Here is a 102,509-nt window from a genome sequence, read left to right on the forward strand (position 1 = left end):
CGTAAAAGACTAGATATCCAGTTTGTGATGTGACCTGCTAATAAACGGAAACACGCTACATCAGGGATTATAAAACAATGTAAAGTGCATTAAGCTATGGCAGGTGCAAGGACATCTATAAAAAGGTTTTCCGCAAAATGACCTATCTATAAAAATAAACAAAATACATGAACAGTGGTACACTATACAGATGGGAAAAAAACTTCTTGTTGCCAGCATTTAAATGTTTAACACCTTCACAAAGGTGAAGTGTTTTCTTCCCTAATAAAAATCAACAAAATAAGGAGAGTTACACACATCTAGCCATTTCAAGAACAGCTCTTCCAAACACAAACATTGTTTAAAGATCATTTAATAAAATTCTTTTTCTAACAAATAACAAACATATCAAATAAAAATTCAAAACTTTAATATACAGAGGCAAACAATTTCAAATGACTATCAATCCTTTTGACGAATGGTCACATTTAAATGGTCACCGACCTGTCTGTCATTGTGAACAGTACCTGGCTAGCCGAACATCGAAATTAAACATTAACTTAAGTGATTCGTCTGCCATTCTGGTCAAAAATATTTTGTCCAAGAAAAGGGAGACGGCGTACATCATTCCAGTCATTTTGATGAAGCACACTGGCAAGTAAAGTATTTTTTGAACATGTGGTATCCAAATTGTACATATAGGTTGAGTTCATACTTTTAAATTACTTTTATACACATCATACAATATATACATATTATTTTTTTAAGACCTATGCATCAAGGTGTTTGGTAAGTCTGCGCACTTTCTCCTTTTTATTTTTGTTCCCATGCTTTTTCCAGGGCTTTCCTGTTGCAGGTTCAGCAATAGCTCCAGTGGATGGTACCGGACCAGAACCCGGTTTGTATCCCATCACACTCTGAACACCTTTAGTCAGGGCACGAACATTTTCCTGCAGAAAAATATACATTTTTTAGGTACAAATAGATTTCCTGAAAATATTTCTAGCAGTGTTAATACAAGGTAAATAATTATGTACTTTGTTCCCCCCACCCACACAAATATTGCTTTCATTTAAAAGTAAATTACTGTAAGTAAGAAACTGTGGTTGGGGGCGGTGGTGGGTGGGTGGGTTAGAAAACATCTACTTTGGCAAAACTTGAAACAAAGAAACTACAAAATACAATTGCTAAGAGAGACTTCAAAGGAATTCAAAACCTGATTACATACAGCAGCAGTGTTCATGGATTTCAGAAGGTGCCGTAGGAGAACATGCTATATTACATTTATTCATGGATGCCGGATACATTATGAGGGGAGTAATATTTACAGGGTGCATGCCCAATTTTGGTTCAAAACAAAATAGAACTTGCTTGTTACCATTTGGGCTGGATTAACTTGCAGGGCTTCACTTTTGAAGACTTAAGATATATGAGAAACTTTGTGAAGTTGACGACTTTGTGCCACAGTAAAAGGGTTGTAGGGATTAGAGCCACCCCAGAAAATCATAATTTGCAGACTTATTTTTCAATAAAATAGATAAAACATCCTTAGATTTCTTTCCGTTGATTTTTACGAAAATAAAACAAAAAAAAGCATTTAGCAGGACAATAGTGCTGGGCAACAGGATTTTGTGGGAAAAGGTACCTGGAGGAGGTATTGGAAAAGAGTCTAACTTCTATTCATGTAGCAAACTTCCACTTTGCCCAATTCAGATAAAAATAAAATCTCCCGACCCTAAAATCACAAGCAATCCATAACCCTGTTCACCTTCAAACGAATCATGCTGCAAAACATCAAGGTATTCTCTCAATGGCTGGATTATTCGGGGTGCCTTATATCTCCCAAATGTATTCCAGGAGAATTAGTGCTGCATTTGGCATCGGTTGACTCTTTTTAGAATGGCCTACATTTATCAAAATGAGGTAATGTGGCCAAATGGGGCAAAATGCCTATCCCTCTTCACCACCAAATTCATACAACAGTGTTTGGTGAAGGTGTGAACAAAATGACCAAGTGGCTGCTATGCAGAGGTCACCTACAAGGACTCCCCTGGCGATGGCAGATGTTGAGGACGACTTTTAAGAGTGTGCCCGGATGCCATCTGGTGTTTTTTTAGGGCCATGGCATTGCAGATATAAACTGCAATCTATTCTATTTAGGTGAGATCTTTTTCTGCATTGCTTGCTACATAGCCTACGAAAAGCTGGCAACATGCATAGAAGTCCTTTGTTTGGTCGATATAAAAGTTCACAGTTTTTAGTCCAGCCTGTGCAGCCTCTCCTGTTTTGTAGGGTGAGATGGGGGAATGAAGGATGGAAGGATGATCTATTGACCCCCTATGGGGTCAACACCTTTCGGAGCAAAGTAAGGAGTAGTTTCTTACCCGTAACTCCAGTTCTGTAGTAGGGGTATCTCTGTTATAGTCCTAATCTAGTGAATAGTCCCGCCCATGTGCGTGGACCCCGGAGCAATCAAGAATAATCTCTTAAGCTGTCTTCATTGCAGTCCTGCATAGACACTTAAGAGAAAATTAAAAGACAATAATGCAGCCTATACCTACAAGGCTACACTGTCCAGTACTTCAACCAGAAATGCCAAGGATATAACACCAATAACACATTTAACACAATCTGTCAAGTTTCACCCATAGAGAAACTTTCCTCCCCTCACCAAATCCTTGGAATGATAGAGAGGAAGGTAAGGACAGACAAGCCTCCATAGGCTGCCATTATGTGTCTGGAAAAGGGATACCGTGCCTTTAAGGAACTCTCTAGAGACCCTCGGTATCCCAGCATGCACAGCCCCTTCCTTTTACTTTCAGTTCTTTTTGAAGGTGCATAAAGCAAGGCCTGTAGCATACATCACAGTACCATTTTCTCCACCGGGGAAGAGGGCGGGCGCTTATGACTATAACAGAGATACCCCTACTACAGAACTGGAGTTACAGGTAAGAAACTACTCCTTCTGTAGTAGGGGATCTCTGTGTATAGTCATAATCTAGTGAATAGACTGGCAAGCCCATCCAAAAACAACCCGGCGGTGGAGAAAAATAGACAACACCACTATTGTGCGAACAAATTCCGCAGCGAAGCCTGCCCAACCTGAGCATCTGCTCTGGCATCAGAGTCCAGACAGTAATGCTTAGCAAAGGTGTGGACCGACTTCCAAGTGGCCGCCCTGCAGATCTCTGCAATGGGAACATTTTGAAGCAAAGCTGTTGTAGCTGCTTTGCCCCTGGTAGAATGACCCTTAGGCTTACCCCCTAAGGTCTTATTCGCTTTCTGATAACAGAGCTGGATACATGACACAATCCACCTAGAGATGGACTGTTTCGAAGTAGTCAGACCAGTTCTAACCGACCCATAGTTGACAAACAATTGGTCGGATCTACGAATACCCTTGGTCTTATCCAGATAGAATTTCAACACCCTTCTGACATCCAGGGAATGAAGAGACCGTTCCGCTGGAGTGGAAGGATTCTGGAAAAATGTTAGTAAAGTTATAGTCTGATTAACATGAAAATCATAAATCACCTTGGGAAGGAACTTAGGGTGAGTACGCATAACAACCTTAGCAGCATGAGATACAGTATAAGGTTCCTGGCAACACAATGCGTGAATTTCACTCACCCTGCGGGCCGATGTAATGGCCAAGAAGAACGCCGCCTTCCAAGACAGGTGCTTCAGTGAAGCCTTATGAATAGGCTTGAAAGGTTCCTTCATCAGCCCGGACAGCACCACATTCAGTTCCCATGAAGGCGAAGGAAGCCGAACAGGAGGGAACACCTTCTTCAACCCTTCCAAAAAATCCTTAATCACAGGAATCTGGAAGAAGGATGTCTGCGAAGGACATTTTCTGTAAGCAGTCAATGCAGCCAGATGAACCTTAATGGAATGGAAATTAAGGCCAGACTGAGCTAGATGCAGAAGGTATGGAAGGATAACATCCTCCTTGCAGGTCATCGGATCATAGTTCTTAGACATGCACCAGATGCAGAATCTCTTCCACTTGTAAGCATAAGAGGTCCTAGTAGATGGCCTCTTAGCCTCCTTCAATATGTACATGCAATCTTCAGGAAGATTCAAGTGGACATATTGCACTATCTCAGGAGCCATGCCACCAAACTCAACGATGAGAGGTTGGGGTGCACCATCTGCCCCCGAACTTCGTGAGAAGGTCCGGCTGACACGGCAGCCGCCGATGAGGCAGGATCGACCGGTGAAGCAGGTCCGTGAACCACCATTGCCTGGGCCATTCCGGCGCAATGAGGATCATCCGCGCCCGGGATCGGGCCGGCTTGATGAGCACCGCCGGAATCAGGGTAATGGGTGGAAAAGCGTACAGAAAGCTGTTCGACCAGCTGATCCATAACGCGTTCCCCAGAGTCCCCGGCTGGTAATACCTCGAGGCGAAGTCGCGGCATTTGCTGTTTTCGGCGGTGGCGAACAGATCCACATCTGGAGTGCCCCACATGGCGAAGATGTCGTCTAGCACCTCGTAGTTTATGACCCACTCGTGGTTTTCGTGAAGCAACCTGCTGAGGGCGTCCGCCTGAACATTCTGCACACCTGGCAGATGAGTTGCCGTTATCGTCAGTCCTCTGGCTAACAGCCAGTGCCAGATCGCCTGCGCTTCCTGTGACAGTGTGTGCAATCTCGAGCCCCCCTGCTTGTTGAGGTAATACATTGTGGTCGTATTGTCTGTCTGCACAAGCAAGGAGTTGGTCTGGAAGGACGGATGAAAGGCCTTCAGTGCCAAGTGAACAGCTCTGAGTTCTGTAGATGGTCTGAATGCGCTCCCCAGCCCAGGAGAGACGCATCCGTAACGATAGTCTGAGTCGGGATGTCCTTGTGGAAAGGAACCCCTCTGAGGAGATTCTCTGATGAGCACCACCATCTCAGGGACTGTTGGGCGTGAAGAGACAACTGAATCCGGTTGTCCCAACACCCTTTCCTCTGGTCCCACTGGTCCTCCAAACATTCCTGTAGCGGCCTCATGTCTAGGCGCGCGTGCGGAGTAAGGAAGACACAAGAGGTCATCGATCCCAGTAGAAGACACCGTCCTCACTGTTGTAGATGGAGCAGCTATGAGAGCCTGAGCCTTCCGAAGGATGGATAAACATCTCTCCTCCGAAGGAGACACGCTTGCCGACAGCGTATTAATGGAGGCTCCTAAGTACTGCAGGCACTGCACAGGAATCGGGAGAGACTTGGACAGATTTATGTGCAGCCCCTGACGTTTCAGCAGCACGGCCGTCCTGTTGAAGTGCAATTGCGCGTCCTGGAAGGTGGAGGCTTTGATCAACCAATCGTCCAGGTACGGGTAGACCAACACCTTGTTCTTTCTCAGGTGCGCTGCTACCACAGCCATGCATTTAGAAAAAGTCCTGGGTGCAGACTTCAGTCCAAACAGTAGTACGGTGTACTGATAGTGATTGGTGCCGACGAGGAAGTGCAGGAACTTCCGATGTTTCCGTGCAATGGGCACATGGAATTATGCATCTTGCAGATCTATCGCGCACAGCCAGTCTCCTTTCTGCAGCCGAGGATAAATCTGGTGCAAAGACAGCATGCTAAATTTTTCCCTGCGAATCCACTTGTTTGCTTGTCGCAAATCAAGAATGGGCCTGAACTCGTTCTTGTCCTTCTTCTGTACTAGGAAGAACCTTTCCCCTTTGAGACAGAGGGACGTCTTCTATCGCCCTTTTTCTTAACAGGGTATCGGCCTCCGCCTGGAGCTCGCGCAGTTGGAACTGCGAGCCAACCGGTGGAATTGCTAGAGGCGGGCTGGTGAAACGAAGACTGTATCCATTGCAAACAATATTCAGCACCCACTTGTCCTGAGTAATGTTCCTCCACTCTGCCAGGTAATGTTGAATGCTTCCCCCCACCGGAGCGGGTAACGGATGAAGGGGAAGTAGCACCTCAGGGCCTAGACCCGGCCCGGCATTTGGTCGCGGAGGAAGACTGTTGACCACCTCGGCCCCTCTGGTGCTTTTGGAACGGTTTCCGCTGGAACTGCTGCTGTTGTCCAGCCTTTCGACCTTACCCTCTGCCTTGCGCCCCGTATCGCCTCTGGAACGGGCAGAAGGTCTTTTTCTGTTCCTTAGGCTTTTCCAACCCGACAGCCGTCAGGGTTTCCGCCTCCGCCTTCATGCGGGCCATCTCGTTGTCCGCATGTTTCCTGTAGAGGGTTTCGCCTGAAAAGGGTAGGTTGGCCACTCTCTGCTACGCCTCGGGCTTCAAGGATGTAAGACGCAACCAGGCGTGGCGCCTCAGGTTGACCCCATGGCAGTACCCGTGGGCTGCCAAGAGGAAGGAGTCCGCAGCCGAACTTATCACCTGCTTGGAAACCAGTAGACCTTCAGCAAGGATCTCTTGGAAATCTTCCCTTTTTTCCTGGGGAAGGTGTTCCGAAAACTGTTGGAGGGACTTCCACAGAGCCCGATCGTAACGTCCCAACAGTGCTGAGGCACTCGCAGCCTTCATCAATGTGGAGGCCGTCCCGCAAACCTTCCTGCCTGCCGAATCCATCCAGCGGCTCTCCTTGTCAGGAGGCACTGTCGATGATGGGGTGGTGGCGTGCTGTTTTCTTGCTGCCATCACGATTACAGAGTCAGGCGTGGGATCCAACCGAAGAAACGCTGGGTCCGAGTCAGGAGCCTTATATTTCTTCTGCAGCCTTGAAGGTGCCGACCTCGTAGCTGCAGGAGTGAGGAACAGCTCCATGGCAGGTTCCACCAACCCAGGCACCAAGGGCAGCAAAGGGCGAGATAACTGCTTCTTGTGCAGTCTTTCGAAAATGACGGAAGTCAATGGCGCGGGCACAGTGAGCGTGATGCCCAGCTTAGACGCCCCTCGCAGCAACACGTCCTGGAAGGAGACTAAGTCGTCTACTGGAGACACCCTCGTCCGAGGGGAGTTCGACAGGGTAGGGGAGTAGTCCCTGGCACTGGATAAACCCGTGTAGCGGGACCTTGACCGGTCCCTCCTGTGGCGCCGTCTGGATCTCGTAGCAGAGCGACGGCGACTCCTGGATCCATCCCTCCGTCTGGAGCGAGATCTCGACCTCCGCGGCCTCGGACGGTCCACGGGCCGTAGCGGAGGGAGCTGTGGAGGCCAAAACGGAAGCCTAGGTTGCGGTGGCCCCGTAGGCGGCGTCGGGAGATGTGGTAACGAGGCCGACCTGGGAGGAGGTGGTGGTGTAGGAGGCGGCGGACGATGAGGAGGAACAGGTGGCAGAGGCGGCGGAGGGTTACGTGGAGGAGGATCTTTGGGTAACGGAGGAGGTGTAGGTGACCTCAGCTTGGAGAGCGAATAGACTTGTGAGTGCTCCGAGCCCGGAGCCTCTTCCCCTCTCTTCTGTTTCTTCGCCTGACCTGAAGGGGGGGGGGACCAAGAGGCCGTACCGCTGGCAGCCGAGCGATGGCGCCGCCGCGACCGTGGACTTGTGGTGACCGAGGACAGTCCTGGCTTTGGAACGCCTCCTGGAAGACGATGCTTTCCTCCTCGACGCTGAGCGCCTTCTCGACGTCGATGATGATCTCCTTCACGACGTCGCCTTCTCGACGTCGATGATCGCCTTCTCGACATCGATGATCGCCTTCGACGGCGAACATCGAGTCGACGTCGATGGTGAAGGACGGTGACGCCTCGACGTCGAACGCCTGCGCCTCCTTGAACCCTCTCGACGTCGATGATGGCTCGACGACGAAGCAGTCCTCGATGTCGACCTCGTCAAGAGGTCTTGACGTCAATCCTCTCGATGTCGAACGTAGACGTCGCTTCGACCCAGAGCCCTGGGGTGACGGGGAGCAGACCGTGGTCATTCCTCTCGACGCCGACGTCGAGGCTATCGACGCAGACGGAGACCAGTGGCGTTTTCTGGCCTTCTCCCTACCGGGGAGCCCTCCAGAGGCCGCAGCACGGGCAGAGGAAGAAGCCCCTTCCTGCCCAGACCCACCTTGACCTTGCTGTCTTCTTTGCTCCAGTCCTTGGAGCCTGATCGTCTCTCGGTCCTTCAGGGTCCTACTGGAAAACTGCAAGCAGATTTCACAAGTCCCAGGAACATGAGAAGAAGGGAGACACAGGATACACACCCTGTGTGGATCAGATCTTGCCTTCTTCCTGGCACACTCTGGGCATTTCTCAAATAAGGCAGGAATTATTTGACAAAAGAGTGGCCAAAATCACCAGAAAAGTGAAGAAGAAGCAAAAATACGTCGAGTTAACACACTCTTAACACTTTAAAAGTGCCAAAAATTATACAAAACACCCAAAAAGGGAGAGCTCAATGCTCCAGGGTCCTGCTAGCAGGAGCCGGAAAAAAGAACTGAAAGTAAAAGGAAGGGGCTGTGCATGCTGGGATACAGAGGGTCTCTAGAGAGTTCCTTAAAGGCACGGTATCCCTTTTCCAGACACATAATGGCAGCCTATGGAGGCTGGTCTGTCCTTACCTTCCTCTCTATCATTCCAAGGATTTGGTGAGGGGAGGAAAGTTTCTCTATGGGTGAAACTTGACAGATTGTGTTAAATGTGTTATTGGTGTTAGATCCTTGGCATTTCTAGTTGAAGTACTGGACAGTGTAGCCTTGTAGGTACAGGCTGCATTATTGTCTTTAATTTTCTCTTAAGTGTCTATGCAAGACTGCAATGAAGACAGCTTAAGAGCTTATTTTTGATTGCTCCGGGGTCCACGTACATGGGCGGGACTATTCACTAGATTATGACTATACACAGAGATCCCCTACTACAGAACTCTGGTTCGCAGGACCAACATGTTGGGATAAAATGTGTGAAGAGTGGCTTAAAGTTCAGGGCTTGCAACTCACTGACACGCTTGGCCAAAGTAATGGCAACTAGAATAAACCTTTTAATGGTTACAAGTCTAAAGGAACAACTGTCAAAGGGCTCGAATGGAGCTCTTATCAAAGTAAGAACCTGGTTCAATCCCTCTGTGGTATAACAAAAGCAGGAGGAGGAGGAGGAAGAAACCTATTAGTCAGACCTTTTAAGGACTGTAAGACAATTGGGGACTTGTACAGTCGCGATTGACCCGGGAGGCAAAAGAAGGAGATAGGGCCACTAGATTCTCTTTCACTGTACCCACAACACATCCTTCTTGGGTCAAAGGAATGCAAGCAGTGGATTGTCCAACAGAAGCACTATCAAGGGGTCAATCTGGTGATCTATGCATTAAGTGACAAACCGGTGTCACCTCCTGAAGTCAACAGATTTGGTGTAGGAATGAGAAGCATATATGATCACATCCAACAAGCCATCAGGCAGCTGGAAGGCAGTCATGTGCCCCTGCTCAATATCCATACATGAAGGAGTAGTCTCTAGAGATTAGGGTGGAGAATCAGGTCCTCAGACTGGGAGTGAAGGACCATCCCAGGAGCAAGATTGAGCAGGGGACACAGGAAGAGGTGAAGAAAGTCTGCTTACCACATCCTTTTTGGCCAATCTGGAGCCACTAAGATGACTTGGGCCAGATCTTGAAGAATCTCTCTCAGAACCCAAGGAATCAAGGGTATGGAAAGAAATACGGACTGAAGAGGAAAGTTCCATTCAGCCGAAAAGAGTCACCCCCAAAGCTCCTTGCACCAGAACATCGGTGTAAACCGGCCTTACTGCATTATCCTTTCGCTCAACTCAGGATCTTACAATTGGGCAATGTGAACTGGAAAGAATGGCATTCTCCATTTATTAGATACGCCACTTGTGGACGGCAGGATAACTTAAGTAATGCAGGATGGCTAGGGCATACCCTTTCCCCACAAACTTTAAGACCCATGGGCCGAGGTTATAGCCCTTCAGGGGTGTTGAAAGAGGGACACTTGCTTTCCCAGAGGCCACAAATATCCTACCATGGGAGAATTAAGAGCTGCGTCCCTGCATTGGCAGGGGAAGAGGAGGAAGTAGACACTGCCTGAAGGGTTGTACGGCCTCTACCCTTTCCATGGTCCCTCAATGGCGCACAATGTGGTTCTGAACTTGCTATTGGGCAAAGTCTGCCTTGCATTGATGGAAGCAGAGGCATCTCCCTAATCTACAAAACTTCAGAAACACCTGAAATTCCACAATTTGGAGCCGGAGAACAAGAGAGCGGACTGTGGCAGAACTCATTTTAAAAGATCAGGTGATACCCCAGGGCCCATGGGTGGTCAGAAGCACTCTAGAGAGAATCATGGTATGCATGAATATCCCAAATATTGCGCTGTTAAGGTGCCAGATCACGTTCAGGTGCCAGAAAGTCCAGTAACAGTTGGGGTGCAACGGAATCCATCCCAAGGTCTGCAGGGGGTGGTGATATTGGTGCCGGGGGCTCCAGCTTCCTCGGCTCCTGTGGCAGGGGTACTCCGACTAATTAAGACTCCAATGAGTTGTTCGAGAGAAGCTTGAGCAACTTAACCATGCTTGTGTTTGCTCCCATGTCTCCTACTCTTGTGTGTTTGGCAGGAGGACTACAACTCATGAGACCTGAAGGGGGACCTGGACCTGTGCCTTCATCTTCTGTTCTTAGCCCTGGTCATAGACAGCTTAGTCTCTTGCTTTGGTAGCCTGTGGATGCATGCTCTGGCACGAGGAGACATGGTTGTTGCACTTGTAAAATTTCACAAACTGAAGAGAATAGAATGTTGGAAAGGGCAGTCGTTAATGGTATTACCACCAGAGTCCTTCCGCTGTGTATAAGCCAACATCATAATCATAGTCTACATCAATTTGGAAAGGGGTCTCCTCTAGATGGCTGAGGAATGGAGTTTCCATATTTTCTACAGTTGCAGTTTGGATTTTAAAATTAAATGTCTACCAATACGTTAAAATATCCCAATAAAAAGATTTTTTGGGACATGGGTTGCTAGGATAGTGTCAGATTAAGCATCTCATCCAGGAATGAGCTACCACTTCCCTGTGCACAACTGAACACTGCTGTAAAGATGGATGCACAGGCTGCAGTGTACATTCAAACATTACAGGGCATAGCCACTTATCCAGCCATCTCTTGACCCTTCTTTTCTAATCATGGTAGGAGAACAATATGCAGCTAAATGATCAAATTCCTACGAATCCAGATTTAGTGTTTTCATTAAAAAGAAACAACATTTTTAAACATATAAAATGAAAACCACATTTTTTAAATATAGAGCACTTGAGGCCTTTTTGGATACATTCATTGTTCAGCTCAACAGTAACACTTTGACCACCACAGTGGGTATTGCGGATTCAGTAACAGCATCCGCATTAAATCTACAAAAGGTAAAGAAAAGAACAAAATACTAATACAACACACTTGAACAAGTTGAGTAAGACTTACCCAGGTTTGAACTCAATCAATATTTACAAGCAAGGCGAGAACACAGAATGGAAACATAACTGGCACGACCAGTGTGTTGGTGGTGTAATAGGAACTACTTTTCATTGTTCACTGATCACCTCTCTATTTAGGGAGGATTGTCATTATTCCTGCTAAGTACAGTGAGAGTTTTGGCATATAAACTACAGGTTTGTCTTTTCAAGATACTAAAGGTCACCACTTCCCAGGGGTATAGCGATCATTCTATATTAAAAGTGTCTTTAAATATCAGTACTTTTTAATCACAAGAGGTTACCCAACTGTCGGAATCTGTGGTGGAGGTCAGAAGGAACCACTAGTGTTCATTCATCCACAACTGGGAAGCTACGATAATCCCTGATTGGAAGTCTCTCTAAGCTGAGAGTTGTACTAGATAGACATTCACACAGCAAAATAATTACATCTCCCATAGGAAACTATTTGTCCTACTAGAAGGACTGGAACTGGAACCTGCAACTGATGCGGTTAACTAGTAAACATACATTTAGAAACTATATTTACAAAACTGCCCAGTACAGGTTTACCGAAAACTGAAACCAGAAGCTGCCCTTTCAACTTTCCAGTTCAGGATCATGCAATCAGAAAATACAACAGCCAAGACACACTAGAGGTAAGAAATTGAATTTAAAAAAACTCCCTTGAATGATCATCAGCATCAATCAGCTGCTAGAGTGCCACCGTTCACTTCGTCTTCTGTTCAAGCAATTCTGGTTCGCTTTGCTTATGGCACTCATCACCTTGGGTACATGCACAAATGCGTCCCGTACCATGTTGGTAATAGTCGCAGATGTCATGACAGAACACCCCACTACTCTCTTACGACTGCTGCAAGGGTGAAGTGCCAATGTAAGCCAGCAGAGGTACTACTGTGAAATACATCATTGATGGATCCCTTGGCCGCACCACAGTGATTTTAGGTGTGAAAGCACAATGGCCACGGCCCTTCAACTTTGATGTCTCACATTCTACCTTCAAAAGGCCCCAGGCATCACCAGGATGCCAGGCCCACAGTATAGCAATCCCGAGTACCCGAGTTCACAAAAAGAGAAGGGAGGAGCAACACTTCATAGTGGGTGGAGCCAGCCACTCGAAGGAAAATCCTCAGATCAACAGAAAGAAAACAAGTTACTTACCTGTAACTTTGGTTCCCCAGTATTGGTAACTTTCATAGATTCCCATGCTTTGTATCATTCCCCGTCGTCGGAATGGGAGCCTCGGTAGTATAAAAACCATAGAAACAAAAGAGAAACCTAGGCCTAGGCCTCATCTCATTTTGTATTCTATCCACCTCCTTTTGTAAAAAGAGACCAAACTTTTGCCAGGACCAATCAGAGCAGCCTCACCCTCTAGAACCTTCCTGAGAGAGCTCAGAGCCTCAGATTTTCGTAGCCGTTGTGCAAACCGCCACAAACTCTGTAAAAAAAAACTGAGCTTTCCCAGGGGAGGCGGGCGGGCGCATGGGAATCTATGAAAGTTACCAATACTGGGGAACCAAAGTTACAGGTAAGTAACTTGTTTTCTTGCCCCAGTATTGGAACTTTCATAGATTCCCATGCTTTGTATCAGAATAGCTAGCAGTACAGCACCATGAACACATTTTGTAAATACATGGCATCACATAACCATAGAAAAATACATAAAGTACAGTAAAAACAAACAAAATGTGCTCACCAGGATGGAGGGATCGTAGGGAAAGCTCACCTCTCAATGAAACAGATTACGCAGGACTGCCTGACCAACAGCCGCATCATCTCGTCCTGCAGATTCCAGGCAGTAGTGTTTCGTGAAGGTATGAGTACTGCTCCACGTTGCTGCCCTGCAGATGTCCTTAATGGCAACTCCCGAAAAGAAAGCCACAGATGAAGCCACCGACCTCGTGGAATGTGCACGGACTCTGCCGTCCAGCGGCTTGCCCGCTTCCTGATGACAATTGAATCGCACTGGAGATCCAGCGGGAAATGCCAGTCTTTGCCAAAGGCAACCCCTTACGAGGTGCACTGTAGGACACAAACAACTGAGTAGACTTCCGAAAGGGACGTGTGCGCTCCAAGTAAAACTTTAAAGCACCGTTGAATGTCCAAAGAATGGAGCGTACGCTCCGCAGGTGTAGAAGGATGTGGAAAGAAGGTTTTCAGAATCACCGGTTCATTCAAGTGGAACTCAGATGGCACTTTCGGGATGAATTTGGGATTAGTCCGAAGAACCAGACCTTGTTTTGTAAATTGCAGGAATGGATGCACTATGGAGAGTGCCTGAAGCTCACTCACTCGTCTAGCCGATGTTAGAGCTAAGAGGAGTGCTAGTTTCCAGGAGAGGAACTTTAAGTCTGCCTTGTGAACCGGCTCGAACGGAGCTTTCATGAGTTGAGCCAAGACAAGGTTGAGCTGCCACACTGGTGGAGGAGGACGAACTGGCGGATACATCCGGAATAGGCCCTTCAAGAATTGTTTAACCACCCTAGAGGACCATAAGGAAGGACCTGCCGAACTGCGTCGAAACCTTGATATGGCCGCTAGATGCACCTTTACTGATGAATGTGCCAAACCAGACTTAACCAGAGATAGCAAATACGGCAGCAACTGGTGAGGTTGGGAAGTGTAAGGATGGAGACCTTCCCGTTGACACCACAAGCAGAATCTCTTCCATTTTGCCGTGTACGTCTTGTTGGTACTTGGTGCTCTGGCATGAGCCAAGACCTCTCTGCATTCTTGAGACAAAGCTAGATGACTGAATTCTCTGTGTTCAGGAGCCACGCCGTCAAGTGGAGGGATCTCGGATCCGGGTGGAAAACCTGTCCCTGACTCCTGGACAAGAGGGACGGAATGGGCCTCAAGTGAATTGGAGGAGCTTGGGAGAGCCGCAGCAGTTCTGTGTACCAGAATTGTCTGGGCCACGCTGGAGCAATTAGAATCATCCTGCAGGGTTCCGCCTTCATTTTCTTGAGAACTCGAGGAATGAGGGGAATGGGAGGAAAAGCGTAAAAGAACGCGCTGTACCAGGCCATCGAAAGAGCGTTCCCTAGGGACCCCCGATGGTGAACCTTGCTTGCGTAGAACCGGCATTTGGCGTTCTCCGGCGAAGCAAAGAGGTCGATGGTCGGCGTCCCCCAAACTGAGAAATCTCCGTCGAGAATGGATTGATTCAACTCCCACTCGTGAGTCACTTCCGTCTGGCGACTCAAGGCGTCCGCCTTGACATTGAGAGTTCCCGCCAAGTGCTCGGCTCTCAGAGTGATGTTGTTGTGAATCGCGAAATCCCAAATCCGTTGAGCTTCTGCGGACAGAGTCTGCGATTTGGTGCCTCCTTGTTTGTTTACATAGTGCATGGCCGTCGTATTGTCCGTCCGGACCAGCACTGAGCGATTGCCCACTCTGGGTAGAAAAGCTTGCAAGGCCAACCGAATGGCTGTCAGCTCCAGGAAATTGATATGGCACTGCCGCTGTCCTGGACTCCAATGGCCACTGACTTGAAGCTCTCGGAGCACTGCACCCCAGCCTTCCAACGAGGCGTCCGTGGTCATCACCATGGGTGAAAGAGAAATCCTGAACGTTAGGCCTTGGGCGAGATTGCTTTTCTGAAGCCACCATTCGCTCGCTGTTCTCATTGCTGATGTTACGACAACCCTGTCGTTGAACGACCCCTCTGCTTGGCGCCATTGCTTGTCCAGCTCCTCCTGTAGAGGACGCATCTTTAGCCTGCAATGCGGTACTAATGGTATGCAGGAGGACATCGATCCGAGAAGGGATTTGTATTGGCGGACCGATAGGACCTTGCTGCGGCAGAGTAGTTGAGCCGAAACCATCAATTTTTGTTGTCGCTCTTCTGAGGGACGAGCCGTACAATGCGTGGTGTCCAGCACGGACCCCAGGAATCTGGCAGTTTTGGAAGGCAGGAGGACTGACTTGTGTTCGTTCAACTGAAGGCCCAGGCAGCGGAACAAATGGAGGCAAGTAGACACGGCTTGCGAAGCGTCCTGGAAAGATGGCGCCTTGACGAGCCAGTCGTCCAAGTAAGGGAAAACTTCGAGAGATTGTCGTCGAAGGAAAGCTGCCACCGGTGCCAATACTTTGGTGAACACTCTCGGTGCCGATCGAAGGCCGAATGGAAGCACTTTGAACTGGAAATGGCTCTTTCCCACTGTAAAGCGAAGGTATTGTCTGTGAGCTGGGTGTATTGGAATATGGAAATATGCGTCTTCTAAATCCAGCGACGCCAAGTAGTCGCCTGGATTTAAGAGAGGAAGAATTTCCTGGAGAGTGACCATCCTGAAGGAGAGCTTTACGAGATAGGTGTTGAGCTCCCGAAGATCGAGGATGGGACGCCAAGTGTCTTTCGTCTTCCGCACTAGGAAGAATCTTGAATAGAACCCCCGGCCCCTCTGAGAGAGCGGGACCGGTTCTATTGCTCCTTTGAGGAACAACTGGTGGGCTTCTAGATGTAGTAATCCTAGATGTCCTGAGCGGATGGCGCCCGGAGCTCGTGTTGGAGGAAAGTTGTGAAACTCCAACGTATGGCCACTCTTCACGATGTTGAGGACCCATTGGTCCGATGTTATTGACATCCAACTGTCCAGACAAAGGGATATCCTGCCCCCCACTGATGTGATCGGGAGGGGAGGAACAGCAGGTAGAGCCGGGAGGCCGCTATTGTCGTTTGGTGTTGTCACGGCCTTGTCGCTGTTGACGGCCTCGCGGAGGGTTGCGAGAGAAAGATGCTGATTGCCCTTGTCGCTGATTCGAGTAATGGGGTTTATATGACTGGGAAGACTGCGAGGAAAAACGTTGTTGGTTTCCTCTGTAAGATGTAAATCCTCTCCCTCGTGCGCCCCTAAAGGGGACCTTGCGATAGGTGAGAGAGCCCAAGGACTTTGCTGTGTCTGTGTCCTTCTTGATATTCTGTAGGGTATCGTCCACATGCTTCCCGAACAGCATCTCCCCATCAAAAGGGCGGTCTAGGACTCTGTTCTGGACCTCCTGACGAAACCAGGTGGCCTTCAGCCAACCCTGACGCCGTAAGACGGCGGAGCCGGCCAAGGCCCGGAAGGCCGTGGAAGCAATGTCCATTGCGCAGTCAATCACTTCTGCAGACGATTTCTCTCCTTCCGCCAGCACCTTCTTGGCGTCCTCCTTAGTGGGCTCAGGTAATAGGTCCACGAAGGGTTCCATGTCGCACCACATCTGGCGGTCGTAACGGCCTAAGATGGCAAGGGCATTCGCCGCTCGAACCAGTAAGCTGGCCATAGAGGAAAACCGTTTTCCAACATTATCCAGACGTCTGCCGTCCTTGTCCGGAGGAGTGGTCAACGGTGTGGACGGATTCTTTGACTTGCTTTGTGCCGCCTGAGAAATCACCGAGTCAGGCTTTGGCTGACCAATAAGGCAAGCTGGACTGCCTTCAGGAGCTTTATATTTCTTTTCCAGCCTGGGGAGGACTGGAATCACCGTGGCAGGACTCTGCATGATCTTCATGCCCTCCTCCCATACATGCTCTATAATGGGAATAGATTTGACAGAGCGTTGGTGTTGTTCCTTAAAGTCATAAAGGAAACATTCCGATTCCTCTCTTGAAATAGGTAGGCCAAACCTCTTAGCAGCCCGTTCCATCAGATGATGAAAACCCCCTATATCCACCGGAGGGGAGATGGAAGTGTCACGACCAGCAGCATTTGGGTCTTGCGGGTCATTGTCCCCCTGATCCGGGTCAGGGTCCTGTAAAGGATCCATCAAGGGATCCACTGGAACAACCTCCTCATCCGAAGAGGTATCCTGATGGGCATCGGGCAGTGGTACGGGATCTGGTGTGGGAACCCGGGCCAAAGGTGTCCCTGGCGGTGGTGTGGAGGGTACCACCGGAACACTAGTAGCCGGCTGCACTTGCGGCTGTGGTGGAAGTGGAAAAAACGTAGTCTGTCCAGAAGGGTCTGACGGAAACCTTTTACGATAATCCTGAAGCATGTCCTGAAGATCCGAAATGAGAGAGGAGGGCATGGCTACCATGCCTTGTCCCAAACTCGGCGGATGTCGCTCTTCCACAACATAAGGATGTAGTTGTTGGCCACCTGCCTGGTCGAAATACTCCTCTGTGTCCGTCTCCTGCAACTTTACGTTCAAGTCCGAGGGACTATAGGCAGGTCCATAATTGTCCTGAAACTCATCCTCGTCAGACTCATCATCTAACAGCATTGTCGGTAGATGGGAAGAGACTCGTCGCGGAGACGTCATCTCCGGCGTGATTTTCATTCTCCGAACTGGAAAATGCACTTTTTGGACCGTCGACGGTCTCGTCGACGACGCCGTCGTCGTCGGAGCATCAGTTAATGTAACCGTCGACGGCACCACAGCCTTCGTCGACACAATCTTCGTCGTAGATGGGACCACCGTCGACGGTCTCGTCGACGAACTCGTCGTCATTATCATCGTCGTCGACGTGGAAGCCGTCGTCGTCGACGTCGTCGACGTAGTCTTCGTCGTCGTTACGGCCGTCGACAGTGGCCTGCTAGTCGTCGTCGACGTGGAAGCCATCATCGTCGACGAGCTCGGAACCTTGAACGTCGACGAAGTCGCCGTCGTGGACACCGCTACCGTCGACGAGCCCGTCGACGGAGCCACAGAAACAGCGGGAACTTTAGCCAAAGTCACAGTCGTCGACGTACCTGGTGTTCTCGTCGTCGACGGACGCTGTTTTTTCTCCGGCCCAGATCCTGAAGTGCCAGTAGGGTGTTTATCACTGGGCTTGATCTTTTTGGACGGAGGAGAAAGGATTACCACCTCCTTTTTGTCCTTTAAGGCTGGCACCACTGCTGTAGCCTGTCCCTGCCTCTCCTTTACACTTTCGTGAGGAGATTGAAGGGGACCAGCCCTCTCAGACCTGTCAGAGATCTTGTGAGGGGCTTGAAGAGGGGGCTCAGATGTCGAAGAACCAGGGGGAGACCTACCCCTCTTCTTTGATCTTTGCGAGGAAGCAGCAGACACGGAATCCTCCTCATCCGAAGAGAGCACCTCCTTGCGTGTCTTCATCTTCTGAAGCCAGGTAAGTAGCCGGCCTTCTCTGTCCCGAAGAGTCTTCTTCGAGAAAGTCCTGCAGATCTTGCAGTCTGTGGCCTTGTGGTCAGGATATAAGCAATAAATGCAATTATCATGCTTATCCTCCACAAAAAGAAGTTTTTTGCCACAAGAGGCACAGGACCTGAATAAGGCCTTCTTCTCCTTGTCAGACATGACGATTTGAAGCAGAAACTTGAAGAAATAAGTAGAAAAACAGTGAAAACTGAGCAGAGCTCAGTGGAGACTCCCTAGCACAACGTGCGGTAGAAAAATCTGAGGCTCTGAGCTCTCTCAGGAAGGTTCTAGAGGGTGAGGCTGCTCTGATTGGTCCTAGCAAAAGTTTGGTCTCTTTTTACAAAAGGAGGTGGATAGAATACAAAATGAGATGAGGCCTAGGCTTCTCTTTTGTTTCTATGGTTTTTATACTACAGAGGCTCCCATTCCGACGACGGGGAATGATACAAAGCATGGGAATCTATGAAAGTTCCAATACTGGGGCAACCCTTGCAACATAGGAAAGGAGAAATGTCAAAGAAGGAAAAACTGAAAAGAGGTAAAATATGGGGATGTGGTGCATAAGAGTAAGGCCCCATGCTTTTGGTGTCTAGAGTGGTAATGCAGTTGGGGCAAGTCTAGGTTTGCCTGCTTGGATGAGCTCCAACACCCCACCTAACTGACCATTGGTCCACCCCTGCAAGGAATATCCCTGCGATTACCCTCTGGGCAAAAGGAATTATATGGATTACTGGGTTTGACCCATAAAAGGCTGCAACAATTTCTTTTTTTCCACCTGTTGTTTAATGAGGTCATCTAACTGTGGCCCCAAAGAGTTTAGGATGTACGACCAGCAAATGCAGTTTCTCTGTGCAGCATCTACCTTCCAAAGTGTACGTCAGATATGCCTCCATCTAACTAATGACTGAATGCAATTGCTGAAGCATATAAGTTACCGAAGGTTGGGTCCAGCAAGAACCACATCATTAATTCTGGAGTGGCCAATAAATCAGAGCAATCGTCTCTTCTCTGCACCCCATCAAACAGCACCTGTAAGTCTTTTAGTAGAGCCTGAGATTCATGGGATGCACATTTGTAGTGCAAAATGTTATGCTGCAAATGCTCTTGAGAAACCCATCAATCTTTCTAGGTACAGGGTCTAATGGAAAAGAAGACGTCCGGCTGGCCAACAAAGAAGTACCTTTCAATGATTTTGGTGAATTTTATATCACCATTTATAAGGGATTAACAACAACTCAGGAATGTGGGATACCTTATCACATTACACTGCTTTCCATTCTCTTAAGATGCTGTTTTTAACAGCAGTAAGAAGAGGTAAGACATTCAGACTACTAGGACGTTTAGACTTGAATACATTAGCCAGCCTCCTGATCAATGGTTTTTAAAGTCCTGTTTCTCTTTGGTGTAATGCTTAACCTCTGCAAGCAGATTACCCTGGGCCAATTTACTTCTGTATCACTAGACTGATCCAGTCAGGGCTGCGCTATCAGTTTTTGTCGCTACCCTGTCAATTATGTCCTGCAAACCTACTGAGGATAACAAAATAACTTCCTCCATACGTGGTGAAGTCTGGTTCCCTTCTGTGTGCTTCCTCTTCAACCCCAAATCCACTCTTGTAAATGCTTCCTTAGCCCGCCCGTTCACTTACCCACACAAATGCCCTAAAACAGAAGGGGAAAGACCAGCTCAGCTTGGTCCTTCTCAACCTGCTCCGCCACATAGTATGGCCATACCCAGATCTACTGCAAAATAGCGGTCTCTAAGTGATACTGGATGGAAGAACTGTAGCATCATTCGACAGAGTAGCTGAAGGACGGAAGTCCAAAGACTAGTATCAAAAAATTACCTTGGGGAGTACCTGCGAAAGGCAGAAAAAAAAAAAGAGACCAGATGGAGAACCCTAGAAGAGCTTATGGGTACAGGGGTAGGGGCTACGTAAGTTAATAAAGCATCAAGACTAGAATTGCCCTTCATAAACAGTGTTGTTCAAGGGATATTTTTTGTCTAGTGGTTGGCACATGATCAGCTAGTTAAGAATCCAACGAGAATGAAAGAACGGGGAGGTAATTTCCGCAAATCTTTCTGAAGATCTCAGAGAGAGTATTCCTCTTCTTGAATCTAGGCGGCTTCTAATACTTTGCGTGAATTATCCTAATTTGTTTATTCTTTTCCCCAGAGCCCACAAAACGTATCAGTCCATCCCCTGAACCCCGTAATGGTTTATCGTACTTTTTTTCAAGAGAAAATCCAGAACATCTATGTACCGTATTTTCTGGCATATAAGGCGACTGGGCGTATAAGACGACCCCCTACTTTTCCTTTAAAATATAGGGTTTGGGCTATATTCGCTTGCTCATAAAATGACCCCGGCGTATAAGACGACCCCCGACTTTTGAAAAGATTTTCAAGGGTTAAAAAGTCGTCTTATACGCCAGAAAATACGGTAACTGTTTCTACGGGAATTTTACCGGAAGTGCAGATCGACCTCGTGCCAAATCAGGATCATCTATTCTCTAACTTTCTCTCGATTCCAGAGGAAGTCTCTATGAAGGCACTGGAGAAATAAAAATCGGGATCCCCAAGGAAGCCTTGTCCGTCCTGAATTCTAAAAATTATCTCCTCTATTATTAATTCAGTGCTCAATAACATTTTGAACACCTCACTTGAAGAAGGACTATTTCCTTCAGATTGGAAACATGCCTTCCTTTTGCCCTTACTGAAGAAACACAATGCAGACCCGACTATATTGAATAATTTTAGACCCATCTCTCTCCTACCGGTGGCTGCACAGACTATGCTAAATAGTCAGCCATCTTCCTTTGTGGAATCCAACAGCCTGCAATCTGGCTTAAGTACCGAATCTGCCTTATCAAAGGTCACAGAATAAATTAAAGAGAATTTGGACTGTGGATGATCAGCAATGGTGGCTTTGCTTGACCCATCTGCTATGTTTGATACGGTCTGGCATGCCACCCTTTGAGGCAGATTTAGTTTGGCAAGTATCCAGGATAACGCTTTTTCAAGGCTAAAATCTTTTCTGGAGATCAGATCGCAGTTGGTTTATCTCCACCCTTTTACCTCTTTTAAACAAAGTTCCGCAGGGCTCAGCTCTGAGCACTACTCGCCTCAACTTGTATCTAGCACCACTGGCTCAGCAGACTGAACCTTGGGGTGTGCAGGTGTCATCCTATGCTGACAACACTCACCTCCTTCTGTCCTTTAACGAACATTCATATAATGCCTTGCCCAGGTTTAAAGAGTGTCTTAAGGGAGATGCTGGATGGGCGCTAACTTTGTTAAATTGAGACAAAATAGAATTTTTCAGTGGACCACTTGGCCTGCCTTCCCCTGGCATTTGGTGGACTGAGGAACTCAATCTCCCTCAGTTCCCGCCTCCTAAGACAGAAATCTGGGAATAATTTTCAATTCCAACCTTTCTTTTTCTGCACAAATTAAATAAGTATCGTCAGTTTGCTTTACTAAGTTCAAATCTTTGAATAAGCTGCTGCATTTGGTTTTGGAGGAACTGCGTACAAAGGGGATTAACACCATGGTATCCTCTAGGTTAGACTATGCTAATACGCTCTACTTGGGCCTTCCTGCTCTCTAAATTTGAAGACTCCAGATAGTGCAAAATGCAGCAGCATGACTGATCCTGAGAGCGCCTTATCGACAATCTACTTTGCCACATTCGAAGTACTTACATTGGTTGCCAGCATCAAAGTTAAAGCCCTTACTGTTGCTTTTAGGGCTTTCTCAGGTGAGGGTCCCAGCTACTTGACAAAAAGACTTTGCCCTTACAAGCAATGTAGATGGCTTAGGTCTAACAATCTCCAATTTCTGCAGGTTGCTAAAGTTTAAGGAGAGGCAAGGGGGCAGACCTTTTGCCTATTTGACAGCAAAATTGTGGAAATCACTTCCTGTTAGCCTGCATAAGGCTTCTGTGGTGGCTATCTTTAAAAGAGAAATTAAAACCTCTCTCTTTGATAAAGTTGAGATTCCTCTGTTTTTACTACTGTCTGGTTAGCCTCACTGGCTGCTAGTGTTGGGCCGCCTCCTATGAAGATGCTGTGTGCTGTGCAAATGCTATTTGACTGTAATCTATTTGTGGCACTTCTGTTTATCATCCTAGAACTAATTTTTAAAACATTGTTGACACAATAAACAATACAATTATAAATGTTTAATGCAGTCCAATGTTATATCATAGAATAGTAAAATCACTGCCAACATACAATTATGAACTAGCAAAAATGAAGGGAGTAGAAAGCCGTTATGCAAGGCCAAATCTGGGAACACACTTTTGCATCACAATTCCTTACCTGATGGAAAAAAGTTTTGTCAACAACATTTTCAATTTGTTTCGCCTTTTCATTTCCTTTTGGCTTCAATTTAGTGGTCTTCTGGGTGCTTTTACACTCAGAAATACTTTGATGTTGGGGCTGAAAATCCGATTCATCAATTCCAGGTGGAGGATGACAGTACAAGAGTTTACCCTAGAACAACAACAATGAAAACGATTTGCAATTGAAGATGTTCGCAGTACTTATAGCCAGAAATGTAAACCATGAATCTTGAAAAAGCATTAGAAACTAGCTTTAAAAGAAAACCTTGAAGCAGGAATAAAAACGAATTTCAGACAAGCAACCAACTTTCCCCATTTGAATTTATGTTTATTTTCAATGCGGTGCACATTTTCTTTGCCGTTTGCAAGGCTTGGTGTATTTCCTTCTTATAGGATCAACAAATTAAATGCCTTCTTGTAACGTAATGTCTTAACAATCTTGAGTAGCCCATTTATTACTCGTGCCCCTATTATGGCACTGGATCCACTTTATCTGTCACATTTGCCATCATACAGAAAAAATACATAAGCAAACCACGAACCATACTTAGGTTCACTGTTACGTGCCTGGTAGCAGATGTGAGCTAATAACAGAAAGATGCCTAAGTAATTTAATTACAGTTCAACAATATGCCTGTCTCGCTTCCTTCCATTTTGAACTAAATTGACACAGCCTTGCTTCGGTCTCTTTAAAATGTGGTAAATACTGCCCCCCCCCCCCCCCATTTCATCTAGCCAGTAGCCCTTACATTTTTTCTGGAGGTCTAGACCTTTCACACTGTTAGGAGATGTTTGACAGGCAGAAAACCTTTGCCGGTGGCTGCCCTTACTAGGGATGGGAAAGGCCTGGGCCCTGGATAACCATTTCCGCTCAGACTGACCAAGATGGAGAGAAATCCATTCTGACTGGAAAATGTATACATGGCACAGCAGACTGAAGATATACGCGGAGTATCACTTCAATAGAATGTACCACCCAAGAGCCATATGATCTTTGCAGCCTGCACTAGAGATCATGTAGCCTCAGGGATGCTTTCCCATCTGCTTCTTTGGCGAGTCTGTACTGGCAACATGTCTAGAGACACACAGCACTGGCTGCACCAACCAGGGTGAAAAACTTAAGCCTGTCACCAAAGTAAATGTTATCATGCACTGTATTTACTATGACCCATCGGGGCAAACTGAGTGCTGGGATGTGAGGTAGTGTGCGCCCATCCTCCTCTTGTTTGAAATGGCTCCCTTGAGCTGATGAACTCTGGTTGATGCACCTGCGCCCAGCGAGTGGTACAGAGAACTGAGAAGACTTTGGGAAGCATTTCCAGCACCCCCAAAAAAGAATGTGTTGCTCTCTGCTGAAGAAGGACAACTATCGTGAAGCATGTCTAGAGCTACACAGCACTGGCTAGGCCAACAAGGGTGAAAGCTTAAGCCTGTCACCGAAGTAAATGTTATCATGCACTGTATTTACTATGACCCATCGGGGCAAACTGAGTGCTGGGATGTGAGGTAGTGTGCGCCCATCCTCCTCTTGTTTGAAATGGCTCCCTTGAGCTGATGAACTCTGGTTGATGCACCTGCGCCCAGCGAGTGGTACAGAGAACTGAGAAGACTTTGGGAAGCATTTCCAGCACCCCCAAAAAAGAATGTGTTGCTCTCTGCTGAAGAAGGACAACTATCGTGAAGCATGTCTAGAGCTACACAGCACTGGCTAGGCCAACAAGGGTGAAAGCTTAAGCCTGTCACCAAAGTAAATGTTATCATGCACTGCATTTACTATGACGCATCGGGGCAAACTGAGTGCTGGGATGTGAGGCAGTGGGTGCCCACCCTTCTCCTGTACTGGTAACTACTTGCCCTATTTCTTCAGAAGATCCTTCATCCCTGCCATTGGGTGATACTCTGATGGCTGTGGCTGACTGTCCTGATTCAAGAACTATTTGTAGTCGCCTTCACGCAGTACGACTCCAGGAAAAATTGAAATCTGTGGTCAGCTGAAAACAGAGTCCTCTGTCATCCATCGGGCACTCTCCCCCAGTGAATGCTCCACTAACAGAAATTTGAATTGGGACAGCTCATTTTGGATATATGGAGCCCGAACTTTGCAAGGTTAGGAGTCTCAAAGCCAATTCACTGAAAACTATTTTAAGACCTGGAAACAGCCAGTTCCTTGACAGGTCTCATTTCGGACTGTGTCCCGATTGGACAGAGTTCCAAATTCCCAGTGACCCCAATAATCTGGGCACAGAGAATCTGGGAGCCCTATATTTACCTCTTTACTTGCTGAGACCTTTGTTTCTTTTTTTGAAACATATTTTATTGAGTACATACATCAAACAATAAATCAGAAGACATCAGTCAGTACGGTCATATAGCAACATGAAGGGTCCAAAAAGAAACAGCAGCGGAAACATACAGTAAAGTAGTGCTTCGAGGTTACAACTGTACAGCAGGCGATATATAGCAAATGGAGATAACCACATCTGTACATTACTACTCGAGCGTTGTTCGTCATGATCCCAGCTTAATTGACCATTTAATGTTATATACCTGCTCACGGTAACAGTCCTTGGTAACCGTGCCTCTTCCAGTAAAATAAAAATAAAAAAAATAAACCAATTTCCACGTCCACCCCCCAGACTCAACATAAATCCCAAACAGTTAGTTGACCCACCCTAATGCAACATAATAATGGAAATCTAATACTTCACACCGTAACAGCAACCATCATTGTATTATAAAGATGTACTTTAGCTGTAACTGTCCTCCGCTTCCTCCCAAAAACACACAATGGGAGAGGGGGTGTATAAGGAATCAGTCATCACGTTTGCAGGTCAACAGCAATAAACTCTTCCAACAACATATTGAATTCCATATCTAACCATTTCACTGTGCCATTCCTGTAGCGATGGTGGTCTTCCATTTCATGGTAACGTTACGTTTAGCTAATATTAAGGCAAGGTTAGCAAATTTGTTAACTGGGTTTCCCTTCTTCCCTTTTGGACCCAGCCCCAGCAGGCAGAACTCCAGCAAGACATTATTCCGCATCGGGTAAATTTCCTTCAGTATCGCACATACAGATACCCGATAGTGTTGTAGTCGTGGGCAGCTCCACAACATATGGCTCAGTCCTGCTTCAGAGGAATGACAAAGCGGGCAAACATCTATTGCGTCTGGAAACATAGAACTCAGCCTGTGTGGGGTCAGGTAGCCCAGCCTGTGTGGGGTCAGGTAGCCCTATGTAGGAGCATGAGCTGTATAAACTTAAATTTAGGGTTCCTTGATACTTTCCGAGGATTTTCCAAAATAGTGCCCCATTCTTTGTCAGTTAGTGCTCGGCCCACATCCGCATCCCATCTATTACGGAAGGGTTGGAGTGGCACTGTAGCTATCGTGCGGATCCCTCTGTAAAGCCACCTCGTTAAATGGCGCCCATTTCCCATCAAATATTGCATAGTGAGTAGTGTGTGCGTTGCTGGTTCTATCCCCTCTGGGGCCCAAGTGTTATGTATGTAGCGAGAAACACTAGCGTGTAGGAGAAATAGTGTGTTCGGTACTCCATGTTCTCGGAAAAAGTCATTGTGAGGCATCAGGGCACCGTCCAGAAAGAACATGCCAAGGGGACTCCTAAAAGGGGAATAGTGGGGGCATATGGAGCCACCGTTTTGGTGTACCTTAAAGCATTCATCCAATACAATAACGCGACCCTCAATAAATGAGGCGCCGTTGGGGGAATTTTGCTGTTGGGTAATAAGAGTGTATGTAGGTCTCCTCTTTGCCATGACTGTTAAGACATACCAATCTCCTTCAGTTACAGCCCACCACCCAATACACTAGCCATTGTAACTGGCTCACGTAGCAGTAAACTTTCAGGTCTAGGACCCCCAGTCCTCCTTGTTTAGTGTTTAATTGTAGATTCGCGATTCCAATGCGCCTTCAACCCTTTCCCCAGATGATTAAATCAATCAATAGGGAGGACAACAATTTAAATACCTGTCCCGGGACCATAATGGGCAGATTAGTGAAATAATATAACAATCTAGGGAGCATCACCATTTTGGCGATTGCCACCTTGCCCGCCACCAATATAGGCAGGGAAGTCCAGAACTTTATTTGGAACTTGAGGGCAGTTATAGCACAGCGTAACTTGCCATCTAGAAAATCTGTGGATTCCTTGTATACGTGGATTCCCAGGTATTTGAAGGTAGTAGGGGCTATTTGAAATGTCCATTTCCCGAAGCCTAGAGGCCCGCTACGTGTCGTGACAGTAAAGAATTAGATATAGGACTTGTTCTCATTTATCGAGAGCCCAGAAAGCCGCTGGAAAGTGTGAAAGGCGGAAGGTATAGGTCAAATTCCTCGTCTAGGTTCTTGAAATAGAAAACTAAATCATCTGCATATGCAGACACAATATGTGTGTTGGGGCCCCATTACAATCCCCTTAAGACCCGATATATTACGTAGTTTATGCAGGAGAGGCTCCAAAGCCAAGATGAATAGTAGGGGCAATAACGGGCCAACCTGCCTTGTACCCCGTGCAATACTGTACTGCTGCGAAATATGCTGTCCCGTACGTGCTCGCGCTGTGGGGTTCAGGTATAACAGACTCACCTATTTTATGTAGTCCTCTGGTATGTTAAATCTGGAAAGGGCATAGAACATATAGTGCCAATGTAGGGAATCAAAGGCCTGACGTAAATCAAGCGAAATGCAGCCCCTAGCACCAGCTGTTGTCGGCTTATGTGCCATTATTTGGTACAATCGCCTAATATTAAGTGCCGTGCTTCTGCCCGGGACAAAGCCGCATTGGTCAATGAGTATCAACTGTGGTATAAACTGGCAGAGTCTATTTGCCAATAATTTACTCAATATTTTATAGTCAGTATTTAATAGGGAGAGAGGCCTAAATCACGCCATGTCTGTACTATCCCGGCTCGGCTTCAGAAGCGAGACTACTGTTGCCTGTAGTGTGGTAAGGGGAAGGGTACCAGCCTCTAGGGATGTCTGATACAACCGCATTAAGTGGGGTACTAATAGGTCAGATTAAGTTGCGTAGAATTCTAATGGGTAGACCATCCCCTCCTGGTGCTTTATTACGAGGCAAACTGTTAATCGCCCGCTTAATTTTCATGCTAGTCACTGGCTGCCCCAGTTCCTCTTTATGGTATTGTAATAGGTGTGGGAGCTGCCGGCCGTCACAAAAGGATTCAAAAGGGGGTGGTGATGGACAGAGTATCTGAATTAAGCAGAACACTCCTACCCAGTCAAAAGATCAGGGCTTGATCCATCACCTTTTTTTTTTAGCTCACTGCACCATCCCAGTTCAGAACCTGGCTACATGCAAATTAGTCACAAAAGGGCTCAAAGTCTACGTCAGTAAAGTCAGCCGGCTTTTCATATAATGTCTCATAATAGTTTTTTAAAGCATTATTTATTTCAAGTTGTGTCCAGACTGTATCACACTCCATATTCCGGATCTCTAGAACAGGAGACACCAACACTGTGTCCGTAATAATTTTAGCGAGAAGTGGGCCCGCTCTATCCGCTGCGGCATGTTGCTTCGGAGTGTAAAGACGGTAGTCTAGAAGGCGCAGGTCTTCTAATAGTTCTGCGTGTTTGATATGTGCTTCTTGCTGCTGTGTTTGTTATGCATCTTTCAGTGCAGCTTCCTGCTCTAGTCTACCCAGGCTATTCTTGATCTCCGTGAGTTGTTCAATAAAAGCATGTTGTGTGCCTGCTTTCGTACTAATTGCTACCCCTCGTATTACAGTTTAAAAGGCATCCCACTCAATTTGACACGTGGTCGCCGTATTCGCGTTTTCAGTGAAATAATTGGCTGTGGCAAGCTCATTTTGAAAGACCGGTTCTTCTGAGAGCAGGGGCTGCAATTTCCCGGTCGGTACTAGGGTAGGAATCCTGCCCCACTGGAGTGTAAATTCTACGGGATTATGATCAGATAGTGTTTACACAAATGTGTGGAGTCGCTGACGGAGCCCAGTAAAGTTAAGGAGCAAAATATTCTGTCAATTTGGGTATGTAACTTGTGTGGTGGTGAGTAGGAGTATTTCCTGTCATTGGGATATTCCGCACGCCATCTATCTCCTATCCTCCACCCATCCGCCCATCCTTTCAGTGCTTCCGCCAACTTCCTACATCCCATGTTGTGTAAGGGGGGGTGAGACCTGTCCAGATCAACATCAAGCACCGCATTAAAATCTCCACCCAATATCCAGGGGTATTCTTCCCAACCCACCAATATTGTGCTAAGGACCTCCAGGAATTTGTACTGGTCAGTGTTTGGAGCATATAGGTGTGTAGCTTAACTGCTTTATCATGGCTTAGGTGAGTTTCCTATAGAAACACACAACATTGACTTTCCGTCTGTTTAGCTGTGCCAATAGTCTATGCCATTTATGAACAGAGCCAAGCTCCCTTACATTCCAAGAGCTGTACTTATATCTGCTAGGATGTGTCATCAGGTCCTATGGAAAGTGATCTATTGTGAACATAGAGGATACTAGGCCTATCTGGCGTCATGTAACCTGAAGCGGAGTCTGCAGAACTATAAAAACTCCCCAATCCTAGGTTCCCCCAGAAAACATCAGAGGACCAAACCATAAGAAAAAGTTCAACAGGAACTCTACATAAACAAAACCATAGTGCATCCGCCGATGGGGGGTGGCAACCACCACAGTCTTAACATACATTACCCCGTATTTAGTTACATTATTCTCATCACTCCACCACAATCCCCATAGTCACGAAATAAGCATAAAGAACGGGACTACCAAGTGTCATTGTGAACATTGAGTTATACTAAAGAGTACTTCATACTATACCAACTTCCGGAGGGCCCATCATATCACCTTAATAGTCATTCGCAGTCTGTGGAGTAATTAATGGAAATAATGTTAGATTGATTTCAGAGTCCGAACGAACTGTGGCCTCATCCGAGGAGCTAATAGACACAGCTCGGGACTGGGCATCATGTTCCGCCAGGGCTGCCGCTGTCAAAAGAGCGTCTTTCTGGCTGTCCGAGATCTGTTCCAGAGATGGGCTGACGCCAGGCCCTTCTCCATGGCACAAGTCTCCTCCATGCTTGCTGCATCCTCACGTTGTGACTAGGATCGTGCAGTCTGGCTCGGCAGGATCGAGTTTTGGGAGACAGGAGGTGTGAAGGTGATCTCCAGCCAGTCCGCCCCTTCCTCAGGATTATCAAAAAATATAGATTTTTGGCCAGAAATGACTTTCACACGGGCCGGAAAAAGTACGGCGTATTTCAGATTGTGTGCTCTCAGTTTCTTTTTAACATCCTGAAAAGTAGCTCTTGCTTTCTGAACTGCTAGTGTAAAATCCGGGTATAGGGAGATAGTTTTATTCTCGAAGCGGATAGGGGCATTGTCTCTTGCAGCACATAATATTGTGTCACAGTCCTTATAATTCAGGATGCATGCTAGTAGTTGTCTGGTTGCCGATCCCAGAAGGGGAGGCTTGGGCGGCACGCCTTTGTGTCCTCTTCACACTATAGAGATCCGTTAGACCCTCCTTCGCTCTATGTTCTTACAGCCATTTTTTCACAAACTGGGTGGGATTACGCCCCTCGCTCTTTTCCGGGATTCCCAGTATGCGGACATTTCAGCGGGATCTTCCTTTGGCATCATCCACCCTATCTTGTAGCCCCCGTAGTTGACGTAGTTGTTCCATTTGGGAAGTATGTATAGTTTGTTGCGGTATCAAATCATCTAGAACAAGTTTGACTTTACCTTGTCTGCCAGTTACTTGTGGTCCGCTTTTAAGAGGTTGAGGCTAGTAGAGAGCGACCCCATTTGCGTTTCAATCGCCATACGTGAATCTCTGATTTCCTTTAGTATCAAGTCCAGCTTATTCAGTGTGTTGTTCAGCTAACGTGGTCGGTACCACATCAGTATCAGAACCATGCGCCAGATCTTTGCACGTTGTAGTATGTGTGTCATCAGATGCAGGGGGGTCGGGTTGTCTAGCCTTGGTGCGACCCATGATGTAGAGGAGCGGTGACCCCACACAACAACTTCCTCCGGGATCATAAGCGGGGAGACCCACCTTCTAACCACCTACTGTAGATTAGAGTCGGGCTGTATAACTGATCATCCAAGCCCGACTTCACTTGGATTCATGCAGGCAGAGAGGTCACTATCCCAATTATTTTCTAGTACATTACACCAGGGAGGCGTCAGACAACCAATGGCTACGCACATAGGAGCCGCACCAGGTCCCTGTAGATGTACCTGTGTGTTGGGGATATTCTTGCTGCACAGTGGTGGTGTGCTGGCGTGCGCTCGCAGGGCAACAGCACAGTCAGACCCCCTCTGATACAAACTGGTGCACTCAGGCCCCGGTACCCTTCGCTGCCGGTCACCTCGTCATATCTTGAAGGGAATATTAGCAGCTAGTCATGGCGCAGTGGCGATGCAGGGACAAGTCCTCTTTTTATCGCTGTTGAAGGGGCCCGCAGTGTGTCTCTGTCAATCACCACACCAAGTTCCAAGGTTGCCAGTGATGCAGCCTTACTCTCGCTACAGTTGCAGCGCGACCAGCCAGTTACCATGTAGTGCACCAGCGCAGCGGCACCGCTTACATTTACCTCCACGCCGCGGTGTCAGTCAGCAGAGCAGTCCAGTGTTCTTCGTGTAGCGCGAGTATCCATTATCCAGGCAAGAAGTCCGCAAGGTAGCACCGCGGGTCCATGAGTTTCGTGTTTCCACGGCAGGAGCACAAGGCTGTGACGCAGTAGAAACAGTACAGTTGTGCGTCTTCCCGGCTCGACAGTGGTCGACGATATCCCCAGTAGTAGCCTACCCTGGGTCCACCTTGGGTGTGCTGGGTAGTCCTGTTAGCCTGGGCGAGGGTCTCTGCACAACACCAGTAGCTCCCCAGCGGCCTGCAGTGAATCGCCGTTCTCATCTGCTGCCATTTTGTCTCTTCCTCACCTAGCAGTCAGTTTTATCGCCATGCCGCATTCTGAATAGCGCGTATACAGGCATTGTGGGCAGCTCAATTCAGCCAGCGGTGATCTCCAACAGGTCCGGTGTCACTCCCTGCCCTCAAATTGTCCCGATATTTCTAGCACTACGCCCGATCTCACTCCGCCGGCTCGCGACTCTCGAGAGCAGTGGCGCGGGTATGCCGAAAATCGGTGTCTGGACCCTCCGTGTCAGAGCTACTGGTGCCTCAGGTGTTCCGCCGCACCATGCGTCGGTTTGTGACTTCAACGGCACTCGTTCTTACAGGATTCTTGACAAAGTGTAAGGGCTTGGCACAGAGCTCTTTCAGCTCACGTCCGCCATGCTCGGCAGTTGGCCACGCCCCCCTGCTGAGACCTTTGTTGTTTTGGATTTGGGTTACTAAATATTCAGACTATTTTACACGCAAACTAAGTCTAAAGTTCATGGAGATGTCAAATTTGCAAGTCTGCAACCAGAGACCGAGGCATTTGTATTGGAGGGCCAGATATATCTTAGTTATTGTGCTACAATGTATTTCTCTGTTAACACATTTGTCTCCCTGACTAAATTAGGACAAAAGTGGTTTAATGTCATTAAGAAAACTATCATAGAAATAAGTTATAAAATGTTTGGGTGATACCTCAGCACCGGAAGCTGTTCGCACTGTCAGCTGTTCATCATATTTTTAACTAATCTTTCATTTACGATGTCATTGAGTAGGTATGTCCCCAAGCAGTAAACCTTCACTACCCTTGGAGAGTCCAGCACCCACAGTATCTCAGTTATCCAAATACAATACAATAGTATTGGTGGTTCTGTGACTGGAGTCACAAAGTACATTGTACAGCCAGGATACTGGCCAGTAACTACCAACTGCACAAGGTTGGATATATCTACTGCATATAAAACATCTGGAAACGACAACTTGCAGAGGGAAATTCTGCAAACATTATGTCCACAGTAAAGCTTAGCTAAATGTAAACTTGCAAAGAAAAAAAGCTTAGAGTAAATAATAATTTAAGTATCCCGATAAAATTAAGTCACATTGATGAAAAAAATGTTTTGTAGAGCAACGTAAGCAGCAAACCCCAAAACTTCACAACCTGCGCGAAGCCCCAAAATGTACAACTTCGCCTTCGAAGGACCTAGAGCTCTTGGTTTATTTTAAACCAGAGTCACCGCTTCACAGTGCATTCCACTTATTGAGGAAAGCCCCTCACACTCCGTTCTAATTTATTTAGCAACCATCAATAGTCTGCATCTACGTAGGACAAGCTGGGGCATCTCTCATCATTTGGAGACCAACTTGGTGATGTAGGTACCTGATATCCTGTGTATGTTGGATGATTCATTTGTTAAATTGAATAAAATATATATTTAAAAAAATCAATAGTCCACACTCACTCCTTTGGATTTGTAGAACAGACCAGGTCAGGTTTTCGAAGATAAACATGTAAGAAAAATAAACCGATAAATGTCATGCAGAAGACAGCAGGCCCATCTCACCTTCTGGGTGATGTGAGATAAGGCACTGATTAGGTAGGAATGGGAGATGCTATGACGCATATTTTGTGTGGGGGTAGTGTTGGTGTGCAGGAGAGAATGATTTGGATGGGTGGGGTGTACAGTAAACACCACATACTAACCTGTAAAATGAGCTGCAGTACAGAAGAAAGCACAAGTTAACTCGGAGAAGGGAAAAGGAATGCAAAGGATAGTAGGTCTTAACTGCTTTGAGAGCAGGATCATGCATGAGTGTTTATACTTGTTGGGAAGGTGTGGAATCAATGGAGACATAGTACTTATTATTTGGGAAAGGGGTGGGTGTGGAGGTTAGATCAACTACTTTTGGTAGAATCCATATACTTTAGGAGATAAATAGACAGTTTTTACCCCAACATTAGAGAGTTTCTTGGTTATACTGACAACTATCCTTACAGGTCATTAAATATTGAGCTTCACCCAAAAAAGGGAAGCACTTATACAGGCATAATTTAGCATAGCCCAAACTATGCCTGTCAGTAGACATTAGAGGATAACAAGCTCAGCTGAGCTCCCCTATGCCTTGATTTGGCAGTCTCCTTTAAGCATGGTGTGGCTAACAACAACTATCTAAGCACCAAGATCACAGAGGGGAGGAGGAGACACATCAAAGGGACAAATGGCTACTTGTTACTTCAGCATTGGAATGCCATGGCTGGTTGTCTAGGAAGGTATTCCTTACCTGGGGCGCCATTAGATCTAGGGTTAAAGCAAAAGGTACTGAAGATCTACAGACACCTGAGCATCCTCTGTGAGAAAAATTATAAGAGCTGACTTTCCTACTGATATTAATTTCTCTGTATCAAAAACAGAAATTCCTTACACTACAATCACTAGATGTTCAAAGATATAGCTATGCACTAACTGCTTAAAGGAGTAGTTGCAAATTGACCCACTTTAGCATTTACTCAAGTATTTTAAACTAATGAAGCAGTTCTACGTACAATATTGATATTAGTTCAGACCGAAACAAATACAAGAAAACATATTAATATTTAATAAATAAGGACTACTTACAATGACATAGTCCTTCAATACATATCGCGCAGACCGTGGCTGATCTGGTTGGCCGTGAGCAGTCATATATCCTCTCATGTCTGTAAACAAAAGGCTGCCAAATTACTTTCCGAAGCACAAACGATAACTTAATCACTTTCAAGTTTGCACCTTAATTAAAGAATGTAGGGCCTTTTTAAGAGTTTGGCAGACAAAATGTCAAATTCTGGCCGAATACCCGCCCACCGTATTACAAGTGTTATATGCACTTGCAACATGGCGGATGGGATAACCGCCATGCTTATGACAGAATAGTCTCTCTGCCAAACTCTAAATAAGACCCTTGTTCAAATATGTGGCACTGAAACCCCATGCACGATGTTCAGTTTTAAAACTGGAATACATCGGTGGCAGAGCAAGACCAGTAAATAAATTGATTAATCTTGCTTTGTTTCTGCATCATATATTACTATGGTACTCCAGGAACAATGTGGTCACCTAGCTTACTAGGTCACCAGTTCACTCATCCATCCAGTACCAGAATATCAAGTTAATCTCCATTGTTACTGACATTCATTTTTGATACATAAAAGGTTATTAAAATAGTAAATTGTTATATTAAATGTTGTATGTTTTTTGCAAATTTATCTCACAATTATCAACTACAAGAAATAGTAAAATCTGAGCCATCTTTAAATATAGTCATCATCCATTTGCCTTTCCAATAAACAACAACTTCTTGCAAACGTTGTTATATGGTGTGCACCAGTTTATAATTTGAGAAAAATTGTACATCAGTCAGTCAAATACACTTTATTCGATTTGTTAAAAATCATAAAAGGCATAAAACATTTATATACATATAAAAAGATACATTTTCAACATGTGCAATACAATGGATCAGAAGAAATGAATTACATAAATAGTGTAATTAAAAACTCACTATGTTACAATCAATTACGCTTTATGTGATTTAATTCTAGATGCCGCCACTAAGAAATTAGCCACCGAGAATATGATGCGGGTGCTGCTCAATGACTGAAGATAGGCTAGTACATATTTTGTTAACTGTTGTTTCCTAATTAAACTGCAATTTTAGGTTGGATGGGCAGTTTGATTGATACAGTCCACACAACCAAGTTAAATGTAACTGGTTCATTGTCATCCATCGTTCTAAGTTAGAATTCCAAATCAAGCAATGACACCCTGAAATGTTAGCATAAAATGCAAAGATCAAAAAAAACCTAGACAACTTATTTTTTTTAATTTGTTAGACCCAAGCCTTCCTGTTTTTCAGGCCTGGAGCATGGGGGTGGGGAAGGAATCAAGAGATGGGAAGATGTCCCCTGTTGTCTAGCACTCCCAGGATATTTGTTAAACTGCTATGTCGTGCATCTACTGCCACTAGACTACTAGGGTTTCTTTCAAAAGGATGCAACTCCACCTCTCTTACATCTCTTCTCTGCCACCACAAAACAATACCTTTCAGCTCCAGACTGTGGGGAGCCGTACAGAAGAATTTACTGCAATGTGTACTGACGTGGAAGCAAAGTTCCAAATAGACGTGCAGGATATTTTTAGGACTTAAATAGCGTACAGTTACTTTGGATTGATCCCTGGCTGTAGGTATGAATTCACCCCCAAAGAGGGTGGGGGAAGAAGCTTGATACGGACTAGCTAAAAATCAATTAGTCCTCTGGGCACGATTACTGTAAGGATGTGCTGCTCTAGTTTGTGCCGGTGCACATTTTTACCAGGTACTGTTTATTTATTTTGAAGGTTTTACATAGAGCGAACAAGACCCTTACGGGTATCACAACGCTTTAAAAGGCAGATATAGGAAACAAATCAGTTCAGTGAGATCACAACAATCATATTACAAGTTATATACAAAGTATGTTAATTTAGATAAGAGAATATATTTCACTTCATTTTTGAAAGATACAAAGGAAGGATTCAGTCTGGTTTCAGTTGTAAAAGATTGTCATTGTTCAATGTATTACTTAAAAAAGAAAAACACTCTTTTAGAGCTTCCGCTCCAGACAGCAAAGCATGGAATCATGGTGCCAGGGCAGACACTAAGGAAAACATCAGTCTTCACAATGATGCGTGAAGTAAAATATGCACCCACCCTCGCGGTGGCCTCCAAGTCCCGGTTCCTAGTGAAGGAGTGCAGACTGTAATAACACAGATAGAGAAGCCCTTTCTGCACGGACCATATATCTGCAGTGGGGCCCGGCACACACCTTCCTTGGGACCCTTCGTGTTTTCTCCCAAAGTGTGCTGTGGAGCAGCCAATCAACTGCCTGCCCCCACTGCTTTGAACACTGACAGCCTTTCCAGTCCCAGAGTGAATAGGTGTGGGTGTACCAAACTATTCAGGACGATATTTGCAGTCTGAGGGAAATCAAGTCTACTTTGATAATTCTGGATCTTTTCAATCATTCTTTAAGTTTTTCAATTTTGGTACACATTAGTATCTTTGCATAACAGTTACATTTAGAACATCTGGCTTTCTAATGTGTGTGTGTATATATATATATATTTTTTTTTACCAAAAAGTGCCCCACTGTACATGACGCAATTGACATTCAAATTCAAGAAAATGGAAAAAAATAATATAGCCCTTAACTAGAAAACCTATGCACCTTGCAATAGTGTATATTTTGCTTGGGTGACTTGATTTTGAATGAGAAATTAATTTTCAAAATGAAGTACGGTGGAAACAGTAGATCGCATTGGCTCGTTTGAGGGATCTGGTTATTGCATACTCTTGAAAAACTATGAAAATTGAGTGTGCTCATGGAGGGAAACAAAGAAAGACATTGGTTTCATAGAGACTCTTAAGTAATATCTTTCAAGTAATCATTTTAAAGGATCAGGCATTTTTCAATAACTTTTCTGTTTCCTTTACAATTGTGAAATGAATCCGAAACGTAAATTTGGACATTTTACCCAAATTAAACCCTTTTTTATTTTTGACGTATTTTTAGAAATGCACACTTTCACTGGTTCTCCTACCATTTTTGTACACTTTCACCAAGTATTAGCAGCCATGTAGAAACTGTACACAATGCATAATTGAGAATTTTTAGAAAAATGATATAAAAGAGAAAATATTTTTTTAACTCAACTCTTACAAAACATCGGTTTTGTGGATATATACACATTTTGATAATGCTATGTATAGAACAAAGACATTTACCTTCATAAACATTGGCATTAAACATAATTGTACTTTATGGCTAATTCCTGATTAAAGCAAATCAACAATTCAGGGTATCGCTACAGTACCATCTTGAGGGAAAGAGAATGCAAGTTTGATACAGTTTAGGACAGATACTTTTTAAAGATCAAACTGCAAACGTAAAAACGGCCTTGACATTGGGGGTAAAAACATCTTAATTAAAAAGTTCAATCAAACTTACAATTGAGCTAAAGTTTTGTGGATTTTTTCTTCTTTTCCCATCTCTTGTATGAAGTTTTACTATCTATAAGTACTGAAATTGGAATGAAAGGGTGCACGTTTGCACTGTCAGCTACCTATTCTGCACTTTCTAAAGGACTTCAAAGTATTAATCAGTTTGAGGTAATAAGGGTACTCCTCCGAATGACAACTCATGACTACTCAAGTCCCATGTACTGTAAATTCGTTCTTAAATCACATTCTGCATCAGGCGGTTTTAATACATTCACAGAGCCCGCTCTAATCCACAAAAAAGGATCAGCTATCGCAACCCTCAAGACCTCCGAAAATCATGACTTATTTCATATTATTTAAAAAGTTGCATATCCGCTTACAGCCATAAGAGGTCAGAAACTCCTCAGAGGTCGGTGCACGGTCAGGGTCTTCATCCTCTCTGGGCCTTATGATATTAATGCCATATGTTGCTTCCAAAACCTGCCGTGGGATACGCTGACAAACGTTTAGTTAGTCAAGGAAAGCTAGTTCTGGTTTTGTCAGTATTAACACATTTTCCGATGGTTCCAAGTAATACATGAAAGATGTAGCAAAGAGCCAATATTATGCAGTACAGTTTATTCATGTACTTTCACACATCACCAATTAAACTACTAATGCGTGTTAAACCCAGCTATAGTTTTACTACAATGCAACAGGACAAAGATTGGCTTTGGGGAGTCACTGCAGGCTGAGAGTCCAAGCATGGCTCTTAGGGATAGCGTGGGCCTGGCATGTTTGGGTTCGACCATTCCCTTTTGTATTTTGCTCTACACATTAAAAATACTGTCCGATGAATAAAAACCAGAGATTAAAACTGCAGTCATCTCTAGGTCACCTGGGAGACACAGAGGACCTTTAACATGCAAAGCTTCTAGGGCGTAACTGGAGAACAAAGACAACTAACAAACAGTCTGTGGTAATGTATGTGATGGCTACTTCTGAGAACACACTCACAAACCAAAAACAACTACATTATACAGTTACCTGAGCTCTGCGGTATCATGCTATTTACCATAAAATGCTTCACCAACGGACCGTGGTGCGAAGCGCTAAATAAAATCAATTACAAAGCAAAACATTAAATAGTAACTGGCAACTTGTGCTCTCCCACACCTAGTGCTATTCTCTGATTTCTAGTTCATTCAGTGAATATTAACTAGGGACTTTCAGGAATTCAGTGATGGACAACAGCTATTACTTAAACACATACTATTTGTGGATTCTTAGAACATGTAACAACTGCATTTTGTGAGTAGTACAGAGTTGCAGTCACTTATTGGAGTGGACCAATGACAAAGGATATAAGTGAAATGGGTGGAATATGATCTCTCATTTGGTCAATCGGCAAAATCCCACTGCAAATCATTTCCGCTTTTGTGGCTACAAAAGATGGCATCACTAGACCAGGACAGTCACAGAGGCACAGACCAGGTTCCACATACAGCGTCTGAAAATTAAGATTAAAAAAGAAAACGCTTTGATATATATTTTATCCAGTTTTATGAAACATTTGTTTTCATGGAACACGGCCAGTCTAAAAAATAAAAGAAATAGGTTACCTCAACCAATAGATAATGTATTTCGGACATGCTCTTTGAAGACTGCATTTCCTATAGCAATAGCATGTTCTGCAGAGTCGACTGGCCAATTCCATCAACAGTCAGTAGCAACTATTATCCAAGACTAGGAGTTAGACTACTTTAACTTCCCAGAGGACAGCTACTAAAAACTTCTTGTAATTTCAAGCTTGTTGATGTTATTTTTCTAGTAGTCAAACGGAAATATTCTTGATAAAAGAAACCATGGTGACAGAATAATGCTGTGTCATAATGTGAGAGTCCACTTGGCATGTTGGTTATGCTGATTTAGGCAATGAGCATTATGTTATAATGCAAAGAGTTCCTACAGTGTTCAAATCTCTGTCCTCCTCAAAGTAAACAATTTCTTTGGTTTTGTCCATAGCAACAGTGTCAAACATTTAGTTCATGCAACGCGTCAACCATTTCGGGACTGCCTCCAAAAACACGACCACCCAGCTAGAACAGGTGGAGAAAAAGTAGCCCAGAAGGAACATGAGAACTTACCCTACAAACTTTTTATTTTGCACTCTTTTTCCATGGGCTTCAACATTGTTTGGAACATTTCTGAATATTAACAATTTAGCAAAACTGGATGTGGAAACACTTGCCATCTCTGAACCAGGCAGTAATTTATCCCAGCGGGACTCCGAATTGAAGCCTATGGCTAGGCATGAGAATTAAACACATTACAGTTTGATTTATGGAACAGCAAAGTTAGTGTGACTCACACAATAACAGACTGTTGAAGTCATTCAATCTCTTACAGCAGAAGCCTATGGAATGGAGGGCCTCTCCCTCGTTATAGGCCCTCGTCTGGGGTCTATAACTCTGGTTCAGAGCCTTTAACAATCGGTATTGCCCTCGGTAGCGGGCTATAATAAAAAACAATACATTTGTCAGGCTAACTCGTACATGGTTGCCAGCTTTTCAAGATTACACAGGTCCTTAGTTATTGCAGAACTGAAGCAGACTTTTAATTTTAGGGAGGAAGAATATTTGCATTTTAGAATTGTTTAAAAAGTAAGCAGAACAGGTGCATGCAAGCCATATTAAAGAAGAAAATACAGAGAAGCGGTAATCAGCTGTAATTCAGGGACTTTATCTGTATGGAAAGGTGAGTGAAATGTGGATGGGGTTAGGCAAGAAATAGGTTTTCAATCACCTCAGCAATTGGAGGGAAACGCAGATCCCTTTATTTGTGCCAGAGGTTTTTCTTAGATGTCTAATCAAGGGATATGGCGGAAGCATCCGCTGCGGAAACGAGGCACCAATCCACCATCTTTTCAAACCAGTTTCAATTACAACAGCGTGTGCTGCTGCTTTAGGAGTGGGAAATGACCCTTAACATCCTTTATTCACTTATAATTGTAAAATATTTTTTCTCTCGGATGTTTATTTTATTCAGCTCAGTGCTATTTCGTTTTTTTCTTTCAAAGTTCCAAACAAACCTAATTTAAGTGAAATTGTTCTGAAACCATTTTGTCATGTGACAGATGGCTTACGCTTCCAATGCATGTGCCCATATTTTTGTGAACATAGCTCAGGAGGACAGTGTTTTTAGATGTGGCAGCTCCGTGAAACTCGGTCTCCGAATACATACCTTCCTCACATTGTGTGCATGCGGCTGCTGTCATCTTTAGTCCAACCTCTAATATGTGCCACTCAATTGCCATCCCCTGCACCCCAAAAGAAGGCAGCACTAAATCTCAGAGCTCAATGGCAAAAGGGATCATAAGCCAATTTGCTTCCAATAATTCCACCAAGTACACAGTCTAGGCCTGATAACAGTTCTTCTTCCAATTGCAACCAAGTGAACGGTGCACATTAAATTTTTTCATGAATGTTATAAAAACAAAGCAATATTCTATCTGATTTGTTTTTGACTGTAGTGCATCAGAAACTGCGATCTTTCAAATTTAAAATCATTATTAAGTAACTGGAAGTTGCATAACAATATTTAAATAAGAACTGTTCTCCTTGACATCGGTGCACAGTTGAGAAATAAAAAGTAACAAAAATAAAAAAAAACTCAACACTATAACTTTTTGTAGAAATAATAATGAAAGTTCGCCTGAAAACCTCCACCACTTCATTCAGGAAGTCCCTGATCAACAATACTTGAACTGGTGTTGATTTGCACAGGAGAAAAGGAAAAGTTATGTACCTGGAAGTGCTTTGTGTGTCCTGGTGTGGCAGACACCGAGACCTTCTTGTTCCCAAGGATTGTGTTGATAGTTGAGCTTTTACCAACATTTGGGTAACCAACCTAGGGATAAGGATCAAAGAATCTCTCAAAAATAGCAGCCTTATTGAATGAACACCACAAAAGAAACCCCCCTTTACCAACTAGATTTTAATATAACAATGGAGTTACAGTAAGTGCTCGGAGGACAGGGTACGCATTTCCAAAATGAGCAGCACACTACACTAAGTTTGCCGCTTTATACCATTTTCTTAAGTTTTTTGGTAGGATTCAATTTTTTCATTCACACTTATAAGACAGTCTTGTTACAGTTGGTTGGAGCACAGCTTTCAACCTAGATGCAAAAAACCCATTTTATTTTACAAAGGAAAATGAATGGAGTATACTACAAAGTTATATTGAAACTTGTAACGGACTTTTTCCGTTTAAATTATTTAAAACAAGACCATAACTTACACAAAAACAACGGATCATTAAAACATAAATGGGAATTTAAGGTATTAAAACGACTCCATATTACTGCTCAAGATCACAGATGCAGAGAGTTCTCAAAATCACAGTGTCATTCAACTATTCTGAACTTGGCAAAAGGAATTCATGCTGTGCATCTACATTACAACAATAAATAATGTGGTACCATCCTTTGAAAGAGCCAATGGCTACCGAGCCCAACATCCCACCAATTTCAGATGAGTTGACATTAACCCCTTCCGTGCTGACGTCTGCACTACCGCCCTAGTGCTGCCGTCGGCCAATGGCCGACACGGCCCCGCCTGTTTTGCGGAAGTGCCGAACTGCCGCAAAATCACGGCAGCGGTAAACGGGTTCAAAAGAATAAAAACAAAATAAATGTATCACAAAACAACACAAACTCGACTGATTGCTTTTGTTGAATTTATTTGCTGACTGCTCAATAGACTTTCACTCAAATCACTGACAATCCCCTTGCTCTCAGCAACTCATGTGATCCTTCCCCACCGACTGCCCCCCTATCAAAACACTTCAACACGTTTGGCAGATAAAAACAGCAATATAGTATTTTCTTTGTTTTGCATTTGCACAAGTTATAATGCAATGGATGAAAGCACACGCAACACAGTTGTAACATGATTATCGATATGTAGGAAATCCTTAAGAATGTTAAAAGGTTATTTCATTAGGAACTTTGTCTACTTCCATAACCTTACTGGCCTGAAGCTATAGTAAAATGTCACACAGTCTTACACTGTAAAGGCAACGTAAGAAAATACTTATCACAATCCAACCAAGTTTCATGTGCTGTATCTTGCAGTGGGCATGAGACGTTCAGAAAAAAACATGCGTAGTCAAGGCTGTCAATTAACAAGACACAAAGCTTTAATGTAAAAAAGTGAAGAAATAATAGCAATGCTACTTGCCTTCGTCTTCTGGGTGTCCACTCTGACCAGCAGAACCAAGAACATTAAAGATATGGCTCCAAGCACTGATAGTAAATGATCATGGTTAATCTGCTGTGAAACGTGCTACACTCAATTTTCCAATGTAAAAGCACAACCTTTGACACTGCCATTCTCTACTGGAAAAGAGTAATAGGAGCGATCGAATAGTCTGTAAAATCAGTAGTACATAAAAAAGGAGCAGTTGCCAGCAAAGTCTTCTACAAATATGTATCTTTGTCAATGCTGAAGGAATAGGTTTTGGTAGACGATTGTTGATGTAGAAACATCTGGATCCTCCTGAGGTGTAAATCCAACACTGAGAAAAACTTGATACAGCACTCATGTGGTGAGGATGAGCCCAAGAAGAACATTGCAAACTGGCAGAATCTAACATTCACTGCAAAATGGAGGAACGTCATGATCAGGATCTAAAAGTACACATCCAGGATATCTAAGAACATCATTCATTCTAGGATGTCGATATCTCGAAGATGTACATAATAAATTCTTCCTTTTCAAGGAATACAAAGCTTGAATCCAAAATGGGAAGCAAATTTCCTCCCTTTTAGAGAATTTGCATGGACTCCATTTTAGTGTTTGAGATTAACGTGACCTATAAAACATTTTGAGGGAAAAGAAGAGTGCACTTCTTTTTGCACAACTTCTAAAGGTGGGAGAAGGATGGGGAAGCAGAGAGAGGCAGAGTGGTTAGAGTAAAGGGAGAAGCTCTCAGGAACAGCAGGTATTAATTCCTTCCACTGCCTTAACCCCTTCGATGCTGGTGACGGAACCGTTCCGTCATCAGTTACGGCTGAGCTGTGCTGATGACGGAACGGTTCCGTCACGACCGCGCCCTGTTCTGGAATGTCCAGCACAGGGCGCGGCTAACGCGCCGCACGGAAGCGGTTAAGAAACTCTCCACTGAGGCTTTTGAGGCTCATACCTCAAAAGATTACAGCAGCTGTGCCAATGTAGTTCAGGAGCCCCAGATGTTCAGGAGCCCCAGATTTTCAGGAAACCTATTCGCTACATAAACTTGTTGCATGTATGTTCATTGTACATAAATACACAAATATATCATAAAACGTTGCCAGTTTCAACAGGCTTGGACCCACCGCTGCTCCAGACCATTGGAAGTCAGTGTGCTAAATGCTTGCTACAAAGAGTCAGGCAGAAATGCTAAAGTCACGCTGGCTGATTTTCATAAATTGTGACAAGAAGACACATTGCACTTATAGCTATAAATGCCAGACTGCCAGAATCGGAAATCTGCCTCAATGAGTTGAATTACTTGGACTTAAAATCAAGTGGCAGGTTCAGCAGTATATTTTTCTTCGCTGACCAGATTTCATGGGGCAGAGTGCACACAAAGGAAAGTCTGGTCATAGGGCAAAGGGTAAACTTCTTTGCCTCTATTTTGCTTGCCACTGAGACTGGACAGGGCCTCTCTTAACCCACTAGCATAGAGTCCGAAATGGCAAACAGACACCTCCTTTTGGCAGGAGAGTTTCAGAATTTTTGTCCATCTATGATACTCCTGCTCTTCAGCTTGTATATTTAGGCCTTCTCTATCAAAGCTTCAGGAACATGGAACAACTTCCCTAAAACTTTCAGAACTGACACAACCTTCCTCTAATTTAAGAACTGAAGACACGTCTTTTCAAAGGGCACTACATAGAGACACCTACGAAAGAGGAATTTCCCGGTTGCTCCCTTACCTCCTCTCTAAACAATAATTTGGGGTCATGTTTTCTGCTGGCCTGTGAAATGCTCTACTACTCCTTGCTAAGTTTGTTCTATAAAAACAGCCACATGTATGCATCCAATCAATGTATTAGTAGATTTCCTAATGTGTTGGCAGAAAATAATTCCTAAGATGTGGTCATTCACCTGTGTTCACTAGAGAGGCACTGTCACCATGGAAACGAATAAATGATAACAGCCTATGCAGGCTATGTAAATCAGGACAAGAAGCCATCTTACACTTATTGTGTCTTTGTCCAGATTTGGAAGTTGAAAGAAAAATTATACTTAAACTATTTAACAAACGTGGTGTAAGGACTTGTAGGCAGGCATTAATGGCAAGTTTAAATCCAGAAGATCTACCAATTAATTCAGCACTCGTCAAATTCCTTTGTATTGAACAAAAAAAGTTGGAAGCTTGTGCTTGATTAACTTATGGACTGTGTGAATAAGAAGCTACAGAACCAACTTTAAAAAGAACTTTAAATGATTGACTACTATAGAATCTAATGTGTATCGTATATGCCTAAGTTTTATCGAAATTTATTGAACATACGGATTGTTTTAGTATTTTATATTTGTAAATGTTTTAGCTGCTTTTTGTAGGATTTTAATTAATCAAACAAATAAAATAAATTTGAAAATTTACAGAGGCACTGTTTCGTCTCGCCTCTTAAACCAGTGTTCCAAGGGCAGCAAATTCAGGTCCTTCCTGGTCTTATTCAGGAGAAAAGATTCTGGTGTTCGCACCAAAGCCTTTGCAGCTCTAACATTAGAAATCAACGGTACTTATTTATAAAAGCTATCAGAGCTGAAGGGCCAATGACTCAAAATCTAGGCATCAATAAACAAGCAAACGAGTGACAGACTCAGTTGTGAAGGTGATTCATCTTTGAAGCATTGCAAGATGGACGCCTTTAATTACTCAAACTCCGACTTACTGGCAGAGTTAGGATAGCAGCTATCGAGCATTTCCAGGAAAGGTTAGGATTTGGCTGAAGCAGATGTGTGTTGGATGATACATGATGCCAAGGATAAATCCCCATCTCAGTGCTTTTACTGAACTTCAATCCATATGGTATTTTAGAAAAGAGAACAACTTGGACCACCACCAGATCCTTTTCTTGTGGCGCTTCATCAATCTTAATTGCATCTCGAGTCCCCCCTCTGCATCCTACTGGGAGCAGATTTGTTATCCACCTTGAAGTAATGACAAATACATTTTATCTGGCAGTCCAAGCTCAGAAAAACTTCAGCATCCCTCCTTAATGGCCAAGGGATGCATGTTAATGCAGGACTCATGCCCAAGAATGATGGTCAGGACCCAAGCACCACCAACATTACTGGTGAGGATCTGCCAGAGACAGCTGACCACTGCAGTCTATGGTATAATGCCAAGGAAAAAAAACATGAAAATCTGAATAGCACATGCATGAAGACAATGGATATGTAGCTATGGCCAGAAGCTATGGTGGATGCTTTCTGCTCACTTCACCAGAGTGATAGAAAACTTGATTTTCCTGACTCACCTCACTCACATAGTGATCTGTGAGAAACAAGGAGCTGGACTGTCCTACAAGAAAAACTACTCCTATAAACAGTGAACTCTGTACAAAGCCCAACTGAGTAGAGATCCGAGTCTGAGAATCTAAGACCGCTGAGGCACAACACTACTCTGCAGGCCTGGAATGAAAGGCAAAGCATCACTATTAACTGCTTGGGTCAGTGGCAGTTTCCTTCTTTTTCCGGATAGAGGTCTTTCACCCTCACGACCCCAGTGTAGGTCAGGGATCCATGTGCTCGAACGGGTCATCCAGATTCCATAAGAGTTTGATGAATTTGTAAGAATATTTACAGTTTTGATGAGAACGTGGTCCGAAGCCTGCCCCAGTTACCCTCTTGGAATTAGACCTTAGCTGCACGGATACCATGTGTGAGAAAATTGGGTTTTGTTGCAGTACCCCCCTCCACTTTGTGCCTGGTTTTGATGCAACTTTGAATGTAGAGTACTGGGTCCCTGCTGTCTAGTGTTCTATCCCTAAAATTGATCCACATTTGGTCCTTCAGGCCCACTTTAAGTCCCTACTAAAAGGTACATGGGTACCCAGGGCATTGGGACTGAAGAGGGTCTCCTTAGGGCCCCTCACTTAGTCCATGCAGACTGCCACTGCAGCATGCATGGCCTGGTGCAAAAAAAACAACAAAGGCGATATGGCACACTGCCTGTGTGCCATGCCCACTAGCACTGCCCAAGATATAGGCAAGACCTCTCTAGCAGGCCTTACCAGCTCTACGGCTTTGTGCAGTATATTACAGGTGTGGGCATTTCTGCATGAGGAGGCACGCCCCTACATTATTAGGGTCTATTCCTTAATATTGTAAGTGCCAGGGAAGCCACAGAGAGCACACTGGCTGGGAACTTGACAACAAGTTCTACAGCACCATGATGCCTTTACTGAACCCAGGAGTGTTTGCTACCAAACTGCTCCTCTCAATAAACTCACACTGATACCAGTGCAGGATTTATTAAACCATGTACCCAGAGGGCACTTCAGAAGTGCTGTATTTATATTTATTTATTTTAAATTTGTATAGCGCGAACATGACCCAGGTGGGTATCAGAGCGCTTCACATAGGATTAGGTAGCGAGTGAGACAAGTAGGGCAATATACATCAAGAGCAAATCAGATAAAATTAAATAAAATAAAAATATATAAAAACAGTTATTTGTAGGCAGTCTGAGCATAGCATCAAGATCAGCGCATTGTCATTAGAGAAGTTTGTTCAGTAGTAGAGATTGGAATTCCTTTTTGAAGGCAAGGGTAGAAGGAAGAAAACAAATTACTTACCTGTAACTTTGGTTCCCCAGTATTGGTAACTTTTATAGATTCCCATGCTTTGTATCATTCCCCGTCGTCGGAATGGGAGCCTCGGTAGTATAAAAACCATAGAAACAAAAGAGAAACCTAGGCCTAGGCCTCATCTCATTTTGTATTCTATCCACCTCCTTTTGTAAAAAGAGACCAAACTTTTGCCAGGACCAATCAGAGCAGCCTCACCCTCTAGAACCTTCCTGAGAGAGCTCAGAGCCTCAGATTTTCGTAGCCGTTGTGCAAACCGCCACAAACTCTGTAAAAAGACTGAGCTTTCCCAGGGGAGGCGGGCGGGCGCATGGGAATCTATGAAAGTTACCAATACTGGGGAACCAAAGTTACAGGTAAGTAACTTGTTTTCTTGCCCCAGTATTGGAACTTTCATAGATTCCCATGCTTTGTATCAGAATAGCTAGCAGTACAGCACCATGAACACATTTTGTAATACATGGCATCACATAACCATAGAAAAATACATAAAGTACAGTAAAAACAAACAAAATGTGCTCACCAGGATGGAGGGATCGTAGGGAAAGCTCACCTCTCTATGAAACAGATTACGCAGGACTGCCTGACCAACAGCCGCATCATCTCGTCCTGCAGATTCCAGGCAGTAGTGTTTCGTGAAGGTATGAGTACTGCTCCACGTTGCTGCCCTGCAGATGTCCTTAATGGCAACTCCCGAAAAGAGAGCCACAGATGAAGCCACCGACCTCGTGGAATGTGCACGGACTCTGCCGTCCAGCGGCTTGCCCGCTTCCTGATGACAGAATTGAATCGCACTGGAGATCCAGCGGGAAATGCCAGTCTTTGCCAAAGGCAACCCCTTACGAGGTGCACTGTAGGACACAAACAACTGAGTAGACTTCCGAAAGGGACGTGTGCGCTCCAAGTAAAACTTTAAGCACCGTTGAATGTCCAAAGAATGGAGCGTACGCTCCGCAGGTGTAGAAGGATGTGGAAAGAAGGTTTTCAGAATCACCGGTTCATTCAAGTGGAACTCAGATGGCACTTTCGGGATGAATTTGGGATTAGTCCGAAGAACCAGACCTTGTTTTGTAAATTGCAGGAATGGATGCACTATGGAGAGTGCCTGAAGCTCACTCACTCGTCTAGCCGATGTTAGAGCTAAGAGGAGTGCTAGTTTCCAGGAGAGGAACTTTAAGTCTGCCTTGTGAACCGGCTCGAACGGAGCTTTCATGAGTTGAGCCAAGACAAGGTTGACCTGCCACACTGGTGGAGGAGGACAAACTGGCGGATACATCCGGAATAGGCCCTTCAAGAATTGTTTAACCACCCTAGAGGACCATAAGGAAGGACCTGCCGAACTGCGTCGAAACCTTGATATGGCCGCTAGATGCACCTTTACTGATGAATGTGCCAAACCAGACTTAGCCAGAGATAGCAAATACGGCAGCAACTGATGAGGTTGGGAAGTGTAAGGATGGAGGCCTTCCCGTTGACACCACAAGCAGAATCTCTTCCATTTTGCCGTGTACGTCTTGTTGGTACTTGGTGCTCTGGCATGAGCCAAGACCTCTCTGCATTCTTGAGACAAAGCTAGATGACTGAATTCTCTGTGTTCAGGAGCCACGCCGTCAAGTGGAAGGATCTCGGATCCGGGTGGAAAACCTGTCCCTGACTCCTGGACAAGAGGGACGGAATGGGCCTCAAGTGAATTGGAGGAGCTTGGGAGAGCCGCAGCAGTTCTGTGTACCAGAATTGTCTGGGCCACGCTGGAGCAATTAGAATCATCCTGCAGGGTTCCGCCTTCAGTTTCTTGAGAACTCGAGGAATGAGGGGAATGGGAGGAAAAGCGTAAAAGAACGCGCTGTACCAGGCCATCGAAAGAGCGTTCCCTAGGGACCCCCGATGGTGAACCTTGCTTGCGTAGAACCGGCATTTGGCGTTCTCCGGCGAAGCAAAGAGGTCGATGGTCGGCGTCCCCCAAACTGAGAACACTCCGTCGAGAATGGATTGATTCAACTCCCACTCGTGAGTCACTTCCGTCTGGCGACTCAAGGCGTCCGCCTTGACATTGAGAGTTCCCGCCAAGTGCTCGGCTCTCAGAGTGATGTTGTGAATCGCGAAATCCCAAATCCGTTGAGCTTCTGCGGACAGAGTCTGCGATTTGGTGCCTCCTTGTTTGTTTACATAGTGCATGGCCGTCGTATTGTCCGTCCGGACCAGCACTGAGCGATTGCCCACTCTGGGTAGAAAAGCTTGCAAGGCCAACCGAATGGCTGTCAGCTCCAGGAAATTGATATGGCACTGCCGCTGTCTTGGACTCCAATGGCCACTGACTTGAAGCTCTCGGAGCACTGCACCCCAGCCTTCCAACGAGGCGTCCGTGGTCATCACCATGGGTGAAGGAGAAATCCTGAACGTTAGGCCTTGGGCGAGATTGCTTTTCTGAAGCCACCATTCGCTCGCTGTTCTCATTGCTGATGTTACGACAACCCTGTCATTGAACGACCCCTCTGCTTGCTTGTCCAGCTCCTCCTGTAGAGGACGCATCCTTAGCCTGCAATGCGGTACTAATGGTATGCAGGAGGACATCGATCCGAGAAGGGATTTGTATTGGCGGACCGATAGGACCTTGCTGCGGCAGAGTAGTTGAGCCGAAACCATCAATTTTTGTTGTCGCTCTTCTGAGGGACGAGCCGTACAATGCGTGGTGTCCAGCACGGACCCCAGGAATCTGGCAGTTTTGGAAGGCAGGAGGACTGACTTGTGTTCGTTCAACTGAAGGCCCAGGCAGCGGAACAAATGGAGGCAAGTAGACACGGCTTGCGAAGCGTCCTGGAAAGATGGCGCCTTGACGAGCCAGTCGTCCAAGTAAGGGAAAACTTCGAGAGATTGTCGTCGAAGGAAAGCTGCCACCGGTGCCAATACTTTGGTGAACACTCTCGGTGCCGATCGAAGGCCGAATGGAAGCACTTTGAACTGGAAATGGCTCTTTCCCACTGTAAAGCGAAGGTATTGTCTGTGAGCTGGGTGTATTGGAATATGGAAATATGCGTCTTCTAAATCCAGCGACGCCAAGTAGTCGCCTGGATTTAAGAGAGGAAGAATTTCCTGGAGAGTGACCATCCTGAAGGAGAGCTTTACGAGATAGGTGTTGAGCTCCCGAAGATCGAGGATGGGACGCCAAGTGTCTTTCGTCTTCCGCACTAGGAAGAATCTTGAATAGAACCCCCGGCCCCTCTGAGAGAGCGGGACCGGTTCTATTGCTCCTTTGAGGAACAACTGGTGGGCTTCTAGATGTAGTAATCCTAGATGTCCTGAGCGGATGGCGCCCGGAGCTCGTGTTGGAGGAAAGTTGTGAAACTCCAACGTATGGCCACTCTTCACGATGTTGAGGACCCATTGGTCCGATGTTATTGACATCCAACTGTCCAGACAAAGGGATATCCTGCCCCCCACTGATGTGATCGGGAGGGGAGGAACAGCAGGTAGAGCCGGGAGGCCGCTATTGTCGTTTGGTGTTGTCACGGCCTTGTCGCTGTTGACGGCCTCGCGGAGGGTTGCGAGAGAAAGATGCTGATTGCCCTTGTCGCTGATTCGAGTAATGGGGTTTATATGACTGGGAAGACTGCGAGGAAAAACGTTGTTGGTTTCCTCTGTAAGATGTAAATCCTCTCCCTCGTGCGCCCCTAAAGGGGACCTTGCGATAGGTGAGAGAGCCCAAGGACTTTGCTGTGTCTGTGTCCTTCTTGATATTCTGTAGGGTATCATCCACATGCTTCCCGAACAGCATCTCCCCATCAAAAGGGAGGTCTAGGACTCTGTTCTGGACCTCCTGACGAAACCAGGTGGCCTTCAGCCAACCCTGACGCCGTAAGACGGCGGAGCCGGCCAAGGCCCGGAAGGCCGTGGAAGCAATGTCCATTGCGCAGTCAATCACTTCTGCAGACGATTTCTCTCCTTCCGCCAGCACCTTCTTGGCGTCCTCCCTAGTGGGCTCAGGTAATAGGTCCACGAAGGGTTCCATGTCGCACCACATCTGGCGGTCGTAACGGCCTAAGATGGCAAGGGCATTCGCCGCTCGAACCAGTAAGCTGGCCATAGAGGAAAACCGTTTTCCAACATTATCCAGACGTCTGCCGTCTTTGTCCGGAGGAGTGGTCAACGGTGTGGACGGATTCTTTGACTTGCTTTGTGCCGCCTGAGAAATCACCGAGTCAGGCTTTGGCTGACCAATAAGGCAAGCTGGACTGCCTTCAGGAGCTTTATATTTCTTCTCCAGCCTGGGGAGGACTGGAATCACCGTGGCAGGACTCTGCATGATCTTCATGCCCTCCTCCCATACATGCTCTATAATGGGAATAGATTTGACAGAGCGTTGGTGTTGTTCCTTAAAGTCATAAAGGAAACATTCCGATTCCTCTCTTGAAATAGGTAGGCCAAACCTCTTAGCAGCCCGTTCCATCAGATGATGAAAACCCCCTATATCCACCGGAGGGGAGATGGAAGTGTCACGACCAGCAGCATTTGGGTCTTGCGGGTCATTGTCCCCCTGATCCGGGTCAGGGTCCTGTAAAGGATCCATCAAGGGATCCACTGGAACAACCTCCTCATCCGAAGAGGTATCCTGATGGGCATCGGGCAGTGGTACGGGATCTGGTGTGGGAACCCGGGCCAAAGGTGTCACTGGCGGTGGTGTGGAGGGTACCACCGGAACACTAGTAGCCGGCTGCACTTGCGGCTGTGGTGGAAGTGGAAAAAACGTAGTCTGTCCAGAAGGGTCTGACAGAAACCTTTTACGATAATCCTGAAGCATGTCCTGAAGATCCGAAATGAGAGAGGAGGGCATGGCTACCATGCCTTGTCCCAAACTCGGCGGATGTCGCTCTTCCACAACATAAGGATGTAGTTGTTGGCCACCTGCCTGGTCGAAATACTCCTCCGTGTCCGTCTCCTGCAACTTTACGTTCAAGTCCGAGGGACTATAGGCAGGTCCATAATTGTCCTGAAACTCATCCTCGTCAGACTCATCATCTAACAGCATTGTCGGTAGATGGGAAGAGACTCGTCGCGGAGACGTCATCTCCGGCGTGATTTTCATTCTCTGAACTGGAAAATGCACTTTTTGGACCGTCGACGGTCTCGTCGACGACACCGTCGTCGTCGGAGCATCAGTTAATGTAACCGTCGACGGCACCACAGCCTTCGTCGACACAATCTTCGTCGTCGATGGGACCACCGCCGACGGTCTCGTCGACGAACTCGTCGTCATTATCATCGTCGTCGACGTGGAAGCCGTCGTCGTCGACGTAGTCTTCGTCGTCGTTGCGGCCGTCGACAGCGGCCTGCTAGTCGTCGTCGACGTGGAAGCCATCATCGTCGACGAGCTCGGAACCTTGAACGTCGACGAAGTCGCCGTCGTGGACACCGCTACCGTCGACGAGCCCGTCGACGGAGCCACAGAAACAGCGGGAACTTTAGCCAAAGTCACAGTCGTCGACGTACCTGGTGTTCTCGTCGTCGACGGACGCTGTTTTTTCTCCGGCCCAGATCCTGAAGTGCCAGTAGAGTGTTTATCACTGGGCTTGATCTTTTTGGACGGAGGAGAAAGGATCACCACCTCCTTTTTGTCCTTTAAGGCTGGCACCACTGCTGTAGCCTGTCCCTGCCTCTCCTTTACACTTTCGTGAGGAGATTGAAGGGGACCAGCCCTCTCAGACCTGTCAGAGATCTTGTGAGGGGCTGTAAGAGGGGGCTCAGATGTCGAAGAACCAGGGGGAGACCTACCCCTCTTCTTTGATCTTTGCGAGGAAGCAGCAGACACGGAATCCTCCTCATCCGAAGAGAGCACCTCCTTGCGTGTCTTCATCTTCTGAAGCCAGGTAAGTAGCCGGCCTTCTCTGTCCCGAAGAGTCTTGTTCGAGAAAGTCCTGCAGATCTTGCAGTCTGTGGCCTTGTGGTCAGGATATAAGCAATAAATGCAATTATCATGCTTATCCTCCACAAAAAGACGTTTTTTGCCACAAGAGGCACAGGACCTGAATAAGGCCTTCTTCTCCTTGTCAGACATGACGATTTGAAGCAGAAACTTGAAGAAATAAGTAGAAAAACAGTGAAAACTGAGCAGAGCTCAGTGGAGACTCCCTAGCACAACGTGCGGTAGAAAAATCTGAGGCTCTGAGCTCTCTCAGGAAGGTTCTAGAGGGTGAGGCTGCTCTGATTGGTCCTGGCAAAAGTTTGGTCTCTTTTTACAAAAGGAGGTGGATAGAATACAAAATGAGATGAGGCCTAGGCCTAGGTTTCTCTTTTGTTTCTATGGTTTTTATACTACCGAGGCTCCCATTCCGACGACGGGGAATGATACAAAGCATGGGAATCTATGAAAGTTCCAATACTGGGGCAATCAGTCTTGTTTCCACTGGAAGGGAGTTCCAGATTTTTCGGTGCAATGCCAGAGATCTTGCCAAGTCACAAGCGGGCATGTTTCCGAAAGGATCCACGTCTGGGCATACCCGTCACACCTAGGGTGACATATTAAAGTAAACAAAAAGTGATGGATGGAATGTTTGAATTAATCTCAGCCACTAGTAATTAATCGGGCTGCATCCCAGTCCGTCATTACTTTTCACACCACGCCACAGCGGGTTGTGCCTTCGTACAACCGCGTGTATCACTTTTTTACGAGTGTTTAAAAAAAATAATAATAAATACATCCTCCTTTACACGCCAATAAGACAGATGTGTTAAAGCTTCACTCATTTTCTAGTGTGACATATACGGAGGTGAAGGGTTGATTAACTTAAACAGAAGCATGTGAGGGCTAAGGTAAAAATGCTTCAATCTTTCTAGGAAATAAAAAAGGGGAGAAGACTTTACATCTCTTTTAAATTCCTGATCTTCATGTCCTCGCCATACAGGATATAGAAGACACTAGGATCCCTGAGGTAGGGTTCCAAATAAATCAGGAAAAGGAGTTGTGTGACGAACAACCAAGGAGGTTCTGCAGTGGGTATTTTGTAAAAATATTCTAAAGGAAAAGACCTAGCTTTATGTTTTAGAGGCACGATGAGCCTGATTTACAGATAGTTATTCCTATAGCAAAGCCATGCTCGAATGGTGGAATACTGCCTCAACACATTGCCAATGGTTTAGAGGCGCAGGGCCAAACATCTGAATCACATTGTTAACTATAGCTATAATTACAGAAACACTGCACTTAAAAAAAAATATATTAAAACCAGATGAAGCACTTACCAGCCCCACAGTGAGCTCTCCCTCTTTAATCTTCTGTCCATCATGTATACCTTTAAAGATCTGCAGTAACTCTTCGCTTGTCACAAGGTGGCTGTAGTTGCAGATGGTTCTGCATTTCCATGTATGGCTGCTCGCCTTTGGCGTATTCTCGGAGTGTTCACCTGAGGACTGAGCGTCTTCATTGCTCCGTTCATCCTCAGAGCAGGTCTGCCAGTCATCGCCGTCTAAGCAGTCCTCATATTCATCACTTTCGCCCTCTCCTGACGTGTCTTCCTGCCCGTCATTAGCACACAACGCTGAGTTTGGTAAACCAATTGCTAATCTGTGGTCCTCTTCACTACTTTCGCCTTCAGATTCGGTTTCACTTTGTTCTTCAATTGCATCCTCAAATTCTTCTCTCTGATAAGGGAAATAAGAGTGGAATTAATGTTCTAAAAAGCACAGTTATTTGATAAAGGGACTGGATACAATCATCTGATAAAACATTTACCATTGTGAACCGATAATCAAGTTTGCTTTAGTAAACATAAAAAGGTTGGCGCACACCTTTAAAGCTGAAAAGGGGCAATGTGTTATCCTTTGTTTTGTTTTCAAAGACTGGCTGCTTTTGCTTCCTCAGAACCCCTCTCCAGAGCAGACAGCTGGACCTGTTCAGTAGCCTTACCAATCTTAAGTAAGAAGATACTGTAAACCTTCTCTCCACCTCTACACTGTCTTCGTCTTGGTTGTAGACATCAAATATTATTTTAACTGGCCCCATCCTCCCCCTCCCCCCAACACATACACAAACCAGTTTTTCCATCTGATCCGGGAGTGGAAGCAATACGGCTAGTTCCTTTCTATTATCGCCCTGATTGGGAAAGTTGGTGGCGTATCAGGGCTACATCTACTATCCAGGCGAGTGACAGCTGAAATTTTGCTTGTCGACAAATATGACTTTCTGACTTTAATTTTCATGCTATTGTGCTCACTTCTGGACACATCTTCACTTGATTACCCAAAAAGGATTGGGGTATTGTACCTTTGAAGTGAACATATGGACTTCTGATTTGATGTTATTACTTATTGAGCCATATTGAGAACCTGAGCGTTGACTGGTCTGAATACTAAGCATAGACCATATGAACAGGAACTTGGCCCAAAATATCATTAGGAATTGGATTAGGCGCTCCTTATTATTTTTTGATTGCCCACTACTTGGAACCCTCGGAGGTCCACAGATCATACTCTCTGCCCTGGCGAAGTTCCTTCAAAGGGAACAAAACACATTGGCTGTTCAAATTTTTACTGAGAAGAATAAAAACATATTGGGAAAGTTTATCCCTGGCTCTGCCGCGACTGCTTATCTGGTGCTGCCACTACGCTTCTTGACACATACACAAACCAGTCCCACCCTCAGTCTTAGCTCAATACTCCTTCGCAAGGCTCGATATTTCAGACTGTACTCATGTATACTTAAGGTTTACTAGATGCCGATCCTCAATACGATTACAATCCTCAAGTCCTCGATATCGCCTGATTGGAACATATCAGTTGCCTTCTCTCCCCCCCCCTCCTTGGGCTCCATCCTCTACCTCAGCATACCAAGACCAAGGTGCTTTTCCATTCCCCCTCCGGAATTGGCCTCCACTATTCACGCAGCATTCATTAATTTGTAACCTGGTACTAAAGATTACCTGAATCGAATACAGGTCAAAATGCCAGAGACCTCTGCGTGTTATTTTGGGCGCAACTTTCGTGGTTCATCAAAATGATCTACCTTCTCTAATTCTTTACTAATGAATTGGAATCACAAAAAAGTTCTCTGTATATATTGACATATGTTCCCTTTGCGCCTTTTTGCGTTGTTTTTTCTTGTCACTTGCGCAGTTCACCCTGTTTTTTACAATCACAAATGTGCAAAAGTCTGTACAGGTTACACGCACATTCAATGTAATGGAGTGCTGGGATTGTTTTCTCTGAAACTTTGTTTAAATACAGACCACTCTTTGCATTTGTTGCTACAACCATTAATTCCTCCCTGGCCCCTTATTGGGATAAGTAATATGCATTGGTGACCACACAGTGTATGCATCAACTGGTGTAGTAAGAGAGGCTGTGCACAAAAGTATGCAGTTCCTTAGAAAAGGAAGGGAGAATGTGAGTCAGGTCAGTATCGGAGAAACTGGAAAGAGGGCGCAGTTTCTTTAGGAACTGGGGCCCTCACACACCCATGTCGGTATCATGCTTCATCATAGGGCATGCTCCTAGTCGGGCTGGTGCTGCAATGCCAGACAGGCACCCACAAGGAGGCTCTATCAGAAATCTGTTGTCCCAATGCTAAATGTGAAGTGTGGGTGTAGGGCCTCCACTCTCCACTGTCTGACGGCCATTGGAATCTATGACTTAAATCCTAAGAACCTTACCATCCAAAGGGGAAGACAGTGAAATGACCTCCAAAACTCGTGTACAGAGAATATATCGATTTGAATTTCAGAAGTGCTTACAAACGTGGCTTTTTACAAACTAGATCTAGTAGAAAATGTCCTGCACAATATAGTCCACATATACACAACCATGAAACTTGTAAATGTGCCTTTTAAAAAATAACTATAGGAACAAAGGTATTAGCTGACTGTTAACAATAACTTAAGCACAGTACAATTCATGTGAAATTCGGCAACTAAGACACCACATTGCACATGTACTTGCACCATGAAATACTCTGCCATCTCTCCATAATATCACACAGCTCCTACGGTTATTAAAAATACCAAACTTGTTCTGGATGTGGGAAAAAATGACAAAAAGTGACTGACTTGTTTGCAAATCCATCAAGAACTTGCTGGATTTTGTCCAAGTACGATCTTTTTCTATAAGAAGCACAGAAATGTCTAGCCAGCAATAATTTAGCTTATCTGATATGAAAGTTACCAGATGTTAAACCACTAGCTGTATTTTCAGATTAAAGTTGATAACTTTAGGTAAAACCTGGCATTCTAATGAAGGAGCCGGTGGTGTAAGTGGACTATCTTGGTCTAAAAACTCATAACGAAAGTTTGTAAATTTTACAGCTTAGTAAAAGCTGGGTTACTTAGTTTCCCCATGTGCAATCACAGCAAAGATATGTAATTTACACAATAAAGGGTATCAGGAAACCAATCGAGCTGGAACATGGAAATAAATAATGCTTTTCACGCCAAATCTAGAAATCTGTCCTCGCTCGATCGCAACCTAACAGGTAAACGACAGGGGACTGAGGAAGTATGAATGGATGCCTCAGTCATGAGGTTATCTCCTTTTTACCACATGGTCTCTGCATCAACTTCGAAACCTTGACTTTACATTTCCACAGCTGAGCTTACTGCGTCTCTGTGCAATAGGAAAAGTTTAGCGAGAAAAACAACCAGCAGTGCATTGCTGCTAAGGTATCATATTCATAGTGGGACATTTTGATAATTTCAGTGCAATTATGAGTGATATTTTAACGACTATGAGTGACACTTCCTGGAGAGCAAAATCAAGCATTGAAGACGAGGGAAACATAGATATCAGACATTACACCCATTTGCATCTCAAGATTGTCTGAATCGTACTGTGTGAGCTACCAAAGACCATTCATTAAAGGGTGTGAGCCATCGAGTAAATGATGTCACAATAGGTATCCACATCCCAGCAGATGTCAAAGAAAGAACATTTTGGAATGCTTACTGGTGGTGTTGGTTAGTGGTGCCGGAGAGGCCTGTTTGTTTCTCTACAGAGGATGCCCCTTTAACCCCTTCCATGCTGATGACGAGCTCAGCTCGTCATCAGCGTTACCTGCCGTGTGCTGATGACGAGCTGAGCTCGTCATGAATCGCGGTAATTTTAAAAATGCCGCATACAGCGGGAAAAACGGCTGCACGCATGAGGTTAAGAGAGAAAAATCTCTCAGCCAAGCAGCAGCTCTAAAAAAGCTTTTAGGAGGCATTGGTAAATGTTCTTGTGTTTATATCCCTGTAGAGATGGTCTTGTTTTGGCTGCTGTATCAAGTTTATTTGCATTATTATATCAAGTTATATGAGCGCATCAGCGAAGATGAAAGAAGCCTGGCGAATGTGGCTTGGATTCTTGTGATATACTGAACTTGTTTTAAATCAAGTTATGTCACAGAAAGGCATCAGAGGGGTTCTTTCACTGGGAAAGTTTCCCTATTTTATGTTGAAAGTAAAAGCGATGGCATAATTCCCTTACAATCGCTAAAAATATTATTTTCCATGAATAACCATTTATCACATAATTCTGAAATTGCAAATGCGACACTGCCTTCTACAATTGTGCTGGAGCAATGCTAGACATGTATTTGCATGATTTTTTGTTGTTGTACGCAGTGGGATTGAGCACTAAAGGGGTTTGTGAAATCCAGTGGCTGCAACGGAACCTACAAAGTAGATCAGTCCAGTCCATTCCAGGAGCAAGGACACACAAGCCCGCATTTCAATGTCAGAGGATGCTTGTCTCAAGCGATTGACCCCTCAAGTACTCTGACACGAAGAGTGCTCCACCCCAGCTTTAATGTGTCCCAAAGCCCGTTTTAATAATGCTTCTCATTTGCAGAAATCCTAATAGGTGAGGCATAAGCAGGCACAATCCACCTACTTCCTTTCGATTCACTGCTTGGTTCTTAATGGCGAGTGTGTATATGCGGCTCCTGGAAGAACAAAGCTCTGAATTCCCCAGCTTGAAGGAAATTATTTAGGCTGCCCTCAATTACGCCAACTTCACTTGGAGCATGACTCTGGCTCCGCTGCAACGCTGGTGACTCCAGTCAGTCTTGGGTAAACTTTCGGTAACTAATTTGTATGGCGCGGCTGGGGGTCAAATTTATTGCAGCTGCTTCTCAAACTGAAATAGCTGAGCAACATGGAAGAGGCGGCAGCCGGAAGTGCGAGTAGGCAGTGCTGCCGGTGCCCGCCATGATTCCACAACACCTAGCGGGCCAGGTACACTGGTGAAAGTTTGAGTGTGTAAAGTGTGCATACATCTCTAATAAAACGCATGTCCGTATATGCACGAGCAAGTCGGACTTCTGCAGCCTCTTACAAACTCCTGTGGCAGGACGTGACGTCCGGTCCCTGTGGCGCCTCATAATAGTATTAAATACATTGTAGTATTAAGCAGCAGATCAAGCAGCACACAAAACCTGCAGGAGCAGCACGCGCACGGCGCCCGTTGCGACGCCACAGTTTTATTTTGGTAGCACTATAAACAGCTTGTCTTGACAGCGGAGGCGTTAAGCATAATGCATGACAATGAATTCCAGTTCGGTGATTCTGAGCACCACACTGAAATTCGTTAGTCTAACGCCTAATTCTTGATACTTGGCAGGACTGGCAGTGTACAAGATGGCGGAGGGCTTACAGAAAAGGAGAAGCAAAAAGGGAAGAGGTGGGCCGGTGAGGCCTTTTATTCCACCGGGCTTTTCTCTGGTAGGCTAGAGCACTAGGAGGGCAGCTTCGAAAGCTCATGGCCACTCATTGGGAATTTGTAAATTACCACAGCCCCTTGAGGTTAATTACAGCAGGCACGGAAAGGCTGAAAGCAACAAAAGGGGAAGCAACAGGGAAGGTAGCAAGAAGGCCATCAGAGAGGGAGAAGAGAGAAGAGAAAAAGATTGGATCGATCGAAAGAGAAAGATTTCACGAGGGGATTACGGAGGAGGGGCTGGTTTGTGGATTTTTGTCAGAGCCTCAGGCCCTCGGTTCCTCAGTCTGACCCAGCTTTATTTGGGGGCAAATACTGAGGCATAGCTGGGGAGCCTTGCAATCCAGTCATAACTGCAGATGTGAGGGGGTGGGTGCGTTGTACCTCCTCAGGGGAGGGCCTGAATGCAGTGTATCCTTGCGACAGCATGTTTATAGGTTTAGAAGACAACTGTTGGGCCATTTCAAAGATTCCATTGCAAATTCTAGGAGCCACAAATCGACTTCGAAGCGGACTAATATCACACAAGTTTAGACAATTAGTTTATATGACCTAACGTGATCACCTGCAATTTGAAAGGACACACATCATAATCGGAATATGAACAGTAGCGGTCGGCAGTAGGTGTTTCTGTAGGGCGGTGATGTGGGCAGGAGGAGGGGTAGGGTGGGGGGTAGTAATGTATGGATTACGGAGTTTTACAGGTAAGTAAACATTTAAATAAATAAAACTAAATTTGTTGCGCACACTGCATCACCAAATGTGATGCAGTGCGTGCAACGAAATTCGTTAAAAAAAAAAAAAAAAAATGTTTACTTACCGTTAAAACTCCGTAATTCATACATTACTACCCCCCACCCTGCCCATCCCCCTGCCCACGTCACCGCCCTACAGAAACACCTACTGCCGACCACTACTGCATATGAAGCGCAGCACTTTCTCATTTCCATTTCACTAAATGCAAACTTTGCAATAGAAGCAGATTGGCCTCACTGCAGCAACAACAAAAGAAACTGACGATGGCTTTTTAGCCTCCATTATTTGTGAGTACAAACCAACATCACAAGATCTGACTGCCGACACTCCAAGTCAGTGATACTCAAAGTACGGCCCGGGGGCCGCATGCGGCCCACCTGATCTTTAAATGCAGCAGCACTGGACTGCTGTTTACTCGACTCAGCACTAACATGAAAAAAAGTTCAACATACAGCTAACACTTATTTAAATGTTAATTGTAGTTAGGGAAAGGCCCTTAACTTTAGGAACACCTTCATTTTTAAAGACAGCCACTAGATACACATGCTGTGCTTCCCCTACACCCCCCCGCATGCATCAGTGCGGCACTCGGTCACACCATAGACCAAACTTTGCAGCCCCCGGGAAATTGTGAGTACCCATGTTCTAAGTGGTGACAGCAACTCACTAGTTTACCTTAAACGACTGTCCCCCATAACGCCACAAGGTGGCAGAATGAGACAAAGGATACACATCTATTCCACGCCAAGCATCCAGGACAAGTGCAAGGTGCAACAGTATGCTCTGTTTCTTTGGTGCGATCATCATGCACTGCTGTTTTATTACCTAACTAATTTAAAAAAGGGGGAGGTGATGGACAGAGTATCTGAGTTAATCAGAACACTCCTACCCAGTCAACAGATCAGGGCTTGATCCATCACCGGTTTTTAGCTCACTGCACCATCCCAGTTCAGAACCTGGCTATATGCAAATTAGTCTGTCCCTGGCCCAGTGCATCATGGGAACAGGGCAGACCAAACTACCAAGCCAATTCTTCACTGGAAAGGAAACAAGCTTCCGGGGACCGGTTTCTGGCATTACAGCCGTCTTCGGCCCGGCTTGCTTGAATCCTGATGGTGCAATGAGCAAGGGACTCATGTCGGAGCATACCCTTCCACACTCATGGTGGCCAAAATAATTTCAAAAGGGGGGAGGTGATGGACAGAGTATCTGAGTTAATCAGAACACTCTTACCCAGTCAACAGATCAGGGCTTGATCCATCACCGTTTTTTAGCTCACTGCACCATCCCAGTTCAGAACCTGGCTATATGCAAATTAGTCTGTCCCTGGCCCAGTGCATCATGGGAACAGGGCAGACCAAACTACCAAGCCAATTCTTCACTGGGAAGGAAACAAGCTTCCGGGGACCGGTTTCTGGCATTACAGCCGTCTTCGGCCCAGCTTGCTTGAATCCTGATGGTGCAATGAGCAAGGGACTCATGTCTGAGCATACCCTTCCACACTCATGGTGGCCAAAATAATTTCAAAAAGGGGGAGGTGATGGACAGAGTATCTGAGTTAATCAGAACACTCCTACCCAGTCAACAGATCAGGGCTTGATCCATCACCGTTTTTTAGCTCACTGCACCATCCCAGTTCAGAACCTGGCTATATGCAAATTAGTCTGTCCCTGGCCCAGTGCATCATGGGAACAGGGCAGACCAAACTACCAAGCCAATTCTTCACTGGAAAGGAAACAAGCTTCCGGGGACCGGTTTCTGGCATTACAGCCGTCTTCGGCCCGGCTTGCTTGAATCCTGATGGTGCAATGAGCAAGGGACTCATGTCTGAGCATACCCTTCCACACTCATGGTGGCCAAAATCATTTCAAAAAGGGGGAGGTGATGGACAGAGTATCTGAGATGTGAGTCCCTTGCTCATTGCACCATCAGGATTCAAGCAAGCCGGGCCGACGACGGCTGAAATGCCAGAAACCGGTCCCCGGAAGCTTGTTTCCTTCCCAGTATAAGAATTGGCTTGGTAGTTTAGTTTGCCCTGTTCCCATCATGCACTGGGACAGGAACAGACTAATTTGCATGTAGCCAGGTTCTGAGCTGGGATGGTGCAATGAGCTAAAAAACGGTGATAGATCAAGCCCTGATCTTTGGACTGGGTAAGAGTGGTCTGCTTAATTCAGACACTCTGTTCATCACCACCCCCTTTTCTGAATCATTTTGTCCACCATAAGCGTGGAAGGGTATACTCAGATGTGAGTCCCTTGCTCATTGCACCATCAGGATTCAAGCAAGCCGGGCCGACGACGGCTGAAATGCCAGAAACCGGTCCCCGGAAGCTTGTTTCCTTCCCAGTATAAGAATTGGCTTGGTAGTTTGGTTTGCCCTGTTCCCATCATGCACTGGGACAGGAACAGACTAATTTGCATGTAGCCAGGTTCTGAGCTGGGATGGTGCAGTGAGCTAAAAAACGGTGATGGATCAAGCCCTGATCTTTGGACTGGGTAAGAGTGGTCTGCTTAATTCAGACACTCTGTTCATCACCACCCCCTTTTCTGAATCGTTTTATTACCTAACATCAGGACTTTAAGTGGAATTACTAAACTAGTGGGTCTCTCATAGGGGCTGTGGCCGATGTAATTAAGGGAGTGGCTTAAAAAAGACAGAAGGTAAAAATCTGTGCTTTGAACAGTGTGCCGACCGTCTGGTATTTTGCTGCTTCTGCCATTAAATACACATCAGCACCGTTAGGACCCGGTCCATTTAAAGCCCTGCCTAACATGGCATCCCCCGATGGACATATCGGCTGCCCAAGAACCGATAGATCTTGTCTGCAAGCAGAGTCAAAGTGCTGGATAGAAATGCCACCCCCACAACCTTCTTACAATTTGTAGAACTTTTTTTTATTTAGCTCTACTACTACCTGTGTTACTTTCATGCGAATGATACCTTTTAGTAAAAAAAACGAGAACATTCAAATCGGTGTCGTGTGAGGTCAGATTAAGATACAAGTAGAAGAGGCATTAGCCACAGGCACACGGTCCAAGATGAAGCATCCCAAGCCGTACCTTCGCCTCGGCAGCCAGCCTCAGGGCCTCGGCCAGTGCTGACCAGAAGACCACTTTGATGCCTTCCTGCTCGAAGAACCTGGCCCAGGCCCGCCGCTGCTCCCGGGTCAGCAGGTCCGCCTTGTTGATCAGGATCATGTTCTCCTTCTCGAGGCTCACTTCCTTCACATAACACTCCTGGAATTAATTAAAAAAAAGAAAGATCACGGCTTGGTCAGGTGGAGTCACAGCTAAGCATCGAGACAGTAAAGGGAATGGACAGTTTTGAGCAAATATTCGAATGAAAAGTGGCATCACTCGGCTTTTATGATAAACCTGAAAAATTGAATGAAAAGTAAAAGAGAGGGGGGCACCCAAAAGAGGAGAAAATACAGCAACGTAGAGAAGGGGTTCCATAAGCTTCTTTACTCTGCAATGCTCAGCAATCTTTATATGAGACATGAGTGCGCATACTTTGAGCTGAAGCTACATAAAATCACATACGAGTAGATATAGGTTTACCTAGATGACACCTATGGGTAGGTTATTAATTTTTCTAAACGAAAAGCTCCAGAAAGGCTAAATCTGTGAAAGTGCTTGGACAGAAACCATTTCGTTTGCTCTTTGCTTCAGTGATATTACTATAAACGACGCTACAGTTAAAAAGAAAAATCTTCAGCAAGGGACTTAGCAGCTCTGAATCTTTTGTTTTTTGCACCATGCAGTGTTCTCATGAAACCTATAGATACATTCTGGGGATGCAACGATAATAAATGGCCTGCAATGACCGTAGCACATTAATTCATTTAAACCTTTCTTATACTGAAAGTGTCAAACATGGTTCCGGAGGGCACGCTCAACTGCAGGTTTACACGATATCTACAAACGATATGGTCACATGCAAGTAATCTAAATGAAATATAAATAGATTAGGGATCTAGCCCTCATGAACATGCATTGGGCGCCTCTGTTCTTATACGACCCATTTTTGACTGATGCCCTGTGAGAACAATGCCTGTGGTGCCCTGTCAGCTTATACCTGGTCACCCTTCTCACTGGTACCTGGCTGATCACTTTAAGGCCTTAATATGTGTCTTGAGCTCCAATACACGAATGTTAAACATATCGTCTTCCTAGGACTTCAATCGTTTATTTATATAAAGCCCATGGAGACCCCTTAACACCCCGCGCCATTCCTCATTCTGCATACTCAGTGCTGACCTGGGCATCACAGGCCTTAAATGGAATAACTTCAGCAGATTTTCTTTGAAGGTGCTTTAAGTTAGATCTCCTAGGAGGAGGACAGACCAGTTCTATCTAGTACACCTTGAGCAGGCCAGTCTTTCTTGATTCTCGTGAGACGATGGATTTAGTTCCAACCACTAAAGTTGAGAATCACAATCAAGCCATGTGAAACACAAGGGCAGTAAGAGGAGCATTCAGGTGAGCCGGAAAAAGATTAACTCAAGGCTATTAAAGGCCATTAGACCTTAAGAAGTCTAACCACAAAAGGAAGGGTTAGATTACACGGCTCCAAAGGAAAGACGGCTGGATGGAGCATTATAACTTTTTGGTCTCTCAGGCAGGGTCCAGGCAAAAGCATTCTACAGAATCAGTTATTCTAAGTGTCATGGACGACCTAAAGGAAGGCGCAGACAGGGGGTGCACCCAGGCCTTGGTGCTATTAGACCTGTCCGCGGCCTTCGATACTGTGGACCACTCTATACTAGTGGATAGATTAGCAGCGGCAGGTCTGAGGGGCACAGCTCTGGCTTGGATGCTCTAATTTCTAAAGGAGCGTTCCCAGTCCGTCAGACTGGTACCCTTCAGTTCCTCCCGGGTGAATACCACTTGTGGGGTACCTCAAGGGTCTTCCCTTTCACCGCATCTGTTTAATGTATACATCTGTCCCCTGATTTATGCTCTTCAAGAGAGAGGAGTGAAGTTATACAATTATGCAGATGACATGCAGCTGATCTTCCCGCTTGATGGTACAAATGAATCCAAGGACTCATTTCAACATACTCTTTATCAAGGAATGGATGACCCATAACTATCACATGTTAAATTCCGATAAGACAGAGATAATTATCGCAAACAGACTAGAACAGTGGACACCAGCACACTCGCCTGCTACTTTGGGTATTCCCCCTACACCCAAAAAGTCAGTAAAAAGCCTGGGAATTAAGATAAATGCTGATCTTTCCATGCAGGATCAGATCAGCTTGGTCTCATCTGCCTGTATGTACCAACTGAGGACATTCAAGAAAATCAGGACATTTTTCGCTAAGGAGGCTAGCATAACCATCTTGCTCGCACTAATAATGTCCCGGTTGGATTACTCAAACTCCATATATTTAGGTCTTCCTGTTGGTCAAATTCATAGGTTACAGCTCATTCAAAATCACGCAGCTAGGCTGGTTTTCCAGCAATCGAGACAGTGCCACACTAAACCATTAATGAAGCAGCTTCATTGGCTTCCTGTGATACAGCGGTCTATGTTTAAGACCGGTTGTATTATTTTTATGCACTCCACGACTCAGGACCCAAGTTCATATCCGCCAAGATTGCAAGATACATGCCCACACGGAATCTCAGATCAGCGACAATGAATATGTTGACTGTTCCAAGATTTAAACGTAAGAGAATGGGTGGTTCGGGTTTCTCAGTATTAGGTCCCACCTTGTGGAATTCCTTTCCAATCGAAATTAGACAAAACTCAGAATATTCTAGCTTCAGGAAAAGACTCGAAACATGGTTATTCACTCAAGTTTATTGTTCGAGCCTGAAGGATAGCTCAAGTCTCCCCTCAGCGCCATGAGACCGTTGGTATACGAGCGCTTTATAAGTTCCATAAACAAACATATGTCTGTGTTGATACAGAGGGAGTTAGTGTGAAACTATTACTCTGTCAAGGATCATTAAAGTTTATTTCTGGAATATGTTGAGATCTGGTTGCTATGTGAGGTATACCTGGATCTGTATGCCACTTCTAGGTTTTGCTTACAGTCCTCTTTGAATCAAGGGATACCAGTGATATGCCACATCAGTTCACATAAACACTTGTCCAAAAAATACAATACCTGGAGTGCATAACGTATATGTCCTGCTTAACTTACCAGATCTCGGCACCTGAACAGGAGAGGATTTCTTGCATCGACAATCTGGACTACAACATCACTGCAAAAAAAAAAATATATATATTGTAATCATTTTGCACCAGCCTTCTTGATTATCTAAAAATTCGTCTAACTGAGAAGAATGCACTAATGTACCTAACAGTTACTAGCCATCAGCTCTTGCAGACACTTTCCCAAATACTTTCAGTCAGAGGAGCCATGGATGGCACTTTATGAAAAAATGTAATTATGAGTAATCATTCCACTATTGTCGGATAGAGGAAATGGGCAGACCGCGAACATAAAAACATCAGTCTTTCAGACGGAGTTCGGCGGAGGATGGAAGGATCAAGTCAGTATAAAGGAAACCTATAGAAATGTAGAAAGGAAATGTCTTACACTTTAACACCAGAATTTCACCACTGCTTGTGAAACGCAGTGTTCGTCCTGCCATTAAATTACCGTCTAACTTTTTAAAAATATGAAATAGGCAGTTCCCTGAAATAGTAGTGGCACCCTTAGCAGAGCACTTGTTATTTTAGTAGGACAAAATGACAGACTGAATGCTGGAAAATTGTAAAACAAGAGTCACAAATCGCTTCTGTGGCCCGCATTCATGTCGCGGGCCTATTTCCCAGTTTCTTTCTTACTATCTTTTTTAAAGCATTTATTTAAATGTGGCTTTACCAGCATACCAAGCCTTTTAAATAAATAAAAAAAATGGGAAGGAGTGACCCTCCTTTCTGTACAAACCCCACTCACTGCACTTTATACATGATTTAGTTTTATTATGGTGCTCATAAGGAGTCTCTGGTGTAGAGCAGGTGGTGGGTGCATTTATCGCCACTAAGTAACCGCAACCGTACTTTTACATACATTGAGAAAAAAATGACGATGCTTCCTTAGTTTGGGAAGGACAATAATAAAATGCAGACAAGGAGATGCAAGTGACATCTGATCAAAAGTGGTCGAAATACATTTAGGGGTGTAGATGAACGTTCATAGACTACCAAGCACACTTTCTTGATTGCCCCCACTGACCACAGCAGAAATGGACAGGTCAAGATAGTTGCCAGTTTACAACCTTGCAGGCACAGCGGACGGTATAAAAACAAAACAGAACATTCTGTAATTTCAGCTTAAAAATATGAATGTAATGACGTTACAACGCTTCCTGTCTCCTATGATGCAACTCTCGGGGGACACATTTCCACTCAACAGTAAGATGAGGGGTAAGACGCCTGAATTAGGATTTCCAGTCTATGTTGCAGGGACCTTTCTATTTTTGTCACCGCTGTACTATTTCCTTCTGCAAGCGTCATAATGAGGTCCCGAGGTATTCACGCAGAAACTACTCTCGTGAGATCTTCTGCCCCCAAGTGGGCCAGACGTAGCAGTGTTTCCATTATTCCAACAATACCTTCCAACAACGTTGCTCATTAGCATATAGGTAGAAACGGCTAACAGGCAAGGCTTTTGCTACATGGACACAAAGGAAATCTCACATTGTGTGCTCAGCTGCAGCAGCACTCTTCTTAGGCCTGGGCTCACGATTTTCATGAAGCTCACAGCAAAGTTAGTATCCTGTGCTTCAAAACATGAGTGCTCACAGCCATGTGCAAAGGACGTCTTACCTGTTTACAACCTGTCAGCATGCAGGGAGGCCTAAGGGCAAGTACGGTTACTGGCCCACAGCTGGTGTGGGTGACACGTTTTACCACTGTTGTCCCGAGGCCTGTCCTAGACTGTTACCACAAAGTGAACACAAACTACAAACTTTCAGTGGAAGAAACTGGCGTAGCGGGGCATGCTTCTCAGGGAGGTAGTATGAGGATTGAGAATCCGAGCTCAACAGCAACCAAACAACATGCAATAATGATTGTCCAATCAGCAACCAAACAGCATGCAATAATGATTGTCCAATCAGCAACCAAACAGCATGCAATAATGATTGTCCAATCAGCAACCAAACAGCATGCAATAATGATCGTCCAATCCGCAACCAAACAGCATGCATTAATGATCGTCCAATCCGTAACCAAATAGCATACAATAACGATCGTCCAATCAGCAACCAAACAGCATGCAAAAATGATTGTCCAATCAGTAACCAAATAGCATGCAATAATGATCGGTCAATCAGTAACCAAATTGCATGCAATAATGATCGTCCAATCGAGTGCTCATCTTTTTAAAGAGAAGTACTTTATTAAATCAAAATGAAATACCAGACACAAGAATGTGCCTGTGGCCACAGGGTTCTATAATCGACAGGACAGGGAAATTAGCCAAAAAGGTATCAGGTGAAGGCCTAGTGTGAATAGCGAAAACGACAATTGATGGACAGAACGCAGAACAATGTCATACATTCACACCAGTACAGAGATCTGGGTCTAAATCCATTGCTTTTTTGCTCCTCATGTAATTCCAGTTTGAACCCAGCCATGTGAAAATCGGGCTTGACCCAGCACCCAATGGGAGCAGTCCAGACCGAACTGCCAGGACAGATCCTTCCCAAAGCTTTCCACACAAATAAATATATATAATAAATTAGATAGAACACCCCCCTCCACTAAGGTCGAAGCATGCCCATGCTCTACCCTCGTTACGAACCATGTCACCTAAGTCTTATATAAAACTGAAAGAACATCATGGCGCAGCTCAACCACGGGCCAAAAGTTTTACATATAGACCACTGTCATTTGTCTTGGCCCCAGCATCCATGCCAAGCAATGTGAGGCGGTGTGAAAATACCACAATAAGAAATAATTAGAACTAGACAAAGGCATTCGTCGCTGGATCGTTTTAAGAACACTTACCTTTCCACTTTAAATCACTTAAAATGAAAGCACAGCCTGCTACTCAACAGAAATCTAATCGGGTTGTTTGTGTTCACTCTTTAAACCAAATGCTGTGGGGTGTCTAACTTCAGAGATGGTTTTGCTCAGCAATCAGCCGAAAAAAATGATATACGCAGGGAGAAATCCTGAGAAATGGGGCTGAGGTGCCGCGTCCATTGGGGGAGGCTGGCTTTGTTGTTCATGAATTAAAGCAACGTCACCATAACATGTTCACATTAGGGTATGACTCTAGGAATTTATAATTGGCAAATACCCGAAACCGTTCTATTTTTTAACAACTAAAAATATTTACAAATTAGAACCTTGTCAGTGTTGAGTAGGTTTACCTGGCACCTAATTTTACAACACCTCTCTCTATTCGGATCGTCAAGAAATGCATTTGTGTCACAACCCGTGGATTGCGAATCGGCCCTGTCTGACTGAACAGTCGGTTACCAAAATTGCTTTCCCCCCCCTCAGCTGCGACATAAACACGTCTAGGTCGATGGGTCGAACACCTTTGGCGGCTGGGCGCCTCCATGGCTGTGGAAATTATTTTCCACAACCCAACTCTCGAGTCAGAGTTAATTTGCGAGTTAATGATTTGCAAAAAGAAACAAAAATCTGTACTAATCGAGCCAATTCAATTGTGTCAAAAATTCAAAATAGGATTGACTCAAGTTTCAATGGCAGAGATATACAGAAGAATCCGTTCTGCGGATTTGGTTATATAATGAAGCAAAATTTCCAGTGGGGGCTAAAATGGGAAATGTTGCACTTTGTCATACCCTGCCCCCTTTAACTCCACTCTCCTACCCCCCTCCCCCCCACAAGCCACCCCATCCTCCGGACGGACTGCATGTTGAAACGTGGCTAACAATTTGTGAACTGCTTATTTTTGCTCACGGAGGGGGAGATTTACAAGAAACTGACGCATCTGTACAGATGCGTCAGTTTCTCTGTGCCAGCCTGTGAAACCCTTGCGCCACCATGAATGCACCGTATTTACAATACGGCACACCATGGCGCAAGGATTGACAAATGAGTCAGAAATTTTGACGCATGTGTTGGCGCAAAAGTCATGCATTGCTGGAGTCGTGTCACAAGCACGACAACTCCAGCAATGCATGTAGAGGCCAATTCGCACTACCATGTGTCAAGCAGGCGTAATGTTTTGACGCAGTGGCATCCTAGAAGTGGCGCAGTGAAATCTTGTAGATTTCACTACGTCACTTTTACGAGGCTCTCCTATGTGGGAACGCCCACCCTGCATACATTATACCCGACGCAGGTATAATGTGACGCAGGGCTTTACAACGTGACAAATCTCCATAGATGCTTCACGTTTTACATTGGCCGCATTTATTACGTCGCCGCTGCGTCACAAAGGAGACGCAATGGCGGAGCAAAAGTGTCACAAGGGGTTTGTAAATCTGCCCTATAATGCCTACTGGGCCAAAAGTTGAAGGTAAATCAAAAAAATGCCCTTACATAGGAAAAGTGAGGCTGAGGTATAACTACCAGTGGCGATTGTTTAAACATGTAAAACAATCAGAGGTACTTTAGGAGATCCTTGACAGCACCATGTACCTGTGTCCAGTAACACTCATGTTGCAGAAGCAGATGGGAAGTGCTTTGTTACCAAAGTCCCCAGCAACTGAAGAACTTCCATAGTTTTACAGTACAATTTGTTAGGAAAGGGTGGTGAAGTTTGCTCTGGTATTGCGTGAATGTTCTCTATATTTTTATTTGCCCCTTTTCACGAGGAGTCTCTTTTTGCACTTACATTTTTTTTTTACATAATACAAGTGAAGAAGGCATTTATCATGGTCTCAGGAAATATATTTCAATCCAGTTAGAAATTAAACTGGAGTCTTTGAAAACAGTTCCGGACGAGCCACGAGCAGGTAATTCCTTGGTGACCACGCTCCTTCTATCACTGTATATTTGGTGGTGTCATTACACCCCTCGTGTGAGCTCATGGAGCATTAACGATAACAAACTGATGTTTTTGCAAGAGATACAAATGGTATTTTCTTACATCTCCCTATACAGGGATACGAGGACAGTGTTTGTGACCAGCAGGAATATGCACATTTATTATATTACCCAGTGAGGTATTACAGGGATCGGTTCTTTGGTCCTGAGGAAGAAAGTCAAGGGGATGGCTTCTGAAACATGTATTGTATTGTATTGTAATTGCATTTATATAGCGCTTACTACCCCTGACGAGGCGTCGAAGCGCTTTTTCGGCGGGTAGCACGCTACTCCGGGACCCACAGAGGATTAGTGTTGAATTAGTATAGTGAAACATGCAAGTACATTTTAAGTGGTGGATAAGTTAATCAGTTATTTGGATTTGGAATGATAGCAGAAGGATAGAGTAGGACAAAGGTTCGTATTTATCTATCGCTCGCTTGTTGACGCATGCTATTCAGGGAGCCTATAGAGGATTAGTGGTGAATTAATATGGTGAAATATGAGGTAATTTCAGTGGTGGATATTAGTCTGTTACTTGGAGTGAGAAGGATAGCGGATGGATAAAAGGGGAAGAAAGATTTGCATTCATATAGCACTTGTTACCCCTGATGGGCGTTGAAGCGCTTTTCTGGCGAGTAGCACGCCACTCCGGAACCCATAAAGGATTAGTGTTGAAAATTAGTATAGTATAAATATGAAGTAATTTGAGTAGTAGATATGTTATTCAGTTATTTAGGCAGTATATTAGTATAGTTGAATATGGAATTTGAGAAGTGAAACATGTTAGTCTGTTAATTTTTATTGAAAAAAGGATAGTGGAGGGATAAAAGAGTAAAAGATTTTTTTTTATATATATATTAGTAGTAGGAAGAGGCTTTTGGATGAGTAAAAAGGAGTTTTGGAGGGAAGGAGTCAGAGGGGAGAGTGTATTGCTGTATTTGTCGTTGTGGATGGTATGGGCTGGGTATTGTTAAATGAGAATAAGGGCAGCATTTCTGGCCCTAGTCCCGACCAGGCTCGAACAGGCCCAAACAGGCAACTACCCTTGTCCTCTACACCCTTAACAGGCCCAAACAGGCAACTACCCTTGTCCTCTACACCCTTAACAGGCCCAAACAGGCAACTACCCTTGTCCTCTACACCCTTAGCCTCGACGCCCGGGCTGAGACGCCCTAAGCCTGGCCTTTTTTGTAGCCCTAGTAATCAGGTGACCCCTTCAGCCAATGGGAACCCTAGCCCTAACACTATCCAATCACAACACTAGCCCTAGCATCTAGAACCAATAGGAGACCAGGACCTTGCAGCCAATCTTAACCCTAGTCCAAGTATCCATTCATTTCAAAAACCCTGATCTCTACGTCCAATAAAGGCCCTAGCCCCATCAGTAGTCCCAACCCAAGTCAAAGCAGCCACTGGTACAGGTAGCCCTAGTCCCTACTTCCAATAGAAAGCCTAACCCTACTCTTAGTCCCACAACTGGTCCAACAACCAATCACACCAGAAACCCTAATCACTACTTCCAATTAAAGCTCTAACCCTAGCCCTAGTCCCAACCCTGCAATGATAGAATCACAGACCGAGAAACCAATCAGAACCCTCAAATACCCAACCAATGAGGACATTAACCCTAACCCAATAGAAATACCTGGTACAACCACCAATCAGTGTACACATGTGCCAACCACTAGCACACCATATAAGGTCCCAGCAACCTCCGACAAGGTTTGCTGGCCAGGGAGTTGGAAGCTGTTTGCTCCTGTTCAGAATCTCCTAGGAGACAGACAGGCTCAATCCACAAATTTGGACTTCAGCAGGTAAAGGCTTCACTAACTCGAAATCTAACAATACTGATTGAATAAAGCTTTACTCCCCCTGCTGGCCAAAAAACGAAGTGCACAGGCCCCAGTAAATACAGTTTCAACAGCTCACAGAAGCACCCTCTGATGTAGAAAATCCCTGTTGCTGGGAGGGGGGGGGAGGGGGGAGGCAGGGGGGAGGCAGGGGGGCTGGCCTCACTGGCTTGTGAACACAAAATGGAGGCTGGGGGTGCACTGTTTGAGCACACAGGCCTAAGCACAGAGCAAAGGAGAAATTTGGAGGGAAAACTGATTTGTCACCAAGGAATTAGAGGGGCAAACTACAGAGGTTGGACTGCAAATCCCACAATTCAACACAATAAATGAAGGCAATCATGGGCAGGGAAAACCACACATTTAAAACACAACACAGGTGATAAAATATGCAATTACAGGCAGGCTAAAACTACAAATTTTAAACTGTAACAACCACAGGCATAGACAGTAAGCACAGAAAGTGAAAATCGTTTTTTAAACAGCTTTTTGTCTTGGGAAGAGACAGCACTAGTCTGTCTCCTTACCACTTCCTGGACTCTGCTCACTGCAATCTGGGCCACATGTAGGCTGCAACTCACAAGATGGAGGAGAATGATTTGGGGGTGCACCCAGCAAGGCCTTAGGGGCCAGGGCTGGTGTGAGGGGAGGGCTCAGACTTGCCTGGTAGCTGAATAGCCAATGGTTTGCTGGCCTGGGGGCGGGGTTTGGGGAGCTGCTTGCTCCTGTTCAGAATCTCCTAGGAGACAGACAGGCTCAATCCACAAATTTGGACTTCAGCAGGTAAAGGCTTCACTAACTCGAAATCTAACAATACTGATTGAATAAAGCTTTACTCCCCCTGCTGGCCAAAAAACGAAGTGCACAGGCCCCAGTAAATACAGTTTCAACAGCTCACAGAAGCACCCTCTGATGTAGAAAATCCCTGTTGCTGGGAGGGGGGAGGCAGGGGGGCTGGCCTCACTGGCTTGTGAACACAAAATGGAGGCTGGGGGTGCACTGTTTGAGCACACCTTTTAGGAGGTGACTCATTACAGTACACCATCTACACCTCCCCATTTTATCATTCTCAGCTAGGGAAAGCAATAAAGTAATTTTTTTTCCATTAGCCAGAGAATTTTTAATTATCACTTATTTTTTCACAATCTCACGCACTACACATATTTACCAATCACTAAATAAAGTGCTCCAGTGTCCTACGTAGCACGCACCGTCCCGTAGAGGGACGGGAAGACCCCAATGATGAAGCATGACACTGAATCAGGTTTCAGTGTGTGAGGGGTATTTTACAATTTTTTGAAAACTTTGCCCTTCCTACAATACAGTGAAGGAGCTTAGAACTCTTTACATCACCACTCATACAAGATCAACATAAAGAAAATAAAAAAAAGAATAGCAGCACACACATAGGTATATATTATATATATACACACACACATATACATGCATACATACATACATACTCGCGCATTTAATGGTAGAATCTCCATGTTGGCAAAGTCTTTGAAAACATGTCAGAGCCAGCGGTAGTAATCACATAATTGACGCTTATTGCCTCCTCAACATTCTGCACAGCTGGGAACAGCAGTCAGAAAATATGCAATTCTATTTTAAGAACACAATTATAAACGAACATTTATCAGACAGTACCACCCAAGATAAAACTGAGGAGAAGGTCTGCAAAACACTATTTACCCAGTTCCGAAAGCACTGCAAAACACTATTTACCCAGTTCCGAAAGCAATGTTCACTAACACAAATGTCCAATAGAGTGTGCATACAAGTCCTGATGCTAAGTTAATCAACTGTTTTACTACTGTGAAGACAGCAGTACAGCACAGCCTCAAACAGAGTGATACGCGCGAGCCAGAACTTAAAAATGGTCCGACAAACACAAGCATAGTGCATGGTCATCCTTTGACCAGTGTTGAGATGGGAATATACCCTGCATGGCAACATGGACACGCAACCCCTGCCCGATTAACCCAGCTGTGTGGTTTCTGGTACCATGACATTTTTCTTCTGGCCTGGCTATACCTTTATAGATTCTGCAATCAGTGAGACTGAGAGCCTGGCTCTGTGGTTTGCAAGGGTGCAGCAAGCGTACGCTTGAACTGACACAATCTGTCCTATCAGACATACACATTAAGCAGTGGTGGCAGCATACCATATGTTTTCGAACATTTAGTCATTAACAAGGATTAGACCTGTTTAGGAGTGTTGTGCCTACCAGCCTCACTCAAGTTGTGTTTGAACGTAGTGCCCAGACCCTGCGTGGACCTCCATAGTGAACATTCATGTGTACTGGGAGTTTGTGGTACTGTGATCAGATCTCCATATTAAATAGGAGTGTATGCTTGCCCAAACCAGTGGTACCAATTTCAGGTCTCCCCAACCTAACATTAAGTCACCCTTTCATACTGCATAGGGTGTGATAGCCGCTGTGAAGATCAACCAAGTGTTCTGCAACTAAGAGCAACAGTGGCTTGCAGTACCTGCCGCAACGAGTAACAGACATGTAATATATCCATTTATGAGCGACCGCTCCAATCCCCAACAGAAGACATCCCTGCCAAAGTGACTGGTGCGGACTCAGCCAAGAGGTGCGGTTTCTAGTCAACGCCTCTGCATGCCAGCAGAGTCCACAATCAATTGACCCACAGAGATTTTGTGAGCAGACGACCAGGGCACTGACACACTGGGAGAAAACAAAGAGGGTGGGGCAGTCCCCACATCTAACCTAAGAACCTGGGCATATGGTCATCGGATTCTAGTGTCAAAACCCAGATCATACTGGGTACGGTTGAACTCGCACAAGTGCCTCACACATTATTCAAAAGAAGGTTGGAACAATGCCATCACTGTAAAGGCTCAATGCTGAGACATTTCAAGGACTGACCTACGAGTTGCAGAACTATGGAAGCTGCCCACAGCCAGCCTGCACTTCTGCTTACGTTCAACCTGTGTAGTTTCTATGTAGTAAAACCCCATAAACGCATGCAGAACCTAATACCTTTGTTATCTCTATATGTAGTATTGTGTTTTAGCGGGCATTTACATGGGAAAAAAACACTGGAATGGACAGTAATTAGTGTACCTAATGCATAACTTAAGTTTTGAACCCCATACATCCTCTCTGAGAAGCCTTGAGCTACGAGTCAAGTTCTGAAGGGGTGTACTTGGTGTTCAGTTAGCCGGACCATAGTATGCCAGGCCCCAGGACAACAGGCGTACAAAACACTACACAACCATGGATGGGGCCCAGTAACACCTGCATGGCTCATGACCTTCAAACCAATTCTGACGGATTTTATAATTTTAAAACCCAGTTGCAAAAGTTACAGGAGAAATAAGAGAACAAAGCTAGGAGTAAAAAGCAGCATTGCTAAGATTTCTGGTAAAAACTTAAAAAAGGCTCCTAGCAACTTACATCCTATACTTCATAGTCTTATGGAACCTGTTCTCAGACACAGTAATATGGGAGCATTTCCGCTCATAGGTATGAACGAATGAAGGTGTAACAATACATCTTCACATTTATTTGAACATGGTCGGGTGCAACAACATCCCCAAAAATCGTATATGAAGAGCCATACCTGGTTAACATGTGAGGTCACTTATTCACTATGCTTTTTGACTAATATTAGTCTATAGATGCTTAATTCAGGAAACCAAAAGACATCATGCACTCTGCACATTATATTGTGCGACTATTACCTTCGTTCTATGACCCTCCAAAGCTGACGCCAGAAATCCAAATTGCGTTCAAAAGGCGTCAAAATCAGCTTCTGTTCCTCTTCCAGCCTAGAATGAAATTTAAAAAAAGATAATTTCATCGGATCAGTAGTGGAGCTCAGTTTCCAACTCTGTAACCAGGTACACACTGTTAAATGATTGGTGACATTAATCAGATGAACAAAATGGTGACAGCAAAAAAGCTTTACATTGTAAATAAAACAAACTGATAACATAAATCCATTTAGGAGCAAAAGAAAGTCGTGTGTGCCTAAGAAATAATGAAGACAACTTTTTCCAATTACCATCAAACTTTTCTAGCTAACCACCATCATCAGTGTTCAACCTGGCATCTGTTGGCATGGTCTCCCCTAGCCTTTTTGGCTGCTGACCTCACTTTTGGACCTTGGTTTGCTGGCTTAGGACTTTGGTTGCGTTTGACACTGCCATTCAGTTCCAAAGCGCTGTGCTTGTCATCTACAAACTGGTGATTGGTGTATACATGATTGGCTGATTCAAGTTAGCTGTAGGTCCCTTGTCGAGGGTTAAGACATACACCCAGGGCATGTAATTCGATGCCATTCATGGAGGGAGCTGATAGGTACTGCCAAAGGTGTGCCCTGGTGGGGCCTGTGCGCAAAAGTTACTGTTACTCTGCTTGGCATTTAGTAAGCTACGTGCCAAGTAGTGCTTAATTTGTAAAAAAAATAAGTGACAGGGTCCTCATCAGGAGACAACTTCAGTCTACACTGCACATTCCCCCTGCTAGTTCTACCAATGACAGTACCAAACCAGCTATTAACCAGCACACTCCGTCAAATGTGACAATTCAGACTTTTCCAGGCCCCCAAAACTACAAGATTATATGTATATTGAATTAGTAAACAATTGTTATTGTGATCACTCTAAATCAGACAAACAGCCCACCGTGTGACAGACTGTCGTAAGTGCCAGTGCCAGTGCTGGTACCGAGCACTGGAAACGACCGGTTCAAATTAAGCACAGGTGCCAAGGTTCTGCAAGTCAATTGCTAAATCAGAGTTCTCCATGGGGACAGGGTGCGGTCAAGAGGCGGCAGGGCATGTGCGTGACATTCAAGGGTCGTGAATGACACTGGATGGTGTGTTTGGTACGATAAAGCCTACTTCTCACATTGGATTAGCATGGGGGAATGTAGGGAAAGACTACTGAGCAGTATTTTTTCTATGGGCAGAATAGTAGCAGTATAGTGTTTAATAACAATGAGTTTGTAATGGCGAATCCTCTCAGATAGTGCGAGTGGATCGGACATCAAGTCTGTGGAATTGTCACTTGGAAAGTCGTCATTTCGATGCTGGTGGCTCTGTGTGCCGGTCTCCAATTCACATCTGGGTGTTGGGGGACAGATACATCTGTGCATTCCTGATAGAAGTCCATAAACTAGGTGCTCAAGGGAAACTGAAGGCCTCTGATTTAGAGGGCCTCTCTGGGACAGTTAAGTGGGGGTGGAATTGGCATCTGCATTCCATGGGCAGGGTCTTGGCCCCACTAACGATAGAGATCAAACTCCCAGGGTAGGATGGCAGACTGGACAGAATTTAGAAAGGTGGCTTTTTGAACTGATCACATCTTCAAAGGCCATTGTGGGTATAACTACTGGGGCTCTGGATTCAGAAGTTAGAGACACTTTTGGATTTGGTACCATACTAAACTGGGACACAGACAAGAGCAATCATTAGGGCAGGAGGGACTGCAACTGGATTATTCACAGACTTGTGGTGGCCTGGAGCTTGTCGTGCTCCAGGAAGGGGATTATAACTTGGTGGATTTTGTCTGGACGTTGCTGGCCTGCAGCTAAAAAAGATACGTAACCACATGCAAAATTAAGCACTGTAAACTATTCTTTTAACCCCATTTCCAGCAAAAAAATGAAGGCACTTCGCATATTGTTCTGGCTGTAGAACACTAGTACAATCCAGATGGCCCCCCCTCCTGTGCAAAAGTGCACATGCCCCCCGCCACCACCCAGCTTGCAACCACAAAGTTACTTGAACTAACATGGGGCAGACAAACATAGTTGTCAAGAGTTCTAGATTTCCGAGTGAGTCATCACAAATACTGCCCAAGGGGTCACCATCTTCTTTTAGGGTAAAAAACCAAGGAACAACAAAATGCATCACCTGTGGAAAAGTGTATAGAGCACACAAAAAAAACCACTTGAGCAACGTCTTATTCTTTTAAATTATCCACTATGCACATGGCACTTTATTGTGATCAACAAAGCACTTTTTGAAGGGGTACGCGATTTGATATATTAAGATCAGATTCTAGTTTAATTTGATAAGACATCCAATTCTTGGTCTAGACACTTGGATTGTGTCATGCTTGTTTTCAGTAGCTAAGTCCCAATTTTCAATCATCCATAGCAGGTGTGAATTGACTGAATTGTGCTTGAATTGTATGTTACGTTGTAATCATAATTGCTTTTCTTTGAATTATGTAAATTACTCTTTATGTAATTGTGACAGGTTGTGTATTTGGCGATGTGCATTTTGTGATACATGCTATTTTATGGAGTGGTACTTCAAATAAACACTAACTGTAAATATTGCCATGTGCCGATGGCTATATTTAATAATCAATAGCATGCTGGGCAAACAGGGCATCAGGATAGAAAGGAAGACATTGAAAAACAGGTAAATAGAGAGTTCTTCTTTTGGTGGTCATTTGTTGCCAAGGCTTTCTTTTAAAAATAGATTGCTGTACCCAAAGTGTGCATGCCAAAATAGACGCCATATTCCTGTCACACCTTTACAGGACAGATCAATGTTAGTCATACTATTGCTATATTGTGCAATGTAGAGATCAATGAAAGCCAAAACATGAAGTTACCTATGCCACGTAGAAGTGAAAGTGCAGTGTCAAAAATGGGTTATTCCAATGACCCATTGACAAACACAAAGTGGACATGGATTTCAGAGCACTATATGGAGTGCCCAGTTAAGCACTGGTATCAAATGGACAGAATTGACAGTAATGCCAGTTTCATTAGTTCTTTACCAATTATTTTGTATCCAGTAACCCCTAGTGTCATTTGGGAGGATGTGCGTCACTCGAATTACTTAAAAGAATCTAGTATTTGCATTCTATAATAATGTTAAATAATGTTCAACAAAAATTGTATGAAATGGTCTGCAATATTTTACACCTTTCTGAACTGCTCCCTTAAATGTGTTACACACTGTGAAGCTTTCCGTTTGGATAATACTTCAGTGTTGGTTTCATCTACTTTCCAGACTTACACTGCAAGCTGTCGTCTCCACTTCAGAAAGCTGTCTCTCTCCGCTTCCTGCAGGGACTCTGGACTGGTACTCTCATCCCAGAAAGGCCTAGATAACCATACAAAAGAATCAAGAATCTTAGTACTTGCTTTAGTTTTGTTGAACGCAGGCAGATTAAAAACATACGTTATTCTTTAAGCTCTGCCTACATAGTGAGGTCCGAAGGAATTGATGTATCAATAAATAAATCAATCACTAGAAGCTTAAACACTACTACAACAGCAGCACCGAGCGCATTTCCATCTCTCTGCTTCAAACATACATTTCCCCAGAAGTCTTTGTTCATACACTGTTGCAAAATTACATTTGTGTTGAAAATAAAACAACGGTACATGCTACATAACCCAGCTGTTAGGCAGCACCCTGTCCATAAGCACTGTGTACCTGTGAAATCACACAAACTCAGTCAGTTTCCCATCAGCACAAAGTAACATGTACTTCAGGCGCAAAACATCAGTCCAGGACATCTTTAAAGATCTGGTTTCAACCACTGTAATCTATTTTTTCTGCAAGGTTATTTTTGATCATTATACAAAAGCCTTCTATACTGTACTCTTTTCGTACTACTATTGGATGGGATAGTGTGGTTTCAATATAAATTATAGTATTTAATAACATAATTAGCTTTTCTTTTCAAAAAGCAGAAACCCTACCTAAAACACAAAAGTGGTTCGAAAATATAGTAAATGTTTAAGAAAATAAATGCTCTAAATATATTTAAACTTTGAAAAGTAAAACCACTACCTAGGTAAAGGTCCTTACTAGATAGAGCAGTTCACAAGGGAGAGCAACATTGCCGGAGCTAAGTGCATGACGTTGGGGGATCTATGCAGCTACAATTATTCACTGCTATAATTCTGTAGATATTGCTAAGAATGTTTGTTGACTGAAGAGCTGATCCGATCACTGATTTTCAGTGAAGGGCGATAGAAAGGCTGCTTTTCAACAACCGGACTGCTTATACTGTGATCAAAAGCATGCTGGGCTATGGTGGTCTTTTGGAGCAACTTTTGCTTACTCTGACTTAATTTGTTTTATTTTTATGGCTATGGTGATTTTTGAAATGTTCTACTTTTTTAAGGGGACCGGGGAGGGGTCCATCCAGTGGTTTCCTTTGCTCCTTTTCTAGTACCCAGTTTACAAGTTTAATGTCGACTAGATTAGAGTTTTCTCCTACAATGGCCTTAGGCGTATAAGGATAGATGGAGTTTGTAGTCGGAGGCGGAGGACTGGAAGTTAAGTCTATCTTATATTGGTAGATTTTAATAGTTAAACCTCTAGTTCTACAGTAAGAATTGTAATGCTCTGAAGGTAAGAATTGTAATGCTCTGAAGGTGATCAGTTTGTGTACAATCTTATAATTTACCACCGTAATATATTTTTCAAAGGTGATTTTTGATAATTTTATGAAAGCCTTCTTTATAGTACTTTTTTTGTTTTACTGCCATTGGAGGGGATAGTGTGGTTCATCAACAACACTTATTACAAGTCACGGATTATCTTGTTGAAGTCTTTTTTTACCACGCCTTGTAATGCGCTTTAATGGATTGCTTCATTTGTAATTAGTCTTCAACATTCCTCCCTGTGTATTTAACCTACTAGGATTTCTTTAAAAGAAGTGCTATGAAAAGGTTATTATATGCTCTTTTAGAATTTATCAGAAGCCAGGTCAAGCTCAGGCTTTTAAGAACAGCCATTTGTTTCTTTACACTTCCATTAACTTAAATGTTACTTTCTTCAATTTTAACTCATTATTTTAGGTCCTTTGTTTTCTTGGGAGTTTATCATTCAGGTGCCTAGACAGAGTGCAGGGGGTGTGTGGCTGTGACCTCTGCGTCGGAGTCAGACCCATTCTCACAAAGTTTGCCTGGGTCAACCTTACAGTAGGCGATAGTTACCTCAACAACTTAACAAGGTCGCAGGAGCTGGGCCCCATCTAGACAGAAAGATTACACCTACTCTTTCTACAACATCAGCCAAACTCATCATCGGAAGAATATAAGCTGCTCCACTCAGGATTGTCTACTACACTGAACTTCAGTGACCACCTGACCTGTCATGCCAACCCACAAAGTCCCTGCTTAGACTATTCCCAAAGTTAACAACCTCCCATTTTACCCTGTGCCAAGCATGTCTAAGGCTGAGCTAGCCAGGCTCCCCACCAGATTCTCTCCGATGCTTCTTTTTAATGTAAAGTAAGGCCCGAAGATAACTTGGTGTTGAGAATAAATAGGAATCTATAATACTCCCAAGAGATCTCTAAAAATTCCTTACTTTACATACAAGTCTTCTATATGCAGCTGAACATTTTACTTACCTCCTTGGAATACTCAAATATTGTTTATTTTCTTCATGGAGTTTATTGATTCTGTTGGTTTCTTCAGCGCTCAGAAGACCTGTCCGTGCTTCAGCCGGAACAAACTTTATATTAAGTTTCTCTGCACAGAACACAAAAAACAAGACTTTTATCAGTACTGAAGGGCTATTACTGGGCTATCAATTCTGAAGGACACAGTAGGTGGGCAAAATTAATTGAAGAGCACTGAAGTTCCAATACACAACACACCCTTGGCTCACTAGCCTGATGATGGTCCAATCACTGGGATGTGAGGAAACAATGTTACCGTTCGAGTTACTTCACTTTGTTCATTAGCTAAAATATTGCTTATTTTACAAGCCACTGTCAAGTTTGAAAACTGTCTAACAGCGCATAACTTCTAGACATTTTAGATTAGCAGAAATCACTAAATAAGAATTCATGAGTGCATGGTTGGAAGCCAACAGAGGTGGCAAAAAACAGCATTGCAACAGTCCACCAGAGAACTAAGAAACTAAGTACATGATTAGGAAAAAGCGTCCAATCATTTCAAGCACAGTCCTATAAAAACAACAAATCCTTTAAAGCCAGTAAAGATTTATAGGTCAGCAAAATAAATAAATAAAAATAAATAAACAAACGCAGCAATTTCGTTCAGAGTGCTTCGTTATATTTTACAGAGGTTTTGATCACAATCCCATTGAACTTGTGGATTTAGTTTTGATAGACTTAAATTAAGTAAACTTCGTTGGATCAGGTGTACCGATAGAAACAGGTTATGATGATAATGGAGATTAAGAATAGAGTTGGCAATTAAGATGTGGTAGGACAGAGACACGGATGACAAGACAGGAGAGAAGTACAGAGGAATCTGGTTAATAATAATTCCGAAAATTCAACAGGTCTGCTGAGTGCACAAATTGTGGAGGGTAGGGGAAGAGGACGTCCTAAAGGAAATAGCAAAGCATTACACTGAAAAATACATCTAAACAGCCAAAGATGAGATCAGCAAAGCCATCAAGTTTTTTGGATTCATGCACGAGAAGCTCATCCAGTCCAGAATTTTTTTTATTCTAATGAGATGAAAAAGACAATAAAATCCCAGAATGTCAAGATAAATCCTGAACTAGCTGAGCTACTCGCATAGGACCTGGGAAACGTGAGTGCACCAAGATCAGGTGCATTTTCTTTCCACATTTGGGAAGAGATTAGTGTTGGTCATGGTAAAATTGGGTGTCCGGATCCTGAAGTGGATCCTCCAAGGTTAGTGGAATTCTTGCTGGAGTCTGAGTTAACGTAGATAACTTTCATGAGTTAGCTAGCCCTGCAAAAATAACTCTGAAAATGTATTTCTGAAAATAAAATGGCAGCTCAATACACTATGCGTAAACTGTAATAAACCTGGAAAGTTAAAGCCATGAAAAAGACTAATTGCTGAAAGTAACAATATGTTTACTATCTCTAGTATGGTTGATGCTACAGCTCCATTTCTCAATTTATTAGGACGCACCCAGAAGGTGGAAAACCCGATAAAAACTGAGTCCAGGTCAGGGGAATCCTCCCTCACTAATTACCCTTCCCCCTAAACTATCTTAGGCAACACACCATACAGTGTCAGTAGCCAGCAAGAGAGTGGTAGGGTTATGCTTCAACTCTATCAATGGAGAACTACCTCCTGCCACTCTCTACCCTCTCCACAGAGCCTCCATTTGTGCCTAAAAAATAAATTATAATTCATAAACATGTAAAGCAAAATATTTCAGAATTATTATTATTACACTAGAGAAAGACAATTAACTTTAGATATTATCGAAACTCAATTAACATTGTTAACGGGATAGCTGTAGCTTCAGAGAAAGAGAAGAACATTAAAACGTTCTGGGATTACAATTTACGTGAAGGTTAAGGGCCTAAATCATCTCAAGGGTTTGTTAAATGGAAGGATGTCAAGGAATTTCAATGTTGGTGTAGAGTCAGATACAGGAAGACAGAGTTAATTAATGCACATGGTGTATGAGCAAAGAGTGGGTGTCATGAGTGATAGCAAGTGAGGTGGTCTAAATGGTCTTGTTCAGGATAAAAGTGACCCTTGACTCCGATGCGCTGAACAGAAGGAAGGATTGAAGGTGTGAAAAAATGGGTACCATAGTGGAACATGTGTGTTGGGGTTTAAAAGGTAAGAAAAGGGCCATAGTACACGGTGAAGATTTTTGTTTGGGTGGTGGTGGTGTGTGGGGGGGGGGGGGGGGGGGGTGCGCGTTTAGTAGGTTCTACAAAGGGACTTTGGTGTGTGCGGAAAGCTGGTAAATACACTGTGAGGAGCAAAGAGATAATTGTAGACAATCTTTCTGTTGGGCCAGGAGTGCTCATCCTTCAGCATTATAGAGAACTTCATCTGTCCTTAATTTTTTTTAGGGATTTGGTCCTACTGTTGAATGGTCACAAAGCACTTGACTGCTGTTAGCCGCTCAACTTAATGCACCATTTTGGTTAAAATACAAGATTCTTTTTTCCTGCTTAGAAAGTGCTCCTTTAAGTACCACTGAATTTTAAAAATAAGCATTTAAAAAAAGTATCTGAACCATTGCCTCCTCCCCAAGTCATTATAAACCGATTTCTTATGAAAAACACTGGCTTTTCTTTTGACTAGAGACAATTTACTATTCTACACATTTTAATTATATGAAGGTTTTCTCCTTTCTTTTAGATTACTGTGTTATAGAATTTGATGGAAATACTGATAAAGTGAATGACACAAAAAGCCCTAATGATTTAAGTTGTTCATGCTTTTTCAAGGTCTTAAGGCGAAAGACCAGCCATGGCGATTTACATCCAATCAGTTAGTTTTTTACTGCCACACAACGCATCAGTGTGTATAGAAACTTCACTTCAAGTCAATACATAGGCTAGTGATTCAAGCCCTTAATTCTGAAACAATCGTGTGTATGGAATGATGTGTGTTGGAGTGCGTTTGCAGAGTGCAACTGTTAGAGAAGGTGTCCAGAAAAGTCTCTGTTAACAAATGGGTGTATGCTGAAAAATGTCTGTGTGCATTGAAGAGAGAGAGAAAGAAGAAACTGTGGGGAGGAGTGCACATGTCTCTGTTTGCCTGACCACCTTGCAGGAGACAAGTTATAATCCCAGCAGGAGCAACTCAGCAGTTTCCTCTTCTGGGATTTGATAAAGTTATTGCCGTCAATACTGGTCAACAGTAATACCAGTTATTAATATGGCTATAGAATAGTAATTCATGGCAGCAAGAGCTTTATAAAGGCACGTTACTGCAAATTGCTGGTGATAAAACCCTCATTTGCCATCCCCAACGTCCTTCTAAATTACTGAGCATTTTATGAATTCCTGGAAATCACCTTGGTCTACCGTCCTATCCCTTACACAAAGAAGATTTGATATTTTAATTAAACCCAAAAAAATATGCCATTACGGATTCGGTGTGAGGCTGCAGAACACAATAGTAACGTATAGTCACACACCAATGGTGAGAAAATGAGGAGTTTTTTGCTTTAAAATCAGAAGAAAGCTTGAATAAGGATTTCTCCATTTTGGAAAAAAGTGAGGAAGGGGAAATAGATTAATGTACCCTTGCCGTTTCAGTAACTGAAAGCTCTTATAAACGGCACAAAAACAAAACTGTAACCCTCATATAATGTGATATTTTACACTACATACCAATACCCTTTACGGCTGTGTTTTTCTTTACTTATTTGATTGCAATGGCCAGACTCTGACATGTATAAAATAAACATAGCTGCACCTTATGGGAGCGGCACTAGCTTCCAATGATAGAGGGTCCTGAAACAGATTATATATAAAGAACCCCTCTGCAGCTTCGGCGGACCTGAAGAACTTCAGGCCCATCTCGCTGCTTCCTTTCGCAACAAAGGTCTTCGAAAAGGCAGTCAACACCTGGCTAGCATACTTCATCGTAGCGAACAAAATTCTAGACAATTCCCAATCCAGATTCCGCAGCAACCACAGCACCGAGACCACCATCCTCGCCACCACAGACGACATCCATGCCCTCCTCGAACAAGGCCAAACGGCAGCCCTCATCCTCCTGGACCTATCAGCAGGTTTCTGCACCGTCACCCACAACACACTAACCACCAGACTCCAACATGCCGACATCTAAGGAAAGGCGCTAGACTGGATATGCTCATTCCTCATGGGCATAACAAGGAGACTAAGACTCTTGTCCTTCCTCTCAGAAACGACCGAGACCAGATAAGAGATCCCACCTTCTTCAACGTCTAGATGGCCCCCCTCGCAACCATTGTTAGAAACCATAGGCTCAACATAGACTCCTATGCCGATGACACCCAACTGATTCTCTCCCTCACAAAGGAACCAGACGTCACCAGGCACAAATTCCAAGAAGGGATGACAGCTGTCACAACCTGGATAAAGAACAGCTGCCTGAAACTCAACTCAGAGAAAAGAGAGGTCCTCATCCTCTGCTCCACCCCCTCCGCATGGGACGACGGGTGGTTGCACCCTACCCTTGGAAGCCCACCGACCCCGACAGACCATGCACGTAACCTCGGTATCATACTGGACTCATCGCTCACTATGAATCGCCAGATCAACGCCGCTCCTCTGCATGCTTCAACACCCACCGCATTCTACGCAAAACATACTAATGGATACCTCTGACTCCAGGAAAATGGTCACTCATGCCCTCATCACCAGCAGACTCTACTATGGCAACGCCTTCTACGCCGGAATCAACAAAAAACTCCTCCGCAAGCACCAGACCATCCAGAACGCCGCAGCCAGACTAATACTCGATATCCCATGGCACAATGACATCACCCAACACCTCCGCGACCTCCACTGGCTCCCTGTCGAAAGAAGAATAACCTTCAATCTGCTTACGCACGCCTACAAGGCCTTCGACAACATCGGACCTCAACAACCGAGTATGCTTTCATACCCTCCAAGTGAAACCTCTACTCAGCCGACCTCGCCCTAGCCACCGTCCCACGCTTCTACAGGAACAGAGCGGGTGGAAAATTGTTCTCCTACCTCGCAGCAAAGACCTGGAATGATCTCCCCCTTCACCTCCGACGATGCCCGACACCGCACCAATTCAGCAAAGACATGGCTCTTTATATTACCCCAACGGAGTTGCAACCCCCGTGCCTTGAGAACCTAACGGGTGAGGAGCGCGCTTTACAAACCCCTGATTGATTGATTATATACAAGGGCCTCAAAATGGTCTGTTCTGGACAGAATTGGACAGCAGAAAATAAGAGACACGTCCATTAAGAAAAGACAGCAGGGAATGCAATCCAGTAGTTGCAGAAGAGTAAATTCGGCGTTCTGTCAAAGAAGCTTGATACATACTACAGAATAATTAAGGATGTAGAAAAGAAGCTATTTACGTGGTACTGGGCCTGCAATGCTTTCTAAAGTAAGGAGGGGCTGTATTAAAAAGTAGGCCGGAATGAATGTCTCAATTTATAGTTAGATGAGAAAGCTTTGTTCCAGATTCGCCCATCTGTAATGGCAGAATGCACCCTAAAGCGGATACTGTATATATCACTTAAATTCTCCATCAAATCACACGCTGCCAAGAAACCAAAGGCAGCCTGGTATGAAGAAATGTAATAATTTATCGAATAAAAAAAACATATCCATGCTTAACAAGAACAGTACGTAAATTCTAAAACAGAAATCGGATTTTAAAAAAAGAATTCATCCCTAGCATACCAAGTTTTGAATCCACAAGAAAGAAAATTCAATTATGTAACCAACGCTAATTGCAATCACAAATACACAATCTTCATATATGTGCACAAACAAAATAGAAATCGCATCCGCAGTACCTCAAATCTCATGCGTAAGAGGGATTCAGGTGGTGCAGAAAACTTACATTCCTCTATCAGGGTAGGACAGATGCAGATTAACTAACCACATTCAAACTTATAATCACATAATGTGTACCTGCCCTCTCTGTTTGGAAACAACTCCCATGCGCTTCAAAATTCAGCAATGGATACAGATACAAATCTAGGTCTATGAATCATGAAGCACCCAGATATTTTGTTTCCAGTCCTCAAAAAATACGGCAACATGGTACCAATATTTCCCTCTGTGCGTGCTACAGTTATGCCTTCTGGAACATAGCTATGATAAACACTGCAAGTTTGAGTCCTTTTTCAGGGGGCCATAAAAATATCTTGTGCATTCTAAGCTAATACCTGGCACCAATGAAACCACCCTTCATGTGGCAGGGAAAATTCAAACACCCATCCTGGTAAAAAAAAAAAAAAACAATGTTCCCCTGCATGGCTGCACCTACACGACGGTGATGATGAAACAAACATGCCTGGGAAAGAAAACAGTTAATCCCCAGAATAGTCAGCAGCATCAGAAACTTAGCCCTTGCAAGACTGGAGCTCCAAACTTACAAGGGTGGAAAAACCTTGATCCAAGCATTCTCAACCATACCTCTAAATAGCACAGTGGTAACACTCCCCTCCAGCAACTCCCAAAAAAAAACCCAGTTACAATCAGAAAATGTATCAATGGATTGAAGAATCTAACTCAGAGAGGATCACACTCAATTTCAGAAGAGAGCTACTAGAAGCATTTCTTCCCACTCAAATCAGCTCCATTATGCTCCCTTCCATTGGCCCCACCATAAGTTTATACAATTCCTAATCCTTGCCTAACTGCTTGCAACTATTACATGTATTTTAAATCCACCCAATTCCTCTGTACAACACTCCAACGCATCCAAACACCCAGATCTGCACTTAAAATAAACACCTAAAACAAATATACAAGTCAATAAACTTTAGGTGAACGACTCATGAAATAGGCCTTACATATAAGTAAACTTGGAATAAATCAGTAAGGCATGCTGGACTCAAGTGTAATTAATGCAGGAAATAGCCTTTCTGGAGAGGATGAGTTGACCATGCAACGAGGTAAAGAAACGCAGGTTTTGACCTGCAATTTTGTGGTGAGGTGGGTAGGGCAAAGTCAAAACCATGCACGATCTTGTATACTGCAGAAGTAGAATAATGGGCCAGGCAGAGTTGCCAAGATGGCCCTAACATGCTGTAAATTTATATTGAGCATGAAGGCATCTACCACAAGCGAGATACAAGTATAAAACCATGAATGTTATATGAAAGGCAACAACAGTGTTAATTAGTCTTGGCATTAGTCCAAGAAACAACTTAAAACACTCTTTTTAAAAAGGTCTTTATCCGCTCAGTAGAAAAAGCCTCAAACACTAAGAACACTTGCTTAGTATCTTCACAAGAAGGGTCTGACATTGCTGGTCTTGATTTGCCTTAGTTAGGATTGAAGTAGAAACTTTTTTTTACCTGCAACAAATTCTGTTCCTGCCAGCTCTGCAGTTGCAAGAAAATCATCCAGCGAGCTTTGTTCGGTCACAGACTGCAGGTTCAACCGACCCCAGTCATAGCCATCATTGAGTTCACTCGTATGGAGCTGCAAAGACAGAACACTTGATTTAATGTGGTCATCTTTTAAATGAATACAAAGATACAACAGTGCGAGAGGTTCAATAGCTGAATAAGCGCTTCCAAAATTATAAACATAACGCCCACTGCGTGATTTTGTTAACCCAGTAAAAGGATCCGACATACAATCGATGTGGTTGCACACAACTATCCCCCGTTTCAGGCAAGTATGAAATAAAATATACCAACCCACAACCACAAAACCCTCCTAGTTCAAATAGTACCCCCATATTAAATTAGATAAGTCACAATTACAGTCATGTCGAGTCCCTCTTGCAGAAAAGAAAAAAAAAAATCTTCATATTTAGGTGTAGAAAGCTGAGAGTAAAGGACGAGGAAGGAGGCTGATATTGTAATGGTAACAGAGGGAAAGTGAAGGAGCCTTTTCCTTGGACTTAACATTCTGGATAGGTACCAGTACCTCAAAGTGTTGGAAAAAAAGAAGAAAGCAGTAATACACTTTCCCACTGTTCACGAACAACAAATAACTATGGAAATAATGCAGAACAGTGCCTCCGGCCAGAGGAGGGAGGGACAACCAGCTTAATTAACCAGGTGCCACTGCTTCTCTGTACAATGGGAAAAGAACCGTAACTCATGCAATTCACAGTTTCTTGTGTATCTGGTTCCAAGGAGGCATAGAGCGCATATGGATTCCCCAAGAATGCATTTATTTCTAGTATTAATTCTACCTAAGCACTAGTTCCAAAGATAACAACTTACACAGGATTGAACCCTACTCTAAAAAGTAAACAATGTATTGGATGCAAGGGTTTGCACTACACTTAATCGCAGAGAAGTCATTTAGGCATAACTTTGCTCCAATGTTTTTACCCCCTCTCTACCATTCCAGAAAGGGGTCAACAGCAGTGCTGTAATTAATTTCACTGTAGGAGCGACGGCCAGCAACCTTAAGCTGATCAAGCAAAAAAGAGATGTGAAAAATCGAAGAGGCCTTAAAGACCCACGTTCCCAAAAAAGGTAAACCCTATCATTGGACGCACATCTCCGATATACAACCCTTGGATTGGACATTACTCTGTTTTTGAACTTTGCGTGTCCAGGATATTGTTTATTGTGATTGAGCCCCCATTTGAAGGCACATATGGTGGCAGACCCAATTCTCTAGAGCACCTATGATCTCGGATACTGGCTGACTAAAAGGTTGGATAATATGTAATTATTGTTCCCCAACAGTTCAAGTCAAGGTAAATAGAGTCAAGATTATAAAATATTTATCTCCAGAGAGGCACTAGCCATGGGGCCCCCTTTTCCCTATTTTATTTGCTCTTGTGATTGAAAATGTAGCATCCCTCGTCCAGAAAAGTGGTGATTTGTGGGCATACAACAGGAAATTAGCATATTTGTGGATGAGATCCTTCTCACAGTTGCCACTACACTCCTAGACCTAATTGAGGTCGTCAAAGAATTTGACACGATCTCTGGTTTCAAAATTAACGAAGATAAATCCACTAGAAATGGGAGTTGGGGGTAGTATGTCTAGACTTATTAAAATACTATTTTGTAGAGCCCATTAAAGAATTCTAAAAAAAAATAATTATATATATATATATATATATATATATATATATATATATATATATATATATATATATATATATATTCGCTCCAATTGTACCAACAGAATCCCGGGTCACTCGTAGGCGGGTGCTTGTGCGCGATGGTACTCGCGTTAAAATCAAAGCGCCAAACTCCGTCTTCCTTTGCAAAACAAAGTACAGCACTCCGGGGGTAAAGGTAATGTGTCTTTATTATATACTGCTAACGTCAGGAACCACTTTAATTGAGCTTTCCTCATTGTCGGCGGATGCATTTCGGCATGGTAGCCTTCCTCAACGCCTAGAGTTGTGAGCAGGGTGTGGGCGAGAGGTTGTTTTCAAAGTGTCCTGCCGCACACCGATAGGCTAGCACCTGACTCCGCCTCGTAGTTTGTAGATCTGGCTCACCTGTTGGTGGGAGGCTGCTGTATTGATTGCAGGTCCTAGAATGCTGCTCTGTGGCAAGGTGAGTGATGCTGGGAGAATCAGATGCTGGTTACGGACTTCAGGGCTTCTCGTAATCGCTCTCACAAATGTCCTGCATGTTGCTGCTATAAAGGTGCCCCCCTCGAGACCCCTGGACCGCATGAACCCCCGAAGCACAGGAACAATGATGGCGGGGGCAAGTCCGGGAATTCAGCTTGCCCAAGGTGGAGCAACAATGTTCCAGCACCGCTAAATCTTCACTCCCAACTCCGGACACATACACATATATATACACACACACATATATAAATATAATCAAAAACTATGAGAAACCGAATTGGGAAAGGAAATCCCCATTCTACATTAGGGGAATAATGCTAACACTGCTTACCTAGATACCTCAGGAATCTCAAACAAAGAGAATCAGAATACAAAATTAGGATAAAATGGTATCTTGCAACTCAAAGTCTACACCACATCGATCTAGTTACCTTAAATCAGTTTTGGAGATGTGGTGCAGAAGATAAAACTATGTTACATATCTGGTGGGAATGTACAATAATCCAGATATATTTGAATAGATAGATAGATAGATTGATTCTGTGGGACCCGAGCATCCAGACCCAGAATGCCTTTTCCTAAATATAGCCAAAATAGTCCAGACAGGCGGGATTAGGCTACAAATACCATGATTACCCCCCTATGTTACCTATCTTCGGCACACTCACCCCACTGCATGAATCTCAATGCATTAAGATTTTATTTTATTTTTCAATGTTTTTGTTTTATTTTCCAACTAAGCAGAGGGAACCCTCTGTAAAGCACGTTTTCAGGTTTCATGTTTTGTTTCCTTAATAGCACAACCATGTCAGTCTCGTATCTGATGAATTTTGAGCACCATTTTTTTAGGTCACAATTTTACTTATTTTTAATGTTACTCGTCTGTTCTCCCTAACTCGACAATTTCACTTCCTTCTTCCGTTGAACTCCTTCCCTTGTTTGACATTTCTGCTCTCCCACTTCAGAGAATCTTGGCAAATACAAGGAAAGGAGAGCAGTAAGATGAGACTTGCTGTGTTGAACCAATGTGAGCCACACTGACCATTTTGCATCCATCCAAAGGCCTAACTTTAGTTTGAAGCATTTCACTGTTCTTCCGACCCAAGCATGTTTTAGAGTTTCAAAACACTTCGTGTGTACATTCATGTACAGAGAGCAGCCATCATAACACCGCCAATGATCTAATGGCAGTGACATGCTTTTCTCAGCACGGTCATTCATGCCTAGTGTGGTAGAAAGTAGACAAGCCCCTCTGCTTCTATGGAGACATCCAAGAAAAGAACCCTTGAAAGATATGGACAAATATAGCAATGAACTCAAGTCAAGTTTAAGACGCTGTGCTTAGCCTACAAGGCCTTGAATAATATGGGACCGGTGTTTCTAAAAAATATTTTTTCCTGGGATTATCCTGGCAGACAGTTACGTTCTATTGGTACCAGGCTTATGATGGTTCCCAGGAATCGCGCCTCTAGCTGGGTGGGAGGGGGAGCATTGGTTATGGCACGGCCAAATTATGGAATACACTTCCTATGCCTATTAGGTCTGCTAGTTCACTAGCTTCATTTAGAGTCTTAAAACCTGGTTATTCCAGAACTAGTTTCTTGATCTTTTGGGCTACCTTTAGTTTTAGGCACCAATACACCTCTGGTTATTTGTGCGCTCAATAAGTTACACTAACATAACATAACATAACAAAGGTAGCCAGCAGACAAAAACTTTTCAGGGTCAATTGAGAGCATGAAACTAATGGTAAGAGCACACACTCCACTGTGTTGACCTCCTTGAGACAACAAACAGCATTGAGATGCGGTGGAAACAGAAAACAACCTACTACAAGAAAAGCATAAAACATACCTCAAACTCTGCATTTTATACACTGCATATTTTCTGTGTTTCATATACTGACCAGGCCGGTACTTTTCAACACACAAATTTGTGATGACAATTGATTTAAGCTTTATGTCTACCTATTCTTTTACTAAGTCAAGCCACAGGTCAGTAGACTTATATTTACTTAAGAGATGTGCAGTTCACACAGTCACCAAGTAGCCACAGGCAATTTGGCAAGTATCTTTCCCTATTATTGTGTTTTTTTAAAACCTTTTTGCAAAATGTTATTTTTTATCTCACAAACTGTTACCTTGAAGTTTAAGGTTTCCTTGTTCTACGAATCCAGCACTGTTCATGGAAGGACTTTAAAAACTTCTGTATTGGCGGTTTTTGTTAACAGTAAATCATAGTCAACCCCTCAGGGTAACAGTTGAGTGGTAGACAAAAAAATCAAATGTGTTTTGTCTTCAGCACCAGTTGGGGTTGCTTAGCCTACAAATAGCACGCTGAATGCTGGGACTTGTACACTACACGTACAGTGGGGAAATATGAGACTACAAGCAATGCTTAAAAGTAGTCGGGAGCCAGGAGAATCCCAATTCCAGCAGCTATTACTGGGCTGGATCTGGGATTCACCAGGCCCAGGAACACATAATGAATTCGTCCTGGTGTAATTATCTAACAACAGAACACAATTCAGCAGCGCCCGTAGGTTGTCTGCTTTCCATTTGTTCCTAGCAGCAATCAGCAGATATTTTAACATCCAGCTGGGCCCAAAACAAGGGCCTGATTTAAAGGGGCATCAGCCCTTCTTACCTTGCAGTATCATCCTAGCCGGGAACCACCTTGAGCCTAACAACTAGACCACAATGCAATGGAATGAAACAAAGGCACACAGCTTGTTATCGCTGCACACGTACATAAAAAACTATGGGCAGCAGGTTTTTAACTTTGTTCATCCAATCTATGTAAGAGATGGCGACAATTCCATATGTATCTGTGTGGATTTACACAAATAATTATTTAAATGGCCTCTACATTTTTTTATTGAATTCTTTAATAGCACTACTCATCCCACTGAATGGTGTCAGAGCACTTTACATTACACACAGACACAACAAATCACAGAAGTGTGTAACCAATGTGCTGGGAATGTCAAATAAGATAATAAGGGTTATAAGGAGTATGAATCACATATCGTCCATACTTGTAGACATTAGATGTTAAGAGTGAGTTGTCAGAGAAACAAAGTCTGGATATAAGTGTAACAGTGACTGGGGTAGTCTGTACTAACAAGACTATTACTTCCTGAAGGAACCCTTCTTTGTAATCTTAGAACAACAGAATGAGAAAAAAAAACAATAAGGATCTAAACCATGACTTAAAGTTTGCATACAGCTCTGAGAGGACAGTAAATAGATCACTGTGCTATATTAGATGGATTGCAACATATGAACTGAAGCACCAAAATGATCTGTGTCAAACGTTTTAGCCCAATTAACTATCTACATTAAATACAAATATGTGATCTGAGTTTTATACAACTTGCTCGGAGGCAGGCATATTACTCCTATATGCCACTTTATGAGTCAAAACTGTGACCAGACAATGCAGAGCACTCCCTCCATTAAACACCAGAGCTATCTTACTGCTATTATAATCATCACAAAAAATGCTGGGTGCAGAGAGATCTCTAAAGCAGGTGTCTAAACTCTGTATGATATTTTAAAATGCAGCCAGTGACCAATTAAATAGGCTAGAACGGATTTACTGTCACAGTTGTCAGAATCCCTTTCAGAGGGACTTAGGAGCTACTGGGCTAACAGAGGTGGTTGAGGCCTTTTATTCCCGATATCCTGGTGATCGAACTAGAATGAGTCCTGTGCAAATGGACCAAGTACCCATTCTGCACATGTCTCTCTCTGGTAGTTGTGGTTCAGCAGTAAAGGCTCTCTCAGAAGCAATGTAGATACAGGTCAGTGAACACGACTCATAATTCGGAGTGCAAACAGTACAACGTAGGTAGTTAACGACCTGCAAAGGAAAGTGGCTTACCCGGGCTGTTGCTGAAGCACATTCTCCGGAGGTCCGTGACGGAACAACAGGTTCACTGCAGGTCTCGACTACAAGTACCGTGAGTAACATGTGCTTCAGCAACAGCCCGGGTAAGCCACTTTCCTTTGCAGGTCGTTAACTACCCTAGGCCCCTTCATCTTTTAGGGTCAAAACCTCTGCCAGACTACTCCCTGGGGCATTTGCGGCAAAGCGCCAGCGTGAGGATACCTTTCCCTTCATGCACCTAACACATATTTGTGTGTGATGTTTACGTCTCCTAGCCCACCACAAATATTTATGCTTATCCCGATAAACATTCACCCTAACCGTACCACCAATACGGTTACACTTTTGCCGCATTTTATCATCTACACTGCACCTTATAAATCGGCATTTACGTCTCGTTGTGAACATCAGCTACCATGCTAAGACTCTCCCCTGTATGTTTGTCTGTCATACATGTTGTATGTCCAGTTATGCTTGGTGAGGGAATCCCCCTCGCACACATAGAGCACCTTAGAGAGTGCTTCACATTTTCCAATCAACACACTCACTTAATATAAGATTGCACCTTCACTTATTTAATGGTCCTGAGGAAAGCCAGTTTTAAACTCAAAGGCCTGGCTGAAACATGTAGACCACACCTGGATGCAGGAGGCCCCAACATATACTCCTATCACATCCACCAGCCTTTTTAAACGCTAACAGAGGCCCAGTTATTAAAGTCTAATTAACCCCCGGGTACTGGGACCACTGTATAGCTTTTTAACTTTCACTATTCACGTCACTACACTGCACACTCAGCTACATACCTGCTCCGCTGTATCCAGGCGTTGAAGCACACCCGGAACACACTGGGTGTGCCCGATGATGAAGCATGCCACCAACTAGGTTGGTGGGTGAGGGCTTTATGAAAAAACCTAATGGTTTACGCCTTATCATACAGCTTTGAGTCCTGCTAAAATACTTCACAAACAGGCTAGTCCTTATTGATTAAACATATTGTTCCGCATCACCATTAGAAGCAAGCTCCCTAGGACTCCAAAGGCACAGTTTCAGTCTTACCCGCTCCAGCGGTAAGGCAGTGGTGCACAGAGTGCCCTCTCCACAGGTGCTCACATATCCGTATCTTGTACGTTGAAGTCGGGCAACTTGCAGTGAATGAGACAGCATCTAGTTGCACAGTCTCTTTTTTTCAAGCAGCACCGACGGTTCATTCCAGTGGTCAGCGCTGCATTGGGCGCTCGGTGCAGGTGTGATCCTTGGGCTCCGAACCATAGCTCCTGCAAGTCTACGACGTTTTTGTGGGCATCTTGGTGAACCTTGGGGAATCCGTCAGGTGCAGGTCACACCATGCGGTCTCGTCTAGCTAGTCAGAGAAGTAGTCTTTTGGTCTAAGTGACGACCTGAACCCTTGGCCACAGTGGTACTGGCAGCCCTCTTGGACTACAGGGTTGCCATGGTACTCCCGATCCAGGCGCAGACTCACTTTATGTGATCACTCTCACGGGATATGGGGTCACCGATTATGAAAGTCTCCAGTTCACCGTGAACTCCTCCGGTATAACTGGTCACAGCAGCGGTGCAGCCTGGAGCTTACCGAACCGCGCTTCTGGTACGGCTCAGAATAAGACAGCTCTCTCCTGGCATACAAGGATCACAGAGCTGATACTGCTCATGAGCAATGACCCAATTGATGCACAGTCTCACACCTCGCTTGGGAAATGCTTGTGTTGGACTCCCCACTGGTCCTCACTCACTCCCATGCTCTCCTCTGCCTCACAGAGGAAACTGGTCTTGGCAAGCAGGCGACGGTACTCAAGGTCAGGAGATCTTGGTTTCCTGGGTGATGTCCCCTAAACCAGCAGGGAGACTAGCAATCCTTGGCTCCAAGTTCTGGTCACAGGCAGAAGTCTTATTGAGTGCTCCCTTCTTACACAGCTCATCAGGCTGCTTAGCAGACGAAAATGTTTGAGGGACTCAACCTCCGCTTCTTATAGTCATTTTCCAGACACCAAATGTGATTTAGGGTCTGAGTTTTAAGGTGAGGTTCTATTTATTTTGAAGCACTAACCACACATGTACTACACAATGTTGCTGTATTCTGTACTGTACTTTTACCAGGCAGACTTTCATCCAGCGCAGAGTCACTACTACTCCTGCTCTGTGCAGCACGTCATATCTACCAGATGTAGGCCCTGGAGTGAGTTAAGCACACAGCAGCTGAACTTTTAAATAGGTGAGTGAGCCTGTAGACCCCATTCGAGTGACACGGGCTAAAATGGTCCTGTTCACTACTACTGATCACTACACAGCATGCTGCCACCAACGCACTTGTGCTGCCTAACTCATGGTGAAGGTGGTGGCCTTCCACCACTATGAGTGTAGCTCTGTGGGCACCCCTCCTGGTGAACAAGACTGCAAACCGTGAGACAGGCTTTTGTTATGCTCGCATGAGCCCTGTTAGCCTATGATAAAAAATAAATAAAATCAGTAGGAGGGATCCAGATAATAATACAGTTGGGAACTCAGGGGACATGTCTTTACCATGCAGAGAACTTGCCTTTGTTGCCAATTTCTTTGCAGCAGATTGATTTTCAAATAAATGCCTAAGCGGACTGTCAGACTGTGCTTTTCAAGCTCCTCCCCTAGTGACTCCACTCCTTTTCCTCTGCCACACTTTGATTCCCAGCTAATGGGCTCCCGGAATACAATGTTTTTAATTACAGCACAGACTGCAATAAAACATTTTTTTTTTTATAAATGCAATGGGTTAAAAAGCTAGCACCAACTAAAAGTATGTCATGGACGAAGCATGTCAGATCACTCAAAGTGTTATTTATCAAGTGCGGCAGAACAATTTAACACAACTCCATCCAGTAAGTCATGCTTTGTTTTAAAGGACAGTCAGGAAAATTGAAACTTGGCGCGTGGGGTGATTAAGCAAACTAAGACCATAGAACACTAGCTGCTAACTGACCATATGATAACATGCCTGACAACGTCAGCCAGTCCAGGCATTTAAGCCACATGCTCTATGGTCCATGCGTGTCATGCAGAAAGCGAAACTACAATTCCCAGGATGTAGCAAGTTCCTGATCACCGTACAGAGCGACTGAAGTTGCAATAAGAAGTATTACACGATAACGTGTCTCTTTTAACTCACTGCGTGTTCTATTACCTCAGTGACATTTTCTCATGTACTGGGAAGCAGTGCACGTCTACCGAGGAAAGTAACTCACCCAGGAGTCCTTGCTCTTCTGGCCTCGGTTCGCCAAGTTCCTTTCTTTAATGATGGCTCGCCCAAGCCCGCTCCCGGCTGCCTTTTTCTTCCCCATGTTCAGCCCGCAACGACTTGAATGCCAGTAAACGTTCAGAGGGAGGCGGGCCTAGGAGGACCGGAAGTAGTTCTAAAAACATGCCTTCTGTGAGAACAGTCACCCAGCATGCATCGCGAGGCTTCATCGTGGCGCTCGAGCCAGAGCTAATCTTGAAATGATGTACAGTACGGAAAACAAACGTGCCAAGTGGGAAGAGCGCGCTATCGTACTTTTACTATTAAAAAGAAAGCTCAGATAAATATGTAATTTTTTCAATAGCTACAGGTAGAAGCCTAAAGCAGGCATACGTCTGTAAAAACGTCACTTAATGTATTATATGAATCCGCATTGCTTCATTAATTTTTGGTTCATCAAAATGTGCTTTTATATTGACGTTCTATTTTCTTCTGTAATATAAAACGGAATAAATGGGTGTCGAAGATGGCCACTGGGCTGACTTTAATGTGGGGCGGAGTTACGTCACTGATTTTTCAATAGCTGGACTGCTAGAGCGACGAAAGTGTAGTAATAACATCTGCTTCTCCGAGTAGCGAGTAAGCTATAGATAGCTCTCTGGCTACCTGTCAGTAGCTCCCTTGTGTGCAGGGCGGATTAAATAAGAATCCTTTGCTTCAATGAATTAACATCAACATTTTTGAGTTTAGCTGTTTGTATCTCTTCCTTGAGTAACTTTCAACTTGTACATGTGCAATTTTTTCTGTGTTTATCTCTTCCTTGAGTGACTTTACACCTTGTACATTTGCAATTTTTTTTTCTTTTCTGTTTGTATCTCTTATGTAACTCATATAATCCAAAGCCCTTATGTAACGCAACTGGTTCTTTTGTAAAGCGCTCTGACACCTTTGGGTAATGTTTGTGCTATATAAAATCGCATTAAATAAAATAAATAAATGAAAAAGCTTGGGGAGAGGATGTGGTCTGTCGGCTAGACTGCCGACTTTGGTGCTGGAGACTAGGGTTCACTTTGGTGCTGGAGACCAGGGTTCGAGCCTCGGGGTCGTGTCTGCATCCTGTGATTCTGGGCAAATCACTTGATCTCCCTGTGCCTGAATGTGTAATGTAAATACGGTGCTCATGTAAAGCGCTCCAATACCTTCGGGTTGAGTTTGCGCTATATAAATATGCAAAAAAAAAAGCGAATATGTCTCATTTTGCCAATTCTTGTTTTCATTTTTATTTATTTAAAAGGTTTTATATAGCGCTGGCTAGACCCGGAGGTATCAGAGCGCTTTACATGAGCATCAGATCGTAGTTGCAGGTTACATCGTTACAAAGGTTACACAGTAAATTAGAGCATGGCAACATAGTTACTTGTAAGGTCAAGATAAACAATAAGCACACATAAGTAAGGGGAAAAGCAGGCAAGGGGAAGATTCAGGGGAGGGGGAAGGAGCAGGGGAAGTAGACAGGTAAAGAAGGCGGGATAGAGGAGGGGAGGGTGAAGGACATCGCATGGAAAAGAGGAGGGGAAGGGCGACGGGGACACAAACCAGTAGACGAGTCAGAGCAACGTCCAAAGTCCAGTAAGCTGTAATCCCAGGGGAAGAGGTATCGCTTCCCTATCTCTGTTGCGGGAGGCTCCCTTTACACAGTGGACTCTCTCAGAGGGGTCTCTGAGAATCCAAGGCCTACATACTGGATCCATCCCCAACAAGCATTTGCAATGCAATAGGTCTCGCATTTACGCGAGTTTGAGCTATTGGCATTGTAAATGACAATGCCTTTTAGTTATGTTTTGTTTTTTAAAACATAAATAAAAGGCATTGTCATTTACAATGCCAATAGCTTAAACTCGCGTAAATGCAAGACCTTTTGCATTGTAAATGCTCGTTTTTTTTGTTTTGTTTATTTATAATCGGTATATTCTATAAAAGTATTTATACGATCTTATCCTTAAGTGTGGGCTTCGCCCACTTTTTAATTGTCACTGGGAAAGCTTCAACGGGCCCAACGTTCTGCTTATATCTCCCCTGGACAGAAGTGCTGCCCAGGGATAGCTATCTAGAGATCTCTCTCTTACACAGTGGTAATATGGTACCATTCATTAAACTCGAGTGTCCCACTTCACTGCACACAACACAATAAGTGCCCTTTAGCGCTGGGCAGTTAGCAGACATGTGAAATGTTAAAATGTTGGGGAAAGGAGGCAATGCGCATGTCCAGCAAAAGAGCCCTACAGAAAACTGCGCTTTTCTCCAGGTTGCAATCCGAGAGAGGAATGTCTAGTTTATTCCCTTTGCATTTAATCTAAAAAGAGTTCCTCAAGCTACGAAAAATCCCAACCAGATCTACAGAATTCATCACTCATCAATATGGATGCAGTGAAAACAAGCAATGGAAAAGACAATTAGTTTCGCTGTTGGTACCGTCTGGCTATGCCAATTGCTTTTGGGTGTGCGCTACAGCAGTGAGACTTTGCAGCATTGTTAACATAAAAACAAGGGACCATAGAGCCCAAAAGTGCAAATGTAAAAACAAAAAAAAAAGGACTGCTGGTGTTGGGGGAAACTGAGGAGTGGGCGAAGGGGAAGGAGAAAGTAGCATAAGACAGGCAAGAGGTAGAGAC

At 44.3% G+C, this 102,509-nt stretch overlaps 1 protein-coding gene across 1 annotated transcript; it reads right to left on the bottom strand.

Moving 5' to 3' along the window:
- Positions 1 to 336: 336 nt before the first annotated feature.
- LSG1 (large 60S subunit nuclear export GTPase 1) lies at positions 337 to 100,002 on the bottom strand. The gene is made up of 14 exons (XM_078666297.1): positions 99,845 to 100,002; positions 90,514 to 90,640; positions 83,156 to 83,276; positions 80,800 to 80,886; positions 77,501 to 77,587; positions 67,114 to 67,174; positions 64,016 to 64,192; positions 54,756 to 55,154; positions 41,462 to 41,563; positions 39,021 to 39,164; positions 38,056 to 38,179; positions 34,276 to 34,355; positions 22,716 to 22,889; positions 337 to 929 (listed from the first exon to the last, which is right to left on the bottom strand). The coding sequence occupies exons 1-14, from the start codon at positions 99,938 to 99,940 to the stop codon at positions 750 to 752; spliced, it is 1,959 nt and encodes a 652-aa protein (XP_078522423.1). The 5' UTR covers positions 99,941 to 100,002; the 3' UTR covers positions 337 to 749.
- Positions 100,003 to 102,509: the final 2,507 nt, after the last annotated feature.

Source organism: Lissotriton helveticus, chromosome 11 (assembly GCF_964261635.1).
Source record: "Lissotriton helveticus chromosome 11, aLisHel1.1, whole genome shotgun sequence".
Lineage (NCBI taxonomy): Eukaryota > Metazoa > Chordata > Amphibia > Caudata > Salamandridae > Lissotriton > Lissotriton helveticus.

Excerpts from the sequence above, each read along its gene's own strand:
- LSG1 (XM_078666297.1), bottom strand. The coding sequence starts at position 99,940 with ATGGGGAAGAAAAAGGCAGCCGGGAGCGGGCTTGGGCGAGCCATCATT. Across the intron at positions 39,165-41,461 it reads GACACACAAAGCACTTCCAG|ACGCTGTATGTGGAACCTGG; the intron begins GTACATAACTTT and ends CTTAATTTTCAG. Across the intron at positions 22,890-34,275 it reads TATTGAAGGACTATGTCATT|GGTAAACTCTTGTACTGTCA; the intron begins GTAAGTAGTCCT and ends TTGTTGTTCTAG.